Source organism: Delphinus delphis, chromosome 3 (assembly GCF_949987515.2).
Source record: "Delphinus delphis chromosome 3, mDelDel1.2, whole genome shotgun sequence".
In the NCBI taxonomy this organism is placed as follows: domain Eukaryota; kingdom Metazoa; phylum Chordata; class Mammalia; order Artiodactyla; family Delphinidae; genus Delphinus; species Delphinus delphis.
This window is the reverse complement of record NC_082685.1, coordinates 117,274,254-117,396,855: the sequence shown is the minus strand read 5'-3', so window position 1 is coordinate 117,396,855 and position 122,602 is coordinate 117,274,254. Positions and strand designations below refer to the sequence as shown.

At 41.1% G+C, this 122,602-nt stretch overlaps 2 protein-coding genes and 1 non-coding gene across 4 annotated transcripts; 2 read left to right on the top strand and 1 right to left on the bottom strand.

The window, feature by feature from the left end:
- The first annotated feature begins 6,984 nt into the window (after positions 1–6,984).
- MCCC2 (methylcrotonyl-CoA carboxylase subunit 2) lies at positions 6,985–70,789 on the top strand. 2 transcript variants are annotated; one of them, XM_060009339.1, is made up of 17 exons: positions 6,985–7,242; positions 10,617–10,683; positions 18,108–18,192; positions 20,379–20,480; positions 22,636–22,763; positions 25,725–25,837; positions 37,078–37,191; positions 43,887–43,951; positions 48,858–48,957; positions 49,068–49,163; positions 52,922–52,994; positions 55,908–55,984; positions 58,849–58,915; positions 62,347–62,503; positions 63,375–63,489; positions 65,340–65,425; positions 68,126–70,789. In XM_060009339.1, the coding sequence occupies exons 1-17, from the start codon at positions 7,114–7,116 to the stop codon at positions 68,241–68,243; spliced, it is 1,692 nt and encodes a 563-aa protein (XP_059865322.1). In that variant the 5' UTR covers positions 6,985–7,113; the 3' UTR covers positions 68,244–70,789. The 2 variants fall into 2 exon arrangements, with proteins under 2 accessions (XP_059865322.1, XP_059865323.1); XM_060009340.1 differs by lacking the exon at positions 6,985–7,242 and adding an exon at positions 17,279–17,349.
- TRNAY-GUA (transfer RNA tyrosine (anticodon GUA)) lies at positions 18,316–18,388 on the bottom strand. Its single transcript has one exon. It is a non-coding gene; the product is annotated as a tRNA-Tyr (tRNA).
- A 43,819-nt stretch (positions 70,790–114,608) lies between the features above and the next one.
- CARTPT (CART prepropeptide) lies at positions 114,609–116,932 on the top strand. Its single transcript, XM_060007014.1, has 3 exons — positions 114,609–114,965; positions 115,394–115,477; positions 116,346–116,932. Exons 1-3 carry the CDS (start codon positions 114,807–114,809, stop codon positions 116,451–116,453), a joined length of 351 nt encoding a protein of 116 aa, XP_059862997.1. The 5' UTR covers positions 114,609–114,806; the 3' UTR covers positions 116,454–116,932.
- The last annotated feature ends 5,670 nt before the right edge of the window (positions 116,933–122,602 follow it).

The window sequence follows — 122,602 nt, the reverse complement described above, 5'->3', positions numbered from 1 at the left end:
GGGCATGTATGTCATGGGCGTTTTTAAATATGGAAACTCATTTCCTTCCCTTCTGGGAAATGTCCTTGCATTATTCCTTTGATAATTTCTCTCTTTCACTTTCACTGTTCTTATATCTGGAATTCCTATTAATCAGATTTTTAAATCTCCTTTACATGTTCCCTAAGTTATCTTTTCTCTGCTATTTTCCATTTCTCCACCCCCTTCTCTCTCTCCTCATTTTTTTGTTTGCCCCTTTTTTTGCGGGGGTGAGATTTTCTCAATTTTTACTTCTATTGGAGAAAAATCAAGTGTCAATTCCTTTTTAGAAGTAACTGTTAGTCAAAAGCCGTAGAAAGAAGGCTAAGAATCTTTTTTTTTTTTTTTTTTTTTTTGCGGTACGCGGGCCCCTCACTGTTGTGGCCTCTCCCGTTGCGGAGCACAGGCTCCGGACGCGCAGGCTCAGCGGCCATGGCTCACGGGCCCAGCCGCTCCGCGGCATGTGGGATCTTCCCGGACCGGGGCACGAACCCGTGTCCCCTGCATCGGCAGGCGGACTCCCAGCCACTGCACCACCAGGGAAGCCCAGGCTAAGAATCTTGATGCTTCTGATTAACAAATGTGCAGAATCAAAGTCACAGAATGTGAATCATCCTTTGACTTAGTTCATAATTTTAAATCAACACAGTTTTCTGCAATGAACGTTTTTAAGGCATAATTTACGTTTAATAAAGTACACAGATCTTAAGCTTTCAGTTTGATTACTGACAATGTATACACCTGTGTACCACCCCACAAGACAAATAGACATTTCCATCATCCCAGAAAGTTCCTTTAAGCCCTTTCCCCACTGCCACCCACAGATTAGTTTTGCCTGATCTTGAGCTTTATATATATATGCAGTATATGATCTTGAACTTTATATTATGTATACTTTTGTATTTGTTTACTTTTGCTCAACACATTTTTGGGATTCATCCATTTTCGTAGCGTATCAGTAGTTCCTTGTTGCTAAGCTGTATTCCATTTTATCCATATACCACATATGAATATACCATAATTGCTATCTATTTTCCTACTGATTGTTTCCGAATTTTGGCTCTTTTGAATAAAGATACTATAAATATTGTTGTACAAATCTTTTTGTAGACATGTTCTTATTTCTCTTGTGTAAATGCCTAGGAGAGGCACATCTTTTAGATTTATTTTTTAAGTACTTGATGTTCTCTGATGCCTTTATAAATGGTGTTTTTTAAATGCTTATTTTCATTTGTATGTTTATTGATGGAACATAGAAAAACAGTTGATTTTTGTATTGCAGTTAAGATTTTAACAAATGGGGAATGCCCTGGCAGTCTAGTGGTTAGGACTTCACACGCTTTCACTGCCGAGGTCGTGCGGCATGGCCAAAAAAAAAAAAAAAAATTAACAAATGTACTTTCTTCTTCTTCTTCTTTTTTCTTTTTTTTTTTTTTTTTTTTTTTTTTTGCGGTACGCGGGCCTCTCACTGTTGTGGCCTCTCCCGTTGCGGAGCACAGGCTCTGGATGCGCAGGCTCAGCAGCCCTGGCTCACGGGCGCAGCCGCCCCGCGGCATGTGGGATCCTCCCGGACCAGGGCACGAACCCGTGTCCCCTGCATCAGCAGGCGGACTCTCAACCACTGTGCCACCAGGGAAGCCCTATACTTTCTTTTTCTTAAATTAATTTATTTTTGGCTGCGTTGGGTCTTCGTTGCTGCACGTGGCTTTCTGTAGTTGCAGCGAGCGGGGGCTACTCTTTGTTGCGGTGTGCGTGCTTCTCATTGTGGTGGCTTCTCTTATTGTGCAGCACAGGCTTCAGTAGTTGTGGCTCACGGGCTCTAGAGCGCAGCCTCAGTAGTTGTGGCCCGCGGGCTTGGTTGCTCCGCGGCACGTGCTATCTTCCCGTACCAGGGCTCAACCCACGTTCCCTGCATTGGCAGGAGGATTCTTAACCACTGTGCCACCAGGGAAGTCCGCAAATGTACTTTCTCTAGCATCGTCTCACAGCCTGGCCCTTGGAGCTATTAAAGCAAGATTTTTTTTTAAAGTATTATAGGAATGCTCTTTGTTCTTAGCAAACAGACTTAGAAACTGAATTATGATGATAAGATAAACAGGATAAATATAAACAAGTAAAAATTTAAGTAACTATAACATTAAATAAGTATAAAATGTAATGCCAATGGGAAATATTTGCTAACCTCTCATTTATTTAATAAATTTAAAGGCTAGTAGAGTATCTTATCTCCTTAGAACATCTGTTTTCCCATCCTTTTAATAATTTCTCCCTAGGGAATTCCCTGGCAGTCCAGTGGTTAGGACTCCCTGCTTCCACTGCAAGGGGCACACGTTCAATCCTTGGTTAGGAAACTAAGATTCTGCATCCCGCGTGGCACAGCCAAAAAAAGAAAAAGAACTTTCTCATTAAATGGCTAATTAAACTCTGTAACCTCTAGCTTTTGTTACATTTTCTAGACAAGGAATTCTTATTTATTTATTTATTTATTTGGCTGTGTTGGGCCTTAGTTGCAGCACACGTGATTTTTGTTGCGGCACATGGGGTTCTTCGTTGCAGCATGCGGGCTCTAGAGCGCATGGTCTCCGTAGTTGTGGCACACAAGCTTCTTAGTTGTGGCACACGAGCTTAGTTGCCCCGTGGCATGTGGGATCTTAGTTCCCCAACCAGGGATCGAACCTGCGTCCCCTGCATTGGAAGGCTCTTTCTTAACCACTACCACCAGGGAAGTCCCCCAGCCAAGGAATTCTTGATTTTATATTTTTTTCAAAAGCTTTTTAAAATTTTTTCATAATCCTGGTCTTTGATGGATGCAATATATTTTCATTTCTCCAAGGATGTTATAGTTTCTTCTGTTCCTTGCCCTGATGGTTTCTTTTTTGTTTGTTTGTTTTTGTTTTCTTGGTGGTAGTGGGTGTCTTTTTCTTTTCCTTTTAAACATTTCTTTCTTTCTGTTTTTTTTTTTTTTTTTTCGTATTGAAAGCTTTCTTCAGAGTCCAGAGTGTTAACCATTATGGAACTGCAACAGAAAGCTTTCTTCAAATGCCCATTGATCCTTGGCTATCCATGCATATGTTAGAGAAAGTCTAAAAAAGCTGATTAGGAGCTTTTTACAAGCTTATTGGAGGGTAGGTAGGATATGTCAGTTTGTAGGTTACACTGTAGGTCAATTTTCTTCTTTTTTGTTTTTTTTCTTTTCTTTTTTTTTTTTTTGCGGTATGGGGGCCTCTCACCGTTGTGGCCTCTCCCGTTGCGGAGCACAGGCTCCGGACGCGCAGGCCCAGCAGCCATGGCTCATGGGCCCAGCCACTCCACGGCATGTGGGATCTTCCTGGATCGGGGTATGAACCCGTGTCCCCTGCATCTGCAGGCAGACTCTCAACCACTGCGCCACCAGGGAAGCCCCAATTTTCTTTTTTAAATGTTGCTTTTTTTTTTTTTTAATTGGCTGCACTGGGTCTTAGTTGCAGCATGCAGTATCTATTTCCCTGACCTGGGATCGAACCTGGGCCCCCTGCATTGGGAGCAGGGAGTCTTAACCACTGGACCCCCAGGGAAATCCCTGTGGATCAATCTTCCAGGGAGTTTTTTCACTGGAGAACCTCAAATGTCACTTTGTAGATCTTTTCTGTAAAATGGTAAGGTTTCTCTAGACTCCCTTCTATATAAATCTGGTAGCCAGCATTTTGGAACTGGGTGGGAAAAGAGACTTGAGGGGAGGGGCTCTCTTGATTTGGCCTTCAGACTGTCACTTAATCTCTCTGGTCTCAATTTGGCACTTCACCAGTGCCTAGTGTCCCTAAATTTGGAACATTTCAGATTCAGTTTCTCCAGGGAATATATATCTCCTGGACAGACTGGGGGGTGGAAACCTGGGGTTTTAACTACTTCTTCTGCAAATTTTCAAGTAGTTCCACCATTTCTTGGTCTCTACCACCTTTCTCCACTTCTATGCACATATTTCTCTGTACCTGGTACCACCAATTCCTGGTACCACCAATTCTGAGAGGCAAATTGACTTGTTACTTGTTTGTATTTTCCACTGCAAGCACTTAGATTTCAACTTCCTTTATTTTGCCAAATTTATTATTCCAATTTTTGCCTATTGTCTTTATATATCCCCTAGTTTAATTGAAGGTGGGATATGAATTATTTTTTGTGTTCCTTTGTTGCTCTGGGATCATTTCTGAGAGAAGGAGGTAAAAAATACCTTTATTTTCATGATAAAAGTTGAATTATTGTATTCCCTTAAAAATGAAAATTAATAAAGAAAAATGTAAAAAGTAAATCTGAATACTACGGACAACTGAACACCAACAAATTGGATTATCTAGATGAAATGGACAAATTCTTAGAAACAAAACCTACCAAGACTACATCACAAAGAAATAGATAACCTGAATAGACCTATAACTAGTAAGAAGACTAAACAGTAATCAAAAAATCTCCCCACAAAGAAAAGCACTGAATATGACGGCTTCACTGGTGAATTCTACCAAACATTTGAAGAAGAACAAATACCAATCTTTCTCAAACTTTTCCAAAAACTTGGAGAGGAGGGAACACTCCCTAACTCATTCTATAAGGCCAGCATTATCCTGACGTGAAAGCAGGACAAAGACGCTACAAAAAAACAAAACAAAACAAAAAAAACCCCCAAAAAACTATAGACCAATATCCCTTATGAACACTGATACAAATATCCTTAATAAAATACTGGCAACTGAATTCAGCGGCATACTAAAAGGATTATATATCATGACCAAGTGAGGTTTATTCCTGAAATGCAAGGATGGTACAACATAGAAAAAAATGATCAATGTAGTTCACAACATTAACAGAATGAAGGAACAAACTTCACATGATCATCTCAATTGATGCAGAAAAAGTAGATGACAAAATTCAAACTTTTTCATGATAAAAATATTCAACAAACTAGGAATAGAAGGAAACCTCCTTAACATCATAAAAGCCACATGTGAGGGACTTCCCTGGTGGCGCAGTGGTTAAGAATCCCCCTGCCAACGCAGGGGACATGGGTTCGAGCCCTGGTCCAGGAAGATCCCACAGGCCGCGGAGCAACTAAGCCTGTATGCCACAACTAGTGAGCCTGTGCTCTAGAGCCCGCAAGCCACAACTACTGAAACCAGCTCTCCGCAACTACTGAAGCCTGCGCGCCTGGAGCCCGTGCTCCGCAACCAGAAACCACCACAATGAGAAGCCTGTGCACCGCAACGAAGAGTAGCCCCCGCTCACCACAACTAGAGAAAGCCCGCGCGCAGCAATGAAGACCCAATGCATCCAAAAAAAAAAAGTCACATGTGAAAAACTCACAGCAAACACTACACTCAATGGTGAAAGGCTGAAAAGTGTTCCTCTCAGACCAGGAAAAAGGCAAGGATGTTCACTTTCACCACTTCAATTCAACATAGTACTAGAAGTTTTAGCTGGAGCAATTAGGTAAGAATGAGAAATAAAAGACATTTAAATTGGAAAGGAAAAAGTAAGATTATCTCTATTCACAGATGGCTTTTACAAAGCCCTAAAGATTACACACACGCACACACACACACACACACACACACACACAAAACCTGTTAGAATTAATAAATGAATTCAGCAAATTGGCAGTATACTAACTTAGCATGCAAAAATCAGTTGCATTTCTATACACTAATAATGAACAAACTGAAAAGGAAATTATGAAAACAATTCCATTTACAATAGCATCAAAAAGAATAAAATAGGAATTAACCAAGGAGGTGAAAGACTTGCGCAATGGAAACGAAAAAACACTGCTGAAAGAAATTAAAGAAGACATAAATAAATGGAAACACATCCCATGTTCATGGATTGGAAGACTTAATATTGTTAAGATGTCAATGCTACCCAACATGATCAACAGATTCAATGCCGCCCCTATAAAAATTCTGGCATTTTTTGCAGAAATAGAAAAACCTACCCTAAAATTAAGATGGAATCTCAAGGGATCCTGGATAGCTAAAAAAATCTTGAAAAAGAACAAAGCTGGAAGACTCACACTTAATGATTTCAAAACTTACTACAAACCTACAGTAATCAAAAAACTGTGTGGTACTGGCATAAAGACAGACATACAGACCAATGGAACAGAATACAGAGTCCAGAAATAAATCATTGCTTATGAAATAATTTTTCACAAGGGTGCCAAGACTATTCAATGGGGAAAGGACAGTCTTTACAACAAATGATATTGGGAAAACTGGGTATCTATATACAAAAGAATGAAGCCACACCCTTACCTAACACCATATACAAAAATTAAATCTAAGACTTAAGTGGACCAAAAGAAGATTAATTTTTTCTCACTGTCCAGTGGATGAGAAATTGTGAGGAAGCTCAGATTTGTTATAGGCAAAGTTTTAGAAGTACGTTATAATTGTACATCTAAGTTGTAATTTATCACTATTAGAATTTTTATTTACTTGTTTATGTTCTCTCCGCTTTATAAAAGAGGACACTGCCTGTTCTCCACTGTATTCCCCGCTCCAGAAGAGCACTTGGTAGGGGACATTAAAGACATATTTGATTAATGAATGGTTATCCCCTTAAAGAGTTTCTTAGGGCAGCTTAATAAGCCTGTTCAGTTTCCAGCTCTCATATAAGGATAAGCTTTTTCAAGCCCCGGAACACCCTTCGTAGCAGCAGGGGAAGAAGAAAACAGCACATAGAAAAAGCACAGAGGCCGACAGCAAGCAAACTCAGCCGCAGCTCCTAAGCTCAGCATCTCGGGAGACCGGGAGGACGCAGAAGGGTCGCTCCACCCCGGGAACCGCAACGCTCCGGGGCTCGCGATGGGACAGGCCTCACGGGGCTGCACTTCTGTCCCTTATTCGCTGAATTCAGGGGGCGTGGTGCTCAGCGCTGACCAATCACGGGCGGCGTGCGCCGGCACGTGCCGAGGCTGGCCTCAGAATCGGGGAGGTTTCAGGCGGGTTGGGACTGCAAAGGCCTGGGCTGAGCTGTATCCCGAAGCGTGGGAATTGGAGGGGAAAGCCGCGGCCCCGGACCGGCGCAGGCCGCTCTCTCACGCTCCTTCCTGCCTCTGTGCCTGCTGCCATGTGGGCCGCCCCGAGATTAGCTTTGCGGCGGTGCGCCCGCGCCGCTGCCCCCGCGCCGCGCGCCTATCATGGGGACTCCGTGGCGACGCTGGGCACCCAACCGGACTCGAGCTCTGCCATCTACCAGGTAGGGCGGGTGAGCGGCCCGGGCCTGGAGTACCCAGCCCGAGTCAGTGATTCCTCTTCACCGACGGCACAAGGCGTTGGCCAGACTGGGAAGCAGGTACAGGGTAGGCACACTTCAGCAGTCGCTGCTGTTTTCTCTGGATCCCCAGTCATGATTCGGGGACGCACCAGGGGGTCGTGAGGTTTGAAAAAGAAAACAATTCCAAATCAGGTACATTTTAGTTCACTTTTAGCACTGGCACTATACTTTGTATCTTTAAAATCATTGGTTCGCAAAACCAGTGGCTCTCTGGCTTAGCAGTCACCTGGGAGCTTGTTGAATATATGGCTGCCTTAGCCCCACCCTGGACCTTTTCCGTCTCTAGGGTGGGGTCCTGGTGTTTGCATTGTTAATGAAGTTGTTGAGAGGGGAGGGCAGGGCCTTGGTGGCAGCCAGCTTTGGGAACCACTGGCCTAGCACAGCTGACCCTGGGTTGTGCTTACCAGACTTGAAATGGTTGGTTATGTTAATAGAAAATATTTATCTTTAAATGACTTTTCTTGGAATTGGGAGGTATCACAACGTTAAAGAAACAACTCCTGGTTTGTGAAATATCAGAGCTGGAAATTTTCAGTCTGTTCCATGGTTTCTAAGCCTGTACAGATAACATTTAAATTGTGCAAATAACTTTCAGAGAAGACTTTTTCTGGCTGCGCTGCTGCGGCAGGTGGGATCTTAGTTCCCCGACCAGGGATCGAACCCGCATCCCCTGCATTGGAAGCTCAGAGTCTTAACCACTGGACCGCCAGGAGGTTCCCTCAGAGAACACATTTTAAATAATTCCTGCCTTTGGGAAAACAAGGAGATTTTGATTGAAAGGAAATCAGCAGGCTGAGGCAGAAACAGTATCCAATGGGAGACTTCCAAAAGTCTTTAGATGTCCTGGGATCAGGAGAGAATGTTTAATTCAGAAACATTAAGTGGTTACTGTGGTCTAGCCACTATTTTAGATATTTGGGATAGATGTGTAGGAATGGAATCATAATTTTGTGGGGGAGATGACAAGAAAGCAATGCATTGTGATGAGTGATGTCTAAAGCTTAAAAAAGGTGGTTGCACATAGGAGGCAGTGAGTGAGTTGGATCTTGAGTTGGGTAAGAACTGGCCAGGTTCAGGATGGAGAATGGGAGGCAAGATTATACAAACTAAAGGAGTTATGAGAACATAGGTACCAAGTTATGAAAGTGGTTAGTGGGAGTGAGAACTTGGAAGTCCCGGCCAGGGTGAGGAATTCATGGAGTAGATGGGATTGCTTATGCAGCCAGGTAGAGGAGGGAAGCCATGTGTAGAAGGCATATTTAGATTTCACTTTGCAGTCTGTCTGCTAAGATGTTTAAGTAGAGAAGTGGCATGATCCTATGGACATGGTAGAATAATCAGTGTGGCTGCAGTGTGGAGAATGGGTTTCCCACCATTCTGAATGTGGCTTCTTGGCTGGGTGTTCTCTTGGTTGCTGTAGACCTCTGAGTGTTTTCCAGAGCTCCTGTAAGGTTACTTTAGCCAGTTTTGGGTTGTTTTGTGATGTCTCTGTGGGGGAATAAGGGCCTGGAGCTTCCTGCTCTGCCATCTTTTTGAAGTCAGGTCTCGGCTGATGTATTTGATGGTGGCTGCTAGCTAGGGGTTAGGGAGTGTGAGCCTGAGATTATAACTTCTTTCTCTATGTAAAATGTTTTATGTTCTGGTTCAGTCTGTGCACCAGTAATTAGAATAAGAAAGTAGCTGTGCTATGGTGGAAAAAGCACTGGCTTAGTATTTCATGTATGTTTAAAAGCTAACAAGCAACATATTTCCATAGGGGGAAAAAGACCTGGTGGAAATGTGCTAAAGTGTCAACAGTGGCCCTTTCAGTGGGCAGAAGAGACATTGTAGCATGTTGCTTTAAGAGTGAGTTTCTGGAGTTGGTGGATTTTGGTTTAAATCCTAATTCTACTACTTGTTAGCTGAGTGACCTTGGACTAATTACTGTATTAGCCAGATTTTGCTTCAGTAATGCTGAGTAGCAACCAATCCCAAGATCTCAGTGTTCAAAAGAACAAGTCTTTATTTTTTGTGCTTGGATCTATGGGTTGGTTGTGGCAGTTCTGCTCTAGGACTGTAGTAGATTCAGGTCTGCTCTACTTGTTTCTTATTCCAGGACCCAGAATGAAGGGGCAGTGGCTGCTGTGGGATGCTCCTCTCGTAATAGAAGGCTGGGGCACAAAGAGGAGAGCATGGAAACACTTTGTCCTTCTTAAAGCCTCTTCTTGCGATTGGTACACTGTCACTTTTGCCCACATTCCACTCATCAAAGCAAGTAATACGGACAGATTCAGAGACTGTGGGGTAGGGAAGTATAATCTCACAGTGAACCTTGGCTAGGATGGGAGGGAAGGAAGAATTTAAAATAAGTAGTACAGTTTACCTTATGGTCTAATATGGCTGCTTAAGCTCCAGCTATTGTGTCTGAGTTCCATGTGCAAAGGAGGAGAAAGGGTGAATAGGTAAAAGGACACCCTCACCTTCTTGTCCTTTTTTTTAAGGAGCCTTTCTAGAAGTCATACCTAACAACTTCTGCTTATATCTCATTGGTTAGAGTTTAGTCACATGGCCACACTTGTCTGAAAAAGGAGGCTGGGATTATTTTATTTTTATATTTTTTGGCCGTGCCATGTGGCTTATGGGATCCTAGTTCCCCAACCAGGGATTGAACCCATGCCATTGGCAGTGAAAGCCCGGAATCCTAACCACTGGACCACCTGGGAATTCCCGCCTGTTCCTTTTTAAAATAGGATCCATTTTCCCCCTGGGCTTTGTTTTTAATTACTTACTGTAAGTACGTAATTACTGTAATTTGTCAGTAAGTGTAAAACAAGTATTTCTGCATTGGTTGGAATCTCCTCACGATAGTGGTTGAGGGGACAGAAAAAATAAGACGGCATTCTAACCCTCAAAGGGCTTATATTCATTGACAAAAGAAAACAAATACTAGAGATCAATTAAGTTCTGTAGATGTGTAAGGAAGGAAGTTGTTAAAATGAATGGGAGTAGCCAGAAATTGTGTTGGAGATGAGATGGAACATCAGTTAGGCTTTAAAAGGGGGGTGAGATTTGGATAGATGGACCAGAGAGGGGGGTGGTAGTGCAGAAGAGCTTGAGCAAAGACAGAGAGGCACAAATTAATCTTTTTTACACGTTGGAGTTGGCCCAGCACAGAGGCCACACAGGTGGCAAAGTGGCCCAGTGTGGAGGCCACATGGGGTTGGCATGTAATGCTGTTCTCCTTAACCCTTATTATGGTAAAAAAAGTCATTGCTTTCCTATAATACTCTCCCTGTTTTTCTTTGCTTCTGTTTTAGGAAAACTACGAGCAGATGAAAGCACTAGTAAATCAGCTCCGTGAACGAGCACAGAACATCAGACTGGGTAAGCACTCATTTATTCTTCAGTTTATGCTTTTAATTAAGATGTCCCTTATAATTATTCATTTTAGGAAAAACTAGTAGCATCAGGCTTTTGACTCTTCAAGACTGTGCATTTGCTGTTGGTGGGAATGTAAATTGAGGCAGCCATTACGGAACACAGTATGGAGGTCCTTAAAAAACTGAAAAGAGAGCTACCATATGATCCAGCAATTCCACTCCTAGACGTATATCTGGAAAAGATGAAAACTCTAATTCAAAAAGATACAGTGTACCCCAGTGTTCATAGCAGCACTATTAACAAGAGCCAAGACATGGAAACAACCCAGATTTGGTTTAAGATGTGGTATATATATCCACATAAATATATGGGTGTATACTCAGCCATAAAAAAGAAGGGAATATTGCCATTTGTAGCAACATGGATGGACCTAGAGAATATCATACTAAGTGAAGTAAGTCAGGAAGAGAAAGACAAATATTATATGATATCACTTATATGTGGAATCTAAAAAATAATGCAAATGAATCTATATACAAAACAGAAACACACACACATAGGAAACAAACTTGTGGTTACCAAAGGGGAAAGGGAAGGGGGGAGAGATAAATTAGGAGTATGGGATTAACAGATACAAATTACTATACGTAAAATAGATAAGCAACAAGAATTTACTGTATAACACAGGGAACAATATTCACTATCTTGTGATAACTGATAATGGAAAATAATCTGAAAAAAAAATATAAAACTGAATCACTTTGCTGTACACCTGAAACTAACACAATAATATAAATCAACTATACTTTAATTTAAAAAAAAACGCATTTGTTGGCATGCAGACATCTTATTTTTTCCTATTACTTGGCCAGATTTTCTGCTCTTATAGCACTGCCATTATTTGGGAGAAAGTAGATTTCCCCCAAATCTACTGGATTAAACAAGTTTGGGATTGAACCTGGGCCACGGCAGTAAAAGCACCAAATCCTAACCACTAGACCACCAGAGAACTCCCTCATCCATTTTTAAAACTATTTCTTCTTAAGGTTTTTATTTCAGCCACAGCATCACACTGAAATTTTTGTTTCACTTGAAGCAACTAAACCATTTCCTGTCCATTAGTCATATTCATACTACATACTACATTTTGCATAATTGTGAATTTTCTGCTGTGTCATGTAATTTGGAAATAATTTCTATCTGGGTTTATTGCTAATTAAATAAATGAGATATCCTAAAAACTTTGTAAATTGTCATTTTAAATTTTTAAATTGTGGACATAATAGACATTTTTTTGCTTGGAAGAAATTGCATCATAGGGAGGAATATAAAATATTAATGTATAAACAAGTACCACATCACATTCTATTGTGCCCTTATTGGTATATATGACAATTTAGAAGGCTATGTGACTTGAAACTATTGGCCATGTCCAAAGGAAGAGTCTTAATATATTACAAGTACCTAACTGAGAAGGAACTATATGAATTTTACAGCCTTCATTTAAAAAGAATTCTCCCCAATGTCCTCATAAAGAATCTATTTTATCTGTAAACCTGTGGTTTAAGGGTATTGTTTCATTCCTGGGTATAATCTTATCACACTCAGAGGACAGACTTTTAGTAGAAGTCATTAGTGAAATAATTTAGCAAAACCTTGATAGATTTCTCTTTAGTTTAAATAAAAATGTTTTTTATATTTTTCTCCTCTGAGGATTTTAAGGATGGAGGCAAGGTAATTAATTAATGGCAGATGAACAGAAAGACCATCCAAAGTTGTATATTCACTTGTGTAGGTGTTAGGGAAGAAATAAGCTCAGTATTTTGGTCCTTTGTAGAATTTTGAGGGTGGAAGTCTGGACTGGTTACTCTAATAATTAAGCAACTTTGGTCCAGTTATTTAATCCCTCTAGTAAATTTTCAGTACCTCATTCCTAACTTGAGACTTAGGAGTGGGTCTGTGAATTATAGGCATTATTCATTCCAAGCACACATTGCTGTCTTTTTTTGACTTAATAGATTAATCAAAATTAATTGAAAAGACCAGAAATTAAATCCATTTGGAATATCTTGGTCTCTGTCTTTTGTACTATCGTAGTTTAGGGTCAAAATCAATTAAATCCTGTAAAAGTTACCATGACATGAACAAATAGATATGCAACTCAGTGTGGGACCAGTTGAAGCAAAGACCTCATTCAGATGGCAGTAATTGCTCCCATTCTATCTATGATCTATGACAGTGCAGGGGAGAATTAAAAAAAAAAAAGTGAAGAGCGTAAACTTCGTGTAGCTCCTTCTAAGTTAGGCATTTGTAATATATGAAGAATATTGTTTTGATGATGGCTGTATTTAGTTCCTTTGGATTTAAGTCACAAAAATCCAAATCAAACTTGTTTAATCCAGAAACCGACAACCAAACCATGGAAAGAAAGTGCTGAATGAAGCGGGGGGCTCCAGCCCCAACAGGACTCACTGTCTCTGCCCATCTTCTCTCATTTCAGGATGTGTATATATGTGTGGACTGCATTCTCTCTGGCTTCTCTGTGAGCTGGGGAACTATGTCGCTGGTAGGTCAGGGATTGCATTCTTAGAGTTTACAATCTGAAGGAAAGATCTAGTTATCCTTTCATCTCCGATTTGGAAAACTTTGATGGGTTCACTTGGGTCCCATGTTCATTCTTTGGCCCAGCCACTGTATCCAGGGGGATATAGTACTTAATGGTGCCAGCCTGGACCCATGTCCACCAGGGCTAAAGTGTACTGTGGCTGGCAGCTCCTGGAACTTCATGGTGGTGGCAGTACTGTTTTCAGGAAAAGGGGAAAGGAAAGCACACAGTCAAAAAGCAAAGATGTCAATTACACTGTCCCCAGACCACCCTAATTTCTCTCTAGGGAGAGAGGGGTGTAAGTAGGAGGGTGACTTGTGAAAACAGGGGTAGTGGATATTTGCCATCCTTTTTGACCAGGTAGCTCTCGAACCCCTGTGCTAAGTGTGAGGAAATGGTGTTAAAAAATGACATGAGTTTTTGTCTACTGGGTATGATTCGAGAGGCAAAATATCCTGCTGGTAGGCTTTTCAGAATGATGACTAGAATGATGACTAGAAGCCATCTTGGAATAAGGTCTTGTCTCCTGAAAAAGAACCAAAACCCTTGTTGAGATGAAAGTATGTTTTGTTAGGGAGCAGAATTGATGAATTGATCATTCCCTTTGGATATTAAGACTAGAGGGTTTGAATAAGAGGTGGTAGAGTCCTCCAGCACTGAGCATCTGCTGGGGATGGCAGGTTCTGATCATCTGACGCTCTGGTCTCTAAAGGGGAAGACGACTGAGCAGGGCTCCTTGGGAGGGAAGCCAGGAAAGGACAAAGCCTTCTTCACAGTGTTGCCTGGGACTAGTACTGTTATGCCAAGAAAATGGGTATTACACAGATATGTATAATTTAAAAGTAATATATGCTTATGTTATATAATATATATATTATACTTATAGAAATTTTGGAAAATAGAGAAAAGTATAAAGAAGAAAAGAACAAAATATCACCTATCAGTAATACCTCTAAACACATTAAAAAATTATATTATTCAAGTATTGTTGATTTACAATGTTGTGTTAATTTCTGCTGTATAGCAGTGATTCAGTTATGCATATATATATGTATATATATACACACATTCTTTTTCATATTCTTTTCCGTTATGGTTTATCACAGGATATTAAATATAGTTCCCTGTGCTATACAATAGGACCTTATTGTTTATCCATCCTATATGTAATAGTTTGTATCTGCTAATCCCAAACTCCCAACCCATTCCTCTCCAACCCCCTCCTCCCTCGGCAACCACAAGTCTATTCTCCGTGTCTGTGAATCTGTTTCTGTTCGTAGATAAGTTCGTTTTTATCATATTTTAGATTAATATGTGGTATTTGTCTTTCTGATTTACTTCACTTAGTGTGATAATCTCTAGGTCATCCATGTTGCTGCAAATGGCATTATTTCATTCTTTTTTATGGCTGAGTAGTGTTGCATTGTGTGTGTATATATATATTTTGTCCAGATGTATGCCCAGGAGTGGGATTGCTGGATCATATGGTAGCTCTATTTTTAGTTTTTTGAGGAACCTCCATACTGTTTTCCATAGTGGCTGCACCAGTTTACATTCCCACCAACAGTGTAGGAGGGCTCCCTTTTCTCCGCACCCTCTCCTGCATTTGTTGTTTGTAGACTTTTTAATGATGGCCATTCTGACTGACGTGAGGTGGCACCTCATTGTAGTTTTGATTTGCATTTCTCTAATATATAATTAACGATGTTGAGCGTCTTTTCATGTGCCTGTTGGCCACCTGTATAGACATCCTGACTTTTATTTATTTATTTATTTTAAAACTAAATTTATTTATTTTATTTATTTATTTTTGTTTGCATTGGATCTTCTTTGCTGCATGTGGGCTTTCTCTAGTTGCGGCGAGCGGGGCTACTCTTTGTTGCGGTGCGTGGGCTTCTCATTGTGGTGGCTTCTCTTGTTGCGGAGCACGGGCTCTAGGCACATGGGCTTAGTAGTTGTGGCACATGGGCTTAGTTGCTCCGTGGCATGTGGGATCTTCCCGGACCAGGGCTCGAACCCACGTCCCCTGCACTGGCAGGCAGATTCTTAACCACCGTGCCACCAGGGAAGCCCCATCCTGACTTTAAAATTCATAAGATTTCCTAAGTAATTTTCAGATAAGAAGGAGTGACAGTGTTTCAGGTTGCTTTGAAAGTTAATCCTTGAAGTTTTCATTTGATAGAACTTGTGATAAATAAAAAGTTGACAATAATGAGTGGACTCTTGTTCTCCGTTTTGTCTTTTCCTTTCTTTCTGCCTCACTGCTACCTTTGTTTCAGATTTCTTCTCAGGGCACCATCTTTGCTATCCCCTTTGGTTCTTGTTGGAGCATGTAGGATTGCTAGTAGTGGCTTAGTCATTTCTGTAGGTGGAACAAGGATTAACCCAGCTGTGTTATTCGTGGTAGCCAGAACTAAGTACTTTGATTAACACAAGTTAACTGAAGGGCTCTAAGTGTTTTGATAGATTCAGAAGTGCTTAGTTTTTCTAAAACTGGGTAATAATTTTATTGATATAGAAAAACACAAGTAGTTTTTGGTGGTTGAAAAGGGGTCTTTTAATGACCTTAAGATAAGGCTTGTGTAGTTTTTTAAAAAACTTATTTTACTGAAGTATAGTTGATTTACATGTCATGTTAATTTCTGCTGTACAGCAAAGTGATTCAGTTATACATATATATACATTTTTCATATTCTCTTCAATTACAATTTATTACAGGATATTAAATATAGTTCCCTGTGCTATACAGTAGGACCTTGTTGTTTAAGGCTTGTGTAGTTTTTGAAAACCTTTGGAAATTCAAGTTAAACTGCATGCAGGTAGCTCCAGCAATGCATATAGCACCGTTGAAGTGACCTCAGTTAGACATTTGAGCTGTGCACCCAGAGGCAGACAGCTATGTTGCGACTGCCCCCTGGTGACAGAGATAAAAAGATGCTATAAACTGTAAAATGCTTCCTGATTTTAGGGGTGTTAAAATGTGAACAAAATGTGTGTTTTAGAATCAGTGCAATGTGGTAAATGAGATAGAAGGAAAACATCAGGCTTTTCTGGCTCTGAGTCTGTGAGAGTGGAGATAGTTAAAGCAAAATCTTTTAAGAGTAATCCTTGGAAAACTAAGGTGCTGTGACATTCTGTCTTTTTGTGGTGGTCCACATATCCTAGGCCAGTTTAAATGCCAGAGGAGCTGAATTCTGTGACCTGAGAATCTGTATCAAGGATAGCACTCTTTCTGGTTTTTCCTAATAAAAACAGAATTCACTAGGTGCTCGGAATAGCAAAGTGAAGCTCTAGGCAGAATTAAGAATAGTGTTGCTCTAAGTACTAACAAAACAAAACAAAACACAGATATGTTTTCTTATCTCTTTTTCATCCCACCCTCCCCTGCCATGCTTTTTCCTGCTATCCCCTTAGTGGACGCTTATGTCGCCAAACTCTCCAAAGACCCTCACCCAAGCCTGGTCTTCTTTGCAGTGTCTTAGGTTTATTTTTCTTTAATACTTAACTTTTAAACAGCTTTATTAAGGTATAATTGATATACAGTAAGCTGCATTATTTAAAGCTTACAGTTTGATGAGTTTTGATATATGTATACATCCGTGAAACCGTCACCACAATCAAGACGATGAATGTGTCACTCTCAGAAGTTTCCTCTGCCCTTTGTCACTCTCTCGTCCTCCTTCTCTCCTATAACTATACACACCTCAGTAGGACACTCTGGAGAAAAGGGGAAAGCTGTTTGATTTAATTCATACTATCTTGTAAGGCTTTCCCTCCCAGAATAATTTTCATTTTAAAAGATTAGATGCATGTTACGATTTTCTTGGTTACCTTAAGGCAGATTTAGTCTTAAAAATATACCCTCTACCTTTTCAGAAAAAAAAAAAAATCCCCTTAGACATAGGAAAGTCCTGATTTGAAAATAATGTTGCGCTACTTGGAGGCTTGTTTGAAATCTGTATGAACTTATTTTCTCACCTAAAAAACAAATAGCTTTCTTCAACAGCTGAACATTTCAGTAGACAAGGAGTATATTAAGATGGAATTCTTGGGCAACAGTGAAGGTAAATATATTAAGGTACAATTTTATCGTCTGTTCTGATTATTTACTGTGGTTTGCTGAGAGTGGGTTGTGGATATTCCCCAGGTACCGAACCCAGCCGTTCTCAGGCTGGGTGAGGTTTGGTGTACCCCTCACCTCAAGCAGCCTTACTGGGTTGGTTACCCCAGCGGACTCTTCAATTATTGTAATTTCCTTTAGTCTGGAGCAATGTCAGGAAACACGGAAGATCATCTCTGATTCAGGATACTAACAAAGGGGGACTTTTAAATTGCTATATAAGGTGTTCAACTCTCTCCTATTTGTGGGCCTAAAAATAGCACCTTTAGCTAAGTTTTTTTGTGCTTATTATGGAAATCATTTCTAAAATAATGCTTTTTACCTGGTACAAATGAAGTTAGGAACTTTTCAAATTTCACATAGCATATAGGACAGTGCTAGTATTTATAGTAGGTGTAATAAGTGTGGTGGAGATGAGACAGTATTTGCAATGTATGAGATGCAGAGAAAAGTACTGCATTATTTCCTTAAGTAATTACTACTGAATTTAGAAAATGTATAATATACTGTGGGCTCAGGGATAGATTGATTTTTAAAAATGCCAGTTTCAATGATCTGAAAAATTAGCTGTTTTTCACAGGATATGTTAAATTTTTTAAAAAGTACCATATTTTGGATTAAGGGTTATATGTTTTTCTGATATTAAGTTAAATGGAGACCTTATAATGAATTCATCTAATCGAATCATATTTTTTATCACAGGAGGTGGTGAGAAAGCCCGAGCACGTCACATATCAAGAGGAAAACTGTTACCAAGAGAAAGAGTTGACAATCTTATAGACCCAGGGTTGGTACATACCCAAGTGCTGGCTCAGGGTGTTCTCTATTCCATGGTGCTTTCTTAGACAGTTTTTTTTTGTTTTGTTTTGTTTTGTTTTTTTGCTGTGCCATGTGGCTCGTAGGATCTTAGTTCCCTGACCAGGGATTGAACCCAGGCCCTCGGCAGTTACAGTGCAGAGTCCTAACCACTGGACTGCCAGGGAATTCCCATCTTAGATAGTTTTATAAATAAATGATTTTAAATTCTGGTTCTTATCGTAAGATTCAACAACAGATGTTTATTGCGAGGCTACTGTGTGTCAGGTGCTGTTCTAGGTGCTAGTGACACATCACTGAACAAAATAGACAAAGTTCCTTGCCCTACTGGAATTTACATTGTAGCAGGAGGAGATAGAAAATAAACGATAAGTGTCATAAATTATATAGTATGTTAGAAGGTGATAAATGTCATGGGAAAAAGAAAAGACCAGCATACGGGAGAGAAAGATGAAGGTCAAGTTGTAGTTTCAAATGAGGTGGTTAGAATAGGCCTCATTGAGGTGGTGACATTTGAGCAAAGATTGGAAGGAGTGAAGAGAGATGGGCTCTGAATATCTGGGGAGAGAGCATTGCAGGCGGAGGGGAGTGTTCAGTGCGAAGGTTCTGCAGTGGGGACAGGTCACAGATGCTGATATGGAAGGGGCTGGAAGGTGGTGGGGTGGCAGGAATACACGGGGGAGTAGCAGGAGATGGGTGATTTCGGTAAGGGTTTTGTAGGCCAGTGTAAGAGTTTGGGCTTTTACTCTGACAGAAATGGGGAGATTTTGTAGGGCTTATCTGACTTAGGTTTTAAAAAGTTATTCTGGCTGTTGTCTTGTGAGTAGACTGTGGGCCTTGAGGGTGGAAGCACCAAGACCAGTTAGAGAGACGGCCTTCCCTGGTGGTGCAGTGGCTAAGACTCTGGGCTGCCAATGCAGGGGCCCGGTCAGGGAACTTAGATCCCACATGCTGCAACTAAGACCCAGCGCAGCAAAATAAATAAATAAATAAACAAACAAATAAATAAATCATAAAAAAAAAAAAAGACCAGTTCGAGAGAGAAATGAAGGCTCGAAAGTATTGTTTCGGGAGACATGCACACAGACACCCAACCTAGAGACAAACACCGCTAACACCTAGTGTGTATCCTTCTACACTGTTTTTATGCAAATATGAATCACTTTTTTTTTTTTAAAGAAAAATGGAATCATACTAAATGTGGTGTTTTATAACTCCCTGCCCACCCCTGTCTCCCGTCCCCCCAGTGTATCCTGAACATTTAAGTGACAATAATACAGTGGTTAAGAGCCTGGTCCCTTATTACGGAGCTTATTAAAACCCAGCTCTGCCACTTACTAGTAGTTGTGTGACCTTAGACAACTGACCTAATCTCTGTGTTTCAGTTTCTTCATCAGTCAGTGGGGATCATAATAGGATCCATATCAGGAGGTAGTTCTGAGGAATGAATGAGTTAGTGTTTCTGAAGCTCCTAGGAGAGAGGCTGGCATGTGGTAGGTGCTACGTAAGTGTTAGGTGCTATTCTCTTTCTATATTAATAAACACATCTGTACAACATCTTTAAAAATAAGAACCTAGTGTTCCTTTGTATGGCTATACTGTATAAATCCCCAGGGTGGTCACACTAGGTTTTTCTTTTCTTTTAAATTTATTTTATTTCTTTATTTTTGGCTGCATTGAATCTTCATTGCTGCACGTGGGCTTTCTCTAGTTGCGGCGAGCGGGGGCTACTCTTCGTTGCGGTGCGCGGACTTCTCACTGTGGTGGCTTCTCTTGTTGCGGAGCACGGGCTCTAGGCATGTGGGCTTCAGTAGTTGTGGCGCACCGGCTTCAGTAGTTGTGGCTTGTGGGCTCTAGAGCGCAGGCTCAGTAGTTGTGGCACACAGGTTTAGTGGCTCCGCGGCATGTGGGATCTTCCTGGACCAGGGCTTGAACCCGTGTCCCCTGCAATGGCAGTCGGATTCTTAGCCACTGCGCCACCAGGGAAGTCCCCTAGATTTTGTTTTTGACATTCTTTTTGTAGATTTTATGTCCAACACGCATATTTGAAACATTGCCCCATTAAAGAAGAAAATTTCCTTTTCCACGTGTTAACTGTTTAAATATGATTTTTTGAAAAACGACATTAATTCAAGCAACATCTTTTCTTCCGTTCAGGTCTCCATTCCTGGAATTATCCCAGTTTGCTGGTTACCAGTTGTATGGTGATGAGGAGGTCCCTGCCGGTGGCATTATTACAGGCATTGGGAGAGTGTCAGGGTGAGTAGTCTGCCCACACTCAGCCATGTGGTTCAGGAAGCAGGCCGAAGAGGCAGGGTGTCCAGCACTCACTGCTCTGCATGTGAGCATGTGAGTTTTATGCTCGTGATATTATTTAGGACTGAGGCTTCCTACCCAGACATGTGTTAGATTCATCTGTGGAGTGTGTGCATTTTAGCTGTTGAGATTCCATGGAGGCAAGGGCCAGGGCAAGACTGATTTTATCTTTCCACTAGAGCTGCTCTAGTGTTGGATAGTATGACTGAAAAAGAATTCACTCGTTTAAAAGGTCTAAAGTAGTACTTCATAGTAATTGAAATTGACCTTTCTTACATAATCATATGGTTGAATATGGTCAGCACTCTTTCTCTGGCAGATGATAGATGTGCAAACTAGTTAAAACCAAAAAAGAATTTATTGACTCTCTTAACTGATGAGTCTGGGCCTAGCTGGGTCGAGGAGCACAAACGGTGTTACCAGGTCACAGGATGGGTTTTGGTTTTGTTCCTAGGCAGGCCGAGCTGGCCACAGGCATCCCCAGCTTCTGCACTCTAAGCTTAGCAGCTGCAGTGGGCTGAGAGCTCCTGAGGGTGAAGGCCTGGGACCAGAGCCCATTGTTGAGCCCACGGCGTGGACGCTGAGTAGAAAGGCCTGGTCCTTGTGCTCACATCTGAAGATGGGCTTTGGGGTCAGTCCCGCTAGAACCTCAGGGATCAAAAATAGAGAAAGGGCAGTTTCTGAAAGAAAGTTTAGTTTTGTTGCCAAAATAATAGATGCTGGGTAGGCAAAACCAATAGATGTCTAATACAGTATTTTTGTGGACTAATTTTATTTCTCATTCTGTAACATGTCTGTGACCTTTTAAAAAGACAAGTAAAAGTGGTTATGTCTCTTGTCCAAGGTCGTATATATAGCAAGTGGCAGAGTCAGAATTTCAGCCTAGGTTTGTCTGACTTCATAGCCTGGGCTCTTTCCTGTACCAGAGCTTCTTAAGCTTTTCTAGTGCAGCATCCCCAGGACGGAGGAGTGACCATACTCTGGAGGTGTGGGGGGTATGGCCCAGCACCCGCCAAAGCCTAAATTCCTTTTGAAGTCTAGTTTGTTCAATGTTAAAGTCATTAGAAATGTACCTCCCACTCTATAAAATGTTAATTATAATGTGGAAAAAGGCTTTATATATAACCTAGTGAATAAAATTGATGCTCAAAGGAGAGGAGCCACATACCCTAATAAAAGAAGTACAACACTACCTGAGGCTGTGTGCTCAGCTGCTGTTCTCTACTTCATTTTCAGCAAGGATTCAATAAGTTTCTTTTTAGAATTCTAGAGAATATAAAGTGAGGTAACAAAAACATCATAAATATAAAGATTAAATTTTGTAAAGACCACACTGTTCTTCTCTCCAGTTTCAAGTGAGCCTCTGATCTTCGGGTTTCCTGGCAATACTAAGCAGGCTCCCTTACTGGCCCTCTTCATTCACTTACTTCCCTGCTTCCTGCGTGTTACTTGTGAGCCATGGTACCTGACAGGCTGGTTTTGGTGAGAAAGGGCACCACTAATGTCTCATTATAGTATATGCTTTCAGACTACTATTTTAAAGTTTGTACCTATTGTTCCTTTAAGCAAGATAAGTGTTGTACTTTAAACTTCTTTTAGTTTTATAGAAAAGCATATGGCAGTGACATGAAGAAAATATGAAAAATAAATACTTTTGATGGATCAGTTTTCCTTTTTGAAAATTACCTTCCTAAAAGGAAATTTTAAAGGTTTACCATGTGGGATTTTCTCACCCTGAGACTTGGATTCCTTGTTGTTGTATTATCTTGTATTATCTTGTTAGGACCCCTTCCTTCAAAGAACCGTTACAAAATGTGGCTTAGGTTGTTAGTTTTCCTCTACTAATATGGGGTGATGATTCTTTAAAAATCAAGTTAGAGTTTGTAAACTTATTAAAAGTGATTCATTTTATATAAATAAATATGTGAACAGTGATTAAAACTTTTATATCATAAGATTGTCTACTAATGGCTGTCCCTGGCGATATGTACTAGAAATTGCCAGGCTGTATTGGGAGTGTCTTGTAATGAGATGCAATTGGTCTTTACTTTGAAGAACTCTCTCACGTTCTCTTTCCGATGAAATTTCTGCCTTTCAGAGTAGAATGCATTATTGTTGCCAACGATGCCACTGTCAAAGGAGGTACCTACTACCCGGTGACTGTGAAGAAACACTTACGGGCACAAGAAATTGCAATGCAAAACAGGCTCCCCTGCATTTACTTGGGCAAGTCACGAGAATTGTAAAATAAACTGTTATTAGCTAGAAAAATAATAAGATTGTTTAGAAGACTATATATATATGACGTTATCAATGGATATTTTTAAAAAACTGTTGGCTTCTCTTATAATTACAAAAGAGATGCACATTCTTTGCTAAAAACTCTGGGAGAAAAAGTAAACAAGCACTAAAGTAAACAAAACTACCCATAATAACATCACTGAGGAAGAATCCCTGACAGTATTTTGGGGTTTGCCATTTTTTTCTCTACATGAGTGGTGTTTTTTTCTTCTATATATTGGGTGGGCCAAAAAGTTCCTTTGGTTTTTGAGTAAAAATAAAAGACATTTTTCATTTTCACCAAGAACTTTATTGAACAATGTATTCACCATTTTGTTCCACTACCTTCTGCCATTTTTCAGGCAACTTCATCATTCCATCTTCCCAAAACTTTTAATTTTTTTAAGCAAAAAACTGTTCCAGGTGCTTTTTACAGTCTTCCAGGGAATTGAAATTTTTTCCATTAAAAGAATTTTATAAAAACCTAAATAAATGGAAATCCGAAGGTGCAGTGTCTGGTGAATATGGTGGATGAATCAGAACTTCCCAGCCAAGCTGTAACAGTTTTTGCCTGGTCATCAAAGAAGCATGGGGTCCTGCGTTATCCGGATGGAAGATTATACCTTTTCTGTTAACTAATTCGGGACGCTTTTCCTAGAGTGCTGCTTTCAGTTGGTCTAATTGGGAGCAGTACTTGTTGGAATTAATCGTTTGGTTTTCCAGAAGGAGCTCATAATAGAGGACTCCCTTCCAATCCCACCATATACACAAAATCACCTTCTTTGGATGAAGACCAGCCTTTGGTGTGGTTGGTGGTGGTTCATTTCCCTTGCCCCACGATCTCTTCCGTTCCACATTATTGTACGGTATCCACTTTTCATCGCCCATCACAATTTGTTTTAAAAATGGCATGTTTTCATTACGTTTACATAGAGAATCGCATGTAGAAATACAGTCAAGAAGGTTTTTTTCACTTAACTTACGTGGAACCCAAACGTCAAAGCGATTCACATAACCAAGCTGGTGCAAATGATTTTCAACACTTAATTTGGATGTTTTGAGTATGTCAGCTCTCTCCCGTGTGGTATAACACTGATTGTTCTCAATTAATGTCTCGATTTGATTGCTATCCACTTCAACTGGTCTACCTGACCATGGACCGTCGTCCAGCAAGAAATCTCCAGCACGAAACTTCGCAAACCACTTTTGACACATTTGATCTGTTGCAGTGCCCTCTCCATACACTGCACAAATCTTTTTTTGCATTTCAGTTGCGTTTTTACCTTTCTTGAAATAATAAAGCATAATATGCCGAAAATGTTGCCTTTTTTCTTCCATCTTCAGTATTAAAATGGCTACACAAAAATTCACCAATTTTGATAAGTTTTTTTTTAACATGCACTGCTGATATGACAGCTGTCACAATACAATCTAACAAAATTGTTTCGAATGAAGTTAAAGTCAACTAAGCACTAGTTAGAACCATGTTGTGGAAAAAAACGAACGAACTTTTTGACCAACCCAATATTTTGTTTGTCTGTTCACCATTATGGGTGCAAACCATGAAAAAATAATAGCTAATATATATGGGTCTCTTGAGTGCCAGGTACTAGGTTAAATGCTTGATTATGTACATAGTTTGAGCAGATGTAATTTAAAGAAATTTAATATTCAGTGAAAGTAAATTTATATTTGGAATGAAAGTACATTTAAATCTAAGGATATTTTTAAAAAGACATAAAAGCAAGGCAGTTTAAAATTGGTACTTCCTGGATATTGACTTAAATTGGTTTGTAAAAACGCCAGTATATACTGTTCATTTTTATGGCTATTTGAACAGGTACTGATGAGATTTTTTTCTCCTATGAAAGTGAATTTACCTCGTTGATTCAGAGTGTGAACTGCATTGCACGTATAGAAAACAGCAAATGAGGCCCCACTGCTTGCAGGTGCTGTGCCCAACACTGTAGGGGATGCAGTGAAGAGTATTGTGTTGTCCCTGTCTTTAATGTATTAAATATCAATAGAAGACGTAGTGGTTGCAGGCAAGAGTGATAGGTATAAGACTAGCTAACTTTTTGTAACGTTCACTCTGTGCACTCACAGTATGTGCTGAGCTGAGTGCTTCACATACACTATTTCATGTCAGCCCAATAACAACCTTATGGGATAGCCACTGTTACCTTCATTTCACTGGTGGGGAGACCGAGGCAGTAGACTGGTTCGGAAACACACCTGTGATCACACAGCTGTGAAGTAATGAAGCTCTGTTTTGAACTCAGCTGACATTCTTATCCACCACTGTAATCTGCAGTAAAAAGAGTACCAGAGGCAATGTGCAATAAAATTATCACATGAATTCTGTAGATGATTTTCAGATTGTTTTAAAAGAGAGAAAGATCCAATTTTAGCTGAACTGGTTAAGGAGTTTTGGTGTTTCTGGGGCTAATCCTCAAGGGAGAGAATGTCCTAAACATTTCAAGTGGAATTCTGCACAGGGGTAGGAGAGCCTAATGTGTTTGAAGAAAACAGTACATTTTTGGAGGCTGTGTTGAAAGATTGGAGAAAGAGGCTGTAGAAGAGTTTAGAAAGATAGGGCAAGTTTTTTGCGAATGTAATTAAGAACTGATGTTTGGGCTTCCCTGCTGGCGCAGTGGTTGAGAGTCCGCCTGCCGATGCAGGGGACACGGGTTCGTGCCCCGGTCTGGGAGGATCCCATATGCCGCGGAGCGGCTGGGTCATGGCCACTGGGCCTGCACGTCTGGAGCCTGTGCTCCGCAACGGGAGAGGCCACAGCAGTGAGAGGCCCACGTACTGCAAAAAAAAAAAGAACTGATGTTATCATTGAGATAAGTCTTCCTATGTGTAGCATGTTTTGTTCATTGAGATGTACTTATTTCTCTTCAGTTGATTCGGGAGGAGCAAACTTACCTCGACAAGCAGAAGTATTTCCAGATCGAGATCACTTTGGCCGCATATTCTATAATCAGGCAGTTATGTCTTCTAAAAGTATTATACAGGTAATTTCTCATTAATGAGACGTATTGCTTTTTGCATCAAATGTCTTTGCTAACCAGGTAGTCTGAGATGACTTAAAACAGAATTTGTTTTGTTTTTTTTTTTTTGGCTGTGCCATGCAGCTTGCAGGATCTTAGTTCCCTGACCAGGGATTGAACCCAGGCCCTTGGCAGTGAAAACATGGAGTCCAAACCACTGGACCGCCAGGGAATTTCCAGAACAGAATTTAATACAGAATTTAGTCTTTTTCCACAGAAAGCATCATAAAGATATCTCCAGTCAGATTCATCTGCTAAATATGGGAATACTGTTATGCTATAATAAAGGTTATTTACCAAAGGAAAAGAGTTTTTAAAAAGAAGGAACACTGAGTAAAGTTGCTTTTTTAGGACTATACTCTGGAGGAATTCTAGTATATGTATGAGGAGACATGTACAAGGAAGTTCCTTGTAGCATTGTTTGTTATAGCAAAAGATAAAGAACAAAGTAAATGCCCATTCATAGGAGAGTTATAATAGTTACTAGCTGTTAAAATGAATGAACTAGAATTGTGTGCGTCAACAGAAATAAGTCTCAAAAAATATGTTGGGTAAAAAAAAAAAGTGTAGAATAAATGTACAGCAAATTGCTATGTATGCAAGTGTTAAATATGTCAAATCTATTATGTATAAACAGGTACATGGGAATGATAGACTCAACTTTAGAACAGTGGTTACCTTTGAGGTGGGAGGGAGGAGGAGAATAAAGGTCAAGTAGGAGGTCTATAGAGGCTTCAACTGTATCTGAAATATTTTATTCCTTTAAAAAAATTCAGAAGTAAGTTTGACCAAATGTTAAGATTTATTAAGACTGGGTATTAGGTAAAGAATATTTATTTTACTATTCTAATCTTTTTTGTATGTTTGAAATACTTCATAATACTGCTGCAACTCCTTTGTTTTGTTATTGAATTTCTTAAGTTTGTAGTATTTTTATTAGTATTCTAATTAATTAGTCATCACTTGCAATTACTATCTCTCTTCTTTATAATCTACCAATACAATGTGTTGTTATTATTTATTATATATTTTACTGTTATGTGGCGACCTTGCGTATATCTATGCTTTGTTTATCTAAATAGAAACTTCAGCTTTGCTCACTTTTGCACAGATGGCCCTTGCATCCATTATCTGTTATGAGATTCTTATTGTGATCTTTTGTCTTATAGGGGAAATTAGCCCATTTAACCTGGTATTATAGTTTAGCTATACGAAACTTGTATTAGTTTCCTAGGGCTGCCGTAACAAATTACCACAAACAGAGTGGCTTAAAATAACAGAAATTTATTCTCTCAAGTTTCTGGAGGCTAGACGTCTGAAATCAAGGTGGTGGCAGGGCCGTGCTCCCTCAGAAGGCTCTAAGGAAGATTCCGTTCCTTGCCTCTTTGAGCTTCTGATGGCTCCAGGCGTTCCCTTGGCTTGCGGCTATGTGACTCCAGTCTCTGCCTTGGTCTTCCCATGGTCTTCTCCTCTGTGCCTTCTCTCCCTTACAAGGATATTTGTCACTCGATTTAGGGCACCCCTGGGTAATCTAGAGTGATCTTATCTGAAGATGCTTAACTTAATTACATCTGCAAAGACCCATTTTTTTCCGAAGAAGGTCACATTCACAGGTTCCGGAGATTTAGGTGTGGACAAATTTGGGGCGCAGAGGGGCACCATTCAACTCACTGTAGACCTCTGCCACCTTGCATGCTTAGTCTGTGCTCTGTCTTTCTCTTCATGTAGCTTTTGTGGGACTATATAAAATGTCAGCCAACATCTAACAGATATTTATGGAGAAGCTACTCTAAGCCAGGCCCTGTACTAGATGAATAAAACCAGGTAGGGTCTCTGCTCCTGTGGAACCTGAAGCTTGAAGTGCTTTAAGAACTAGGTCTTTTTAAAATTAAAAGTGTCCTTATAATTTTGAATAAGCAATATCTGCTTATGATAAAAAAATCTAAAATATCTAAGGGGCATTTGACTGAATGCCTTCAGTTTGCCTATTTAATTTTTGTTTCCTAAAAATTTTAACATCAGTATTTCTTTAACTGAGCCACTTCTCAGCATTTATTTTTTCTATTTCACCCCAATAGGAAGTTTGTGGTTGAGGTTTGCCTTCTTATATTCTCATGAACTTCGTGGAATTAAAAAAAAAATCTAATTGTTATTGTATCCTAGTGTCCATGGTGCCTCTTCTCATCTTTCCCCCAATATATGAACTATAAACCTGATATCGCCACTGAAGCTATTGCTTCGTACTTTACTGAGAAAGTCATGTGTGAGCACTGTTCTATTAAAAACAATACTGCTTACTCTGTCTTTTTTTTTAATCCCAGGAAGAATTGTCTCTCTTCTCCAAGACTAGACTTGTCATTTATAATCTTAATACTGATCCCTTATTTGTGCTTCATCATTAATCCTCTTTCTCTCTTTTGCTTTAATATTTCACATCCACTTAATTTTTTTTCTCACAGCCAATAATCATGTTGACTTCCTCTTTTTTTTTTTAAAGGAAAAAGTAGCAAAAAATGATGCACAAAGAAAAGGACCTTTTCTAGCTTATGCTGTTTTTGAAGCTTCTCTCCCTCCCTGGATTACCAGACTTCTTAAGGATTGGCCCAGCATCTTCGTTCCTGACCACTCACTTTCCTAAAAACCTCGCTGCCCTCGGAGGGTCCCACTAACCTTAACCTCCTAGAGATTCTTACGCTGTACAACCTGTCGGTTTTGTTATCGTTCCCTTTCTTGAAATTCTCCTTAGGCTTCGTGCCACTGGTTTCCTTCTTCTCCCACTCTCTTTATTTAATCCTCCCAACCCCATTCAAGAACTTGTCCTTAGTAGTTTAATAAAATCTAATGACATACCTGTCACTTCCATGATCATTCTCTGGTCCTGGCCTCCCTCCACCTCCACCTACGCTTGGGGTTCTGTTGTTTGGTTAGATTTCCTGCTGGTACCAGAGGCTCAGAGTAGACATTCTGTATTTAGCTGCCCCTGCTGATTTGTTCCTTCACCCATGTTTCTGTGTGCTGTTGATGGTACTTCCTTCTTGCTCTTTTCTCTAGGATTGAAACTTTGATGTCATCATTGACTCTTCTCTGATTTTTCCCCTACTTAATCCTTTTAGGTCAGAAATATATATCTTCCTTATTTTTGTACCCCTGGGAGCTCCTTTGATGCTGGGTAGATAATCAATACATAGTAAACCTTTGATGAATCAAGTCATGTTGGTTTTTACCTTTGGATTGGTCCTCTCCACTCCATTCCTACTGCCATCACCATAGTTAGTTCAGGCATTTTCTGTCTATTGTACACATTACTATAAGGTTATTCTTTATCTAGTTCCCTTATTCCAGACCAAACTTCACAGCCTGATACTTAAGACCTCGTGTGATCTGGTTCCAACCTAACTTTCTAGCCTTACTGATCATGCATTGTAAACTGCCGTCAGTCTGAAGCGCTTGCTATTTTTCATGTGCATCGTGACCTTTAAGAGTTTCTGCTCAGGTCCATGCCGGATTCTCTTTCCCCCAGTCCTTCCATATGGGTTGATCTGAGTCTCCAACCCATTTTCCAAGGTGCATCTCAGATGCCACCTTTTCCAGGAAAGCTTCCCAGAATCCCTTACCGGAAGTGATCTTCCCCCCCCCCCCCAACTCCCATAATTCTTGAGCTATACCTTACTAATGGCATTTATCCCTTTTATCTAGACATATCCTGACTAATTTCCTTTACTAGACTCTATGCCACTTGAGATTAGAGACAATATTGGATTGTTTATATCCCAACACATTTACTTACCTACTTAATAATTTATTATTTGAGTGAAACTCCTTAATAACGATTAAAGTGATACCTAACATAGTAGTTCTATTTCCTATATTTTAATGTATGTTTATTATTATTATTATTACCATCATCATCATTATTTTTGGCTGCGCCGCATGGCTTGCAGGATCTTAGTTCCCTGAGCAGAGATTCAACCCAGGCCATGGCAGTAAAAGTGCCGAGTCCTAACCACTGGACGGCCAGGGAATTTCCAACGTATTTTATTATTTATTTAAGACTTTGGTTTAGGTGGACTGCTAGCAATTTTTTGTATTTCCTACATAAAGCAATAACTGTTGTAACTGCAGTTATGTTACGTGTGCATTTTGATAGTGAGCACTAGCTTCCCTTACTTGTTCAATCGCTATTCCTCCCCAAGGTTGGTTTTTAGTTAATGTTATTAACCTTGCCCTTTGTAAGTCCATTTATCCACTGATTTCTAAGAAGTATGTCTCTTGACAACCATATCTCTGTTTTTTCCTATATTTTTGCAGCTGTAAAGATGTGGCCAGATTCCTACAGACCTCCCAGTTTCAACAATTTTGTTTTTGCACTTGAGAAAAAACAGTTAACTAGGTAGTTACCTTTGTATTCTCTTCTGTGTCATTTTTCCTTACTTTCTGGTAGGTTTTAGGACCCTGGTTTGTTTTGAAGTTTAAAGACTTGGCGTATTGGTGTCCAGTGGTCTTTCTCTGAGCCTCGTGTCCTGAGGATACCTTCTCTGGTCCTTCTCCAAATCCATGCCTGATGCCGTGATGATCTTGGGGCTGTGCTTCTTTTGTTTTCCTGATGTGGTTCCCATGTTGCTGGCTTTTTAAATGTGAGACTTATAGTTCTCTTCAGAAGTGGGATCTTGGTGTTTGTTTTCTTCAAGTCTTACGTTACCATTAATTTTTATAGTCTAGTGAGAGTCTAGTCTAGACTGGTTTTGCTCTGATGCATTAATTCTCTTCCTCATTTTACTGTGATCCTTACCACACCAGCAGCAAATGTTTCATTTTTTATTAATGGTTTACTTCTTCTGAAATAGCTGTTATTCACCTAGCTGTGCTTAGTTGCAGCTCCTCAGGCCTTTCCTCCTATTTTCTTCTTTGCACTTCTGTCTGTTTGTTCTTCTTTTTGGAGATGTGCCTAAAATTATTCTCAAGTGTCCCTCCCTTCCTCTTTTCTTAACTTTTCCCTCTTCCCTCCTTGGCTTAGCTCATTATTTTTGAAATTTATTTTCTTTGCCTCAGACCTTGGTAATTGTTTTGAGGGTCCTAGTTAGGATAAACACTGTATATTATTATTTTTAAAATGCATTTCAACCTTCTCAGGAAGACAGATAGTGTCAGGGGTAGAAGAAACCACTCTTTTTTATTTTGTTTTGAGGCTCTCTGATAAAAAGATTGAGGAAGAAACAGAATGTTCTGAGTGAGATGGACTTTTTGTTCTCTTTGTACACTTCATCCTATCCAGTGAGCACGGATAAGCATGCACGTTCTAGGATCAGCAGTGTGATCGTTGGTGTAGTTGATAATGTTCTTGAATTCTGGACAGCCATTGAATAGATATGTGTGTATTATGGCTTTTATTTTTTAATGGTGACTCTTCAGGTAGACGAAGAAAACAGTGATACAGGCAGTATTTGCTTTCTACAGTACTTTGAATGGAAAAAGAAGAAAGATGAGAGATTTAAAAAGCATATTATAATTTTAATGGCTTTTCCACCAAGCAACAGGAAATCTCCCTCCCCAAGTTCTATTACATTTATCACAGAGAGCCTTTGAACTAGATAGTCTTCGGCAATTTTTCAGTGGAAAGATGGAGGTCTAAAGTTCACACAGCTTCTCAGAATTGGGTATAAAACCTCTTGACTCCCTCTCAGACACCCCTTCCATAGGGCAGGCTGCTGACCTACAATATGTAATTTGTTTTTGGTGTGACGAGAACCAGTCTCTACTTGTGCAGGCAAGACCTGGAGGGTAATGAAATTTTGTCCAAAGTTTTTCCAGACTATTACCTCTGTTTTGTAGCCTCTCGTTTCCTTTCACTTCCAGCTTTTGCTGTGCCGTCTGTGCCAGTGATGACAAAGATTGTTACTGTCAGTTACACATCATTCTTAGCCTCCTTGCTGTTTTCTTGCTCTGAATTCAAGGTTTTGAGTTGCCATGGGCCTCCTGACCCTGCAAGAGGGATCTCTTGGCTTGTCCTTGTCACAGAGCAGGCCCACTTCTCTGGTGACGGGGTAGATGGTGGCCTCTCAGTGGAACTCGTGGGAGCTGTCTTTTGTTCTGATGCAGATGAGGGGCGCAGTCATGTCTCTCCTGACATAGTGCCTGGGATTTGCCCACACAGCCAAACCTGAGCATGGTCAGAACAGCCTGTGGTCACGCAGCTTCCTTATGTCCCTTTAATGTCCCTTTAGTAGAAAAAAGCAGCAGAATTATCTTTCTGGGGTTCTGAATCATTTGTCCAGTGTGGCGCAGTGTAAGGTCTTGATTGTACTACAGACAAATGCTTTGGGATGTGGAAAGTCATCGGTGCTGTTTGGGCCCTGGGGTCCCCATGCTCTGTGAGAAGCAGCAGTAGACACGGTGGCGGAGCTCTTGGTGCCCGTTCACTCTATTTTGTGAGTGAAGAGCTCAGAATTAAATGCGGAAGAGGAGATTGTGTGACAGTGGTGACTTAACTGTTTTCATTTATTTCTATTGAGCAATATATATATTTTATAAATTTATTTATTTTTGGCTGCATTGGGTCTTCGTTGCTGTGCACAGGCTTTCTCTAGTTGCAGTGAGCGGGGGCTTCTCATTGCGGTGGCTTCTCCTGTTGCGGAGCACGGGCTCCAGGTGCGCGGGCTTCAGTAGTTGTGGCACTCAGGCTCAGTAGTTGTGGCTCACGGGCTCTAGAGCGCAGGCTCAGTAGTTGTGACGCACTGGCTTAGTTGCTCCGCGGCATGTGAGAGCTTCCTGGACCAGGGCTCAAACCCATGTCCCCTGCATTGGCAGGCAGATTCTTAACCATTGCACCACCAGGGAAATCCTTGCTTTAGCAGTAGTAAGTTTTGTGTCTGTTAGATACTTGGAACTAGAATAGCCTCTCTTTCTCATTGATGAAAAATTTGAGAATTTTGATTCCTGTATACTTAGTAACTCTAGCTCTTGTATTTTTTTTTTAATTTTATAAGTTTTATTGAGGTGTAATTTATTGAGCTATAATTCACATACCATAAAATTTACTCATTTAATAGGTATAATTCAATGGTTTTTAGGGTACTTACAGGGTTGAATCAATTTTAGAACACTTTATCACCCCAGAAGGAAATGCCGTACCCACTGGCAGTTAATCTCATTTTTACCCAGTCCCTCCAGCCCCTGGTAACCTATGGATTTGCCTGTTCTGGACATTTCATATAAATGGAATTGCACTAAGTGGGCTTTTGGGCCTGGTTTCTTTCACTTAGCATAATGGCTTCAGGGTTTATCCACGTCTTTCTCTTGGTTTTTCATCATTCTCTGGGATGGTACAAAATGCTAATGCTGGTCTGTCTCCCATCTCTGGACTAGAGGAATAGTTCACAGATACATTAAAGAGCAACAACAGCAAAGCACTTCAGAGACTATCCTAGGTCTTCAGATGGGCCTCAATTGCAGTCACTTAAGGGAGATGGTTTTTGATCCCTGTATTAGTTCTCTATTACTGCAGAACAAATTACCCCCAGACATAACAGTTTAAAACAACATTTATTATCTCACAGTTTCTGTGGGTTAGGGGTCTGGGCACAGCTTAGCTGGATCCTGGAACTCTGCACTTAGCTGGATCTTGTGACTGACTGCAGTCCTCTCAAGGCTCCGCCCCCTACCTCATTCATGTGGCTGTTGGTAGGATTCAGTTCTTTGCAGAAACCCCTCAGTTCCTTATGAGCTGTTGTGGGTTCTTTCCTTTGTGGGCCTCTCCATACAGCATGTCACAGCATGTCAGCTAGCTGCATCAGAGTGAGCAAGCAGGTGGGCGAGAAAGAGGGCCAGCAAGACAGAAGACACGGTCCCTCACACCCTGAGCACAGCATTGATGTCCCATCACTTGCCATATTCCATTCATTAGCAGCATGTCACCAGATCCACCGCACGCTCAAGGGGACGTGATCATACAGGAAGTGAATACCAAGAGTCTGGTATGACGGGGGCGGGGGGGGGGTGGCGTTTTAGAAGCTGCCTACCACAGTCTCCTACTCTGTTACTGAGCAGAAGTCTTCTGTATATTTTTGTGATGCCTCACCTGGTGTCTGAGAAGTGGATTGTTGATTTCCTCGATTGCGGAGATTCTGTGGCGAAAAGGCATCTGAAGTGTTCTTAGGAATATGGTAAAATTTGTTTTGTGAGAGAGCATTTGTGATAGTTAAAAAGGGGCTTGGAGGTCTCAAGCCATAAGTTTTAAAAACAAGATAGGGGAGAATACAAAGTGAGTTGGGTATTCTCTTCCCCACCCGTGCCCTCACCCCCAGTCTAGGTTCAGAGATGGGGGAAGATCAGCCAGCAAGACAGAGAAGAATCAAAGGAGGTGGGACTGGGGTTTAAATGGGTCCCTGATGTGGAGCCCGGCAGCACTGCCCCTTGGAGTTGCGGGGTACAAAGGGGCTGCAGCATGATCGAAACCCTGACTGCCCATCTCAGACGGACATTGGAAGATCTGAGGGCTGGAGAGACTGTTGTTTGCCTTGTGTGCTAATAATTTGTCAGCTAGTCTCTTGAGAGACTTTTCTGCTAAATTGGTACATCTTTTCTCTCCACCCTGAGATGACAGGATGACATTTAGTTTCATTTCCCTCATTTTTGTCTTGTGACATTTTGACAGGATAATTCGTCTTTGTTTGCTCCATCCCCACCCCCCAACCCCCAGTCCTCGGTCTTGGGACACCACTTGCTGGCAGTTGCTCTTCTTTTCTCTCCTTTTGCTCAATAGTTGTTTTCATGGAACCCTGCTGTGCCTCTTTAGTTCTTTAGAGCTTACTTTTGAAAATTGTCCCCTTTCATATTCTCACATCATTGTGACTCTTCTCTAGTTCCTTGACTTCTTTTTTTGATAGTGGATTCTAGTGTTCTAGTGCAGAGAACAGGGTGATAAGGTGAAATTGTGTCCTTTGCTTCTGATATAAACTTAAAGAAAAACCCATAAAATATTTCAGACTTGAAGAAAGTACAGAGAATAATAGACCAGAACACTCATGTACCTTCCACTTGGATTTATGAAGTACTAACCTTTCTTGTGTTACTTTTTGCCCCAGATTTTTAAAGAATTTATTTATCCACAGTATCCCTTTCAAAATATTGTATTGACGGACATGTTGGCTATTTGCATATTTTGCTGTTATGAACACTGCTATGATGAATGTTTCCTTGTGCTTGTGGGCAAGAGTTTTTCTAGCCATAGATATCTTCAAAACAGACTTCTGTGGGGAGGTGGGGTGTGGGTGGAGGGAGAGAAATAGGTGAGGGGGATTAAGTGGTGCAGATCTCCAGTTGTAAATGAGTCGTGGGTATGAAATGTACAGTGGGGGGAATATAGTCAGTAATTATGTAATATCTTTACATGGCGACATACTGTAACTAGACTTATTGTGGTGATCATTTTGAAATGTATAGAAATATCAAATCCCTCTGTTGTATTACAGTAACTAACATAGTGCTGTAGGTTGATTATACTTCAAAACCAACCAAACAAACAAGCCCATAAAAAAAGAGATCAGATTTGTAGTTACCAGAGACGAGGGATGGGGGGAAGGGGAATTGGATGAAGGAGGTCGAAAGGTACAAACTTCCAGTTTTAAGATAAATAAGTAATGTGATGTAATGTGCAATATGAATAATATAATGAACACTGCTCTATGTTATATATGAAAGTTGTTAAGAGTAGATCCTAAGGGGTTTTTTCATCATAAGAAAAACATTTTTCTTCTATTTTAAAAATTTTGGGGACTTCCCTGGCGGTCCAGTGGTTAGGCTCCGCTTTTTTTTTTTTAATTTGCCACATGGCATGCGGGATATTAGTTCCTCCACCAGGGACTGAACCCGAGCCCCCTGAAGTGCAAGTGCGGAGTCCTGACCACTGGACCGCCAGCAACGTCCCTGATGGATATTTTCTAAAACTTACTAAGAATCATTTCATGCCATATGTAAGTCAAATCTTTATGCTATATACTTTAAACTGATACAGTGCTGTATGTCAATTATATTCCAATAAAACTGAAAGAAAAAAAAACTAGATGATTGATAAGCAAAACCATAAGTGGCAAACACTTCTGTAGTATGTTGACAAAGAAATGTTACAGCCATCTTTCATAATGTTACATGAAATAGGGGAAAATGCCTTTTGTGACAGTCATTTAGATGGAAAAATGTTAACTCATGCTGCCTTTCACTTTTGGATTAATACTAGTGTGGCTTTTTTTTTTTTTTTTTCAGAACAGATACTTGTATGTCTAGAAGGAAAACTGATGGCGTATTGGAATTAGCAAAAACTACTTTCATGTGATAATTTAAGAAAATATTCACCACATACTTCTCTTATTTTTCTCTGTGATATTGTTTATTCCTGTCTAGGGGTAATCAGCAAAACCCATATTTATTACGTGTCATACTAATCTCTAAGCAAGAATTTTTTTAAAGCTTTTATCATGGAAAATTTCAAACACATATAAAAGTAGAGAACATAGTACTGTGAACCCTCAGGTATGCATCACCCAGCTTCAACACAATGGACTTTCTTTTCAGCAAGATTTTCAATTGTGACGCTAACATTAGTTTTATATTTAGAAGGTCTTATGTTCAGGATGACACAAAATTAACATTACTCATTTGCAGAATTATTTCAGTATTCCTTTGAGGTAAGTGGCAGTTGTTTAGAGGACTTATTATTACTGTTATTATTATTAGATTTAAAAGTTGTCCTTTTAATATAATTTTGCCAATTTATGGATGGATTGTGAGTTTCTTCTCTCCATTAGTTGCTCAGGGTAAAGGTCTGTTTGGCCAGTCTTCTCTTTAACAGGGAGATTGTCCACAAGCTTTGTAAAGTGTGACGTAAGTCCTTCAAAATGCTTTGATACAAAAGTTAGGAAACCATTCTAAACACTTAGAGGACTCCGTTTTAAAAATGAAACACAGGGAATTCCCTGGTGGCCTAGTGGTTAGGATTCTGGGCTGTCACTGCCGTGGCCCTGGTTCAATCCGTGGTCGGGAACTGAGATCCCACAAGCCGCATGGCACAGCCAAAGGGAAAGAGAGAAACACGGGTACAAGCTAGTAATATCCCCTGGTACTGCAGTACTTGTGGAACTGTAGATCCAGGGACTGTGTAAATTCACTGTCTGAGCTGTACTGCATGAGTTTCTTGTGTGCTTGGATTCCAGATAGCAGTGGTCATGGGCTCCTGTACAGCAGGAGGAGCTTACGTGCCTGCGATGGCTGATGAAAACATCATCGTACGCAAGCAGGGTACCATTTTCTTGGGAGGACCTCCCTTGGTAAGAAGCTAGTTGTTTGTTTGTTTCTTTTTGGTAAGAACATAGTCTTGTTTGCTTACTTGCTTGATTGATTGAAGTAAAACATGCATAATATAAAATTTACCATTCTAACCATTTTTAAGTATACAGTGCTCTGGCATTAAGTATATTCACTTTGTTGTGCAACTCTCACCACCATCCATCTCCAGAATGTTCTTATCTTCCCAAACTGAAACTCTGTCCCCATTAAACACTAACTCCCTATTCCCCACCTCCTTCACTGCCCCGACAACCATGATTCTACTTTGTCTATGAATTTGGCTACTCTAGGAACCTCATTTAAGTGGGATCATATAATACCTGTCCTTTTGTGTTTGGCATATTTCACTTAGCAAAATGTCCTCAAGATTTATCCATGTTGTAACATGTTTCAGAATTTCCTTCCTCTTTAAGGCTGAATAATACTCCAATGTATGTACATACCACATTTTGTCTACTTATCCATCAGTGGACTGTTGGGCTGCTTCCACTTTGAGGCTATTTGGAATAATGCTGCTGTGACCATGAGTATACAAATACCTGTGTGAGTCCCTGCTTTCACTTCTTTTGGGTATATGCTCAGAAGTGGAATTGCTGAATCATGTGGTAATTCTATGTTTAAATTTTGGAGGAATCACTTCCTTCCTCTTTACGGCTGAATAATATTCCATTGTATGGATAGGCTGCATTTTGTTTATCCATTTATCGGTTGATGGACATTTGGATTGTTTCCACTTTTTGGATATTATGAATAATGCTCCTATGAACATTCATGTATAAGTTTTTATATGGGTATGTTTTCATTTCTATTGGATATAAACCTACAAGTACAATTTCTGGGTCATATGGTAGCTCTAAGGTTAACATTTTGAGGAACAGCCAAACTGTCCAGAGCATATTTTACATTCTTGCCAGCAGTGTGTGAGGGTTCTGATTTCTCCACATTCTCTCCAGCACTTGTTATTGTGTGTCTGTTTGACGGTAGCCATCATAGTGGGTGTGACATGGTACCTCACTGTGGTTTTGATTTTCATCTCCCTAATGGCTAATGATACTGAGCATCTTTCATGTGCTTGTTGGCTATTTGTGTATCTTCTGTGGAGAACTGTCTATTCAGATCCTTTGCCCATTTTGTAATTGGGCTCTTGTCTTTTTATTGAGTTGTAAGAATTCTTCATGTGTTCTGGATACAAGTCTCTTATCAGATGTATGATTTGCAAATATTTTCTTCTGTGGGTTGTCTTTTCACCCTCTTGATGGTATTTTCCTTTGAAGCATAAACATTTTAAATTTTGATGAAGTCCAATTTTTATATTTTTTTCTTTTTTTTCTTTTGCTTGTGCTTTTGGTGTCCTATCTGTGAAGGTATTGCCTATTCCAAGGTTGCAAAGATTTAATCCTTTGTTTTCTTCTAAGAGTTTTATAATTTTAACTCTTACGTTTGGGTCTGTGATCCATTTTGAGTTGTTTTTTGGTGCGGTTTCAGGAAGGGGTTCGACATTTTTCTGTACGTGGACATGCAGTTGTCTCAGCATCATGTGTTGAAAGGACTGTCCTTTCCCCCTTGAATGGTGCTGGCTGAAAGAAAAATACTTTTACTTATCTTTTCTTCTACTCAAGGTCAATAACAAACCAATACATTGTTAAGTGAAAACAGCAAGGTGCTTACACATAGTGTGTTAACTTTTGCGTAAAGTGGAGGGGGGGAATTATACATTTGTAAGCTTGTATATGCATAAAGAAACTGAAAAAGATAGAGTAAATGTTGTTTAAAAGCAGAGGAGATGAAGCTGGGTGGGAGAGAGACCTTTGACTTTCCGAGTCTTGTGAAAACATCTTTTCAAAAGGTTAAGTCCCCCCCAACCAAGAAAAAAGAGTTAGAATAGCTATGAGTGGTGCTCTAAACTTTTAATACTAGCAAGCTTTATGGATCACTGGTAGGGCAGCTACATGATTTGCAGACCCCAGTGCAAAATGAAAATATGGAACCCTTTGTTCAAAAAGGAGAAAACTACTGTAAAAGATACTAAAATATGAAACATGTTCCCTTCTTCTGTGGTCTGTCTACCAGTCATGGTGTTTTTATTTGTTATTTAATGACAGGCCCCACCCCACCCCTGCCCCCGCCCCCGCCAGGCATCTCTACTTCCCATGGGCCCACCATGTCCCCAAGGAGGTGCTGCCTCCATGTGAGAATGTGCTTGGTATCCAGATGGGGAACGAGCAAAAGCCTAGCCCTTAGCATCCCCCCCCAGCCCCCCTCCCCCAACACGCAGAGTGGCCTGTTGGAGAGCACACCTCAGCAGCACACCTCAGCACTGCCAGCCCAGGACAGTGATGGGGCTGCCATGCTCTTCCCTGAGACACCATGGGGGGCACACCTGACCTCTGATCCTCCCTACACCTGTGTCAGGCCCCCACTGGGGGTGGGTGTACCAGGTGCTAGGCAGGGGTGGGGAGGAGAAGGTAGGGCAGGACCCAGGGCCCAGGCACCAGTCAGCAGGGAAGCAGGGAGCCAAGAACCCATCCCAGGGAGATGGGGGGAGGCAGACTGCACAAGATCTGAGGCTCTAAACCTCAACACACATGCTCCATTGTCCCATCAGACTTCACTTACAGAACACAGATTCAAAGATAAAGTTAGTTAGACTTTCACTAGGGTGACCACTGAGCATTAAACTCCAAGCACAGGGCCCTTCTGAGAGTGGGACCCTGTGCAACTTCGCTGGCCACCTGCCCGTGATGCAGGCACTGAGGACTGGATTATGTCATCCTCGGCTCTTCCTCATCTCTCCTCTGGATGCCTCCATTGTGATTTTCAGGAAAGCGGTTGTCACCCTGCTTTGCTTATGTCACAACATGATCCTAGACTTCAGAGTGATAAAGAGAGGCTGGGTGAAGACACAGGTAATTTCTACTGGTTACAACAAAACATCCCATTACGTAAGTAAAATCCAAGAATATTAAATAGGTAAAAAGAATAATGTCAAGGAACTTCTAAAGCTATAGTAAACCTACAAGTGGAGTAATTCAGCCATAAAAAGGAAAGAAGTTTTGACACATACTACAACATGGACAAACCTTGAAAACATTGGGCCAGACACAAAGAACAAATATTGTATAGTTACCCTTCTATGAAATATGTAGACTAGGCAAATTCATAGAGACCGAAAGTAGATTAGCTGTCGCCAAGGACTGGGAGGGGGTAGAGTGGGGAGGGACTGCTAATGAGTATGGGGTTTCTTTTGGGAGCGATGAAATGTTCTGGAATTAGGTGGTGGTGATGGTTGTTATACAGCCTTGTTAATATAATAAAAAACACTGAATTGTATTCTTTTAAATGGTGAATTTTGTGGTATGTGAATTATATCTTAAAAAGTAAGTTTCTTGCTTCAAAAGTCTATCAAAGAATTATCTAGTTTTGGAATATTAACTCAAGTTTATTAAAAAGAGTATATTAAAAGATGTTATACTTTGATGTTAAATAAGTGTATTTTCCAAATGATTGTGTTAATTTTTAATAACTTTTACTGAGGATCAGATAAACCTGAAGAGCTGCCTTTTCAAATGAATTAAAAGTCTCAAGGCATTATTCAAAACCCCTGCAGCATAATATTAAATATTATTCTTCAATATTTCTCTAGCTATGTGTGATAGCAATCGTTGGTTAATTTACCTATGTGTAGTAAACTTTCCTGGGTAATTCTTGATTATTTTTCACTAGAGAATAAGTAAAGATATGACTAAAATTTTAAAACATCTTTTTGGGAATATAGGTAGTATCATAATACTGAAATAATGCTAACTGTTTTCAAGAGAAGATTTTGTCTAAAGGTCAGCATTACAATGTCTATTCAGTGGATTCAGATTTAACTTGTGCCTTAGAAAGAAGCAACGTAGCAGCTGAAGTCTGCAGTTCTGTTAGAGAACTAAACCTTGTTCAGTAGTCTACCATCAAAAGGCTGTATTTACAGGCAGAAAAAGAAGCAGCAGCAGCCTTACCTGCTTGAGAATTCTAAATTTTGATGCTTGTTTCACTGAAAATTGAGAAAAGGCTTTGTAGGTTTCACACATAATGTGAGGTTGTAGCTTTCAGTAGTTTAACGTGGTTGGAAAAAAATGCTAATAAGGTAAATTTTTTTAACTTTTTATTTTATATTGGAGTATAGTTGATTAACAATGTTGTGATAGTTTCAGGTGTACAGCAAAGTGATTCAGTTATACATATACATGTATCTATTCTTTTTCAAATTCTTTTCCCATTTAGGTTGTTACATAGTATTGAGCAAAGTTCCCTGTGGAATAAGAAAAATTTTTGAAGGAGTTTTTTAGTTCTCCTACCTTTTGTTTATCATCCGAACTTGTTATTTAATAGAATGAGCAGCTTTCATTTTCTCTTTGACTTTTATCATCTTTATACCTATCACAGTTTCAAACATGTTGTGGGTGTTCCATAGATATTAACTGATGACAAATCTTTATTTTTTCAGTTGATATCAGTCAGTTCCCTGAAAATGAATTATCATATGTCAGACGTTTATTCGTTTTTACAACTTTAAATATCCAGACACCTCTTATAAGTAGCTATTGTCTGGACTGAATGTTATTTTACACCAAATTTTTTGGGAAGAAGAGAATCAAGAATTTAGTTCTGGGGCTTCCGTGGTGGTGCAGTGGTTGAGAGTCCGCCTGCCGATGCAGGGGACATGGGTTCGTGCCCCGGTCTGGGAAGATCCCACATGCCGCGGAGCGGCTGGGCCCGTGAGCCATGGCCGCTGAGCCTGCGCGTCCGGAGCCTGTGCTCCGCAATGGGAGAGGCCACAACAGTGAGGGGCTCGCATACCGCAAAAAAAAAAAAAAAAAAAAAAAAAAAAAAAAAAAAAGAATTTAGTTCTGGGGGTGCATAATTGGAGGTGAAAAATTTAATTACCTGGAATAATATTTTATTTAAGACAGAGCTTTTAATGTAGTGAATAAGTTATTTCTGTGCTGTATTTTAGATTAGTGTTCATTATTCTTATAAAAGCTTTTCTTTTATTACTTGAAGAAAAAGAAACAGATTGACCAACCCAAAGCAGTAGGAATCAATAAATGATTCCTAAGGGGTCAGATTGACATCTAGCATTAAATGATTTTTCTTGCTTTTTCTTGTTTGAATTTCTCAGGCTATAATTGTCATTCTTTTTTAAAATTATTATTAATTAATTAATTTATTTTTAGCTGTGTTGGGTCTTAATTGCTGTGCGTGGGCTTTCTCTAGTTGTGGGGAGTGGGGGCTACTCTCTGTGCGGTGCACGAGCATTGCGGTGGCTTCTCTTGCTGCGGAGCACGGGCTTTAGGTGCGTGGGCTGCAGTAGTTGTGGCTCACGGGCTCCAGAGCACAGGCTCAGTAGTTGTGACGCACGGGCTTAGTTGCTCCACGGCATGTGGGATCTTCCTTGACCAGGGATCAAACCCGCGTCCCCTGCATTGGCAGGCGGATTCTTAACCCATGCGCCACCAGGGAAGTCCCTATAATTAAGTCATTCTTAATTTGTTACTTAAGGTTTCTTTCTTTTTAGTCATATTATGCTGAATCTTAGATGTGGGTAATCATGGAGATTTTTTCCCCCCATCTTAAAGATATTATACCTTTAAGAGTTTGTTTTTGACAGTCACTGGAATTTTTCAGCAAAGGTGAAAAAATAGCATTACTTCAATATAATGTATTGTGTCCAAAGATGAATAAATCACAGTTTCTGCCATCAAGGAACTCACAGTATAGAGGAGATGACAGAGACACATGCAAATTACTGACATATAGTCTGGTAGGCGCCATGTTGGAGGTGTAAGTGGAATGCTCTTGAACCACAGATGAGCAAACATTGCTCTGTTAAAACCATGGAGTGTCGTTAATGGTTAAAAGGCCTGGGCAGGTCAGGGAAAGCCACACAGAGCAGATAGGGCTTGAAGGATAATTGGGGATTCACCGGGTGGTTGAGAGGGAGAAGGGAGCCCAGCAGTAGGATCAGCATGTGCACAGACACAAAAGCTTTAACGTGGGTGTGGAGGCAGAGTAATGTAGGGGAAAGAGAGTGTGCTTTCAGACCAGGAATGTCTGGGTTCAGATCAGGTTCCATCCCTTGCTCAGAGGCTGTGGGCAGGTTCCTTAGTGACTGTGGGTTCACATTTCTCGTCGGTAGACTAGAGACAATATTATCTAGGTTTACCTAAGTGGGTGGGATGAGAAACAAAATGTCTAGTTCTATGGAAGAAAGAATGGTAGATATAATCAGGTTAAGAGGTGTGTAGGACAGCATTTTAATACAGTAATTCCCCTACATACGAACTTTCAAGTTGAGAACTTTTGAAGATGCAAATGTGCCCCTGTATGCCAGCTGTTGTACTGTACTACTGTACTTTTCAAGGTACTGTACTGTAAGATTAAAAATATTTTCTTTATTTTTTGTGTTTGTGTGTTTTTTATGTATTATTTGTGTGAAAAGTATTATAAACCTATTACAGTATAGTACTGTATAGCCGATTGTGTTAATTGGATACTTAGGCTAACTTTGTTGGACTTAACGAACAAATTGGATTTACGAACGCACTCTCAGAACGGAACTTGTTTGTTTGTAGGAGACTGTACTGTATCTCTGATGGAGAAAACTCACCATTGACTTTTATCCTTGTTGTAGGTTAAAGCAGCCACTGGAGAAGAGGTGTCAGCTGAGGATCTCGGAGGTGCTGATCTTCACTGCAGGTGAAACAGAAGCAGTTGTTTCTTTCCAGGATTGATTGTCACTTGTTTGTTTAAAAGAAGTGTTACATTATTTTTTCCAGGTGTTAAACTTGCCAGATCAAACCAGTTTATTTGTTCTAGATCCGCTCTTTTAGGGTCCAGTTCTTTTAGAGTTCCGTTTCTAAGCAAGAACATCAACTTTTTCATTATAGCTTAGAAAGACTGGAGAAACAGGTTTCTTATTTATTTAACAAACATCCATTGAGCACCTGTTATGTGCCAGGCACTGTTTAGGTATTTGAGATAATAAGATAGACATTGTCTTTGATCTCAAGAAGCTTATAGTCTAGTCAAAGAGGTGGGCAATAAAGAAATAATCAGCAAAAAATTATATAAATATGTATACATGATAAGGGCTACAAAGAAGTATAGGCATATAGAAGGTGGGGCTAACCCAGTGGTGTGTGCAGGCATTATGCCTTTGTTTAATTAACACTTATTAAGTGGAGCACAGGATGCTGGATGGTGAGCCGTGGTTCAACAACAGACCACAAGAGAATTTGAAATAGAGAAGTTTATCAGTCACAGGTTCTGGAGGAAGTACACAGCACACCTTGAGGGGCCACATGAGGCGGTCTAGGCAGAGTGCCCAGAGAGAGAGACAGGACCTGGGTACATGTTTTTATTAGGGTCCATGGTTGGAGTGCTTTGGGGTCCCCTGACTACAGCTCGATTGGTCAATCAAATCAGAAGATTGGGGTATTGGTAAGTTCCATGGGGATTTTATCTAAGCATACAGGTGCAGAGAGGCAGGGGAGACTGTTGATCTTAAGGGCTGTTGGGGAAGTTATATGAGGACTTACATTTGCTTGTGACTGAGCTGCTATCTAGGGCTTGCTTGAGGAGCTAGTGTCCATTTAAGGTCCATGCAGGCTGGGGAGTAGCTTAGCTAAAATGCTCAATAGCAGGTAAATGCTTAGCTGATTCACTGAGGAGGGAAAATGTCCTGCTTTGCGGCATCTGCCAATATCTGTGGTATGAATTATCCCGCCATAGCTGATTTTAAGCTACCAGCGGGACACCACTGAACATGGAATCAGGAAGAGATGCGCACAGCTGGCCCTTGTGAGTCAGGCATGAGCCGCTCCTTCACATTGCTGGTCTTCCCATTTCAGGTTAGAGTTCAGGAGTAAGAAGATCATCTACCTCCTAGAATTTTGTGAGAATTAAATGAGATGGTATGTGTAAATTGCTTGAAACAATACCTGCTTTAGAATAAGTACCTGTAATTGTTAACTGCCATTATTATTATTGTTTATCATCGTAATTGGTCATTCAATGTTTTGGACTTTTTCTTTTATGAGCAATTAGGAAACCATCGAAGAGTTTTAAGGAGAGTTTGTGCTATTATTAAACATTTCATTAGAAAAAAAAAATCCCTCTGTCTGCTAAATGGAGAATGAATGCTTAGAGGGTTGGCAGTAGTGTGTGTGAGGGACCAGTTGGGTGGTTGTATCAGTAGCATACAACTATTGCTAGAGTTGGCTGAGAGGTGCCGGTGGCTTAGATAATTATGGTGGTAGTGAACGGAGGACGGGAGTAATCAGATTTGTGCTCTATTTTAGAGGTGGAATTGAGGGACTTGTTGATGGATTTCATATATGGGGCACAGGAAAGTGAGGTGACAAAGATGATGACATGAAATGGTTTCATTTCCTGAGATTGGGAAGACGGGAGGAGAGGCAGAGTTGGGGATAGGGCAGGGGGATCAAGTGTTGCTTTTGAACCTGCTAAGTTAGAGATGATCCAGACATCCAAGTAGAGATGCTGAATAGGCAGTTAACTGTAAGAGTCTGGAGCCTAGATCTGTGCTCAAGAACCATCAACATGGAGGTGGAATTTAAACCATAGGACTAGGTGAGCTCACCTTGAGGTGAGTGTAGATAAGGAAGAGGGCCCAGAACTAGACCCTAAAGAACCCAGACATAACTGACAGGTAGATCTAATCATTGAGCTCAGTGGCCTGGGAGGTGCAGTAAACCTTTCTTTGCTTTGCCAAACCATAAACCAGGGAGGCAGGTGACTGTGGGAGCAGTCCAGTAGGTGGGAGACGGAAAATAGGTACAACATTTCCACCCTCCTCTCAAAGAACCCTGCCTTGCCTTTTGAAGAGTTGGCTAAGGAACCTACCTTTGCCTCAGTTTTTCATTCACTCCTTTCTTTTTGAGCACTTATTTGTGGATAGATTGATTGTACTAAGTGTTATGAGTAATACAGAAAAATTTCAGGCCTAGTCCCTGCCGTCAAGGATTTATAATTTAACTCGGCAGATAAGAGATATAAATGAACTAAAAAACAATTACAAAACAAATAAGCTATTATGCTTCCAGTTTTACAACTAGAGGCAAAAGGAGGAATGATTAAGGGAAGAGCTGGAGCAGAATTGAGGTAGGCAGGGAGAAGCTTCGAGAGCTTGAGTTTTCTGCCTGGGTTTAAACAGAAGACTTGCTTATTTTGGTGAACACTACTGTGAGCAGAGATGCAGCATTTCTCTCTTATCTGGTCATTTACTGACCAGTTCAGGGAGACAAGTGAAGTAGATGTTTCAGCCTGGAGAGAGAGAGGATGCAGGTAGAATAGAAACAGGACAAAGTGGGCTGCCGCTGTTTGTAGGTGCTTAATCAGGGGAAGGAGATGAAGATAGTATTTGAGGAGCATTAATTAAAAAATTTTTTTTGACAGTTTAAAAAAAGTCATCTGGTGCCCGTAAAAGCTGTAGGTGGTATATCAAGTTAGGCATGTAGGTTCTAGGATTCATCTTCCGTTTGCCTCACTTGTTACCCTTGTGACTAGACAAACTACATAACTTCCCAGAGCCTCATTTCCTCTTCTGTAAAATGAAGATATGAATAATTCCTGCGTCATAGCACAGTGTCTGTGGCATACTAAGCGCTCTATTACTTTTAGCTATCATCATTCATAGTAGCCTGTTTAAAATCATGGGACAGTGATTAGATGGTGATGGCTTTTTTGGGAACAGTGTCATAAAATTTACTAGGCACAACTTGCTCTGGGTTCTCTCTGTCATTATAAATATGTATTTGTACATCTCCGATTCGTCATCCTTCGTAGTTAATTTGACACAAAGCTTTACATAGTAGTGTCTCATCAAAAATTTTCCCTTTCCTGTTGTTTTGGTAAATGCTAGACAGTTTTTAAAAGAAGGCATTTTAGGACTTCCCTGGTGGCACAGTGGTTAAGAATCCACCTGCCAATACAGGGGACACGGGTTCGAGCCCTGGTCCGGGAAGATCCCACATGCCACAGAGCAACGAAGCCCGTGTGTCACAACTACTGAGCCTGCGCTCTAGAGCCCGCGAGCCACAGCTGCTGAGCCTGTGCTCTAGAGCCTGCGAGCCACAACTACTGAGCCTGTGCTCTAGAGCCCGCAAGCCACAACTGCTGAGCCCGCGCGCCTAGAGCCTGTGCTCCACAAGAAGAGAAGCCACCACAATGAGAAGCCTGTGCACCACAACAAAGAGTAGCCCCCACTCTCCACAACTAGAGAAAAGCCCATGTGCAGCAACGAAGACCCAATACAGTCAAAAATAAATAAATAAATAAATATTTTTTTTTTTAAAAAGGGCATTTTATTTTAAATATTTACTGATTTGGAAGCAGTCCCTTCTGCTTTTCTTTGCTTACTGAGTTACTACAGTGTAGCTAGAAGTCAGCAATTGTAGCTGGTATTTGTGAATCATTTGGAAGACACGGTCAGTTGTAAAATGTCCTACCAAATTAAAGAAACTGAAGGGTCTGCTATTTGCAAAGGGTTGGAGGAACACACATGGTCCTTGCTCTTATTGAGGAACACCCAAGCCCGAGGTGGACAGTGACGTGAAACCACTGTGAGAGCCCAGTTCTAAGATGTCTCCTAAGGATTTGGTGTGTTCCTTAGACAAGACATCAAAATTTAGATGGCGGCAGCTTAGTTCTTGCTCATAAAATGAACTAAAATTCTGTTTTTTCAGGGGTTGTGTGTGTGTGTGTGTGTGCGCACACACACACACATATATATATATATTTTTTTTTTTCTATTTTTTGGCTGTGCTGCGTGGCACGTGGCATCTTATAGTTCCTTGACCAATTGAACCTGTGCCCCCTGCAGTGGAAGCGTGGTGTCTTAACCAGTGGACTGCCAGGGAAGTCCCTTTAGGTGTATATTTTTGCCTGACTTTATAGTGTTTTTTTTTTAATACTTTATTAGAAAGTCATAGTACATCTACAAGTGAAACAACAAGCCATCTAATTGGAACCAGAGCACGCCCATGCTTTATTCACGTTGAACTTGAAATTGAGCAGGCCCTTACCACAGTTCCATAGTATCAATACCCATTTTCACCATTGATCTGAGGAACAGCGTTTTCAAGCCTTCGTGTGTGCTACCTGCAGCAGCTTACTCTTGGGGTGTAACGTGGTAAGGAAGGCCTCAGCAGTCTCTCAGAAATGAGAGGTATAAACAATTTTTGTTACCAACTACATCACGAAAGCGTGCCAGCTGTGGTTGAACTTTATCTATCATATACGATTTTGTCTGAGGTGTACGGGATGAGCATTAAATAAGGCCCTGTGGTCCAGTAGAAGAAGGTCAAGATTGAAAAATAGAAGGTGTGGGTTCTTATGCAGGTACTGGTGGTCCTAGGACAAGGTACTTAACTTTTGTGTACCCCAGTTTTTCCTGTTTGTAAAACAAGGTTAATACTGTTTTGCCAGGGACGTTATGAAGATCAAATTAGATGACAGTTATTAAAGTGTTTTAGAAGTAAAAAGACGTCATCCTTAGATGAGAGAAGATACTTGGGGTTTAAGATATTTAATTATTTTCCTTTTCCCTGTTCTGATTCTTTTAGTGTGCTTTACTCTGTAGAAAGTCTGGAGTAAGTGACTACTACGCTTTGGATGATAATCATGCCCTTCACTTAGCTAGGAAGATTGTAAGGAATCTAAATTATCAGAAGAAAATGGATGTGAGTTGGATCTGTTCTTATACTTTTTATTTTCCCAAAGCATTTTGGCTTATGTCACCTTGAAATAATGTCTTTAAATAGGCTAATGTGATTGTTGTATATTTCTGCAGGTTACCATTGAACCTTCTGAAGATCCTTTATTTCCTGCTGATGAATTGTATGGAATAGTTGGTGCCAACCTTAAGAGGAACTTTGATGTCCGAGAGGTGTGTAAAGTGGAACTGTGAGCCGTAAGCTATGCTATCATAGTTTATGCCATGTGTTTAAACTTCGTTTGAACTACAGGCTGTGTGTATCCATTTTCAGAGCTGAAGTCTGTTTTAGATATGTTCATCCCTAAACTAAAGGACTGTTGTGGGTCTCAGTAAGGAGTGACATATAAGGGAAAGATATCTTACTAAAAGAGAGGGGGGGGGAAACCTCTTAATTACTGGAAAGTTTTCATTGCACGATGACTAAGCTTGCTTTGTCCATATTTAGTACTCCATATTCCTGTGGACATTAGGAATGATGTAGCACAACTTTATAATTTCCAGCTATTTCTTTTTTGGGTTCTTATTTTGGGAAGTGGATGAAATGTCAGTAAGTTGTTCAAAGGAAAAAACATACCCTTTTAGATCAATATGACAGGAGCAAAGATTAGACATTTGATTGCAGTTGAAGATGTTGCTATGGTTACAGATTGTCTTCTGTAGTTTAGATTGACAATTTTTAGTGCTTGCATATAGCATGTAGTCTTTTATTTTGTTCAGTATCCATATCGGGTAGAATACTTTCTAAATTAGGAAACTGTCCTAATATCAGATTCTGTGCCTTAATATTTTGTTATGTTTCCCCTTGACTATAAAACTATTATGTACTAACTGTGAAAAATATAGAAAATACAGAAAAACATAAAATTGCTTGTAATTACACCATGCAGAGAAAGGAGCCAATATTTTGGTGTTTTGGCTTAGTGTGTATGTATACATTTTTATGTAGTTCAGATAGTATATACATACATACATATATTGAGATATATATATATTTAATTCTAATTTTTCCAGTTTAAATTATAAACATCTCCCCATTATTTAAAACTTCTTCATGAATGTTTTTTTGTGGTTAGGTCCTGATTCTTATACTAGTACCTGGTGACATGGTAGGCACTCAGTAAATATTTTTTTGGATGAATTGATGAGTGTAATATCCCACTTATGGATATGTACAAATATTTCTTCAGGCAATACCCTATTATTGTTAGAGGGTCTTAAGTGCTGGATTTTCATGGAGCTTCAACTGGTACTTCACTTTAGCAAGGTAATTTAGTTAACTATAAGTTTTAGAATTAGGTTTTTTTTTTTTTTTTTTTTGCGGTACGCGGGCCTCTCACTGTCGTGACCTCTCCCGTTGCGGAGCACAGGCTATGGACGCGCAGGCTCAGCGACCGTGGCTCACGGGCCCAGCCGCTCCGCGGCGTGTGGGATCTTCCTGGACCGGGGCACGAACCCGCGTCCCTTGCATCGGCAGGCGGACTCCCAACCACTGCGCCACCAGGGAAGCCCCTAGAATTAGGTTTTCAGTTTGACTTTTTAATTAATTACAGGCATAGAAAAAACTGGCACTTACAATCTGATGTGCCTGAAAAATGAGTTGTTCTAATAGTCAAGTTTTCTAGGTGGCTAAGGATTCATTCTTTCAAGCATAATCACTTTTTTCATTTATTCCACAGTATTTATTGAGTGCTTTTTCCATGAAGGTATTGTTTCAGGCACTAGGGGTACAGAAATGAGCAAAACAGATGTGAATCCATGCCTTCATGGTAGTTCAATTTCATTTTAATGGATATCTTTTTATAAAGATAGACTTCTGCCTTCTTAAATTGTATCCTGGACTTTCATTTTAATGGATATCTTTTTATAAAGATAGACTTCTGCCTTCTTAAATTGTATCCTGGACTTCTACCTTTTGCTGATTCATGTTCATCATTGTTGATGAACATGATGATTCATGATGATTCATGATGATTCATGTTCATCATGTTAATTTATTATATTTTTCTGTAATTGCAAATAAGCCTTGTATGGAGGTCTTACTAGTATATGGAGCTGTGGGACAACATTGAGATATTAATTGAAAAACCCAGGTTCTAGGGCTTCCCTGCTGGCGCAGTGGTTGAGAGTCCGCCTACCGATGCAGGGGACGCGGGTTCGTGCCCCGGTCTGGGAAGATCCCACGTGCCGCGGAGCGGCTGGGCCCGTGAGCCATGGCCGCTGAGCCTGTGCTTCCGGAGCCTGTGCTCCGCAGTGGGAGAGGCCATAACAGTGAGAGGCCCGCGTACCGCAAAAAAAAAAAAAACCAAAGAACCCAGGTTCTAGTTCTTGTTTCCCTAGTCAGTGGTACTGGGGTTGAACCTCTCTGAGCATTGATTTCTGCTCCTAGAAATAGGAGTAGTGCCGTATGATATGTCTGCTTCCTAAAGTTTGAGTCTTTGTGCAGATGAGTTAGTGTATTTTATGTGGCTGAGTGGACTTCATCGTAAAGCAAATAGAAGGGGGTTCACGTTAAGTGGCCCTAGGCTGCTCTGACCTTTTGAGTGGCTTTATCTTTGTATGGAAGAGTGGTCATCACTATGTGTTTGTTTTTCAAAAGGTGTAATTTTGGAGCCACATAGCACTTTAGACAACTGTTATATCCCCATTATATTATTTGACCTTTTAGGAAAGTAGCTAAAACATAATTCAAAGTAAGCTATTCACTCATTTTTCAGCCTTTGCTGCTTATAAAATAAGGCTTTGATTGATGTGGTAAACAGGAAAAAGGAAGCTCAAACTGGATAGAAAAAATGATGTGTAGCATCTAAAATAGTTTCTGAAAAAATTTGGAATATGCTTCATGTTTAGAACACTTTGAAATAGTCCTGATGTATAATGATGAATATGGAGGATAAGCTAGTAACTTTGTGTAGATTAATTATGTGTGTGTGTGTGTGTGTGTGTGTGTGTATGTGTATCAGATTCAGAATCAATGAGCCTTTATTGAAGGCTTAATAATAATAGCTACCCCCCAAAAAATAATAATAATAATAGCTACCCTTTGATGAGTACCAGGCAATGTTATTACCTCTTAAGTATTATTATTATTGTTATTACTTTTTTTTTTTAAACAGATGAGGAAACTGAGGCTTCAGGGATTTTAAGTAACCAGCCTGTCACTCTAGTTTCCCAGTGGTAGAGCTGGGAGAAGCTGGGAGTCAGAGCTGGTTCTTCATCTCAGCATTATTTTCTTAGGTTCCTTTATTACTAGTTCATCATATCTTCACAACTTTGTTCCATCTTTGCAGAAGTGAGAACCGAGACTCAGAGGGGTTAAATGCCTTACTCTAGGACACATAAATCAATAAATCATATGTTATACCCTAGATTGGAGCCTAAGTCTTCTGACTGTAAGGCTGGACCTTGCTTTCTTTCTTCTTCTTTTTTTTTCCTTAATAAAATCTTTTAATTAAAGTATAGTTGATTTACAATGTTGTGTTAACTTCAGGTGTACAGCACAGTGATTCAGTTTTATATATATTCTTTTTCAGATTCTTTTCCCTTATAGGTTATTACAAAATATTGAGTATGATTCCCTGTGACATGTAGTGGGACCTTGCTTTCTGATTGAATCCCTGACTCTTGGCCAATACATTTGACAGCCCCTGAAGCTGTGAGTCTAGCAACCAGCCCATGTAGTCTCTGTGCTTCTCTGGTATACAACATGGAGCTGTTGCTTTTATAGTGAAGTGTAAAATCAGGGCCAAGAATGACTTCAGGGCATTAACCATGCATATCAAGTGAAATTCTATTGAGAAGATTTTCTGAGTAGGGTGAAATTTTGTGAAAGTGACAACTTCATTACAAATTTGTTTTCCTTACAAATAAGTTGAATGCAAAAATTCTTTTATAATATAATTGCTCAGGGACATTGTTATTTTTCCTCTTAGGTCATTGCTAGAATCGTGGATGGAAGCAGATTCAATGAATTTAAAGCCTTATATGGAGACACATTAGTTACAGGTATAAAGATGAAGAACTGAAAATGTGAACGTTTTATGCTGCTTTGAAAATAAGTGATCTCTTGTCTCACGGCCCTGATGCACTTGGCATGAGCTTTGTTATTTAGAGCGGTATAAACGTGTGAGTCAGTACTCAAAAGGAGCTGTTTTGTAAAGATCACTTGTAGCTGAATGGATCCAGAATTTAAAATGATAAGGGCAAGATGCTCTGGTCCAGACCATTATTCTGTGACTTTGTAGCATTAGCTGTATAAAAAGGCTCTTATCATAGTAAAATTAACAAAAATATTTGTAGTTTTTAAAATTTCTCTGGATGACTATAATTATTTTGAAAATTTCAGCACTGTCTTCTTTATTGTTTAGTCTTCAATTCGACTGTGAAGTTTCGTGTGATGTTTTAGTTTCCCAGAAGTCTGTAGACTGAGTTAAACCTTCTCACCGCCTCTGTGTAGGTCTTACGTTGATCCACACAAAGACTAGATTGAGAATACAGGACAGAATGCCAAGTCTGAAAAAACAAAATAAGAGTGTTTATAAAAGTTAATTCATTCACCTAAACTGTTACGTTCGTAGGCCTTTGAAGAAATATTTGAAACATAGACAGCAGGTCCATAGTAATCTATTTTGGACAAATGGCAAAACAAATTTGGGCATTTTACTTGGTCTTAAAGAAGCTCCAAAATGTAGTAGTTAATCTGAAGACAGCATACCAGAGTAGGACAAACAACTAGCTGCAAAAATCCAAATTGCAAATATACATTGAGTCTTAAGGCTAAGTCACAGCAGTTTCTCCTGGTCTGATTTATGAGCAAGAGAAGGGTTCACACTGGAAGTAGAATTTATGTGTTTGTATTTAGGTGTTTAAGTGATTAAGAGCTTTTTCTTTGATATATAGACAGGATTTGTCCCCAAATAGTTCAGGATGTAACCCTCATTGTGCAGCCGTTTAAAACAAGTCAGAACTGTTTCTGCTTCTTTCTCAGAGATGGATGGGTGGGCTTTGTCATCTGTTTTTATGTATTTGCCCTGGACTTGCTAAAATACTTGTGGTACTTTTGCTCCCTAAAATACCAGGGGTAGATCTACCAGATGGTAGATCTCCACCTCTTCTTTTCTGTACTGGAATTCAAATAAGGTTTGGGTGGGCGGGGGGCAGTGAGAGGGAGAAGAGAGGAATGAGAGGGCGAAGGGGGAATGAGAGGGTGAGGAGGTAGTAAGAGAGAATGAAAGGGGGTATGAGGGGGAGGGGGCATGAAAGGAGGAGGGAGGGATGAATGCGGGGGCCATGAGTGGGAGTGAGGAGGGAGAAGGACAGATTTTTGTAAGGATCAGGTGTCTCTGGCAGTTCTTACAGCTTTCCTCCTTCCCCCGCGCTTGCCATAGGTAGGCCTAGGAGTTTCGTAGACATTTTGCTTTCTTGTTTGGCCGATAGGAAGTTGGTGAAGGTGCTCCCTCCATGGGTGACCCTAGTGTAGTGGGGCATGCGCCCTACTCAGCAGGACTAAGGGTGGATGGAAAGTTTAAACAGCTCACAGGGCAGAACACCTTCAGGAGTAGCACCGTGCTGCTGAGACACGTGCTGGATTCCCAGCTCTTTTTATGGGATGGGTCAGGACTCAGAGTGAATTGTTAGAACTTTGGGGAGGTTTGCCCCTTTCTGAATTGCCTCTGTAAGTGGCAGTGCCATTTAGGGTGTGTAGCCTAGGGTTTGGGCTGGGATTGTAGGTCTGAAAGACCAAGAGAAATCAAGGTGACCAGCAAATCAGTGTTTCATTTTAACATATTAAATAAACATAAGGATTTTAAAAAATAAATCAAGACAAAGCCAGAGTAAAGAACAAAAGTAAGTTAAAAAATTCGGTGTTCTGGCTTGTCAGTAGGTTGACATTCTCTCTTATCCATTCATTCTTCGAGCACCTGCTTTGTGTTGGGCGGCCCACGCCAGGGGTCTTAGTGGCAGCCTGTCCAAGCTTGAGCTTGGACACAGAGCCTGGTCCAGGAACTTTGAGCTTCCTGTGACCCCTCTCACAAGCACAGTTTGTTGACACTTGGCTTCCAAGTATTTGACACCTGAAAATCACTCTTGGGAATGTCTCTAGTCACGTCCTTCATATTTACAAAATAGCCTCCTGGAACCACCTAAAGTGTCTACTTCACAAAATAACAGGGTTTTCTTCCCCCTTTTTCTTCTCTCTTATTTCTCGTGTGTGTGTGTGTGTGTGTGTGTGTGTGTGTGTGTGTGTGTGTGTGTATGTGTATGTGTGTGTGTGTGTGGAGTGGTAGTGGAAGTGATATCGAGACAAAAACCAAACTTGTGGAAAGGAGAAAGAAAAAGATGCAAACAGAGAAAATGAAAGTGTAGTGATTCATTCTTCTAAGCTTAACTGGATTTCTTACCTTAAACTCGGTTACCACCAGGCTTGACTGCATTCCTGCTTTTTAAAAAAGTTTGTCTTTGCTGAGTTTATCCCTTTTATTTCAAGGGCCTGTCATTACCTCAGGCGTTTCAAGGCAAGCTAGTCACCTGAAACTGGCCGATGGCTCTGAACATTGACCTTGAAAGGGATCTGTGTCTCTGATTTGTTCTATATCAGAATACCCTTCGTGTCTGGTACATAGTAGGCACTCATATATGTTACATGAATGAACGGATGACACTAATCCAATCATCTAACCAAACTGGTTGGTCAGACAAGTGGATAACTTTATATGTAACACACCCCTTTCAAGAAAGCAAAAAACCCAGACTCCAGTACCTTAGAAATAAATTATGCCATGAGCTATTTTGTACCATAGACGAAATCTCTACATTTTAAACATTGATTTGAAATTAAACAATGTATAAATATGTCTGTTCGTTGTGAATTAAAAGCCCTCTGAAATATATACATATTTTTTTCAATTTTCTTTTGAGGATTTGCTAGAATATTTGGATACCCAGTAGGTATCGTTGGAAACAATGGAGTTCTCTTTTCTGAATCTGCAAAAAAGGCAAGTACTGTTAAAAATGTTTCAAGGTTTTTCTGTTTTAATTTAAACATTATCAAGTAATGAATGAAAATTATTGCATAAAATCTTTAAAATATTTAACCAGATGCCTTAGCAAACAGAACATTGTGTGCCTATACGTGTGAACATGTATGTGTATGCGTGTTAAATGTTTGAAACAGCTTTAGGGAGGTTTACGTGAATATGATGAACTGTCTTGAGCACTGTTAAAAATACAAATGTTTGTTTTAGGAAAGTTCTTTTAATACTTGAATTATAACTGCTGTAGATGATGTATACATTTTCTAAGAATACAGGAATACTTGTCTTGAAAGTGTTTCATGCATTCGAGGGGTTCAAACATACTGTTCATATGGTTCTGAGACATGACCTGCTCTAGCCTATCCCATAATCAGTTTAACTTGATTATATTTTCACTTTTTGGAAACAGAAAGATAGTGGGTCTTGTTACTGAAGCTCTGGTTTTAAAAGAGGGAATTCATGAATATATTTTGGCTTAGTATTCAATTTCATACATCATTGTCTCAGATTTACCTAAACTTGGATAAATGTAATTCATGTACTTATTTGATAAAATATTTTCTTAAGAAAATAAAAAAGTTTAGCCCTGTTTTTCCTCTTCAAATGATAGAGTGAATAACAAGGTAAACGTTCTCTTACTGAGGCAGGTAACAGGCAATTAAGCACTTTCATACCCTAATTAGGAAGAATTTGTCTTTGGCAGAATGTTTTATTAGTAAAGTTAGTTTCTGGATTTTGCTATTCATTATTGTTCCCCCACTGAGATTATAAGACGAAAATAAGAGAGTAAAAATAAAAATAAAAGTCACCTACATTCATGCCAGAAATAACCTTGAGTAACATTTTATTATGGTTCCTTAGTTTTTTCTAGTCCTCCTCTTTTTTTAAACAAAATTGGTTTTGCCATATATAGGGAAGTTTTGCTGGTTTTCACTTAATAGTATGTATAGTAAGCGTTTCCAAAATATTAAATATTTCTAATACACTGACTTTTTTTTAAAATTTATTTAATTTATTTATTTTTGGCTGCATTGGGTCTTTGTTGCTGAGTGCAGGCTTTCTCTAGTTGTGGTGAGTGGGGGGCCATTGTTCGTTGCGGTGTGCGGGCTTCTCATTGCGGTGGCTTCTCTTGTTGTGGAGCACGGGCTCTAGGCGTGCGGACTGCAGTAGTGGCTCATGGGCCCTAGAGCTCAGGCTCAATTGTTGTGGCGCACAGGCTTATTTGCTCTGTGGCATGTGGGATCTTCCCGGACCAGGGCTCGAACCCGTGTCCCCTGCATTGGCAGGTGAATTCTTAACCACTGAGCCACCAGGGAAGCCCCTAATACACTGACTTTTAATGACTATATAATATACTTATTTCAATAGAAGGTATGTCAGACTGAGGCCAACAAACGCCGCCTTGTTTTATTTGTTGGCTTGTCACAGATAAATCCAGGAGGAGAGCTATGTTTGGCCTCTGTCTGACATTTCATTTGTTGAGGTAAGCCCCACAAGTCTGTGTGATTTCCTCGTTCTCGTATTTGAGGTCGAGCAATTGCTTTGCAATCTTGTACTTGCCAAGGCATTTCCAGCTAAGTTAAAAGCATCTGCAAATAGAGAGTAAAATATAAAGGAAACAGCTTTAAGTGTTTTCTTCCTCACATAATCTTTAGAAGATAGGGAAAGGAATAGTTATATATATATATATATATATATATATATATATATATATTTTTTTTTTTTTGGCGGTACGTGGGCCTCTCACTGTTGTGGCCTCTCCCGTTGCGGAGCACAGGCTCTGGACGTGCAGTCTCAGCGGCCATGGCTCACGGGCCCAGCCGCTCCACGGCATGTGGGATCTTCCCAGACCGGGGCATGAACCCGTGTCCCCTGCATCGGCAGGTGGACTCTCAACCACTGCGCCACCAGGGAAGCCCCTGGAATAGTTATATTTTTGTGTCATTAAATAACTAATTTCCTAAACTCAAGGTTAAAAGGTGTCTAGCACTCATCTAAAATCCCATTTGGGCTTCCCTGGTGGCACAGTAGTTAAGAATCTGCCTTCCAATGCAGCGGACGCGGGTTCGAGCCCTGGTCTGCGAAAATCCCACATGCCACGGAACAACTAAGCCCGTGTGCCACAACTACTGAGCCTGCGCTCTAGAGCCCGCGAGCTACAACACTGAAGCCCGCACACCTAGAGCCTGTGCTCTGCAACAAGAGCAGCCACCGCAATCAGAAGCTTGCACACCACAATGAAAAGTAACCCTCGCTTGCCGTAACTAGAGAAAGCCCACGCGCAGCAATGAAGACCCAATGCAGCCAAAAAAAAAAAAAAAAAAAATCCCCTTTATTTCAAGTATGTTGGTAAGAAAGATATATTTTTACTATCATCTTGGTGCATGAAAGAATTTCAAGTGATGATCAAAACGTAGGTATCCCAGAAGGGTTTATATTCTATCTTTTTTAAAGTGGAGAACCAGAGAATTGCCTTCTGGTGAGGCTCAGAAATTCTCATTGACAAGCAATTCCTTCTTCTCTGTTCCTGAAGTTTCACTTGCTGTTTGGAATATTAGTGGTTGACTTCATCTCTGATACAGGAGTTGGCCTGCAGTCATGTGCCAGTGTGATCACACAGGTGCCTGTGCAAAACAGTGCAAATTGTAATCACGTTCCATTGACAGTGGGTCCCCATGGTAGTATTATTATTACTGTTACTATAAGGTCAGACTAGCCAAGCAAAGGGTACTCTTTCTTTGACCCAAATGTGTTGCTTGCAGGGTAAATGATGATTAAATTTGTTAACCTCCCACTAAAAAGATTTTTATTTTATTTGCTTATAGGGAGCTCATTTTATCCAGTTATGCTGCCAAAGGAATATCCCTCTGCTGTTTCTTCAAAACATTACTGGTAAGAAAATGGCTTGGACTTCCCTGGTGGCCTCGCAGTGGTTAAGAATCCGCCTGCTAATGCAGGGGACACGGGTTCGAGCCCTGGTCCGAGAAGATCCCACATGCCACAGAGCAACTAAGCCCGTGCACCACAACTACTGAGCCTGTGCTCTAGAGCCTGCGAGCCACAACTACTGAGTCCATGCCGCAACTACTGAAGCCTGCATGCCTAGAGCCCGTGCTCCGCAACAAGAGAAGCCACCGCGATGAGAAGCCCGTGCACTGCAACGAAGAGTAGACCCTGCTGTCAGCAATTAAGAGAAACCCTGCACGCAGCAACGAAGACCCAACGCAGCCAAAAAAAAAAGAAAAAGAAAACAGCTTAACCAGTTTGGGTGCATTTATTCAAGAGCTGCAGTGTCCAGTATGGCTCATGTATTGGACAGTGCAGACATAGAATGCTTCCATCATAACAGAAAGCTTTATTGGACATGCTCTCTCTAGATTATCTTTAAAGGTTAACACTTCAAGAATCTTAAATATTTGGGGGAATTTATCCATGTTTTTGAGTGAAGCAATTTCTGAGTTTCAAGTGTATCAGACATTTGAGTGGCCTTCCTTTACTCCTGCACATGTGCACCCACCCACCCAGAAAACAGCAGAGTGTTCTCAGCCAGTAACACTCTCATTAGTGCTGGAGGGTGTTATCTGACCCATGGTCTCTTTCCCAGTACTTTGTTCCCCATAAATGATTTTAAGTACATGCTGTGGTCCTCCCTTTTCCTTATCTTTCATCGTGCAGTTAATTCTACCTGAAGCAACATCTTAAATGGACATGCACATCCTGAACCAAAGTCTGGGATTTGAGGTGTTTTTTTTAAGATTATTTATTTATTTATTTATTTAATTTTTGGCTGCGTTGGGTCTTAGTTGTGGCACGCAGGCTCTTTCGTTGCGGCGCGCAGGCTTCTCTCTAGTTGTGGCGGGGGTTTTCTCTCTCTAATTGTGGTGCGCAGGCTCTGTGGCACATGGGCTCCAGAGTGCATGGGCTCTGTAGTTTGCAGCTGCAGGCTCTCTAGTTGAGGCACACGAGCTCAGTAGTTGTGGCGCACAGGCTTAGTTGCCCTGGCATGTAGTATCTTAGTTTCTTGACCAGGGATCAAACCCGTGTCCCCTGCATTGTAAGGCAGATTCTTTACCACTGGACCACCAGGGAAGTTCCGCGATTTGTGTTTTGACTCCAGAGAATGATAAGACCAATGTCAACTGTCTGATTTCATGTTCCATGGGTGATCCTAACATGGCAGGTGAAATGATTTTTAAGGGCTCTTAGGGTTCTAGAGTTCTTCTTCCTGGCATTCTGTGATTCTCCTATTTATACTTTTTGTGTGTTGCATGGTGCCTGACAGATAGGAGGCACTCCGATATGTTGATTAGCTAAAAAAAATGTTTCCCCCAGTCTTCTAAGTCAGGGGTTCCCACCCCTGGGCCGCGGACTGGTACTGATCCATGGCCTGTTAGGAACCAGGCCGCACAGCAGGAGGTGAGTGGTGGGCGAGGGAGTGAAGCTTCCTCTGCTGCTCCCCGTGGCTCACATTACTGCCTGAGCCTTCCCCCCCGCCCGCCGCCACCCCACTCGTGGAAAAATTGTCTTCCATGAAACCGGTCCCTGGTGCCACAAAATGTTGGGGACCACCGTTCTAAGTCATGTGTGGTTATCTCAGGTTCAAAGGAAGAAGTCCTTAATTAGTTGTTGGGATCAGGCATGCCTTTATGAGAAGGAGTTTGGCCTTGGCAGTCAGCAGGGCTTTACATAGTACTGGTGCTAAAACATCTTCATCTGGTGCTGTTCTTAAGTTTAAGATATCTGGTTAGATGACTCTTGAGCGGAGTTATATCCAGGTGGCAGCCAGAGAGGGCCCTATGTGGCAAACCTTCTAAGAGGGCATGTAAAAGTACTCTGAAGCTTCACTAGGCCAGAGACCTTGTTTCTAATAATGACTCATAATTTACTAACCACCAGTAAGTTAGACCGTGTGCTTGGAAGATTCCTACATTTTTGCTGTGCTTTATTTTTTGTTGGGTTGGGGTCAGAGAGCAGAGTTTGAGTTTGGTTTTTCAACATTGCATTTGAGGGACCTCAAATGTATCCATTTGGAAATATATGGTGGGCAGTTGAAAAGTCTTGAGCACCGAAGAGGTGTGTTAGCTGGAGGCGAACATGGAGACAACCTTAGAACATGGAGATGGTGTTTAAAGCTGTGGGAATAGATAACACCCAGAGAGAAGAGAAAGGGCTCAGGGATAATCTTTGAGTAACTCTAATTTCTTCCACAGAGATGAGAGTAAAGGAAGAAAGGCAGCATGATTATGTTGTTCTTTATGGTGAGAAACAGAAGGGTTAGAGAAAGCCAAGTGAGATGGCCTCGGTATTCTTTTTCAAGGCAAAATCACTCTCGGGGACTAGAGGCATAGTGGGGTGATAGGGTGGTGGGTGGTGGGTGAGGGCTTTTAAAGAGAGTCGATATTTGAGATAGCTATTGTGGGAATGTTACAGGGAGTCGAGATAAAATAGATAAAGGAGTGTCTGAGCTAATCTGAGGGCCCAGTTCAGAGGGCAGGGAGGTGACCAGAGGAAGCAGATGGTGCCTGGTTGGGGCAGGGCTTGTTACATCCGTACTGTTGTATCCACAGCAAGTACAAGTGATCCATAAAAAATGGTTTAATTGAATTGGATTACCCATTATGGAGATTCGCAAAGCAAGAACAGCGACCATCACGTAGGCATGTGCGTCTGTGGGTGCGCAGGGAGACAAATGAAGCCTGATGCAACGTTTATAAGGTGAAGAGGAAGAACCCCAAGGCCTGGAAAGCACAGTGACGCTGCAGACCAGTTTCAACAGAGCCGGGGGTGGGAGCTTGGAGAAGTAGAAGGATCCTATAATTATAATGAGAATTCTTTTATCTTGCTATTGAGTCGCTGACAGGGAATCAGCATCTCTATGAAACATTAATTTTATTTCATCAAAGTTTTAAAGCAGTGCTTCAGAAGGAATAATCTATATTTTAAACCAGGTCAGTGAATCCTAAAGCCCTCACAGTTGGGCTTGCCATAGTACTTTTTCCTCAGCTTGCCGTATCCTGTTCTTTCATCACCAAGCTATTGTTCTGAGATAATTTCTTGAAGATACGTTGCGTTCTTATCTTGTTTGAGGATCTCTGTGCGCATCCAGATGAACCACTTAAACAATGTTTTAAATGATCAGAGAAAATTTTATTTTACCTTTTAATGCTAATTTGTGGCGGGCATATTTCACATATAAATATTTTATTCGGGTGAGAGGCCTGTGGTAAAATATAAGGTTGGCAAGACGTCCTTCTAGCACCTTGGTGAAAATGACTTCTGCACACTAATCTCATCACCCTGAGGCTCTCTTTCTGTTCTCACAGGATTTATGGTTGGTAGAGAGTACGAAGCTGAAGGAATTGCCAAGGATGGCGCCAAGATGGTGACTGCCGTAGCCTGTGCCAATGTGCCGAAGATAACTGTCATTATCGGGGGCTCTTACGGGGCTGGAAACTATGGGATGTGTGGCAGAGCATTTAGGTAGGTGGTTGTCATGATTTTCTCTGAAAGCATGAATCATACTTCAAGGATCATTATGAATGGTCAGTTTACGTCAAGGCTATTTGAAATACAGAATGACATTCACAAATCTTAATCAGTTATACCATAATCTGTATCATCTGGAGGCGTGAAATGAAATTTAATGCTAAAAGTACCACTTGGAAGAAATCCACAGTGGGAATCAGGAAATATTTTGGAATGGCTGATAATGAAAATGCTACATGTCATAACTTGTGTGATGTGTCTAAAGTCTTGCTTTGAGACAGGTGTGTAGACTTAATTATATATTATATACTGGAAGAGAAGTAAGGCTGAAAATCAGTGAGCCAAGCAGCCAGCTGAAGAGGTTCAAAGAAGAGCAGCATATTAAAACAAGAAAAATAAAAACAGGACATAATAAAGTACAAACATTATAAAGACAGAAGAATCAGGAAAGCCCAAAGTTGCTTTGTTTAAAAGGGTTAACAAACTTGAGAATCCCCTGTTAAAACTAAAAAATAAAGGGAGAAGGCACGTATCACCAATTTTAGGAATGGAAAACAGCACATAACTGCACATAATGAGAGGATATTTTGAATACTTTTTTGCCCAGTAAGTTTGGATGAAATGGAAAAATACTGTTTATCAAAATAGACGTCAGAATCACCCGGAGAACTTAAAAATTCTACCATGCTGAAGCCCCACTGCGGGAGATTACTCTGGGGTGGGTTCTAGGCATTGTTTTTTTTTTAATCCCCGGATAATTGTAATGTGCAGCCAGAATGAAGAACCACTGATTTAAAAGGTAAACATGGGCCTCTGAAAATCTCTGTGAATTCATTTGATCATTCTTTCCTTTTTCCCCCCATAGCCCAAGATTTCTCTACCTGTGGCCAAATGCTCGCATCTCAGTGATGGGAGGAGAGCAGGCAGCTAATGTGCTAGCGACAGTAGCAAAGGACCAAAGAGCACGGGAAGGGAAACAGGTAAATGCTGTTTCTTTGTCTCCAGGTTTGACTTTCACCAGAACATTGTGGAGCCAGGGAGCAGCATACCCAAAACCCCTCCAAGTCTGTGGCTAGGATTCCAACATTCAGGGCCTGGCTTTATCTAGAAGACGCTGACCTGGAAATTGTTTTAGCAACTTACACTTATACATTCTCCATTTCTCTTTTTAGAGCCATTTCACTTGAAGTACCTTCTTGTGGTAATTTACAAACTTTTCAGAATCTCCAAGAAAACACTTAACAAACTCTTTTGTCTCTGGGTGCCTGAGGCATAAAGATGTTTGATTCTTAGTCATTTGCAGTTAGTGAGATTTAAATAAATCTGACTTATGTCTTTGATTTTATGACCTAAAGCAGCAGAATTTTGTGTTTCCTATTTTACTTTTAGATTGTTGTTAAGGATACCTCTAGTGGGAGGGCCCCGTTGTGTAATGAGAATTGAATACCATTATTATACCGTGGAAGTATCAATGAAGAAGGAGGGAAAGGGCACTGGAAGCTTAATGAAAAGCAAATCAGCAAATAGCTGCTTTTGAGATGGATTCTTTCGTTTGTGGCTCTGTTAGAGATTCATCTGAAATTTTGCATTACATTTTATTATAACTTACAACTATTTTATGTAAACAGCAGGCCTATAAAATGATTGGTGCATGTTCCTAAAGTTGCTTAGGTGCACTGTTTCATCGTAACGAGGCATAATGTGGAGGAGGCCCTGCCTTCTCAGGCTCTCACTTCTGCCATTTAGAGATTGATCATCTGGTCAACCGCCTGGTTTGTAGAGTGGGGATAATATAAAGCCAGAGGGTGGTTCCTGCCTCCCTGAATGTGTCTCATCCGTGCCTCACATCCCCAGCTATCTTTTCCAAGCAACAGTAACTCTGCAGACTTAAGTTGAAGTTTCAGATGCACTTTAGTACTAACTAGTATCCAAGCCAGAGGAAAGTTTTACTTTTGTGTGTATGTAGTGGGGAGTGGGGGATATGAAATTCTACCTGATACTTTGAAGGCATGTCTTAAATTCTAGCCCAGCATGGCAATATCTTATTAAATAGTTGTGTTTTGATTAATTTGATATACAGATATATGAATTCATCTATTTTTATATGTGAAAGGAAAGTATAGGATTTTAGTGCTTCTCCCTCCAAATTCTGGACCTATAAATGATATTAAACGATGGAAGTACATAAAAGGTTGGATTTATTTGAAAAAAAATCACTTGGTTTTTGGTGTGGAATATTTTTTAAGTTGAAAATACTTTTCAGGATTTCAAAATTAGTTTGCATAAAGATTTTAACATCTGAATTATCACTTGTTTCTGGCAGTACGGATGGGCAAGCCATTAAATTTTTAATTAGGGAAAAGTCTCTCTCTGGAAAATTGAAGAGGTTATTTAAAACGGGCCTTATTGTTTTATCCCTTTAAGCTTTAAAATGTTTAAAATTTTAGCTATTTTGAATGAAAACATCCTACTTTTCCACCTCCTTATACAGAAACTGCAAGATGTAATATAGCCCTTTGTTATATTGTATAATTCACATCCATTGCTATACCCTGCTGGAATATGTGATACCTTTGGTTTTGACCTGACATTAAACAGCCTCAGGACATTGGCTCTGATAAGGGAGATATAACAGCACACTAATTTGATACTCATGTCTCAGGTGAGATCATGTATGGTAAAGCATCACACGTAATCTATACATCAATGTGGAGGTGTTGGTTGTAAGATTATCGTTCATGAAATCTGTTGCCCCTTTTTTCTTGAGGTTCTCTTGAGTGGATCTGTTGTTCCCCTGCATCAGACTTACTCATTGTCGCTTTTCTTTCAGTTCTCCAGTGCTGATGAAGCAACTTTGAAAGAGCCCATCATTAAGAGGTTTGAAGAGGAAGGAAACCCTTACTATTCCAGTGCAAGGTGAGAGCCAGAGAATAACTGACTCCTTGATGGGCACATCTTGGCAGTCAGGGCAGCAGCTTTACAGAGATCTGAGCAGTTGGCATGGTCCAGCCCTCATGGGAACCAAAAAATAACATTTGGACACAGTTTTGTACTGTTGTTTCTATAATGGGAATGCTTACTGCTGAAATGCTGCTCCTTCTCCCAGGCTGGGCTTTGGATCCATCACTATTGGTGTGATTCTGCCACTCTCCACCCCTCTTCCCTTATCCCGCTCCTAGCTGAAGTGGTCCAAGGCCTGCAGGAGCACTGTGGCCAGAGGTGGACCGCACTGGGGCTGGGAAGTTGAGAATTATAGTCCTGGCTGTGTCACTTTCAGGAATTAGTTCTGCAGTAATGGGTTCCTGTCGTCCTCCTCTCTGATGATTTTGTTCTTACCCCATTTAAAGATGAAAATGGTTGAACACTTACTGACACTTGTTAACAAGTGAGCTTGTGCATTCAGAAGGTGATTATTCATGGCCAGGACCCACATGTCAACACTAAGCAACTACCTCACACACCATGGCGGTTCTTATTCTGTTTGTTTCTTACACCACTTAAACGAGGTAATAAATTATCACAGCTGTCCCCGTTGGAGACATGCGTGTGCTTTCATACCTCTTTTTTCAACAACTTCAATGTTCTACATTCTGAAGAATAATTGAAGCTTCATGTTTTTCTTTTATCCCTTGGGCAGATGGAAAAAAGAAAATAACTATTTGTGTCCTTTAAAAATTGGGTTATGCTGTGATTTATGCCATTTATCGTGAAGGCAGACTGGAGAGGAGGGGGAAAAGAAAATCGAACGTTAAAATCCATGTCAGCTCCTCAAATGCATCTTTTGTGGCAGGCGCTGCTCCTGATGTTGGGGGGCAGGAAAGATTGAACATATTTATTTCTCAGAGCATAATTAGTTTCAAAATTCAATTAATACCATTTGGGATTTTTGAAAAGCCTGTTTCTCTTCTTGTTAACATGTATTTCTGCAAGCAAAAATGTACAGGTATATTTTGCTGTGGTGGGTCATTGATTCTCTTAATTGAGAACAAAATATTTTGTAGTCTTTGATTTAAGAAATAAACATTCTTTTTATCATCATTTAAATAGGCTTACGTAGTAGCCAGTAGAAGCAAAGAGGAAATAGAAAATCATATAAAAGGTTAAAGAGAAAATATACATTGTAAGCTCACCTACAGTTTTTTGTTTGTTTTTACATAAGACTTTGAAATTCACAAGGGCAGTTAGAGTATTAAACTTTGAAAAATAGCATATTTTGTGTGAACCATTAATTTGTTTTTCAGCCCTGGCTAAGTCATCTCTTAAGAAAGACTGAATCCTTTATTATTTTCATACTTAGATTATTATTGTTTTTAGTGGATGATATTCAAGACAGGAGAGCATATGGCCCAGATAGACTTATCTTTGGAAATTAATATTGAAAAACAAGGTTTTTCTTTTAATTTATAGATGTTTCACCCTTCCGTTGAAACAGTTGGTGGCATGGAGACACCAACTTTGTTTCAAAGATGAAAGGATTTTCAAGCCAGCTTATGACACCTTCCTCTGGTTTAATAAAGCTCAGCTTAACAATAAAACTCTGTGGTCTGTTTAGGCTTCAACATGGCTAGACCTGTCTTTTCGGAGAGCTCTGTCATCATCTGTACAGTGCTGTAACCTCCTATGTTTTTCTTAATCCTTGCATCTTACATGTACCGCATGCCAATTTTCTTCTGCTCAGTTGTTTTTATAATCAAACTTTTCCAGACATTTGATTAGGGCCTCTTACCTGGAACAGCCCTGGCACCATCATGCTTGCTATATTCCTCTACTGTAGGCTTCAGAAGGGAGTGTAATCAATTGACCGGGTTACAAACTACAAGAGTAATATTTTTTTTTTTTTTTGGCTGTTGATACTTTAAGATCCCTATTGTGAATATTTTATGAGCAATGATTTCATTCATGGTCTGTCGATGTAAGTATGGTTTAATAATTGATGCTATGTCCAGATACTGAAGGCAGTTTGTTTAAAGAAAGCAAAACTGCCACCCACTAATGACCTTTAAAAAACAATATTTCTTACTCATTTTTTTTTATAAATGTGAGGTTGTCCATGAAAAGCAAACTAAGATTCCTACTTGAGTTTCTTCTGAAAGCAGTTTAAAGCCATTACTTGTTTTTCCTATTGTAGCAAAAAATAAAGAACTACATATGAAGGTATTTATTTTATTAATAAAATGTACTGAAGTCTATTCAGTAATTTTCCTAGTTTCTTAAGAGTTTGGGGGAATATACCTTTTCTAGTAGGGGCTTTGGTTGGAGACTGTTACCTTGGTTTATGCGGTTCTTCATAATAATAACAGTAATATATCAACTTGACTTGTATGTTTGTGTGGGCAGAGGAGGGACAGGAAAGCTTTTCCTGAAATAAATAAAACCAGGGTTTATTTTGAAGTTCCTTGTAGTAAGCTGTTCCTAAAGCTGTGTAAGAGTCATGTTATTTTTCTTTCTCTCTTTATTCCCCTCTTGAACATTGTTTCCATTGCGAGATTATAGTAGCCAATCGGTAGATCCACATATTACCTGAAGGAAAACCTCCTCGGCATTTCTGGGCATAGGGTGTATAACTGGTGGTTTGGTGGTGGACTCCTAATCACTCGGTTTTTGTTCTTTTATCAGGCTGTGGGATGATGGGATTATCGATCCAGTGGACACCAGGCTGGTCCTGGGTCTCAGCCTTAGTGCAGCCCTCAACGCACCCATCCAGAAGACTAACTTCGGTATCTTGAGGATGTAATTGGAATATAAAGCATCTTCCGTTGGACATGTACCAAAAATTAATAAATTAGTAGCCTTAAAATTTTAGACTTTTTCAATATGTGGCTATTACAGTAAAATTGTTTTCTTAACACAGTGCATTATACTTTTCTACCTTTAAATAAAGAATCAGTGAAGATATTTATTTGATGCAGCTCAATTCCTTGTAAATTCTCTTAGAGAAATTTTTCTATGGCTCAGCTTTACCACCCTGAAAAGGAAGAGAATAACTTAGAGTTATCCTTTCTAAGCCATAAGTACTATGAAAAGTTCTGTAATCTGTAAATTCCAGGTATTGTTGAGATTTTTAACATAAAGTTGTATTTCCACTGAACTGATTGCGTTGCAGATTATGCATGGTGATATTTTAATGTACTTTTAAAAATAAACATCTGTTACTTTTCCCTCCAGCCACCACCGTCCTCCTCTCCGTAGTTGTCAGACTTCTTGTCTGCACTCTGGGCTCTGTTTCCTACCCGTTCTCTCCTCACCCTCTCGTTTTCTGGCTTCTACTGCCAACAGCCCTCTCCACGGTCACCACTGACCTCCATGTTCCTGAAACCAGTGGGTCCTTTTCCGATTTTACCTGATTTAATTCTCTGGCGCATTCAAATCAGTCAAACACTTCCTCCCAGAAATTCTGTCCTTAGCTTCCATTGCTGTAACACTCTAGGTTTTCCACCAGCCTCCGTGGCCATTCTTGTTCAGTTTCCTTTGCAGGCCCCACTTCCTCTGCTCATTCCTCCTTCCCTTTACCATTTGTCTTGATTTTTCATTAGTCATATGTGAATGCATTCTTATTCTGAAAGATACAAATAGCACAAAAGTATCTCCTTATTGTTTAATTATTCTTATTAAAATAATAATTGTGGTAAAATATACATAACATAAAGTGTACCATTTTAACCACTTTTTTGTGTGCAGTTCTGTGACATTAAGTACATTTATATTGCCACCATCCATCTCCAGAACTTTTCATCATCCCAAATTGAAACTCTATTATTAAACAATAACTCCCCATTCTCTCTTCTCCCTACCACTGGCACATTTCCTTTTTCCTTTTTTTTAATTGAGATATAATTGAATATAACATTATATTAGTTTCAGGTGTACAACATAATGATTCAATATTTATATACACTGCAGATGATCACGAAAATAAGTCTAGTTACCATCCATCATCAAGCACAGTTACAGACTTTTCTTTTTTTTTCCTGTGATGAGGACTTTTAAGATTTACTCGCTTAGCAACTTTCAAATATGCAGTACAGTATTAACTATAGTCACCATGCTGTACGTTACGTCCCCAGGACAAGCTGGAAGCTTGTACCTTTTGACCCCCCACACTCATTCTGTCCAACCCATGCCCCTCTCCTTTCTGGCAAACACCAATCTGTTCTTTGTATCTATAAGCTTGGTTTTCTGTTTTGCTTTGTTTGTTTTGTTTTTTAGATTCCACATATAAGTGAGATCTTATGGTGTTTGTCTTTCTCTGTCTGACTTACTTCACTTAACATAGTGACCTCAAGGTCCATCCGTGCTGTTGCAAATGGCAAGATTTCATTCTTTTTTATGGCTGAGTTTTATTCCTCCTCATCCTTGAATATATGTGTTTTACATGGCTTGATTTATTCTCGCTGGGCCATTTCAGCCCTTCGTATGGTTTTAGTTGCCATCTGAATGGGGATGATTCCTGTGTTGACAGTTCTTAACATAGTTCTCCCCTGAGCTCCAGACCTGTCTATCTAACAGGTCTAAGGAACCTCAGACTCAATCATCAAGTTCTGTTGATTTTGCCTCCTAACTGTCTCTTGAATTCCCCTACTATTTTTGTCTTTTATGCAGGCCTTAGAAGGGGTCTACCTGCATCCAGTCTTACCTAGTCCAATCTCTCCATCACTCTGGAATTAGAATGGCCATTCTAAGGTGCACATCTGTCATGCTGCTTCCTTCCTTACTTCTTTCACTGGTTCCCTGAAGTGCCAAACCCCTAATGGCCTCCATGGATCTTGATCCTCAGCTCTTCAGTCTCATCTCCCTGACTCCTCTTTTCACACTGGGTGCTCCACCCATTCTAGACTTCTTCCAGTTCCTTAAACCTACGAAGTCCTTGCCCCCTTAGAGTCTACGAGGTTCCCTGTGCCTGAACTGTTCTCTTCTCCCTTCTACTTAAACACCTATCTTTTGTCTCTGTGATTTCCCTGGGCTGGGTTAGGCACCTGTTGTGTGCCCTTGTAGAGCACCATCTTCTTCCTCTGTCACTTTCTCTGTCTTATATGTTTATAAGAAGTATAAACATTTCTTTAATATTGCCCTCCTGCTAGAATGTAAGCTCTGTGAGAGCAGGGATCCTCCTGTCTGGTCTGTATCTCCAATGCCTGGCACTTGTAGATGCTCAAATATTTGTTGAATGAATGAAAAGGCCATATTTTAATTGTATCCTCAGGCCACATCATTTTAAAATAAAGTGATTGATTATACGATCTAAAACAACTATCAAATGCTTTCCTAATAAAATTAATATTTCAAACATTTGTGTGTGATGTTCAGTTTAGGCTGCAGTGTGTATCAGAAGTCAGTTTAGTTTTTTTTTTTTTCTGTACACGGGCCTCTCACTGTTGTGGCCTCTCCCGTTGCGGAGCACAGGCTCCGGACACGCAAGCTCAGCGGCCATGGCTCACGGGCCCAGCTGCTCCGCGGCATGTGGGATCTTCCCGGACCGGGGCACGAACCCACGTCCCCCTGCATCGGCAGGCGGACTCTCAACCACTGCGCCACCAGGGAAGGCCTCAGTTTAGTTTTTTGAGAAGTATATAGATAGAAGATCATAATTCAGGGGTAAGTTGCATTTTCAGAAGAATGTTTGAGGAGGTCATGACTGCCAGTTGACCCCTGACCCGCTAGATGACCCCTGACCCGGAACCAGCCAGTCAATCGTTGGCTCCTCCCCCTCTCCCCTACGGCACGCCATCCCCATAACTTGCCGCAGGAAGCCTTGAGAGAGTAAGGTGTTGCTGAGACCACCTGGACTAAATACGTGACTGAACCCCGATAAGGCCTCTATATAAACTTTGAAGATTCTGGCTGGCGGGCGGGGAGACGCCCTCGTCTTGCGGCTGCCACCGCCAAGCCTCGTTTGTGAGTTCCCTGTCTTATTAAACCTGCCACCTCCCAACCTGGAGCGGCTGCCTCTTTCCTCAGCTCTCCTAGGCCTGCGCGTATGGCGGCTAGTTTGCCAACCAACAAAGGAACACAGTGAGTATTTTTAAATAGTAAATTATATTAAAATTTCGGTTAACATTTACAACCAGGTCAGAAATCAAAATGATTTTTTATCAAGACTAGTTGGTATTCCATGGGTAGTAACCATCCACAAGTCAAAGATTCATGAATATTTTAGGAGTGTTTTTACCTTTCTCTCTTTAGGAAAAATCACGGTCATCGCTGGCACCACACTTAAATTAATTAAATTATTTTGTATGTTTTATCTGATAAGAAACATTTGTAACATTTTACCAAAATAGGCAGCCTTTTTTGTCTGCCCTTCCGGCTTTATTTACATAGAATTGGCATACACCCTTATGTAGCTGTAAGGTATACACTGTGATGACTTGGTACACATATATTGTGAAGTGATTACCACAGTATGGTTACTTAGCACATCCATCACCTCACGTAACTACTAACTTTTTTAATGAGAATTTTTTAAACATTTTAGTTATTAAAAATAATTTCAGCCAGGATAATATGCGTAACTTAGAATTTTGAGAAATGTACAGCTAATTAGTCTCTAAATTAGCCCTTCTGGGCGCTTACAGTATGAAAAAGAGACAAAATTACTTCTATTTTTCAATTTTCAAGAAAAATGTTTTCAAATGAGAATTTGTCACACTAGCACAAGGCACTATTGACTGTGCAAGTGAAAAAGTGATCATTTACCAAACATGCATGGTTACGTGCAAGGCATGACTAGAGGCTGTATATTACATTTACAGGGGCAAGAGCAGGTTTTTGAATGATTTCATTAATAAGACTTTTGGGAGGGGAGATCACGTAGTTCTTGTTAATTGTAAAATGTATTGATGATGGTGTTCTGGAAGGGTGATTGTTGACTGTCCTGATCAAAACTGGATCTCTAGTGATGGGCTCTGAAATTCAGTATTTAGAAAAATGGCAAGAAAATGAACTAGACACTTATGGTCTCCAGTCATTTATAATATTTATAAATGGTACAAATTAAATACAACTAATAATTAATGATGACATTTTTTTGTTGTTGTTTTGAAAAAAGCCTTTCGACAAACACTTAAAAATGATTTATTATTTAATGTGCCTTGGATTCTCTTGTATCTGGAATCAGGATGCTAAGGATAAAGTTGTTCTTGTAGCTAAATGAAATTTCTGTCTGCCTTTGACCTTTGTAGGCAAATGTGCATTCCAGATCAGGAGGCTTATAATCAACGTGACTGTATAATTGACCATGCACTCTGGGCCGGTTGAGAGTGAAAGGGCCCTACTGCTAATAATTACACTGGGAAACAGGTGTGAGCCAGGACTGATCAGGCAGCCTGGGATGTATGGTTGCTCTCTCTGTAACTCACTATCATGGACTGAGTATTGATGTTACACATCAGGTGTTGATGATTCTTACAAGCCAGTATTCCAGATAGCTGCTTTGTAGCTTTCTTTTTTAAAAAAAATTTATTTGATTTTTGGCTGCGTTGGGTCTTCATTGCTGCGCATGGGCTTTCTCTAGTTGCGGTGAGCAGACTTCTCATTGCCATGGCTTCTTTTGTTACAGAGCACGGGCTCTAGGCGCATGGGCTTAGTAGTTGTGGCGCGCAGGCTCTATAGCGCAGGCTCAGTAGTTGTGGCGCACGGGCTTAATTGCTCCACAGCGTGTGGTATCTTCCTGGACCAGGGCTAGAACCCACGTCCCCTGCATTGGCAGGCGGATTCTTAACCACTGCGCCACCAGGGAAGCCCTGCTTTGTAGCTTTTTAGTGGCTTAAAACAGAATTATTCTCTTACAGTTCTGGAGATCAGAAGTCTAAAATCAAAATAGCAGGGCTGCATTCCTTCTGAGGCTTTGAGGGGAAAATCGAATTCCTTGCTGATTTCAGCTTCTAGAGGCTGTCTGCCTGATGTGTAAATTTTAATATAGATTTCAGTATGATATCAAACACATGATATGCATTAATATTCTAGAGAACTATGTAAATGACTCAAGAGAAGAATTTACCATAAGGCAGGGGTAATTTGATTTTCTGTCGCAGCCAGCATTTCAGTATGTCTGGAAGCTTTTTCTTTCACAAAGATGACCCAAATCACAGGTTTGAGCTTATGTTAATGGAGAGGAGTGTCTGAGAGAGGACAAGGTCTTAGAAGGTGGGGATTTAATGGAGAACTTATTGAAGAGAAAACGTGACCAAACTACTTGTCAGAAGTAAGCTGGAGAAAAGACATTTTTTTTTAATGTGTAATTGAGCAGATATTAATTGTAAGATGTGAGCAAGTAGAATTTTGGAGAACTCGGACTAGTATCAAGAGGTTTCTGTAGAAGATGTACTTGACATTTTCAACCATAGCTCTATCCATCACATTCCTATAGCTGTAGGATAATTAAAAATAACTTTTGTTGCAAAATTATTTATAATTAAAAATCCAACAATGTTATTTGTAAAAATTTAGACAGTGAAGAAAAGTGAAAATTCTCTGTAATTTCACCACCTAGAGATAACTGCTATTAATATTTTCTTGTATACTATTCTCTTTTTTCTATCTGTAGGAATTTTTTTCACAAAAAGGTTGTTCTGTAATCTGCATTTTCACTTAATGTAGTATAAATGTGTTGACATGTTTTCATGTCATTTAATATTTCCTCTACAATAATTTTGTTGTTGCATGATATTACATTGTATAGATGCCCTGTTTGATTTAACCACTCTCTTATTGTTGGATACTTAGGTTGTTTCTGGTTTCCCACTATTATAGATAATGCTGCAACAAATATCTTGTACTTTCTTTATATGACTGTGATTATTTTGTTAGTACAAATTCCCAAAAGTGTATGTAGACCTTTAAGGCATGTTGCTAAATTGTGCTCTATAAATGTACATTTATGGTACAAGTACTGCGGGATATAATGATGACCCTGGTGCTTTCAGATACTGAAATAGCTTCTAGTAGAATTAAATGGTTTACAAACTGAGTGTTTCCTTTAATTTTTAAAAATTGTGTCTAGGTGACAATGTCACATCAGTAACAAGTTATGAAGACTCAGCATAATGCATGGGAGGCGTCGTGGTCGTGGAAAGAACACTAGACTGAGAAGAACTGGGAGAAAACCAGTTCAGTCCTAGTTCTGCTACTAAAAAGTTGTGTGAACTTGGGGAAGATGGCAGGGGACCAAAATCAGTTTTCTTTCTTTTTCCAGAGGCCCAAGTTTTCTTTCCACCTCCTCATGTCCCCTTTATCTCTGCCAGTGCTAGGGCAAGTGGGCAGAGGAGGTGAGGATTTGAGGGAAGGGAAGGTCTTAGAAGGTGGGGATTTAATGGAGAACTTTCTGAAGAGAAAACATGACCAGAACTACTTACTAGAAGTGAAGCTGGAGGGGAAAACAAAAAGGGCGTGCTAAGGACTTTTAAAATTTTACACGTAAGTGTACGCACTGGCTGGCTTGGTGAGACTCATGGTGGAGAACATTTAGCAGGATGATGATGCATTCTTCAGCTTCGTCAGCTTTTGTCAGAGTTTATTTTATTCAAATGAACAAACACTTACTGAAGGCCTACTGTGTGTCTGGCTTTGGGATGGGATGCAAAGATAAGCAGAACATGGCCCCTGTCCTCTTGCAGCAGTGAGGCAGTGACTTGGGAGGGTCTTTCCACCTGCCTAGTACCCCTTCAGCTCCTTCTGCACCTTCATTCTCATTTGGGAACTACCCCTCTCCTGTGCGAACTTGGTGAGCATGTCAAGCAGAGAGCCCTGGTCCCTAGCCGAGAGCTGGACACGTGACCGAGGCTTGGCCAGGCTGACTCTCTCCAGTGCTTTGACTCTTGAGCAGAGGGACAAAGATGGAAGGCGACTGGCCCTGAGTTGTTCCAGTGGAGTTGATGAGGCTGTTCATTCATTCTTGCTCTGGGCTCCCTGGCACTAACCTGGTTGCTGGACTCTGTGAGCCCGGGGTATCCTGGCATCCTACATTTTTCCAACAATCTTTGAAAAAAATTTGCCAGCGTCAGGCTCCAGAGCTTGTAGCAACAAACACTAACTGGTAGCATGTTCTGCAAGCCATAGGTTAAAATAAATTCCTCTATATTTTCCAACTTGGTGAAAGCTTTACTGCCTGCACTAAAAACAAGACTTTTCAGAAATGAAACCATTGGAACACTGAAACTAAGTAAAAAAGATAATGTAAACAGAAAAGTAAACTTAAGGTATTGACCCTCAGACTCAGAACATTCAAAGGAGGGTTGTAACTTCCCACCACCGTCGATAGTGAGGCTGGATTGGGTGTTTAAATTGCCACAAGGGAAACTCAATTTTTTTATTTTTAAGAACACTGATTTGAGTATTTCTACTTTGTATTTTTAAAAAAGATTTATTGTTATTTATTTATTTTGCCTGTGCCGGGTCTTAGTTGCGGCACACAAGATCTTTGTTGCGGCATGAGAGATCTTTTTTTTTAGTTGCAGCATGTGGACTCAGTCACGGCATGCGGGCTTCTTAGTTGCGGCACACATGCGGGATCTAGTTCCCTGACCGGGGATCGAACCCAGGCCCCCTGAATTAGGGGTGCAGAATCTTACACACTGGACCACCGGGGAAGTCCAAGGGAAACTCAGTTTACTGCAACCTTTTGATTGCTGAAATAAGTCACTGAATAAGACTATAGGTTACTTTTTTTTTTTTTTTTTTTTTGCGGTACGCGGGCCTGTCACTGCTGTGGCCCCTCCCTCCGCGGAACACAGGCTCCGGACGCGCAGGCTCAGTGGCCATGGCTCACTGGCCCAGCCACTCCGCGGCATGTGGGATCTTCCCGGACCGGGGCACGAACCCGTGTCCCCTGCATCGGCAGGCAGACTCTCAACCACTGCGCCACCAGAGAAGCCCTAGGTTACTTTTAATTGGCAATCTGGTTAAAAAATCTGACAATCTTCCACTGGGGATAATTTAAAGCCATACCAAGAGACAGAAAGAAGAACTAAGTGACTTCGTAGATAGCCTAAAGTGACCTTTTGGGTAGCCTTAAGACCACAGTGCTGGTCTTAAATGAATGGTAAATATATTGTCCATAATCCCTTCTGAAACGAAAACACTTTGCATTTATTATATGGATGTTTGCAAGTATTTGTGAGGCTCCTTTTTTTATTTTGGAGCCATTGGTATTTTTATTTTATTTTATTCCTACTTCGTCTTGATTTTATTTTATTTTATTTTTTATTTATTTATTTATTTATTTTAACATCTTTATTGGAGTATAATTGCTTTACAATGGTATGTTAGTTTCAGCTTCACAACAAAATGAATCAGTTATATATATACATATATTCCCATATCTCTTCCCGCTTGCGTCTCCCTCCCTCCCACCCTCCCTATCCCACCCCTCCAGGCGGTCACAAAGCGCCGAGCTGATCTCCCTGTGCTATGCGGCTGCTTCCCACTAGCTGTCTACCTTACGTTTGGTAGTGTATATATGTCCATGCCTCTTTATCGCTTTGTCACCGTTTACCCTTCCCCCTCCCCATATCCTCAAGTCCATTCTCTAGTAAGTCTGTGTCTTTATTCCTGTTTCACCCCTAGGTTTTTCATGACATTTTTTTCCCTTAAATTCCATATATATGTGTTAGCATACGGTATTTGTCTCTCTCTTTCTGACTTACTTCACTCTGTATGACAGACTCTAGGTCTATCCACCTCATTACAAATAGCTCAATTTCGTCTCTTTTTATGGCTGAGTAATATTCCATTGTATATATGTGCCACATCTTCTTTATCCATTCATCCGATGATGGGCACTTAGGTTGTTTCCATCTCTGGGCTATTGTAAATAGAGCTGCAACGAACATTTTGGTACATGACTCTTTTTGAATTTTGGTCTTCTCAGGGTATATGCCCAGTAGTGGGATTGCTGGGTCATATGGTAGTTCTATTTGTAGCTTTTTAAGGAACCTCCATACTGTTCTCCACAGTGGCTGTATCAATTTACATTCCCACCAACAGTGTAAGAGGGTTCCCTTTTCTCCACACCCTCTCCAGCATTTATTGTTTGTAGATTTTTTGATGATGGCCATTCTGACTGGTGTGAGATGATATCTCATTGTAGTTTTGATTTGCATTTCTCTAATGATTAGTGATGTTGAGCATTCTTTCATGTGTTTGTTGGCACTCTGTATATCTTCTTTGGAGAAATGTCTATTTAGGTCTTCTGCCCATTTTTGGATTGGGTTGTTTGTTTTTTTGTTATTAAGCTGCATGAGCTGCTTGTAAATTTTGGAGATTAATCCTTTATCAGTTGCTTCATTTGCAAATATTTTCTCCCATTCTGAGGGTTGTCTTTTGGTCTTCTTTATGGTTTCCTTTGCTGCGCAAAAGCTTTTAAGTTTCATTAGGTCCCATTTGTTTACTTTTGTTTTTATTTCCATTTCCCTAGGAGGTGGGTCAAAAAGGACCTTGCTGTGATTTATGTCATAGAGTGTTCTGCCTATGTTTTCCTCTAAGAGTTGGATAGTTTCTGGCCTTACATTTAGGTCTTTAATCCATTTTGAGCTTATTTTTGTGTATGGTGTTAGGGAGTGATCTAATCTCATACTTTTACATGTAGCTGTCCAGTTTTCCCAGCACCACTTATTGAAGAGGCTGTTCTTTCTCCACTGTACATTTCTGCCTCCTTTGTCAAAGATAAGGTGACCATATGTGCGTGGGTTTATCTCTGGGCTTTCTATCCTGTTCCATTGATCTATCTTTCTGTTTTTGTGCCAGTACCATACTGTCTTGATTACTGTAGCTTTGTAGTATAGTCTGAAGTCAGGAAGCCTGATTCCTCCAGTTCCATTTTTCGTTCTCAAGATTGCTTTGGCTATTCGGGGTCTTTTGTGTTTCCATACAAATTGTGAAATTTTTTGTTCTAGTTCTGTGAAAAATGCCAGTGGTAGTTTCATAGGGATTGCATTGAATCTGTAGATTGCTTTGGGTAGTAGAGTCATTTTCACAATGTTGATTCTTCCAATCCAAGAACATGGTATATCTCTCCATCTATTTGTATCATCTTTAATTTCTTTCATCAGTGTCTTATAATTTTCTGCATACAGGTCTTTTGTCTCCTTAGGTAGGTTTATTCCTAGGTATTTTATTCTTTTTGTTGCAATGGTAAATGGGAGTGTTTTCTTGATTTCACTTTCAGATTTTTCATCCTTAGTGTATAGGAATGCCAGAGATTTCTGTGCATTAATTTTGTATCCTGCTACTTTACCAAATTCATTGATTAGCTCTAGTAGTTTTCTGGTAGCATCTTTAGGATTCTCTATGTATAGTATCATGTCATCTGCAAACAGTGACAGCTTTACTTCTTCTTTTCCGATTTGGATTCCTTTTATTTCCTTTTCTTCTCTGATTGCTGTGGCTAAAACTTCCAAAACTATGTTGAATAAGAGTGGTGAGAGTGGGCAACCTTGTCTTGTTCCTGATCTTAGTGGAAATGCTTTCAGTTTTTCACCATTGAGGACGATGTTGGCTGTGGGTTTGTCATATATGGCCTTTATTATGTTGAGGAAAGTTCCCTCTATGCCTACTTTCTGCAGGGTTTTTATCATAAATTGGTGTTGAATTTTGTCAAAAGCTTTCTCTGCATCTATTGAGATGATCATATGGTTTTTCTCCTTCAATTTGTTAATATGGTGTATCACGTCGATTGATTTGCGTATATTGAAGAATCCTTGCATTCCTGGAATAAACCCCACTTGATCATGGTGTATGATCCGTTTAATGTGCTGTTGGATTCTGTTTGCTAGTATTTTGTTGAGGATCTTTGCATCTATGTTCATCAGTGATATTGGTCGTCTTGATTTTAATGTGGCCTGCCTTCTAACCTTCTCCTTCCACCATGAGGGATATAGGAAAGGTAACCAGAGGATCAGGTTCCTAGAACTGAGCCCTATAAGTAAAGGGACAATGGAGTCTTCAGACTGGGTCACAGTTTAAATCTATACTAGAATGGATCTAGCATTCTGAGTAGGAGAACTTGAATTGCTTGCTGGACAGAGAGCTCAATTTGGGATCAAGGGATTTGGGCTCTTTTCTAGCGGGTGGTACTAACTAGCTGTCTAATATTGGGCTAGTCTTTCCTTTTCTTTTAATATAGGGGTGGGACTAGATTAGTGGTTTTCCACTAGAAACAGCTGAGGAGGTTTAAAAAAAATCCTTGAATCAGAATCTTTGGGGCGTGATGGGATATTGTTTAAAGCTCACTGTAACTGCTCTAGAACAGTGGTTCTCAAATTCAGCTGATAGCAGAATGGCCTGGAGGACTTCTTAAAATGCAGATCGCTGGGCTCCACCTCAGATTCTGATTCCATAGGTCTGGAGTGGGCCCCAAAATATGCTTTTCTAACACATTTCCTGCTGATGCAGAGGTTGCTCATCTGGGTATTGTGCTTTGAGAACCACTGACTGCTCTAGATTATCTTGAAGTTCCTTCTAAAGTTTTAGGATTCTGAGATCAACTTCTGCTTTGGTGATATGATCATTCTTGTATGTTTTTGGTTAGGTACATTTCTCTCCCTCTCCCATTTTCAGGGTAGGGTGAATTTGTCTTAAATTCTAAGCCAGTGATTCACGGCCTGGACTGAACATTAGAATCACCTGAGGAACTCCGCTTACAAAAAATTCTGCTGCCCAGGCTGGACCCCAGACAACTAAATCAGACTCTTTTTTTTTTAAAAGCTGTGGTTTTCTTTTGAAGATGTTGAGGGTAGGAGTTTATTAATTAATTTATTTTTGCTGTGTTGGGTCTTAGTTTCTGTGCGAGGGCTTTCTCGTTTCTGTGCGAGGGCTTTCTCTAGTTGTGGCAAGCGGGGGCCACTCTTCATCGCAGTGCGCGGGCCTCTCACTATCGCGGCCTCTCTTGTTGCGGAGCACAGGCTCCAGACGGGCAGGCTCAGTAGTTGTGGCTCACGGGCCTAGTTGCTCTGTGGCATGTGGGATCCTCCCAGACCAGGGCTCGAACCCGTGTCCCCTGCATTAGCAGGCAGATTCTCAACCACTGCGCCACCAGGGAAGCCCCAGATCAGACTCTTTCAGCTCAGGATGCAACTCGTAAAGCTCCCTCAAGTGGTCTCAGTGTGTGGCCAAGGCTGAGAGTCACTTCACAGGGTACGGCTAGATCAGGAGATTTCAAAATGGAGCCACTGTGCATCTCGAGACACTTCCATAAATTTACAATCTTAAATTTCAGATCGTATTTTCCTTTTTTTTTTTTTTAGGTATAGCTCACAGCTCAGACAAAAGTTTGCCTTATTTTGACATCTTTCTGTACCTTATTTCAGGCTATTTGCTGAAAGTGGTTACCCATAGCTAAAAGTTTCTAATGAGATTTATTCAAGGTGATGGAAAGAACTAGGATCAGAGCAAAAACAAACACCTGAAAACAGGAGACGTATCATGGGCCATAGCAGCAGCTGATAGTTTGCTTCCACAGAATTGTTTTCTGAGTCAGTTCTTTATGCCTTAGTGACTTTGTTGTCACTTCTCAGTGAATTAAACAGAGGGTTTAAGCCTCTGACGACTTCTGTCAGTTCCTCGCTCCCAACCAACCGTAACTAGATAAAAAGGGGAATGTTCATCCACATGGATGGTTGATAACTTGAGGTACATTTAAAACATGTTTTGTTGTGGCAAAACATACATAAAAATTTTCCATTTTAACTATTCTTCAGTGTGCAATTCAGTGGTATTAGGTATATCCACACTGTTGTGTGACCATCACCACCACGCATGTCCAGAGCTTTTTCATCATCCCAAACTGAGGCTCTGTATTCATTAAAAAATAATTCTCCATTCTTCCCTTTTCCCCAGGCCCTGGTAACAGCTATTCTATTCTCTGTCACTATGAATTTGCCTGTTTTAGGTATCTTATATAAGTGGAATCACACAATATCTGTTCTTTCGTGTCTGGCTTATTTCACTTGGCATAATATCTTCAGGGCTATCCGGAGATTATTTTTGATCAATTGTATCTGTGCTGCAATTGAGTTAGGTCCATAAAGCTATCAGCCTCATTTCAATTAAATACACATGCAGGTGATGGAGAATACTCCTATTTCCCTGGAGCCTTTAGGCAACCATGTGGGATGGGCTGAGGCAGTATATGGGATGGTCCTGTGCCAGGCACCAGCATCCTCCTAGTTGCTCAGTCCAGATGCATGGGTGTCACTGTGATTCTTCCCTCTTCCTTACCCTGACATTCTTATTCTTGCCCAATAAATGTTATTGATTCTACCTCGCAATAGCTCCCTAAATCCTCCTTCTTTATCACTCAACCAACCTCAGTTCAGACCTCCATCTATTCTCACTTGTATCAGTACCAGAGCCTCCTAACTGGTCTCCCTGGTTAACACTGCTATCAGTCATTACATCATTAATTCACTCAACAAATATTATATTGCACGAACATTTCTTGTCAGGCATTGAGCTGGCTTCTTAAGTTACAGAGCCTCGTGTATAGCCATTTGAGCCATTTGTCTCAATAACATAAATCTGATGGTACCCAAGCATGTCTGATTCTAGAGGCTAACTTTCCCCAGTCCATTTACTGCCTTCCAATAAAGGATGGACTAAAGATTCAAGACTCTTGGCAGGTGAAATTAAGGAGTCAAAACATCAAGAGGAATTTTAAGTACATATATGTACATATATATAAGTACATATGTACATATGTACTTATGTAATAAGTACATAGTCCTACATCTAATTCTAAAGAAGGATAAAGAGCTTATGTATAGAACTGGGGAAACCTGGCTTTGCAGCAGTTCATATGGAAAAAAAAAGACCCTGAAGTTTTGGTTATCGGCAGGCTTAATAAGGGTTAACAGTATGATGAGACTCCTTATAAGAGCTAGTCACACTTTAGGCTGCTCTAATTATGGGCCATAATAATGCCTATATTTAAGGCAAAGCATTGTCTTCAGCTCCATAAGCTGTATTCTAGGAAGAATATTAACAAACTGGAGGGCATGCAGAGCAGTGGTTCTGAGGCGTAGAACTGGGCCTTGGCTGAACTTGCGGAGTATGTAAACAACACAGATTCCTGGGATCTACCCCTGGGTATTTTCAGGTGATTCCAATGCACATATTAGGTCAGGGACCACTGATATCAAGGAAATAAACAGTATGATCTGGAAAATATTGAAGGAACTTAGAGAGGGAGGACTATTGGGAAGCGTAATAGGTGTTTCCCAAATCTGAAGGGTTGCCATTTGCAAGTTGAGATAGCAGCCTGAGGGGAAGGTGTAGAATGATCAGGGAAGCTTAGTAAGAATTTACTAATAATGAGAGCTGTGTGGGTATGGACCTAGCTGTCCCAGGAAAGATTAGAGGAGCCCAGATGTCAGGGATGCTGTAGGGTGGTAATTCAGACTTTAACGTGCCTATGCATTGCCTGGGGATCTGATTTTTTATTTTTATTTTTTTTGAGGTACGCGGGCCTCCCACCGCCATGGCCTCTCCCGCTGCGGAGCACAGGCTCCGGACGCGCAGGCTCAGCGGCCATGGCCCACGGGTCCAGCCGCTCCGCGGCATGTGGGATCCTCCCGGACCGGGGCACGAACCCGCGTCACCCGCATCGGCAGGCAGACTCCCAACCACTGCGTCACCAGGGAAGCCCTGGGGATCTTATTAAAATGCAATTCTAAACTACTAGGTTTGGAGTAAGACCTGCGGCTCTGCATTTCTATCAAGCTTTTACCGATGCCAAGGCTTCTGGTCTGTGGGCCACACTCTAGTAGAAGACTGTAGGGGATGCTGGTACTGGTTGGCCAGGTGACCTAGAGGATGTCTCAGGGCAGAGTGGGTATTTAGGAATGGTTCGTTAATTGAAGATGGAGAAAGCACGCTACCAATGCTACACTGGTATCCTTCAGAGCTTTTGGTGTGGACCATGCTTTAACTTGTTTAGCTTATTTCTTCCAATTCTCTAGAATCTAGTTATTGTAGATGAGTGACCAAGAGCATGATCTTCAAAATCAAATAAACTTGAGTTTGTGTCTTGCCTCCCTCATTACTAGGATTATGAAGCTGAGCAAGTAAGAACCCACCTGAGCCTCATTTTCTTCATCTCTGATAACCCCTCGCTGAGTTTTTACGAACATTTCGTGTGCTAGTGTATGTAAAGTGCTTAGTGTAGAGCAAGTGCTTGAGGAATGCTGTCTGTTGTTATATTTATTATTCATTTAAGCATGCATGGGCTCTGCACTGTTGCCCTTCCTGTGCCTCCTATGTTCTTGGAGGATTCTTGACCGCTCTGCCCACGGAGTGTACCTGTGCGATCTCAGAGGCCAGGTGTTCTCCCAGATTTCTGTGAGATTAACTGGAATTACTTTTTTGTGGGTCTTATGTCCTTACTGTTAGCATTTTCTTACTTTCACCTTCCAAAATCAGGATATTTTCTCTACTGATTTTGAACAAAATTACCAGTTAATATAGTTTGATTTCCTGACCCCATAAGTTAGTTTTTCCATTGAGATGTTGTAATGGATGTCTGCCCAGCACCCATCCTCCTGTTTTCTCTCCTGTGGAGCTCTATTTGTTTTTTTCTTCAGTTGTTCATACCTATGAATGCATGCACATGCCTCAGGGAAGCTGGTCAGTGCTCAGCTCCAGGTGGGCCTGCCTGGTTTACAGGTTTCTCATTCTCTTTGCCAGTGATTAGCCCAGGAATTGGCATGGGAGGAAGTCTGTAGAAGGGTGGTTCTAGGAGATGTTTCTTTGCTCCACGGAAGAGCCAGAAATGTGGTCTCTTTCTTTTAATGGATCTTGTCTTGTGGGGATGTGGCTCTGGGATTGGAGACTTGTTGCTGCCCATCAAGGGATGAAGCTGACATTGTGTGTGGCACAGCAGGATGAAAGGATCTGTGTCCTTGGTCACATCGAGTCACAGAACCACCATTTTGAAGCTCTTCCCTCCTCTCTTTCTTCATCCATTCATACCACATAAATATTTGGATTAAATTTTTGTTTGTTTGCTTTAGTTTTTTTTGCGGTACGCGGGTCTCTCACCGTTGTGGCCTCTCCCGTCGCGGAGCACAGGCTCCGGACGCGCAGGCCCAGCAGCCACGGCTCATGGGCCCAGCCGCTCCGCGGCATGCGGAATCCTCCCGGACCGGGGCACGGACCCGCGTCCCCTGCATCAGCAGGCGGACTCCCAACCACTGTGCCACCAGGGAAGCCCCCAGACCTTTCTTAAAAACAGTTTTTGAGCATACCATTCTCTTGCTTAAATACTTTTGTTGGTTCTCTGTCACTCAGGGATAAAAGTTACATGTCTTTCCTTGGTATCCTTGAGTGTTCTGGGCCTGGCTTAAATTCTTTAAAAAAAAAAAAAAATCAAATGATACTGAGGGGGCTATGTTCTAGTTTGGTGAGAATAGGACTGAGTTGACGCCCTGCATTCAATTTGTGCTTTTCCTGGAATTTCTTTTCTGTTCTTTCCGGAGGGGGAGGGCCGAAAAAAGGACCATTCCAGGGCGCGGCGCTGGGCTTGCCACATTTGGGAGCGCCGCCTGAAGTTGGGCGCACAGCCTCCCGACGCCCTGCCGTTGGGCTGGTGGAGGCCGCAGCACTGCTAGGGTTGTATCAGTCCTCCTGTTTGCACTATTTCTTTTTGCGACCATGGCCCCGCCTTAAGTATTTCTAATTAAGAAACAAAACCTCAGGAAACCGAAACTTAACCAGCCGCTCTCGCTTCTGTAATTACGCCTGCTGACCCCCCCCCCCCCCGCAACCGTCCAACCAATCAGACGGCGACTAGTGTCTCTGTTTAAAAGTCAACCAATCGGCGACTAGTGTCTTTGTTTAAAAGTCAACCAATCGGCGACTATATTTGTGCCGGTCTATAAAAGAGCTGTACTAAACTCCGCCAGGGCCTCTTAGCGTCACGGGCAAGGAGTGCGCGGAGGTCCAGGTTCGAACCTGCAATAAATGACCCTTGCCGTTTGGCTTTGACTCTCGACTCTGGTGGTCTTGTGGAGGGGCCTCGCGACCTTGGGCATTTCAATACCAACAAATGGTTAAAATAAATAGAACAAGCAGTCTCATAATAGTTCCCTGATCTACTTTTCTCATCCATCTTTATCCATAGAAGCAACCACTTTTAATCATTTCTATTTTGTTCTTTTGGTGATATCCCTATTTAAAAGCTTATATTAATATTTCTTTGCTTTTCAGCTTTAGAAATCATCTATTTAATTCTTGCTATAATAAATTAAAATTTTAGCTCTCTTACACAGTGATCCCCATCTTCTCTTTTTCTCCCCTCAGTATAGTTATATTATCACAAGTTCATAATTTTTTATCAACAGTTTTAAAATTCAAAAGTCTGTGAAAGCTGAAAGATTTTTTTTTAAATCTTGGTGTCAAAACCCATTTGCTGGCAAATTTAATCTCTAACCTATCTCATGTGTGGTCAATTGTGATGAAGCATCTACAGAAGCAAGTATCCTTGGAAACAAGTGGCTGCTGCACTTGACCATTGTGGCAGTAATGATGGCTACAGAGGACAATAGCCTGGGGTGGATTCTTCTGGGTACTTGGGAGCACTTAGAGAAAGAAAATGACAAGCTTAGATGTTTAAATTCTCAGCTCTAGTTATAGAGAACCAGAGAGCTTCTAGGGCAGCCGTAAAATAATCTCTTATTTCTTATAGCCACGAGCCAATCTAGCTGAAAATGAAATACAAAATTTAACTGAATTCGCAGCTCTGCCATGTCTCTCTTGTGACAGAACATTGAGAAGGAGTGAAATCTTAAGACTTGGATGGGGACATATTATGGGCTCAGGTAGAGTTGAGAATCTCAAATCCCCAAGTCATTTCAAGCTTGCCTTGTTGGTGGAAGCAGGCTACCCTTCTGCATCTGAGAAGACTAATCTTCTCTAGCTTGAAGATAGTAATAATTTTACTTGGGGAAGTTGCCTTACAAGAGGATGCCAATCATTGTCAAGACCCATTCCAATCTCCCCTTGTTGTCACTAGATCCATAATTAGGTTGACAAGCACAAAGTCTGACATGGGAGGAAATAGCTAATACTGCTATTGTCGAACACATAAAAGATGTGAGCTGATGCAACTTGCTGTGTCCTCATTTAACTTTGCTCTTTGGCCTTTGAAGAAGGCAGAAAAATCTTGGAGAATGACTGTAGATGATTGTAAACTTGATTCCAATTTTACATGCTCTTTCAGGTATGGTGTACATGCTGGAGCAAATTAATACAGCCCTGGGCACCTGGTATTCAGATATTGACCCGGAAAATGCTTTTTTCTCTTTACTACTTTGTATCACCAGACGCAAATTGCTTTTATCCAAAAGAACCAACCGTATATTTCCCCAGTCTTGCCTCGGGTCTACACAATCTGTTCTGTCTTCTGTTATAATATGGTCCACCAAAGCCTTGGACATTTTGACATTCCATGCAACATTATAATGGACCACAATTTTGATGCCGATATTAATTAGATCTGATGAGCACGAAGTAGCAAGTACTTAAGATGCCTTGATGAGACATATGTGAACCCAAGGTGGGAGATAAAGCCTGTGAACATTCAGTGTTCTGTCTCCCTAGTGGTTTCTAGGGGTCCAGTTGAAGCAGCTCCTGCAAGGTAAAGAGAGGTTGCTGTATCTTTCATTATCTACCAATAAAAGGAGGCACAGCACTTGGTAGGACTTTTTGGATTTTGGAAGAAACGTATTTGAGTATGGTATTACCACCCTTTGTAACTTTTCAGTTTTGGATGAATAATAGAGCAAGAGAAGGGTAATGATCTGGCTGCAGAGTCTACTATGCATGGTGTTGTGAGAGAATGTTTGCTTGGTGAACTGAATTTCAGCTAATTTCCAGGTAAGTCCTGCCCCTTTCCTGCTGTCCTTCACATTCTGAGTTTGGAGCCTATTGTACGTAGCAGAAGCACCACATCCCTGCAGCTCACCACATCCCTGCAGCTCACCTCTGAGTTCACCTGCAGTTCCAGTTCCTGTAGATACCAACAATTTCCTACTTCAGGTACCTGCCTTTCCTTGCTTGGAAGCTTTCTCCTGGGCCAGGAGGGCTTGGCTCAGCAAGCAGGGCAGCCTGAAAGTGCTGGAGGGTTAAAGCCTCCAGGGACATCCTTCAACCAGTGAGGGATGGAATTTGTTGGATAAATACTCCAGCTCTGAGGTGCATTACATCCCCACCGGGATGGAGCCCTAGTTGCCTACTAATAACCTTCAAATTAACATGCACTTGATTGGCTTTTTCTCCCTTTCTTTCCCATCTCCCTCATTATGCTTTTTTGGGCTCACCTTCCAAATAAACTACCTGTACACAAGTCTTTGTCTCAGGGTCTGCTTTGGGGAAACCTCAAACTTAGATGTCTGTCATCTACTCTGCTTCATGAGTCAACACCGTTTCTAGTGCTTTCCACCTTGATGCATCCACTGATGACCTCCTTTCTATATCTTTGTTTTTGTTGGCTTCTTCCTTTTGTGCTCCTTTCTGTGATTTTATTGGTGTGTGAAGGGGGCGAGGAGACACATGTCCTGGCTTAGTTTGCCTTCTTCAGTCAAAGCCTGCCTAATCTCTTTCACCTGATTTCCTGTTCCGCCATCATTTGCCCATAGTCCCACAGTCATGGAACCCTCAAATCTGTTTCCCTCTTTCATGCCTTTGCACGTGCTCACTCCCAACTTGGAATTTTATTCTCCTTGTTTGACTGACAAACACCCACTAAACCCTAAAATTTCTGCTCAAATGTCAGCTCTTCTATTACATTTCCCCTAAATGTTCCCTCCCTCTTCAAACAGTTAATGATTATGAGTTCACTATCTGTCTCCTTTACTTGGTTGTATGTTCTGCAAGGGCAAGGGCTATGCCTGTTTATCTAGCGCTGTATTCCCAGTTCCTGGCACAGTGCCTGGGCTGGCACATAACAGGTACTTGATAAATATTTGTTTAATGAACAAATGAATTCATTCGTTAAGGGTAAGAAAGCCAACTTCGCTTGACATGTCAGCACTAGGGCGAGATCTGGTACACAGGTGGACCCTCCAGAGTGACTGCAAGGGAGCTGTCTCTAACTCTTTGGGGGAAGTGTTTCCAAGATGAACATTTGGGCCAGTCAAAGAGGCTGTGGGGACAGCAGATTAGTGGTAGGGACATGAGTAAGAAGTGAGGTTACTGTGTTCTGTCCCAGTGTTTGTGTATTGTCACCTTGAAATTGGTGCTAAAAATGAGTTGACTTTGGGATGGCTCAGTCTCTCACCATTCCTTTACCAGAGGCTGCGTGGTACCAAGGTGAAGAGCTGGAGCTGAGTCTTGGGTTTGAAACTTCAGCTCTGTCACTTCTTCATTTTGTATTTGAGAGGAGGGTCCTCAAATTCTCTCTGTCTCAGTTTCATTATCTATTGTGAAGATTAAGTGAATATGCACTATTTATTATATTATTATATATATGTATGTATTATTTATTATACATATGTATTATATAGTCACTTAGAGCCCATTCAGGGCACATATTAAGGCCTAAGTATTAGGTTTTATTAATATAATAATTACCAGTGACTAATGCAAGATTCTAGGAGGCCAGGTGGTTTGCCCATAGCCACAAAGGAAGCCTGGGATGGGTCTAGAGTGACTTTGACCTCAACACTTTGAGATTGATGAACCATTAAAAAAAGTCCCAGCTGCCAGAGGCCTGCAGTCCCTGGCTGCATCTCACTGAACAAGAGGACTTGTCAGAGGTATATGCAGAGCTGTGCCTGGATCCAGGCAACAAAATGGGATGATTCATAAAGTGTGTTTCATTTCCATCACCCAAGCGCCGATGTATTTGGCATCAACAGCTGGCTGTTCCTGAAGGGCTCATTCAAGCCCAAGTCACTGTGTTTTGTCTCTGTGGACACATGGATGCAAAAAGCAACTGAGTCTTAGAAAAATTTATCCCTTGGTATTGAAAATGCCAGCTGACTTCCACTTTGGTTATCAGACATTAAACTGTATTAAAAAGTGAATCTAAAATTTCTTCAGTGGTGATAAACATTGTTAAAATTGAAATAAAAGTGATTAATGTCAAAGCTTCAGGACCCAAGCTTCTCTGGTTAAGTCACAGGCTCATGAGGAGGATACCTGGCTCTCATCTAGTTCAATTCTCTCTATGGACCCCTATGGACTATGTGCCTATGTCCGTTTTCTTTAAAAGTTTGCTTAGGTGGGTTTGGTTGCCTCCATATATATTTTTAAAAATTTATTTATTTACTTTATTTATTTTATTTTTGGCTGCATTGGATCTTCATTGCTGTGTGCATGCTTTCTCTAGTTACGGTGAGCAGGGGCTACTCTTCGCTGCAGCGCGTGGCCTTCTCATTGCGGTGGCCTCTCTTTGTTGCAGAGCACAGGCTCTAGGCACGTGGGCTTCAGTAGTTGTGGCATGTGGGCTCAGTAGTTGTGGTGCACGGACTTAGTTGCTCCATGGCATGTGGATCTTGCCGGACCAGGGCTCAAACCCATGTCCCCTGCATTGGCAGGCGGATTCTTAACCACTGCACCACCAGGGAAGTCCCAGCCTCCATATTTTGAGTTGAAAGGTGGGACTAAGGAAGTAGACCAGAGTCAAAATGTTAGAGGATATTTTTAGTCCTGGAAGAGCAGCAGGTGAAAATGGTGAAGTCGGCCTGCATCTCTCAATGATGAGTCCTTCCTTTCTTTATTTTTTATTTATTTAAAAAAATTTAAAATTTTGTATACAATTTTTAAAGGTTTCACTCCATTTATAGTTATTACAAAATATTGTAATATTCCCTGTGTTGTACAATACATCCTTGTAGCCTATCTTACTCCCAGTAGTTTGTACGTCCACTCCCCAGCCTCTATGTTGCCTTTCTTCCCCCTCTCTGCACTGGTAACCACTATTTTGTTCTCTGTGTCTATGAGTCTGCTTCTTTTTTTGTTACATTCGCTAGTTTGTTGTATTTTTTAGATTCCACATATGTGGTAAGATACAGTGTGTGTCTTTCTCTGTCTGACTTATTTCACTTAGCATAATGCCCTCCAAGTCCAACCATGTTGCTGCAAATGGCAAAATTTTGTTCTTTTTTATGGCTGAGTAGTATTCCATTGTGTGTGTGTGAGTGTGTGTGTATACCACATCTTCTTTATCCATTCATCTGCTGATGGACACTCAGGTTGCTTCCATATCTTGGCAATTATGAATAATGCTGCTGTGAACATTGGGGTGCATGTATCTTCTCAAATTAGTGTTTTTGTTTTTTTCAGATATATACCCAGGAGTGGAATTGCTGGGTCACATGGTAGTTTTATTTTTAGTTTTTTTGAGAAACCTCTGTATTGTTTACCACGGTGGCTGCACCGATTCACATTCCCATCAAGTGTACGCGGGTTTCCTTTTCTCTACATCCTTGTCAACATTTGTTATTTGTGTTCTTTTTGAAAATAGCCGTTCTAACAGGTGCAGTGATATCGCATTGTGGTTTTGATTTGTATTTCTCTGATGATTAGCGATGTTGAGCATCTTCTCATGTGCCTGTTGGCCACCTGCATGTCTTCCTTGGGAAAATGTCTATTTTTCTACATATTTTTTTAATCAGGTAGTTTGATTTTTTGATGTTGAGTTGTGTGAGCTGTTTATATATGTTTGCTGTTAATCCATTATTGGTCATATCATTTGCAAGTACTTTCTCCCATGCAGTATGTTGTCTTTTCATTTTGTCAGTGGTTTCCTTTGCTGTGTAAAAGCTTTTAAGTTTAAGTAAGTTCTCTCTTTCTTTAAATATCAGTTATTACTTTGAATCATATAATTACTGTCTTGTTTCATATTTTTTGTTTTAATTATTTAGTAGTTGCTCTTGGGTCTACAATGTGCCTCCTATCATATTTTGCTTCAAATAATATTGTACAACTTCCTGAATAATATAAGAACATTACCAGAGTTTGCTTCTATTTTCTCCTGCCACCTTTTGTGTTATTATTGTCATATCTTTTAATTTTACTTCTGTTATAAAACCTACAATATACTGTTATTCCTTTTTGCTTTAAATTTTAAATTATCTTTTATAGAAATGTAAAAAAAAACAACAAAAAGTTGTTTACTCACTTATTTACCTCTGATGCTCTTCATTCCTTTGAAGAGTTTCCTGAATTTCCATCTGGAATAATTTTCATTCAACCACAGGAACTTCTTTTTACACTTGTTTGTAGTGTAGGTCTGCTAGCAACAAGTTCTTTCAGCTTTAATTTTTCCAAAAATGTCTTTATTTAAACTTCTTTTTCTTGGAGGGGGGGAATAACAGTTGGTTAAATATATACATCCACAGAATCAAACATATGTAACTGTTTAATGCAGAAATGTATTTAAAGACATTTGCTGTGTATTAAGTGGAAAACAGCAGTTTGTGTAGATAGATATACAGTATAATGTCATTTTATATAAAATTATGTATGTATATTTAATCACAGAATAATCCTGGAACAATATACATGGGACTGTAAACAGTGGTATTTCAGTGAAGTGTCCTTTTGCGTATTGGAATTTTCTAAAATTTCTAAAATGAACCTGCCTCACTTTTATCATTAGGAAGTAAAGTTTATTTGTTTAACCTATTTGGTTTTGCCTTCAAACCTTTTCATACTATTAAAATGCATAACTCAATAAAAGTAAATGTCATTTAAACTGTCTCCTGATAATACAAATGTTAATTGGTAGGATTAAATTTAAAGCATGTTCATGGATTCTGGGCTTTGCAAATATGAATGACAGGAAAAATGAGACATTTTGTAAGAGTACTGGGAAAACTAAAAGGGCAGTGCATTGACTTCACATACTAATCAAAGTTGAAGAAAACTTTTTAAAGAGATAAAATATTAGGGATACAGTTCTGTTCAATTTCTTTTCTCCCCTCCCCCCCCTGAGACCTTGTTTCCCTAATGAACTGCTTTCAGCAGCTAGGTGTAGCTTTCCCTAATGAACTGCTCTCCGCAGCTATGTGTAGCTTCTTCCAATCCGCGTAAAACTACTTTTACATAATACATTTATATGCTAGTAGCTAGTACGTGGTACTATTATAATATATATGTGCTCTTAAAGTTTCCATAAATGTTATCTTACATAAAATTCTGCATCCTTTTTTCCCCATTCACATTTTATTTTGACATCTATCCATTTTGATTCCAATAGAAATACAGGCAGCAATGTGGTTAGGGCCACAGGATCTGAAGTCAGCCTGTCTGGGTTGGATTCTAGACCAACCATCACTAGTGTGTGACCTAGGGAAAATTCCCTATTTTCTTTGTGCCTTAATTTCTTTATCTGTGACAGGCATGTTCTCGTAGTCTTTACTTTATTGCGCTGTTAGAGGAGAAATTGAGTTAAACGTGTAAAGCGTGTAGAATAGTGCCTGACACAGAAAGAGCTCAGTAACTGCCGTTTGTTGTTGCTGCTATTGTGAAAGATGCCCCTGGCTGTCCATCACTAAGACAAAGATGCTGAATTATTTATTTCTATCACTGATACAGATTTCCACAGAATCCCTCTTGTGTTCTCAAGCAAGCATTACCAACATTGCTGCATGGGGGTGGATTTGAAATCATTAGCCATAGAACAGAAATTTGTCCAGTTATTCCATGGTAAGCACTTGATAAATGTACAGTCTTGTAAGCATCTATATAACTTCTTTTAACTGTTGTGTAGTATTCCAGCAGAGCAGTACATTTCCTTGGGGTGGGCATTTAGGTAGTCTCCTTTGGTTCTCTACTAAACACAGTGCTGCAATATTCATCCACGACCATGGGGCGTTGTGCACGTGAGAGAGAATAGAATTGCTGGGTTGGGACTGAACCCAGACCTGTTTAATGCCAAAGCCCTCAGTTATGATTCTCTCACAGGGTCCTAGGTAGAGACAAACAATACATTCTGAGAATGGTGATGACCCACGACCAATGGAAAAATCCCCCAGAGGAGAACATTGTCCCGGAGAGGCAATGGCAGCAGTCGTCCAGAGGGGTCTTTGGCCAGGGAGACATCAAAAATCTCCTCGCTCCATAAATGAATCCATGTTGAACATTTAGCTGAATGTGAACACGTGAGACCAACAGAAAAAAAAAATAGATCTACAGCGATATTGTCATACAAACAGTTTTTATTGATCCAAGAATCAGGGTTTGTTAGCAAACAAAATTTTAATTTTATTTATTCACTTGATACTTAATTGTAGATATTTGCTATAGACTTGAAAGAGTGGTGATTTGTGGGGACAAGATGTTTTAGACGTTCTTTCTTTTTTTTTTTTTAACATCTTTATTGGAGTATAATTGCTTTACAATGGTGTATTTGTTTCTGCTGCATAACAAAGTGAATCAGCTATGTGTATACATATATCCCTATATCTCCTCCTTCTTGCATCTCCCTCCCACCCTCCCTATCCCACCCCTCTAGGTGGTCACAAAGCGCCAAGCTGATCTCCCTGTGTAGACGTTATTTCTTTTTCAGTCTGACATAGTAAGTCTTATTACTGAGCCAAAAACTATTTAGTTGTTCATATATCAAGGAGGTCAAGAAATTATTAGATGCTGTGGCTAAGAGGTGGAGTATTTCAAAATGTCAAATTAGTGAAGACTAGAGGAAAAGGAGAAAGAAAGGGGCAGAGAGAAGATGAGAAAGAGGACTTCACTGGGGTGGGGATGGGGCAGTAGCAGAACATCCTGGTTTGATGGGAGGACGTTCAGTACACAGCAGATAGGACTGTCCATTCTCTCCTGTAAATTCCATTTCGAGGGACAGACTCTACAATCTTCCTCAAGCAGACTTTTCTTAGCTTTTAGCAGGCTGAAAAAGAAATCTGAAAATTCAGGTTTAGCCCCATTTCCTCTCCTTCAGGCCTCTGAGGACCGTGATGGCAGCCCTGAAGGTGGGTCTGGAAGCTTATGCTCGCCTCTCCAGGCCCAGGGAGTGGAGGACATGGTGCAGGTGTTGAGCCTTTCCCTCGGTCCTCAGTCCCCGGCTCTGGGCTTCCCCTTCCCTTCCCGAGTCCCTGGCCTTCCTCCTCCCCATTTTTCTACCTAATGCATCAAGACACCTGCAGAGGTGCGGGGTTGCCCCGCTGGTAGAATTGTGGTCCTTGGCAGTGGGCTCTGCAGCTGGCTCGCCGGGTTTTGTAGTCCCAGCCTGCACCTCCTTTTCCTCTTCTGGGCAAGGATGCAAATGGTAGCACTCACTCCATAGGGTTGCTGTGTAATGTGGGTAAGACTCAGCACGGTGTCGAGAAAGGGCTCTGCCATTATGATTCCTCAGGACACAAGAAGAGCACTTCAGTGTGATTGCAGAGGAAGAGGGAGTAGCCTCAGCCTGTGAAAATTCAGGGCTTTGCTTTCGCTCATGCCCATCCGCAGCCCTAATCTTAACCCTGGTCTCTCAAGTAGTTTGAGAGACACTCACAGAAGACAGGCCTTAAGTGGACCCCTTACTTCTTTGAGTTGGTGGGGGGCTGCGGCAGCTGGACCCCCCCCCCACCACTCCAGGCAGGTCGGTTCTGGTCAGGAGCAGCCTGTATCTTAAACCTTACAGCCCTTATCCTTTTCTGTGTGTGCCTGACATTTGGGAAGTTATCTTGAATGACCTTAGGGTTAGCTAGCTAGTTGAAGTAAAGCAAAGGGTAGAAACTTGCCTCAAAGATGAAGTTAAAGGCAAAAAAAGCAAACTGTGCTTTTTAATAAAGCAGTTTAAGGAAGAAACAGCTTACAGGCATTTTCTTCTGTGTGCGTGACCCAGCTGTGATGAGGTCTAACCATTTTTCTCATTTCTTCCCTTTTTCTCTCACCCTCTTTGTAGACAATGTATAATGTTATCTGGAATTATCCTGTCTGTCACCATTGTGATAAGGATCATGATTTCAATGAGTAATAATAGACACTAAAATAATAACAGTATCCACAGATATGTTTCCCACAAAATTCCTTGGTTTCCATTGCTATTATTTTGGGTTAAAATAAGTCATTTAGAAAAAAGGAAGAAAGGAACAATTAGTCTATGGTACATTAAAAAGAAATACTGTAAAACATGAATTCCCAGCTTATAGCAAACTTACTTTACAGAATTTTAAACTAAAAGCAATCAATTAAATAGATAATCTTTTCAATGACAACCAGTATGACTTATGAAGGACCCTGGGGATACAGAATCTATGGCGGATAGAAAATAAATAGATCAATGAATGGCAGATAAATTATACTTTATGAGAGTTAGGTCGGTTTATCTCCTCTTGATGAATAGCTTTTAACATGTTTTCAAGGTTTTATATAGGAAAACATAGCTGAAATCCCTTCTCATCCTATTTTTTCAGAAAGGCAGTGTAGTGAGTAGAAGGGATGTGGGCTTTGCATCAGATCTCCTTCAAACCCTGGCTCCACCACTCATCCAGCTGTGTGATGGTGGACACATTACATATTCTACCTGAGTGTCCTGTTTCCCACCAATAAATCTTGCAGGCTACTGTATGTTATACACACACACACACAAGTAATTAAGTATGTTTCCCCAAGATTCACCTGCATGTGGGTTTTAGCTGAGCATCCACTGATGGCATGAATATCCAATGAACACATTACACAGTATTCCTGTTGAGTTATAGATGGTGACACTAACAAATTACAGTTAGGAATGCTGATAAGTGTTGTAAGCATTTCTAAGTCTTTATGTACTTGATTTTAAAAAAATTAGAATCTCTATAGTATGTAACATTAAGCACTTGCTGTTTATTGTGATCTCAACTCAGTGTGTAAAATTGTTTCTATGAAATGTATGTGATTCTGACTCTGTCATAGGATGAACTCATCTGAATCTGCTAATCCCTTTTTTTTTTTTTTTACAATTACTAGTTTTATGTAGTTATCATTTACTCTCTCAAGAGTTTAGCCGTTGGGCTCATTTGTAGCAGCAAACAGTAGTGGCCATAAGCTTGGACTCTGAAATCAGACTGCTAGGGTTCAAATCTCAACTCTGCTACCTACTTGCTGTGTGACCTTGGGCAAATTACTTACTCTCTTTGGGCCTCAGTTTTCCTCATCTGCAAAAAAATGGGATAATATATAGTGTTGTTAAGAAGAACTAAATGAATTAATCTTTATAGGGCCTGCCCTATTCTAAACTGTAATTGCTATAAAAGTCTGAAAGAATGAAATTATTAACTTTGCAAATGATTTGAAATGGATAAATAAAATACTTTAATAGTAAATTCATACTATTAAGATACTATTAATAACTATTAAATTAATAACTTAAAATATTAGTACAGTGTACGTTATTCATGATACAGCTATTTAAGAGAAATATCTATGTAATTCATCTGACACATAGTGGATATTCAGTAAACAGTAGCCGTTTATTACTATTATTATATAATTCTATGACAATAATTCTATAATAATAATTCTATACTAATAATAATTATCAGGAAAGAAATGTATGCTGGATTATATTTAAAGGGCACCCACTAGATTCAGCTCTGTCTTAGAGCTTTGAAAGAGCAGCTTATTGAAAGCACATTGTTTTCAGGTTCAGCAGAAATGTGGTGACTCACGCTGAGCACTGTTACTGTTTGAAAGCCATGTGATCAGTATCCTGTGTGGTGTGGGAGCTGGATGTGGGTGACTGGGGGCTGTGTGAGTAGGTGGCAGGAGAGGGTCTCAAGGCTTTTGCCCCCCGGCCCTTTGTTCTCCTCACTGCTCCTGCAGGTCCAGTTTCCAAGCAGCAGCCTTGAGAGCCGTCTGCCTAAGGCGGCTGGTGATGAGGCCACCTAGATGGGGACAGGAAGTGGACACTGTGGCAGTGGATGGTGGATTTTAAGCTGGTTACCTCCCCTGGCTTTCTCACTGACCCTTGAGTTCAAAAGCACAGAGGTGGTGGCAGGAAGAACTGATGGAGCCATGTGGCAAATGGCAGACTCACCACTCACAAGCTGTGTGACTACTTAACCTCTCTGAGACTGAGTTTCGTCATGTGGAAATGGGAGAATAATTCCTGATCCTTAGTTTAAATGAGAAATGCCTGTAAGGTGCTTTGCTCAGTGCCTGGCCCAGAGTAAGGGCTCCATTAGCATACACGGCGGGGTTCTGATGTCAAAATCTATTGAGTGTATCCCCTAAGACACTAATACATCTTGTCTTCAGAGCTGCTCTTCAATAAGCTCTATGCTATCCTAAAAATTAATTAGGTTGTTAAGCCCCCCCCTTCACTACAAAATTGTAAAAGGTTTTCTCCATTTCTCTAATGCAATGTATTTTAGAACTAAAATTTTCCCAGTAGATGCAGCTATAGAGGAATAAGCTGTCTGACGACAAGACCCAGGCTTAGTTCAGGGAAATGGCCCTTGAGATGCAATCAGTGGGTATTACCAACAGCCATTTCAGCTTGATCTGTCTGGTCCCTAGGAAAAGAGATCCTAGCCATTTCTTCTGGAGGCATCAAATTGGTATTTTCCCATTCTTATGATGAAGTTCATGCTCTGCAGCATTGGAAGTCCAGTGCCAGGTCATGTGTGATGTCACCCAGTGCCCACAGTCACTGACTGGCACCGTCCCAAACTCTGGTCATGCCGGATGTCCTGGGCAGCAGCGGCAAAGCCTTCCCTGAGGCTGACCTGTGGTGGGTTTCAGCAGGAGCCCCAGAGCAAAGACCCAGCATAGACTCCCTTTGGGAAGAAAGTTGAGAGTGAGGGGCCAGGAGTTTAAGGTCTCAGAATAAAGCCAGAATTGTACCAGTTGTGCAGTTTGTGTCTCCCTCTGTAGACGCCTAGCCATGCTTCTCTGGGGGTGTGTGTGTGTGTGTGAGTGAGTGTGTGAGTGACAGTGCCTGCATGGGAGGTGTGATGAAGAGGGAGGGGGAGGCACAGGCTTCTATTTCCATCCAGTCTGCTTTCCAAAGGCTTTCCTGGGAGCGGGGGTGGGGAGGGGGAAGGAAACCAGGAACACAGCTGCAAAGGGGCTCCGAGATATTGCTGGACGTGCCAGGTGTGTGGGAGCATTCGCACCAGTTTGGCCGTGGGCAGGTGAAGGATGGCTGACTGCAGATAGCATGAGCTCCACATGGCAGGGGAGGGGGTGGCGTGGGGCTGCCCAGAAGGCTGACCTTCCGCTTGTTTCCTCATTCAGAACTGTTCGTTCCGGGGCTTCCCTGGTGGCGCAGTGATTAAGAATCCGCTTGCCAATGCAGGGGACACAGCTTTGAGCCCTGGTTCGGGAAGATCCCACATGCCGCGGGGCAACTAAGCCCGTGCGTCACAACTACTGAGGCTATGCTCTAGAGCCCGTGCTCTGCAACTAGAGAAGTCACCACAAAGAGATGCCCGCGCACTGCAAGGAAGAGTAGCCCTCGCTCGCTGCAAGTAGAGAAAGCCCGCGCTCAGCAACAAAGACCCAACGCAGCCAAAAATAAATAAATAAATGAATTTATAGAAAAGAAAAAGAACTGTTCATTCCTGAGGCGCTCTGTGCCTGGTGCTGGTTCACTCAGACCAGAACCTGGTCCTCACTGAGTTTGCAATCTATGGAGGAAAATAAACCTTCGGCAAGGAAACAAATTAATCCATTTCAGATAGTGATAAGTGCTCTGAAGGAAATGGGAGTTCTGTAATTAAGAATAACAAAGGGCAGCTATTTTAAGTGGCTGTCGAGGTGACATTAGAGCAAAAGACCTAGAGGATGAGAAGAAACCACTCAGGAGTAGGTGAGGGTCGAGGGGAGTGGCCTGAAATGAGGTGAGTGGAGGCCTACAGGCTAGTAGATGCTCAGAGAACGGGTGAATGTGGGTGGAGAGGGCAGCAAGGACCAGATAACTCTGCGTCTTGTAGGCCATGAAAAGAGTTAGGAATTCAAAGTGCAAAGTAAGCCTTCAAGGGATCTAAGCAGGGGAAGAACAAGACTCAGTTTATGTTTAAAAAAGATCACTATGGGGCTTCCCTGGTGGCGCAGTGGTTGGGAGTCCGCCTGCCGATGCAGGGGACGCAGGTTCGTGCCCCGGTCCGGGAGGATCCCACATGCCGCGGAGCGGCTGGGCCTGTGAGCCATGGCCGCTGAGCCTGCGCGTCCGGAGCCTTTGCTCCGCAATGGGAGGGGCCACAGCGGTGGGAGGCCCGCATACCAAAAAAAAAAAAAAAAAGATCACTATGGCTGCTATGATGGAACATGGGGTTTGAAGGAGCGAGAAGCACAGCTTTCAAGTTCCAGTTTGGAGCGTTCTGTGCTTTTCTCTTTTATAGCTCATCTCACACTGTACTGGAATTGTTTGATGTCCCCTCATCCCACCTCCAGTAGCTTACCCATGGCTTAAGGGCCATTAAGTGTTTATAATTCTCCACCATCAGCCCTGAATGCATAAGGGCTCAACAGTTGTTTGCTTATTAACTAAACTACAATGAATCTTCCAAGAAGGGGGTGCAGGTGTTTAGGTTTGGAGTGTAAGTATACTGTCTCCAAGAATGTGTGCTTTGAAGGAAATTGTTAGGGAGGAAAATCTTTTCCTCCAGCCGCTTAGATTCAGTGATTGGGGACCTGCAAATCTGACTGACATTAGCTAGATGAACAGGATTAAAAACACACAATTTTTATTAATATTTACATGCATGGGACTTCACAGAAAAAAAGTGAAAACTCAAAGAAGCAGTTAGACTTGGGAGCTTATATACGCTTCTTAACAAAGGAAAGAGGGTTTGAGCTTCAGGGGACAATAAATTGCAAGGAAGTGACTAGGAAATACATGGGGGAAACTAATGGAAGAGGAGGACTATTTTAGTAAGCTTTGTTTCTGCAAAACTCGTTGCTGTCTCTCTATCTTCGGTGATAAGGGTCACTCTCCTTTTCTGGTACAGGAGAGGGGGATACCTTCACAAAGAAAAAATTATTTTCTGCTTATAGGCAGATAAGGGAAGGGCAGAGAACTCTTTCTGTGTTTATTGATTCTCAATTGCCTTCAGCTCAAATTCTTATCAAAATAATCCTTATGCTAAAGTGGCATATTGTGGGGTAGCATACCCTGACCTCCTTCCAGATCTATTTGCACATGAAAGCTCTTAATTTTAAATAATCAGTTACAGCTAATTCAAAAAGATATATGCACCTCAGTGTTCATAGTAGCATTATTTACGATAGTCAAGACGTGGGAACAACCTAAGTGCCCATCAATGGATGAATGGATAAAGAAGATGTGGTATATATAGAAAGAATATTACTCAGCCATAAAAAAGGCTGAACTCTTCCATCTTCCACAACATGGATGGACCTTGAGGGTATTTTGCTAAGTGAAATAAGTCAGACAAAGAAAGACAAATACTGTAAGGTTTCACTTGTGTGGAATATAAAGAAAATAAACAAAATAAATGAATAAGCCAAACCAAACAAAAAAACCATGTAGATATGGAGAACAGAGTAGTGGTTACCAGAGGGGAAAAGTTGGAGGGTGGGGAAGGCAAAATAGCTAACGGGTTTCAGGTGTATGGTGATGGATGGAAACTAAATTTTTGATGGTGAACATGCTGTAGTGTATACAGAAATAGAAATATAACATTGTACGCATGAAACTTATATAATGTTGCAAACCAATGTCACCTTCATAAAAATAAATCAACAAAAAATCAGTTATATTAGTTAATAGTCATACCCACTCCACTTCTGGGCCAGGGAATCAGAGGTGGATATCTTGGTAAAGAGATACAGAGCAGAGAAGTATTAATAAAAAGCTGCCTAACCACTGATGGGATGTCATCTCCCCAAGAAAACTTGTTCTATAATGTGGGAGCTCAGGTAAAGGACTCTGTATTGTTCAGCTTGTCCTCCTCAAGGCCTTAGTAGAGTGGTTGGAGATAGAAGTCACTACATGTTTGTAAATTAAACTGTACGTAAACAGATTTCGTGGAAGGTTGTGAACCGTGAATGTAGCTGCTTTGCGGAATGCAAAGCCCACCAAGATGGAAAATGTAATTTCAGAACTGGCTGTGGGTGCTGGAGGCAAGATAGGGCTTTGCAGAAAGAGGCTGGGAGAAGGTGCCCTGGGTGACGTTTTTGGTCTCCTGGGTGATGTTTCTGTATCTGAAGAGGATGAAAAGGTAAACAGCACACAGTCTCACCCCTAAGGTTAATTCTGTTGGGAGACTGTATGCAGACGGCTTAAGTGCGGCATTTTCACATCCTGGTGAACTGATTGGCAGGTGCTGTAGTAGGTATAGTAATACGCGATGTACCTGAGGTATGTGGGAAGGAAGCAGAATTCAGAGGGCAACAGGAATCACTAGAGGCTTGGGAAAATGCTGGAAGGAGAAAAGAAAGAGCTGTGAAGGGAGGGGACATTTGTTACCTGTGTTCCATATGTGGAAGGAACATGTGTTTGCCAGCTGTTGCAGATAAACAAAAGGAATTTAGAATTAAATTGGGTGTTTGGAAGAGCTCTCCAACTGTAAGTGTTCTGAGATGCTTTAATTCGATTACAAAGGGATGAAAATCGTTGCCTTTTCTGACTGGGAGTTTATGGAGTGCCTTCTATGTGCCAGGCACTGTGCTGAGTGCTCTACATTCATTTTATGTCATCATTACAGCTCTATGGGGGCGGTATTTTTATGCCCATTTTGTGGATACGGAGTCTGGTAGATGGTTTGGTTTGTCTAGTGCCGTACAGTGGGTAAGTGTCTGGCTTCAGTGCCTGTGCTTTTTCCTATACCTCACACTCTCTTATTGGTGATCCTAACAGAAAGGCTCAACAGTGATCTTTTCGGGGTTCAGTTATTCCCTGTCTTATTTTTGTTGAGTTTCTTCTGAAGTCCTGGACCCAGTGGCACGTCCTTGTCTAAGGCCTGGGCTTAGGGTTACCCTAAGGGTTAGCCTTGGGCTCAGAGGTACCCCTCTTGGCTATGGGGATATTCCTCTGCTTTCTCTGTAACCAGTCTTATTAAATGTCAACTAAAGGTACAAGGGTATAAATGAGAACCCACCTCTCTTCCCCGTATTAATGGGGGCCAGTGTTTACCAGGTCATGCAATCAAGCTCTGTAGACCTGCTCTCTCTTTCCTTAATTTTGTTAGTTTATCCTGGAAAGAAAGAGATAACCAGATCATCTGAGGACCCATTGTAGGAACTGCTGTGAAGGGGAACCAAGGCTATTGCCTTGTGTACCTTAAAAGAGTTTCATGTTAAATCAGTTGTCAACATTTTAAAATCAGGAAGTTTCATGTAAAAATCCAAATTTCCATCTATTGAAAAACCAGAAGTTCTACCACTCTCTATTGCCTTGTATATGGCCCTCTTCATGCCTTACCTTACTGGCCCTCTTAGATACCTGAGTTTGCAGCCCCAAGGCTAGAACAAAGCTAATTGACCCAAAGGCTAGTTCAGTGTATGCACCAAGAAAGCCATCTGATCATTGAAAGGGTGAGATATGTCTGGCTTCCACCTGGGGAGTATTTATGTATTTATTTAAACTGAAGTATAGTTGATTTAGAGTGTTGTGTTCATTACTGCTGTACAGCAAACTGATTCAATTATACATATATGTATATATCTACTTTTAAAATATTCTTTTCTATTATGGTTTTTCATAGGATATTGAATATAGTTCTCTGTGCTATACAGTAGGACTTTGTTGTTTATCCATTCTGTATATACAGATGCCCAATAGGTACATGAAAAGATGCTCAACATCACTAATTACTAGAGAAATGTAAATCAAGACTACAATGAGGTACCCACCTCACACCAGTCAGAATGGCCCTCATTAAAACATCTACATAAACCCCCCAAATCTCTTACTTCAATAAATGTCTTGCAAAAAAAAAAAAAATTGGAAACACAAGTTTGCAAACTAAAAAAAAAAAAAATTCTGCGAATAACAAATGTCGGGGGGGGGTGTGGAGAAAAGGGAACCCTCCTACACTGTTGGTGGGAATGTAAGTTGGTGTGGCCACTATGGAAAACAGTATGGAGGTTCCTCAGAAAACTAAAAATCGAATTACCGTATGACCCAGTGATCCCATTCCTGGGCATATATCTAGACAGAACTATAATTCAAAAAGACACATGCACCCCTATGTTCATAGCAGCACTATTCACAACAGCCAAGACATGGAAACAACCGAAGTGTCCACTGACAGATGAATTGGGAGCTTTTAAATGGCGCTTGCCTGGGCACTACCTCAGGCTGATTGAATCAGAGTCTGAGGCTAGATAGGTATTACTAGAAAAGCTCCCAGGGTGGTTCTAATCTGCAGCCAAGTTAGGAAAAATAAGTAGGGCTTGCCCATAAGTAGCACTCCAGCCTCAGGTCTCTATGTCAGAGAAATGGGCTTATGAAGTCTTGCATTAAAGTTGCTGTTTTTACCTGTTTCCCAGCACCTCCGGGGTAGCCCCATTCACCTCATCCTGATTTACTCACATGTAATTGGGCTCTTTTGACTTTTATGTTTGTACCTCCAGTGCTAAGATTTTATAGAATTCTGGAGAAAGAGAGAAGATGAGAAAGGACAAAGAATTATTTCAAAGTCTTCCTTTGAAATGCTCAAATATCAAGAGTATCTTATGGCAAATATTAAGATTCCTAGGAAAGAGGAAACATTTAGAAGCTACTTGCTCTTTTATGTTCACCCTTGCTTCAGAAATAGAACATAATAATAAAAAAATACAATAAACTGGACAGGTTTCTTTTTTTTTTTTTTTTTTGTGCAGTACGCGGGCCTCTCACTGTTGTGGCCTCTCCCGTTGCGGAGCACAGGCTCCAGACGCGCAGGCTCAGCAGCCATGGCTCATGGGCTCAGCCGCTCTGCGGCATGTGCGATCTTCCCAGACTGGGGCACAAACCTGTGTCCCCTGCATCGGCAGGCGGACTCTCAACTACTGTGCCACCAGGGAAGCCCCTGGACAGGTTTCTTTGAAGTCCTTTTCATCCGCTAAGGAGAAATTTCATTAGCAAACACTGGAGGACATTGGTCTCTGTGGTTATCTGGTGGCTGCTGTGGGCAAAGCTCCAGCTTTCATCCATTCCAACCCTCACTGCAGGGCACTGGGCAAAGGCCATGTCCATCAGCAATGTCTTCATCCAGGGCTATCCTGGCCAAGAGTGCAAATGGCAGAAAACGACATTTGCATCTGGGTACAAAGCATCACAAATGCTTGTCACTGTGGCTCCGCAGGGCCCCCTCCTCATCAGTCAGGCGTGTGGGGTTTTGTGTCCTCATAGGCTGAGATCTTTGCTCTTCCAACGGCTAAAAGGCCCTAAGGCCTCTCGCGTACTTGACATTAAGGTCTCTGTCATAACATGGCCAGTCCCAGTTCACATTTCGAAAGTCAAAGCTTTTACTTGGAGACTTAACCTGCTGTTTTTTCAGCTTCCAATGGAAAATGACTTGGTTTTTCAGGGAGCAAGGGGGAATCTTGACCATTAGGCACTATCTTTTACTGTATTTAAAAATTATTTTAGAATTCAAGTTTTACTTTCTCCTTCTCTTTTGCTCCCTCTTTTTTTTTAACCCCCTTACAAAAATGACCAAGTTGATAAAATAAAATGGAAGGAAAGTATAAATAAGAAAACACTAGTTTTTCAGAGGATTTGGGTCCAACTTCCTTCCCACTTGTCTGGGGACCTGGATCTAGTTACTTAAATTATCAATTTTATTGCCTACAGAGTTGGGAACACAGTATCTGCTCAAGGTGAATATAAATAAGTCTTTCTTCAAGGTTTAATTACTTATTATATTTTGGGGGCTTATCTCTGCATGCTAGGAGCTCTTTGAAAGCCCCTTGAGATGTATTCATGACCCATTAGATCAGGGGGCCATGGAAGTCTTTGCTGAACTGGCAGTGACTTGACTCTACCCATCTATACTGGGTAGAGTCTATATAGCTATTGAGCTGTTCATGTTTTACGAACAAAGTGTATTGGAATCTTGAAAAGATTTGGCCTTGGAGATGTTTGTAGGGCAAAGCGTGCTTCCTGACACCTCACTAGATGATGCAACAAATCCCCTGAGCAGTGCTCTTCAACCAGGGGGTTATATCATTCAGGTTTTATCAGAATCACTTGGGGCAACTTTTTCCAGTGACACTAGCATTCCCTGAAGAACCCTCAGTGTGACTAATCCCTTGCCAAGAACACTTTCCCCTCTTCTCTGCTCAAACATTCCATCCTTCCTTGACCTACCTTTCGAATTGCTCCAGCCTAAAGAGATTGTCTTCCATGCACTTCTTATTCACTCATTGTCTAGATGATTTATTTGACAATCAGTTAGCAATTGATGGCTAGCTTCTGTTTCAGTTGGATGCAATTTGTCTTGCTATTTAATATTTCACTTATCTCTGTCTAGTGGAAATAATACAGATCTGAATTTTAGTTCTGGCTTGACTTCTAACTGTATATCTTAGGCAAGATATTTAGACTTCTTGGGTTTCAGAGCCCAGTTGTTAAATTCTGCAGTTCTCTTCTTTACCTCACCAGTCAAGCCTAGGTTCTTGCGCAATTCACGTTAATCAATTCTTTTTTCTTTTTTGACAGAGTCATTGTGGTAGATAGTTTCTAACATGGTTCCCAATGATCCCTGCCTCTTGATAGTCACACCTTTATGTAATCCCCTGCCCTTGAGTGTGGGCAGGATCCAGTGAATAGAATTTGGCAAAAATGATGGGATGTCACTTCTGTGATTAGCATAGGAGAGACTGGGCCTGGCCTTTTGTTGGCATTGTCTTTCAGGCTCTTCTCGCATGCTTGCTCTGACGGAGAGGGCTACCTGGAAAGAATTGAGGGTGGCCTCTAGTCAAGAGTCAGCAAGTAACTGAGGCCACAGTAAAGTAGCCTTTGAGGAAGTGAACCTTACCAACATGCACTGAGTTATCTTGGAGGTGAATCCTACTCTAGTTGAGCCTTGAGATGACGGCAGCCCCAACTTCTTCTGATTGCAGCCTTCTGAGAGACCCTGGGCTGACACCTTGATTGTAGCCCTATAACAAACCCTGAAGGAACTAGGTAAGACACACCTGCATTGCTGAGCCACACCTGCATTCCTGACTCACAGAAATGGTGAGATAATAAACATAGATTGTTTTAAGCCACTAAGTTTTGAGGTAATTTGTTATGTAGCAATAGATAACTAACATTATCTATGAGATGTATTGATGGATATGGTAGTCTGTCTACCTGAACGGGTCAGATTAAGCTAAATTACGCTGCAGTAACAAATAACCCCCCAGGCTCAGTGGCTCATATCTACAAAAGTTTATTGCTTGATCACACTCTATGTCCACTGAACGTTGGTTGTAGCTGTGCTCAATATTTTCCTCCCTCCAAAACTCTCCATAACCCAGGCTGACAGAGCCGCTCCTTTTTGGAACATTGCCAATCGTCATGGAAGAGGAAAAAGAGAGCAGGGCCAAGTATGTACTGACCTTTAAACCTTCCCCATGAAAACAACACATCATACTTCTGCTTAGTATTTCACTGGCCAAAGCAAGTCATGTGGTCACGTATGAGTTGAACAGGACCCAAAGTATAATCCTACCTCAGGGTGGAGCACTAAATAATCATGAACAGGAACACAATGTATAATATACCATCAGAGAGAGGGGTAGCCACAGACTGCCATGATATACAGAAAAGAGAAGGAATAGCTCACATCCTCAGATGAATGGGAGTAGAGGCCCCAGAGCCTCAGAGAGGAGAGTACTGTTAAAGAGCTCTCGGGCTTCCCTGGTGGCGCAGTGGTTGAAAGTCCGCCTGCCGATGCAGGGGATACGGGTTCGTGCCCCAGTCCGGGAGGATCCCACATGCCGCGGAGTGGCTGGGCCTGTGAGCCATGGCCGCTGAGCCTGCGCGTCCAGAGCCTGTGCTCTGCAATGGGAGAGGCCACAACAGGGAGAGGCCTGTGTAACGCAAAAAAAAAAAAAAAGAGCTCTCTTTTCCAGAGAAGGGTGGAAAATTAAGGGAATATGGGGCACTGAAGAAAGCTGAGAAGTTTTTAAGCACGTCCATAATCTTCACTGTCACCTCTCTAACATCCCCCTAAAACAGTCAACTCTCTGGCAAGTGCAGCTTTAAGACACGCCTCTCTGTCCCCACTTTTCTAACTGGATTGCCTTCCCTAAAGTCTCTAAGCTTCTTTTGTATAGAAATATGAGAACCTTCCTTGTCTATAATACTATTCATAAAGTTAAACTGGGTTTTCAAACAACTGTCTTCCAGCAATCATTTATAGGAGAGGAAAATGTTGACATGTTACCTTGGGCAAGCTTGGCGTTCTCTGGATTGCAGTCTTTCCAAAGCCCACTCTAATCTCCCCTTCCTGAGTAATAAGCGCAGTCCCTGTGGATGTCCTGCAAATGTTGGAGGAGCTTAAGAATGCTTGCTAGCCCATCCATCTCAGAGGCTGCCAGTCTGGCTTTAGAGAGGCAGCTTTGATGGGAAGAACAGAGACCTGAATGTCAATACATCTAGCTTGCAGAACAGGAGAAGTGGGGTCTGACTTAGCTGGTAAGCCAAGCCAATGTGATGAATGTACTGTTAAAACCAGAACCAGATTAAACTTCTGTTGATGTGCAGTGGAGAAATGTCAGGGCCAGAGAGCTTCTAAAAAGTAGAGGAGAAACTTGTTGAAAATCTTTCTTCTTATAAAATATACTTTTGCCCTCAGGCCCTGCCTCTTTGGATCATGCCAGATGGTATTCTGTTTCTCCTGAGGTTATAGTTTATGTCAAAAGAAATAGACTTCACTTTGATGAGTTCTGAAGGAGGCATAGAAGAGTCCCAGACTAGTCGTTTTTAAAGTGACCTTAGATGCCGTCTAAGCCAAACCCCTCTCCAGCACAGAAGTCATTTCTTCATGTCTCCATGATTTGGAGATTGGTGATCAGGGACAGGTTTTAAACTTCATAAGAATTTTTTTAGGATTGATCCTATTCCAGTTTTCTTTCCATATTGCACCATGGTGAGTGTGAGGGGAAAGCAATGAAGTAGAAATCTATAAGAAGAGCATGGAGACAATATCCTTCTTCCTAGTGACAAAGCAAGTTTTGCATTTGAGAAAAATTTTCCATTTTGCAACTGAAATGCCCTGAGTTATTGGAGGAAATGTTGAGAGAGGCCATAGTCTGAACCTCAGAAATCCTACTTCTGAAATTGACTACTGTGAAACAATTTTACCCCTTCTGGCACATTTTTTCCCATCACACAAGGGTGACAATGGTGTTTCTGGATAGTAAATTGGTAGTACTTTTAAGTTGCTTGGATGACGCTATTCTGTAATAGATGTGTACCTTATTGGATGGTCATCTTGTTAGTGTCTAAAGGTAATCTTTCATTTCATAGCAACTAATGGTCCCCTCCTTATCTGTGTCAGGTGCCATGCTACATACTGAGGATACATAGGTGACTAGATATATTCTCTGCCCTCAAAGATCTTGTCTAGAAAATGAGATAGACATAGGATAATACGATGTAATGCAGGCTAGGTGTTTTAATAAGTATATGTACAAAGCTCTGTGGAAACAAAGGCAAGGCAAACCTGGTGGTGTGATGGAGCAGTGGATGAGGAAGGCTTCAGGTAAGATGTATCTTGAAGCATGAGCTTTTTAGATGTTCAAGGTGTGGTTCATAGGGAAGGACATGGACAGAGGCAGAGGTACAAGCATGCAGAGAACATGTGCTAGTCATTAATGCATTCTAGGTTCCTCTTAACACTGTACTTCTTGTTTTGTCCCTTTTACCTTGGTGGAGCCATGTGACTAGTTCAGGATAGTGAGTTGGAAACAAAAGTGAAATATCACTTCTGGGCCAAAACTTTTAATAGCTTGTTTAAGACTGTCCAGAGCTCTTTTTTCCCTTTGGAACACAACCAGGAACATCAGACATGATGAATGTTCTGTCAGTCTGAGTCCTTGACTGACCATGATGAACACAGCACTCCATCAACCCTTGATGTACATGTGACATGAGTAAGAAATATACCTGCTTTTTTTAAAGTCACTGAGATTTTTGATTGTTTGTTACTTAGCATAACCTAGTCTATTTCTCTAATTCAGTGCAAAATTAAGAAATAAGTATGGTGTGCCTGCAAAATAAGATACAAGATATCTGATGGGACTTGCTGGGAATGGAGAAAAATGAGATTGGAAATATGGGCCAGGACCAAATCATGAGAAACTTCGACACCATTGTTGTGAAGTTAACTAGAATCTGTAGGCAACGCGCAGCCATTGAAGGATTCAAATTGCTCACTATTAAGTCATAGAGTTCATCTCTTGGGGCATCCTAGTCTACTGCTTTAGTGCTAACCCTATACTTCCTGTAAGCTTAGGAGATCTGGATCCAGAAGAGTTAGAGGAGAAAACGGGATAGATGTGGCACAGGGAGTGTAGGCTAGGTGTGGCACTCCATCTGCTGTGTTCCAGGTGTGCTGTGCAAAAGAAACCAGAGAAAGGTTGCTTGCTTTGTCCTGGGACAAGTATCTCTTCATCAGTGATTTCTCCTTATATCCTACTTTTCTTAGGCTAGACCTTTCAGGTCAAGAAGCTTACTTTCAGTGATAGTATTTTAAAAATTGAATTATTTGGGTTCATCTATTCTTGTGTTTCCTGTTCATTGGATCCAAAATTGGAACTATTTATTGCTGCTTTGGATGTTCTTTTTCTGCTCTACAGTTCCTTTTTTAGTCATGTTTCCCATTACACGTTGCCACCTCTCAGATTCTCCATGTAGCCTACTCATCAGCAAACCAGATCGGTCAGTGTTCCCTGAGATGTCCTTGCCTCTGTGACTTAATTTGCATAGCCTGCTGGTACCCGAGGCCCCAGAGTGGGATGTTTGGTATCACTGAAATTCTACCCACCCTCTAGGACCCACTCACATGCCATTTTTTTGTGAAGCTTCCTATCTTTAGAGGGAATTAATCTCTGAATTTTCTGGGCTTCTCCTTCTCTATTAGGACCCTAAGTTCACTGAGTTGTTATATTGTGGGTATTGGTGGGCATGACCAGATCCAAAGATCAAGGGCAAGAATTTGTCTTGATTATCTTAGCAGTCCTCCTAGTACTTAGCAGTGTAGTGAACATATTGGCATTCATATTTTTAAAAATTGAAAACCTTGAAATTGAAAGCCTTTTAACTGAAAGCATAAAAACATTAATGAAAAGCTTTGTCTAATCTCCCCTGCTTTATTCCTTCGGAGGCTGCCTGTAAAGCACATATTCTTCCCTACTACATCTCCAGCACCTCCTAATTTAGCACCAACACCAAATGTCCTTCCCTGAAAGATTATTTTCTTTCACATAGTGATAAAGATGTTTAGTCAGAACAGAGTGAACATCAGTTCCTTTGGAAGGAAGGCTCTGGACTGAAAGTCAGTAAACAGAAGATGAATGCCAATGGAAAGTAATCTCTCTTCCAGAGGCAGGGAGGGTGGAGAGCAGACAATGTAGAAATGAAAGTGTGCCACCTGAGAGATTATAAATATGTACCAAAAGAGACAGAATGATGTTTAACTTGGGGGGAAAGTGCAGCAAACACAGGTAAAGAGAAACAATCTTAAATGCAAATATTTAAGGATTTAAGGGACTTCCCTGGTGGTCCAGTGGTTAAGAATCCGCCTGTCAATGCAGGAGACATGGGTTCGAGCCCTGGTCCGGGAAGATCCCACATGCTGCGGAGCAGCTGAGCCCGTGCACCACACTACTGAGCCTGCGCTCTAGAGCCCGCGAGCCACAACTACTCAGCCTGCGTGCTGCAACTACTGAAGCCCGCACACCTAGAGCCCGTGCTCCACAACAAGAGAAGCCACCGCAGTGAGAAGCCCGAGCACCGCAATGAAGAGTAGCTCCCACTCAACCGCAACTAGAGAAAGCCCGCGCACAGCAACAAAGACCCAATGCAGCAAATAAATTAATTAATTAATTTTAGAAAAGTTAATGAAACTGAGGAAGTTTTACTGTTGAGCAAGACTTGGCTGTGGGGGGTAGAGAGGGCGTTAATGGACAATAAAGTATTCTGACATTTGAGCAATATGACAATTCAAAAGGCTGGTGCTATTGCGGGCCATATAGGAAAAGAAATGATTCAAAATTTGAAAGAAGGAGGGAGAGGGAAGTACTGGAATTTGGAATGTCATTTTGGTGTCTGCTTCTCCATGGTCTTTTCATTATTTACCACTTTAGGGCTCCAGAGTTATCATTTAGTAATACTGACCAGCCCCTGTATTTTTAGGGCTTTTAGACCAGAGCCAGACTCTCTTCTCTTGCCAAATCACAAATCAATTAATGGGTTAATTAATTAATTTTTTATAGTGAAAATTTTAGAACTCCAAGAGATAGACAACGGTCAGAAGAGTTTCTTCCAATCTTTTAAATTCGGATAGCAGTACATTATAAGTAGATCTTACTGGCACTAGTTTCTCAGCTCTCTGCTGATGAGATTTCTCTTCTTGAGCTATTTCAAAGAGCAGAACGGGAGACCTGCTCTATCTTAGGAGGAGTGATTGAGAGATTTGTCTACAGTAAATCTCCGTAGACACATCCTGGTCACTGCTTCTCTTTTGAGAGGTGACTTGACTCCCATTTCTATATCTGAGATGAGAAGTAGTGATTAAATCCACTTATGACTTTACTTGCTTGGGGGTATCAAAGGTGGGTTTTTTTTTTTTCTTTCTAATGGAGTCATTAGAAAGTAGCAAGAATACATAAATTCTCCTGCCAGGGCATGGTATACAGACTGCAGAACATCTCATGCTTTTGTGCCCTCCCTTGTTGTAACTTACGTAAGTTATCTTTGGGAATAAAATGGTCTAAATCTTATTGTACCATATGATCCCTAAAGATAGGTTATCAAGTCGTTCTATTCATAGATGAAAAAAGCATTGCAGCGTGTAAATGACCAAGATACCTGTGGCTTGCTTCACAGGATTGTCCAAGGGTCCCTTTCCCAACCCCTCAACTAAATGTGGTGTCCTCCTTCCATGAAGAGGATAGCACCAACCAAATGTCAGCAGGACTTGAACTTTGAGCTGTTTTTCCAGTAGGAGTGGCAGAAAGGAAAAGCTGTTGTTTGTGTCTGGATAGATCACAGTTTGAGAGGAAGTATTACATTGGGAATATCCCCATCTTTGCAGAAGGATGGGCTAAAATCTTGTTTGGGACTGTTTTCTTCTAAAGCTTAGAATATACTTTTATCACTGGAGATGGGTTTTGCAACAAGTGCCAACATGTGTCTGTAAAGTTTGAGTGGCAATATGTGCTGCTACTGAAGTTTTATTGTATAGAATTGCAAGGTATGTGTGAAAGGCAGAGCTACGGGAGATGCTAGATTAATTTTCAAGTTGCATTTGTCCCAAAGGAAAATGTTTTGATGCTGTTAATATGCGTGCCAGTTATTAGAGGAGATATTACTTCTTTTTTTCTTTTGAGATATTACTTGTTGAATTGCTTCCCAGTGTGCACTTGAGTAACAGTTAAATACTTGATAAATGTAATAACTAGACACATATTATGCATTAACTATCCCAATGACCCAAAGCATCTGGTTAACAATAAATCTGTGGGAGAATAAATTAGTGGATACTTTAGATGGGGTGGTCAAGGACATTTAAACTGAGATTTCAATGACAGGAAATAGTCAGTCATTTGGAGATGAAGGAATACCATTCTGGGTAAGGTAAGTGTAAAGGCCTCAAAGTGGGAATGAGCTTGGCCTGTTAAGGGACCAAAAAGAAGGCTACTGAGGTAGGAGTGGAGAGGGCAGAATGGTAGGACAGGAGGTTGGACAGGGGGACAGATCATGTAGTACTTGGTAAGTCAGGATAAGGAATTTAGATTCATTGCTTAGTATGGGAAGTAATGGGAAACCATTAGTGTATTTTAAGGGGAAAAACATTCTGGCTGGGGGTGACTTATGGATTAGAGGAAAGCAAGAGAAGATGAGGTGGGAGTTGGGGGTAGGCAAGAAGTAGGTGGGGGCAGCTGTCCAGGACTGGGGTGGTAGTAATGGGGATGGACGAGAGTGGATGGATTCAGGAGCAGTTGAGAAAAAGAGGGTGTTGTGAGAGAAGAAGCCAGGAGGGCAGGCAGGTGGGATAAGCCTCTAGGTCTAAGTAGGAAAACATTGTCTCCCCTACAGGAACTTTCATTTGCGTTCAGGCTGTAGGGACTCCAACCTCTGAAAAAACAGTCTTCACAAGTCACTGAGGAGCTGGCTCACCACTGACTTTTAATCTTTGGAGATATTTCCATAATCAGGAAGTTGCATTTTTTCCCACCCCTTTTTTCTTTCTTTCTTTCTAGTTAGGCTGCTTAGATATCAGGGGTGGGCAGTCGGTAGGAGGGGTTCTGAGGATGGTTGAATTTGCCCTGAGGAAAAGCCGAGATACTGCACACACAACCACTTGTCTGGTCAGCCTCAGAGTTCAAAGGAGAGCCTTGGTGTTCATTGTGCTAAGGGCCAGGGGTTTTACATACCTAATTTGTCATTCCATTCTCCTGAAAACATTGTGAAGTACATTTTAAAATTCCAGTTTTACAAAAGAAAAGGGTGAGGCTCAGATATGTTCTTTATGTTGTCCAAAGTCACCCAGCTTGTAAGTGGTAGAGCCAGGACTGAAACCAGAATCTGGCGCTCTACACTCTCCACACCGCCGCTGAACTGGGGTTATTCTGCTTTCCTTCTTTTCTCATTACCACACAGAGTCCACCAAAGAACCCAGCATGAGAAAGGCCATGCTTTCTCTTTCTTTTACGTACTATATTTGCCTCCTCTCCACCACAGAGTACCTCGTAAGGTGCTCAGCAAACGCGCCTGCCTGGAGGCAACACTGTCTTCTTGCTGCCACCGATGGGGCTGGGATAAGAAGCACGGTGGTGCTGGGAGGTGGATCGTGCCGCTGTGGCTGCTAGGTGATGGGGAAGGACTCTTGTGTCTGTGCCTTGACTCGAAGGCATTTTCCATTTCCTAGTCCCCTCCCGCTCTCCATCCCTCACCTCTTGCCCCTCGACTTCAGCTCAGGCCCCTCGGGGAGCGTCCCTTGCTACGGGGCTGACAGCACTTGGGGGCGCGGGGTCCCTGTTTTCCGCGCTCTTGCCCATCTGTACGCAGAGCCTCGTTCCGGGGCGCCTGGAGCCCAGCGGGCATTGACGTCAAGCGGCGGCGAAGCGCTGCCTACAGACGGTTGACCCGGACCCTCCTCCACACCCCCTTCCTTCATCGCCCCCTCCTTCTTCCCTGCGCCCAGGCTCAGGCTCGCTATAAAAGGCGGGAGCGCGGGTTGCCCCCGTAGCGCCGCATTTCAGCACCATGGAGAGCCCCCGCCTGCGGCTGCTGCCCTTCCTGGGTGCCGCCCTGCTGTTGCTGCTACCTCTGCTGGGCACCCTAGCCCAGGAGGGCGCCGAGCTCCAGCCGCGAGCCCTGGACATCTACTCCGCCGTGGAGGATGCCTCCCATGAGAAGGAGCTGGTCTGTATCCCCCCCGCCCCAGACTCCCCTGGGCTGCCGCGAGGTTCCTTCCTTTGTGCGCGTCCTTCCTCTCTCCCTGCCTCCCCACCCCCATTCCTAAGTCAGGGCCCGGGGAGGTGGGCGCAGATTCCCGGCTCCCGCTGTTACCCGAAGAACGTCTTGAGCCCACGGGCTCCAGACAGTCTGTAGAGCGAATCCCTGATCCCGGCTCCTCTGAGCAACAGGAGTCTCCGAGGCTCCTGGACCTGCGGTCAGTTCGTGGGACAGCGCTCGCTAAGTTTCCACCCCTTGAACATCCCTCTTTGTGGAGTCCAGGGGAGGAGTGTGTGTGGCTCCGGGGTTCCTTATAACTAGGGCTGGAAGAGAGCACCGGGGCTGGGCGCACAGCCAAGGCGGCAACTTGGGGCTCTGCGGGCGGTGTGTTGCAGATCGAAGCACTGCAGGAAGTTCTGAAGAAGCTCAAGAGTAAACGTATTCCGATTTATGAGAAGAAGTATGGCCAAGTCCCCATGGTAAGGCTTTGGGGTCGCCCCTCCCCATGCTTTTCCAAGAGGAAATACACCACCTGGAGTCTTTTACACAACCTTCTCTCCAGGATGTGGCAAATAATTCAGATAATGGGTTTGCAGAATTCTGTGGGCTCCCCTTTGTTTCCACCGTTAGCCCTTGCCCCTTGGTCTCTAAGGTTAAAGAGTAGATCGACCATTTCGGAGGATTGAACAGTTTGTGCCAGGAATCAGCCCTTGGGTTTCTGTGGAAAGCAGTATTTCCTAAAAATGTGTTCTTTTCACCTCACAAAGAATTCTCTGAGTTGGAAGAGCCCTTAAATCCAGTCAGTGCTTGTTCCTCTAATTTTCTTCCTGCCTTCTGGACCACTGCCAGGTTTTTAAAAATCTAAGTTCTAGGGTCAAAAATCTTGATTCAGGTCTGGTCACCTTCCTTGAAGAGCGCGCGTGCACACACACACACACACACACACACACACACACACACATACATTTTGATCTTCTTGGAGTGAGGAGGGTACACGGAGCAGGGGGTGTGAGAATGTCTGTCTGTTGTTTATCTCTTAGATAAAAAGGTCTTGTTGATTTTTTTTTTCTTTTGGATGAGCAATTAAAGGAGCCAGGAAGTGTAGCTTCCCCACAAAAGGTAGAAGAAAGTAAGAGAGGTTCAATAATTTAAATTTCTTTCTTTTTATGTTCTCTCGCTGAAATTATAAGCACAAGGCTCTCCTCGTTTCAGGCCTGACTGTACTTAGACCCATGGTAGGGTTCATCTGTCTCTCCCATGAGGCAGACTTTGTGTTGATGGGGAGACGTGCCTGTTGGGAGCATGGGCATGCGTGTGCAGGGTGACTACACATTGTATTGTTCGCAGTGTGACGCGGGAGAGCAGTGCGCCGTGCGAAAAGGAGCTAGGATCGGGAAGCTGTGCGACTGTCCCCGAGGAACCTCCTGCAATTCCTTCCTCCTGAAGTGCTTATGAGGCGTCCACCCTTCTCCATAAGTCCCCCTGCCCCCACTTTCCCCAGAGGACCACACCTTCATCCCCGGAGTTTGGCTTTAGCAGCAAAGTTTGCATCTCCCTCTGAGGAAAAGGGGGCTCTTTTCCTGCTGTTTCCAAATAAAAGAACACATTAGGTGTTACTGTGTGAAGGGTAATGCCTTGTATGGTGTTGATACGTGTGCAAAGTACTCTATTCTTATTTTATCTGTCTGACAAGCTTTTCAAAGCTTTTTCAAATAAAAAGCTTTTACTTTTTATTTAAATAAAGAAGGAGAACTTCACTTTGAAAATTGTATTTTTGTAGGCGGCATGACAGGATGAAAATTAGATCAGGTAAATCTGGTAGATGACATCACAACCTGGAAAATAAATCACCCCAAGCATCACAAATTGAAGCATGTACAAATTATACATAATAAAGTGTTTTTCATAATTGCTCATAGTGCTTTGTTGTTTCTGCATAAGTAATTTCAACAGGAATGCTGGCATTAATCATACTGTTGTTTTCAAGGAGAAATATTTTTAAAATAGCAGTCTATTGGGAAAATGGCACCGGGGCTCCAAGGAGTTTTCATCATTAATTAGGAGTTTGCCACACAAGCTTTTGTACACAATTTTTCTTTGATTGCAGTGGTGTGGGGTGTGTGTGTGTGTGTGTGTGTGTGTGTGAGAGAGAGAGAGAGAAAGAGAGAGAGAAAGATGAAATAAAGTGAAGATGGTTGGAGTTGAGTTGATATATTTTGTTTATTAAATGCTTTAGCTAGAATACTTAATTTTAACAGGGAGACCAATGCAAGAGAAATTGTCCCATACTTTAGCCACATTAAAAGCAATTTGAAAAATTAGGACTTTTGTTTTGACACCTCTTTATTAGAAGATATGCATTGGTTAAAAAAAAAAAACAAACAGTGGGCTCTTTGGGAGTTGTTGTTTGAGGGGAACAAGTGAAAATTAGTGGGGGCAGCTTCAACTCAAGAAATACAAAAATCTTAAATGTAAAGTTTAAGAGTCTTAAAATGTTTCTGAGTGCTTACCCGAGGTCACATTTCTGGGCATTTAAACCAAACTAAGTAACAGTTAGGTGGAAGCATCATGAGAGGAACAGGTGCTTTTTCCTAATGCAAACTCAGGAGGCACCTACATAGTAGTAGAATTTAAAACTAAAGTCCCTCCACTGATTCTTGGGGATCTAGAGTATGCTGTTAAAAAATATTTTCATACACAACTGCCTTTTGCAGTGTTCTCATTGTTACTGTTATCATGGCTGGTCTTCCTAATAATCTTGCAAGATACTATTATCACTCCTCTGCCCCCACTGCAGAGGAGAAAACAGACACCAAGAGAGGAGACAGAACTAGCTCAAGTTACCCAATCCTAAATCATGATCTCAGCTCTAATTTCTCTGACTCCAAAGATTTATCTTTTCTCTCCATGTCCCTCCAGAACAGGCTGTATAGACTCCCAAATTCCCCAGAAGCTCTTCTTTTTTTAGTAGAAATTAGCTCATTGGGATGCCAATGTATTTTGAGGGGGGGGTCACACTTCAATTTGAATTCCAGGCTTTAGCTGTGATTGAAATGTGTTGCATTTTAATCTTTAAAAACTGAAAAGAGTTATTCAATAGTTTCATAGTCCACTGCTTTTCCAGAAAGCATTTCAGTTGAAATTCTATCTTCTCGAGTACCTTAACTCTTCCCATTTGTGTCAGTCCTACATAAATAAGATGTGGAAATTGCTTTAATCATTGGTTAGTGCACAGATAGGACCCTCAGGGATAACACTTAGAACTGCTTCCTATTTTACCCTGGAATGTTTCACCCAAAAGCAAGAAGTGTTGGAGGAATTTGTAGTTCAAAGAGAAGAATAAGAATATTGCTCTAAACCCCTTTAACTTGCCCCCTCACCCCTACCCCTACTATATCATCCCTCCTTTCTTGTTTAATACAATTAAAGGGTATGGACTTATAGGGGATTGATGATGGAGAATCTGTGGGCTTGGTATGAAAAGGCTTTTTCCAAAAATTTTGTGTGGGTGCCCAGATTTTAAGTTAATAGTGCTAGTAACATTTTACATTAACGATGGCAGCATTTAATCTTAAGTGGCTTGTTGGAAGTAACGTTGCCTTTTCATTTTATCAGTATTAGAGCTCTTCTTCTAATAGAATGTCTTAGTATGTTTAATGATTGAAGGTCCCTTTGGTAGAGGACAAGAATATTAAAGATGGAGAAAGTTTAAATGAGAAAAGTTGTCCGCCATATGGAGGCTTCCATGTGTGTGCCTTAGAGACCTTTTGAGATTGGGTGAAAGATCAGGGGTCTGAAAGTTGACAAGCTGCTCGATCTAAAGATCTGGGGAATAATATTACAAGGCATAGGAATGGAGCAGTGTTTCTCCCAGGGGCCTGGAGATGATGTGTGAAAGTTACTGGAGGACTTTTCTCAGTTGCATACAAACATTCCCCTTCCCATGGTGATTACTGATCTTATACCCCTCACCCTATGCCAGAATCTGGAGGGCTATGAGGGATGCATAGTCTACCTGTGTACCTGTACCCTCTCCCAATCCTGAAAATGGCACATCTGACTCTAGGTATTGACAAAGATTCTTTGCTTGACCAAACTTTAGTCAGCTTCCTGAACCTTGTCCTAGACCCATCTGTGTGCTTCCTTGTAAAATATAGTATTAGCAAGAACCCTGCTAAGTCAGTTTATCAAGAACTCCCCACCCTGGACATCTGATCGCTCTCCAAATATGATCAAGTTCCTTACCCTCCACCAGCCCCGAAGTGATATCTGATCACCCTGGCCCACCTTCAGCAAAGATCCTGTTAGATCAGTTTAGCCAGGATCTCCCCTTTTACCTCTTACTAACTTTCCATTCATAGACCCCCCAACCCTGTCCCTTGGCCATAAATTACTACTTGTCCATGCTGTATTTGGAATTGAGCCCTGTTCTATACTGAGGTCTCTTTTCCATTATTGCAACAGTCCTGAATAAAATCTGTCTTTATGGCTTTAACTACTGTCTAGCTATAGTTTTTCTTTGACAGTTTGAAGTGTAGTCAGGGAAGGGGATTTAGGATTGTTCAGTTTAAATAAGATCCTCAGGTGGTTCTGCTAAGTTTCCTGTTCTAGAACCACTGCAATGCTGAGCTAGCTTTTAATATAACTCATTCATTCCACACTTTTTGAGTATCTTCCATGTGCTAGGTACTGAGAACATAATGGTAAGTAAGATAGACATAATTCCTGTTCTCATAGAGTTTATAGTCTAGTGCTTGATAGTCTAGTGGTGAGAAAAATTAATAAGAAACAAACAAATAAAAATTACAAGCCATGAGAAATTCTATGAAGGACATTGTGGTATCAAATGAGTGACCAGGAAAGGTGATATATGAGCTGAGAGTTAAAGGATAAGGAGCCAGTTATGTCAAAAACAGAGTGATTGGAGTACTCTGCCACAAGGGCTTCAGGCAGAGGGTTTGACATGTTCAAAGGCAGGATAGATGTCGACCTGCTTGAGGAACTGAAAGAAGACCAAGGACTCTTAGCAGATGAATGCCCCATGAGGAGAGGCACAAGTGGCTAACCCTGTGGATAGTTCTTTGGGCCCCGTTGGGTGTATACACAGTTGCCTTAATCAGGTGCCAGGTGAAATTAACAGATGTTCATAGGTTAGAAATTTCTCTCGAGAAAGTAGGACTGAGAATAAGGAGGGTGGTTGTCCTGACATCAACTTTTAATCTTCTTTGTCTCAGTGATGGATGAATATAATTCTCTCTTGCCTGGCTAATGTGTGTTTGTGGTTTATTTCCTTTACCTTCCTAAGTGTGGGTGTGCTTTTTTCAGGGTATCTAGTCCTGAGGGTCTATCAGCAAAATTCTTTTGGCTTGAAAATAGTTTATGTAAATATTTCTAGCTGGTGTTCCCTGCACTATTGAGAAGAGGAATCAGAAGAAAGGAAGAGGTTACAAATTTAGAAGAAAGAGGAGATAATTGATGAAGCAAGGCTCTTGTCAGGGATGAGGGGATGGGATTCAGAGCCAAGGAAAAGATTAGTTTGAAGGAGGAGTGGGAAGGTGGGAGAACATGTTGTGCACAGATGCAGGTGAATTTGTAGGTGTGTTGGCAGGAAGTTGGGGTGGTTATTTATGGCTTCTGTTTTCTGAGGGAAGTAGGATATAAAGTCATCTGCTGAGGAGGAGAAGAAGCAAATTGTCCATTCAATAATTATATATACACAATATAGAAATTGATGATAGCCAGTGTGGAACCTAGAAAAATGTTACAGATGGACCGGTTTGCAGGGTAGAAATTGAGACACAGATGTAGAGAACAAACGTATGGACACCAAGGGGGACAAGCGGGGTGTGTGTGTGATGAATTGGGAGATTGGGATTGACATGTATACACTAATATGTATAAAATGGATAACTAATAAGAACCTGCTGTATAAAATAAATAAATAAAATAAAATTCAAAAATTCAAAAAAAAGAAATTGATGATAGCCAGGTCTCTGCCATAAAGTGAGAGTTTCACCATAAAACATGATACGTCTAATACTAGACAGAGAGAACAATCAATTTAGAAGGCCCAAGAGGTGAGTTATCAAGGCTTGTAGACAAAGTGGTAGTTGAATATTCTTTGAAGAGTGTGTAATATTTCAAAGGGTGAAGATTGGGAAAACTTGTTTAAGGTGTGGGAAGTAGCGTGAATCAAAGTACACAGGGAAAAGAGAATGCAGTTAGAAATAACTTGAGCACTGGGTCCGTGTGGTGTAAAATGATGAAGGAGACAAGTTTGGCTCAGATTGTGGGGTAAGGGGCCAAGGCTTTATTCCTGGTAGCAGAATGATATGATCAGGGCTGTGTTTTAGGAAGCTCTCTGATAGCACACTAATGGAGGGACCAGAGAGGGAGACATGGGCACAGAAAGGGCAGGTGGGAGGATATTGCAGTAGTCCAGAAAAAAAGTGATGAGGGCCTGGATGGATAAGAGCAGTAAGGATGGACAAGAGTGACAAAGAAGACATTGTTCAGGAAAAGTCTGAAGCGGTAGTTTCCCCAAACTCTTCTGTTTGTGATGGTGTTTTATTTCATCTTCTGTGATAAAGTGGTGTGGAAATTGGGATACCAAAGCTAGATATATCCAATTTCTAACTGTTTTAATTCAAAGTTTAGCATACTTGCATTTAGAAAGTCAGGTTTATTTAGGTATAATTTATATACAATAAAATTCATCCTTTTGAAATGTACATTCTCTATAAAATGTTCTTTGTTTTATTAAATGATAGTGGAAATAGATGGTTGTTTTCCTAATGTTTCCATTAACAAAACAAAATTTGGGATCTCTATTTTCAGATGCCAGAATTTGGGGGGAAATTTGGCTGGTCTAGAAAATCTGGAAATCTGGAAATCTGGAAGCCATTGAACTCCTGGAGACTTGTGAAATGAGGAATCTGAAAGGCTGGGAGGATGGTAGATGCCAGAGAAAGGAGACATGGGGAGAGATGCTTGCAGCGGGGAGAGGACTGAGGTTTTGAATCTCTAAGGAACCTGGAGCTTCTCTAGATTTGCTCTAGGTTCTAGTTCAGGTGTGGTTTCACCAGAATGGAGCTAAGGGCAGGGCAGCACTGCAGTGGAAGCAGGAAGCCTGGTTTCTAGTCATGGCTCTGCCACTCGTTACCTGTGTAGCCTTGCAGGGATTTGGACAGGCTGACATCTAAGATTCCCCTTCCAGGTGAGGTATTTGGAGACTGAATTCTACTTTATTTGATCATATCTAATAGTCTATGTTTGAGCAACTGGGAAATAAAGCAAATATGCCTCAGTCCAAATTGGTTTTGACTTTACTTGAACTACAGGCTTTAACAAGAAAGATTAAACCTAAAATCACCTCAATTTAAGTTTGGATTTTAAAATAACTAATAATTTTCTTCGTATAGGTTTTGGACTTATTAGGTTTTAGAATTTTTTCAAGTTTTAGATTATTTGGTGTCTTTTTGTTGCAAGTATGTATGTTTTTTAATTCTGTCATGTTTCATAACTGGTTTATTGATATACAGGAATGTTACATATCATGTATAAACATGAGATCCTGTAATGTTTCTGAACTTTCCCATTAGTTT

What these genes read in the sequence shown, in the direction of transcription:
- CARTPT (XM_060007014.1), top strand. Translation starts at nt 114,807, where the DNA reads ATGGAGAGCCCCCGCCTGCGGCTGCTGCCCTTCCTGGGTGCCGCCCTG. An exon ending in CCTCCCATGAGAAGGAGCTG is followed by an intron (nt 114,966 to 115,393) that starts GTCTGTATCCCC and finishes GGTGTGTTGCAG; the next exon opens with ATCGAAGCACTGCAGGAAGT. An exon ending in AGTATGGCCAAGTCCCCATG is followed by an intron (nt 115,478 to 116,345) that starts GTAAGGCTTTGG and finishes TATTGTTCGCAG; the next exon opens with TGTGACGCGGGAGAGCAGTG.
- MCCC2 (XM_060009339.1), top strand. Translation starts at nt 7,114, where the DNA reads ATGTGGGCCGCCCCGAGATTAGCTTTGCGGCGGTGCGCCCGCGCCGCT. An exon ending in GCTCCCCTGCATTTACTTGG is followed by an intron (nt 22,764 to 25,724) that starts GCAAGTCACGAG and finishes ATTTCTCTTCAG; the next exon opens with TTGATTCGGGAGGAGCAAAC. An exon ending in TCTTGGGAGGACCTCCCTTG is followed by an intron (nt 37,192 to 43,886) that starts GTAAGAAGCTAG and finishes TCCTTGTTGTAG; the next exon opens with GTTAAAGCAGCCACTGGAGA.